We start from the raw sequence: 118,382 nt of genomic DNA, 5'->3' as shown, positions 1-118,382 counted from the left end.
CCACCAATCGGAATGCATAAACACGGCGAGGTAATGTTTCATGCACTGCTATCCTGACGTCTGGTTCCAAGAAAGACAAAAAAAAGTCTTTGAATGGATTCCTCTCCCTCTCAAAATGCTTTATTAGAAAACGCTGGGAAAAAATTGAAGAGAACAATAATAAACATACCAAAAGCAATACTGCTATAAACTAATCAAACTGAAAGAACAATGATATTATTGAATAGAAACTTCGGCTATTATATAGCTTTACAGAAGTGACAAAAAGCTTAAAAACAGCCCACGATCCACACTAATGAAGAGAGGTAACGTGCACAAGGAATTAGTCTAACATAGAAAAAGTCTTCCTAGCAACACAAACAAACTTAATTGATCGAGACCAGTCTTATCAATCCTTCCCTGAAGCTCACTATCGGCGAACAGCTAGTTTATACTACCAACCTCACACCCCCCCATTATATTTCGAAGCCTATGGAAAACATCAACCTCTAATGGTTTGGTTATTATATCTGCCATCTGATATTTACTCCCATAATGAATTAGGGCAACTGAACCTTTCTTTATGAGATTTCTTAAAAAAATGATACCTTGATATACTTTTATTATGCATTCCAAAATTCTTTAAAATCTTAATGGTTAAACTGTTATCACATTTAATTAGAGTACAAGTCTCATTACTACACTCAAACTCTCTCAACACTCTTTTCATCCATATTGCTTAAGAGTCACATGTTATAGCTACTATAAATTCTGCTTCTACAATGGATAGTGTAACGATAGGCTATTTTTTTTAACTCCATGTTATATCACCCGAACCAACAAAAACACGTAATCACTTGTGCTTTTTCTATCCTTCACATCTCTTATATAATTACAATATGTGAAAGCAAATAGTTCATCATCTCCACCTTTCTTGTAATGAATACCATAGTTCACCATCCCCTTCAAATATTGAAGAGCTCTCTTTACAGCCTGTTAGTGGCTTTCTTTGTAGCCTGTTAGTGAAGCTCGATTGGTTTTGCCATAAATCTACCTATGAGACTAGTGACAAACATAATGTCTAGTCTTGTAGCAGTGAGATACATCAAAATTCTCACTAATTGCTTAAAGTATATCTCATCTACAGTAATGCTATCCTTATCTTTATTGATCTTAAAACTTAGGGACAATCGGACTACTTACCTCATTAATTTCTAGCATCCTAAATTTCTTTAGAATCTCTAAAGCATACTTTTTTTTGTATATAAAAATACCATCTATTTTTTGAAGTACTTTGATGCCAAGAAAAAACCTCATGCTTTCCAAATCAGTCATATCAAATTCTCTCAACATGGATTTGAAATCACACATCATATCTTTATCATCACCAGTAAAAATTAGATCATTAACGTAAATACTTCCAATGATGAGTTTTCTTTCCATTCTTCTTTGTGAAAAAAGGTTGGCTTACTGTCGCACTTCTGAAAACCCTTATTGATAAAATGTGCCTCAATTTGACTAAACTAGGCTCGTGGAGCTTATTTTAATCCATACAATGCTTTATGTAGCTTGTAGACCAAGTGCTCCCTACCTTTCATCTCATAACCTCTTGGTTGCTCAATGTAAACCTCTTTACTAAACTCTTTATAAAGAAATGCTAACTTGACATTTAACTGGAAAAATTGTCTAATCCTTTTGTACTGCCAAGGCAATGATCATCCTCACGGTGTCCATCCTTGCCACTGGTGTAAAAACCTTTATGTAGTTTATATCGTGCTTCTATGCGTAGCATTTGGCTACTAGACGTGCTTTGTGCTTGTTATTCTCTCCATGTTCATTGTATTTGGTCTTGTATGCCCATTTGAAGCTAATTTTTTTATCCAGTAGGTAACTCACTTAAAGACCGTGTTTTATTCTTCTCAATGGAACTGATCTCACTATCCATAGCTTATATCCACTTCTCATCTTTCACTGCATCTTCAAAATAGAGAGGATCTCCTGTTGGAACATTTTGAACCATGTGTGCCTCGTCTCTGTTAGCTTGTCTCTAGTGACATTGTCACTCAAGTAAAAAGGAGGGCATCTTTCTCTTATTTCATAAACCTTTCATTCATCATCACTAAGGTCATTATAAATTCTCTTTTCACGACCTCGTGTTTCACTACTCTCGCTCGCATCTTCGCAGCCTCATGTTTCACTGCTCTTACCCGTATTTTTTTTCTTCATTAGCCCCAATGTCATTTTCATCTACATTTTCACTCACCCTTTCTTCTCCCTCATTGTTGTTTTCATCATTTTCTCCCCACTTCAAATCTAGCAAGATTTATCCCTCATAACACACATCACAATCCCACTGCTTATCTTTCTCAAAAATAGCATCCCTGCTCACAATAATTTTCTTAGCTATAGGATCAAGCAATTTGTATCCCTTAAACTCCTCACTAACTCCCAATAAAACACGAGGAAGACTTTTATCATCTAATTTACCTCTCTTAACACTTGGAACATGAACATGAGCTAAGCATCTAAATAAATAGAAATGTTCAACTGAGGGTTTTACTCCACTCCACGCCTCTTGTGGTGTGATATTTTTCATTGTCAATATAAGACATCTATTCAAAACATAGAAGGTCCGGTTCACTGCCTCTAGCGAAAATGTTCTTGGGAGCTTCTTATCAGGTAGTATAGAATGACTATATTCATTACAATTTTATTTTTTTTCTTTTAGTCACTCTATTTTGTTGTGGTGTATATGTAGTGGCTAACTACCTCGTGATTCCATTTTCTTTATAAAAATCAATGAATTCAATTGAACTGAATTCACCCCCTCTATCTGTTTATAAACATTTGATATTTAACCCTTTCTTTTTTTCCACTAATTTTTTTTAAAAACTAGAAGCAAATTAATGCCTCACTCTTTACTGTCAATAAGTATACCCATGATTTATGATTAAAATCATCAATAAAGCATAAAGTATACCTCTTTTTCCTATTGAAAATAGGAGAAATTGGCCCACAAATATCTGCATGAATAAGTTCCAAAAACTGACTTGCTTTTCGCGTACTCTTTATTAGCATGTCACCACAATGTTGTTTACTATGAATGCAATCTGTGCATGTAGTATTTGAGATTTGAAGCTAAGAAAGTCCATAAACCATCCCTTTGTGTTACAAAGTTCTCAATCCCTTGTAGCTCAGGTGACCATATCTTTGATGTCAAAGATAAAAGAGATCATGTAAGCTTGTATAAAAACACCTTTCTGATGGAGCATTTGGAGAAACTGGGGTATGAGATAGCAGTATAAACATTTTGTTTATACTCATCCCAGTTTAAATAATCAAACCCTTAATTGGATAGATTTCGCAAACTCCTCCTTAAATTAATATAGCCAAGCCTTTTTCTTTAAGTTGTCCTATGCTCAAGAGATTATTTTTTGGCTATAGAACATAATCTTTTTCTTTAAGTTGTCTTATGTTTAAGAGATTGTTTTTTAGCTTTAAAACATAATACACCTCATGGACAACATGGTTGATTCCATCTAAAAACAGTTTGATACTTCCTTTTCCAGTCACATTCATCCTACTATTGTTTTCCAATTTAACTAAATCAACAAAGATCTCATCCAAGTTGGTAAACAAACCTCTATTGCCACGCATATGGTTGGAACATCCTAAGTCAAGAAACCAAGCATCAATCTATTTTGTTTTATGTGACTCAACATATGACATCAACAACATATCATATTCTTCATTTACTTCTGCGCAATTAACCTATTTATCCCATTTTGGATATTTATATTGGAAATGTCCAAGATTATGACACTTGTGGCATTTTACCGCATTCTTGTTGAATGTTTGACCTCCTCTTCCATGTTCTCATCCTTTGTAATAACTTCTTCCACGCCCTCTACCCCAAGTTTTGTCATTAGTTGTCACCTTTAAAGCTTGCTCCACACCGCTGTTTCTATGAATTTTTTTTTGTGTACAGTGACTTAGCTCTAAAGTTCATCAATGGTAATTGCATCCAAGTTCCTAGATTCCTTAATCAAACAAACTATATAATTAAATTTGTCCGTGAGAGATCATAGGATTTTTTCACAGATCGTGACATCGGTCATAATCTCCCCATATACACTCATCTTATTTGCTACTGTCATCACTCCAACAAAATAGTTAGTGATTGTTTCATCAATTTTCATCTAAACAATACCAAAGTATCTTCATAGGGCTTAAAGAGTTAAGTGTTTTACCCGAACATTCCCTTTATATTTTATCTTCATAGAATCCTCGATTTTATTAGAGGTATCCTTTTTTAAAATTATCTCTAGGATACTTCTATCAATTGCTTGGAAAAGATAGTTTTTGGCTTTGAGATCCTTGAGTTTTACTGCATCTGGCTCTCTCTATCGTCCTTCTGATAAGGATTGTTCCCTGTATACTGGTTCTTCATAATCAGATTCAATTAAACCCCAATACTCGTTACTTCAAAGGAGATTTTCCATAAACATGGTCCAATGGTCATAATGACCATCAAAACATGGAATGAATGGTGGCATAAAGTGTCCTTCATAAGTCATTTTTCTCTCTCTATCTCTCTGTGTTTGAAAGTCACTTAAAAACTGCTGCCTTTTATTTTCTCAACCCCAATAAAGACTCTGATACTAGTTTGAAGAGAACAATAACAAATGTATCAAAAGCAGTACTACTATGTACTCAAGCAAACTAAAAAAACAACGATATTATTGAATAGAAACTTTGATTATTATATAGCCTTATAAAAGTAACAAAAAGCTAAAAAGTAACCTATGATCCACACTAACAAAAAGTGGTAATGTGCATAAGAAATTAGTCTAACATAGAAAAAGTCTTTCTACATAGTAGCAACTTATTAGCAACACAAACAAACTTAATTAATTTAGACCGATCTTATAAAAAATCTAATAGTTTCAAAACTTTCTTCACCAATGCACTCCACAACCCCCAAAGTAGTTTTAAATCAAAAGAGGTGAAGTGTGAGAATTATCCTTAGGAGCACCCAAAGAGCAGTATTTTTGTGTTTAAAACTGAATATAGTTTAAAAATTATTTTACTTTAAAAAAATCAAATTAATAATTTTTATAATGATTTTTAATGGTTTTAATATTTATTTCAAAAATAAAAATATTTTTTAATATTTTAAAAATACACCACAACATTAAATACAAGTGAAGTATAGTAGGTCCAAGATACAAATCAACATTAAAAACACTATAATATTAAAATATTCAAACATTGTAATAACTCCCGTAGCTATCCCATACATTTCTCTGCATGTATCACAACTCATTTAACTTCTGATTTGGAATTGTAGTTATGGTTATGATTTAAAATATTTTTGATTTAGAAATATATTAAAATGATATATTTTTTATTTTTAAATATTTATTTTTTAGATCAACACGTCAAAATAATTTAAAACATTTAAAAATTTAATTTTTTTTAATCAAGTACCAAAACAGTCATTACTTGCACATGTAAAAAGACAAAAGGACACAAAAAAACTTGGAAAGCTCTTCAGAATTAGACATGTAATTTATGAATTTAAGTAATTGGAGATCCATCCAAGACTCACTCATGCGACTTTGTTTTCAGAACTCAACATCAGTTGCTAAATTGGGTTAATTTTTTTATTTGATTTTATGTTTTAAAAATATTTTTAAAAATATATTTTTTTATTTTTTTACTTTAAATTAATAATTTTTTAAGTGTTTTCAAATCATTTTAATATGCTGATATCAAAAATATTTTTTAAAAAATAAAAAAATTATTTTAATATATTTTCAAATAAAAATTGCTTTGAAAAGTAATCATTACCATATTCCTGAATACCCTTTTAAAGTTTTTATGTGAATACAAAGATTGGCTTGTACCTTTTATTTTTATGTTTCATAAGTATTTTTAAAAAAATTTAAATTTTTATTTTAAATTAATATGTTTTAATATTTTCATATCATTTTCATACACTAATATCAAAAATATTTTTAAAATAAAAAATATTTTAATATATTTATAAATAAAAAGTAACTATAATCACTCTCAAACGAATATAAAGGGGGCTTAAATGACTTAAATGAGTCAAATAGAAAGACGGATATAACATATAGCCTCCTGATATACTTTTCAACTCTACGGGGGAAAATGTGTGCAAGAAAAGAGGAAAGGATGGCGGATAGCCAATTAGGGGTCAGATTCATAAGCCGCCCCTCGAAGCAGGGAACCTGACAGCAATCAACGCCATAAACCAAGGGAGACGCAACAGGCTCGTTTTCGATGTCCTCCTCGGCACGGGTCTTCGGCCCTCATCACGCACAACAAAACAAATAAAAATAACCAAGGGACTCGCGCAATTCATGAGAAGCATCAGAGCACAAAAGTTTGATATGGTGCTTTCCACATTGTCTGACCAAAAAATAAAAACACGAGGGATGATAGAACAACCAGACCCAAGTGAACTTCTTACGAGTTTGCTTTACAGTTGCAATTGAAATTATAATTTCAAATAAAAGTTACCTAGTAGGAAAGTGTTGCTTATTTGTAAAAAAGAGAGCAAAAATCAGACCGTGAGTAGTAGAGATAACAATCTTCCAAGACGAGCCTGCACGATGATCACAGTTCTGAGAACAGCTTGGTGATACTTTAAAGAAAAATGTCAAAACAAAATCTCGATCAGCACCCTCTTGAACAGTTGAAGAACCACTACGCTACAGGAAAAGATCGAAGGTAAAAATCGAGAGAGAAAAAAGACGTGTTTAGCACTAAGCAGCTTCCTCGCCACCATTATTCAAAGGGGAAAACCTAACAAATACTCTTGGAAAAGCAATGCTATTTCCCTCTGGGTAAGTTTAGAATACCGACATCAATAAATGCAATTTTGGTTAAACCGCTAGAGCATTGGCTGATGCCACTGTAGCAGCCCCTCTCCCTCTTTCCCCCTTCAGTTGGTAGTGGTTGAAACTCAAAACCCACAATTATTTCAGCAATGCAATGCAATGTCACATGCCAATTTCACTAACCATCATCCAATTACCAAATTCTTTAGCTGAACTGACTGGCAAAGCCCCTTAGACCATTTAGTAAGGAGAGATTAGTATCACCTCTTTGTCAAAGATTACCAAGCCAAATACATCAGACATCCAAAGTCGTCGCCATCAGCTACTGTGCAAAACATAACAAATCTGCCATAATTCACAAGGCAGCTGATCATCTATTAGATTCTTGAAACAGCTGGAGACGATCACACAGAAACCTTTTTGTTTTTTTTATCTTTTTTCCCATCAGTGAATGTCCCTGCACAAACCATAAAGATCCATCAAAAACTTATTCAGATTCTGTAAACAACTATCATGGACCTATCAAGTAGTTTTATGTCAAAGCTTCATTCCCAGAGGAGCATACACTTGGTCATCCACCTTGATACATTGTAAGCAAACATGGAATGCATACACTACCATCCACCTTGATAAGTTGTAACAAATAATCAAGTAATCAGAAGTTGATATGTACAAAAGACTTTTTTTGCAGCAACAAAGCAGACATCTTAAGTTCACATTATTTAAACAACAGCCAAAAAAATCCATGTAAAATAGTATGTAATAGTTTTGTCACAAGAGATTTCAAATATCACCATTACTGATGAGTGCAAACTCAATTCCAATTCAACTTTAAAAACGTTGATACTTCAATTAGGAGAGTCCCAGACCTGTGATTTCATCCTGTTACAGTCAGACAATTCCAGCTATAGCTTGACGATGGCATCGATTTTTTCTTGTGCTTAAGAAACCAAATGAATAACCAATTAAATCAAAAGATTGCATGACCAAAAACCTATCCATGTTTTTAACAACTGTAATCCATATTTTTTCAGTTATCTCAGCTGGAGATTCACAAGATTGGATTTTCAAAGAAGCTTATAAGACCGATGCACCTGATCAAAAATTAAATTTATGCCTGAACAGTAATTGCACATAAATTCTTAGGAATGAGAGTTAGGGTGTTAGACGCAGCCTCTCTTTCCCCAAGCCAACAAGAAAAGGAAGAAGAAAAGCACTGCTAAGACAACAACCAGACCCACTAGATAAGTTTGATTGGAAAATCAGGTGATTGTATCTAACAACTATGTCATCAAATCTAATGACACTCAAGTGAGAAGTTTACAGTTGTCTGATCTATTAATTTACACTATGAACTGGACTCAATTAATCACATTACAGCAAGTGGCACAGGTTCTGTCACTATACATGCAATTCAAATATCAGGATCCACCACTAGACCAATACAACAGGTTCAAAATTAATATAAAAAATCCCTGGAATCTCTCTTTGCTACTATTGAATGGATTTCTTAATCGTTTAAAGTCCTATTATAAAATATCAGTTCAAAGTTGTATCAACAATTGAGCATAACCATCCACTGATTTGATAATCAAGTTCTGAAGATGGTACTAAGGTTTCTGCAAGTGAAAGCAGTGTGCAGTTAGTCCTCAAGCCAAATCTGTATCAGATGCTCCTTTACAAGGGTGTCTTGATTGCAAGTAAGGAAACTAGAAAATAACTTCTATGCCTTTTTTGGCATTTAAGGAAATCCAAGTAAAGCAATCAACTGGAAACACTGAGAAAGAAAAGAAGAGGTGAGGGAGCTGGATAGGTTATCTTTTATCTTACCAGGCAAGCCATAACTTGAAAAAAAAAAATCTCAATTTATCAAGGAACAGGTGGGGGTGATGGGAATACCCGATGCCAGAACAGCTTTGCTAGTGCTCGGCATTCACAATCCTGCACCAAATCAGCAAAAGATGATTAGCTTATGCTAATTGTTTATGATTCTTTTCCACAGATAACCTCAAAACAATAGGAACGAGCAATTAAGACAGCTAACAAGAGATAAGAAATTTTACAATGACAATAATTTAGAAAGGCCATTCTTGTCAAAATACAATGATTTCACTAGTAGACTTCTCAGAACGCAATAAAAAAGAGGATGGCATGCATTCTCATTAAACTTGCTTCTAGACACATCCTCAGCAAATAACAGGTAACAACTTCGCTGAGAGATGTCATACCCTGATAAATTAACACAGTAAGATGAGGGACCCTGCCGAGACATCGTGCCCGGATAAAATGACATGGTAAGATAACGGACTAGCCAGTCAGAGTTGCAATTGATGCACAGTTACCACTTGCATGCTGAATGCTCTAACTTGTAATGCAATCAGTTACACATGCATACTCGTAGATTTGTTGGGCAATGTTTTATCACCTTGAACATATTTAGGTAGAATGGTTGATTGGGATTCGTTCTCCTGAGTTTCAAGTAAGTATATGCAAAGCTCAGTTGATCACGTGAAGTAAATCGATTAATTTCATTAAACCAGATTCATGAAAATAAATTTGACATTGGTGTATGGGCCCGGACAATAAACGAACCTTCAAGCACATCCGCAAAGTATAAGAACCAACAGCTGGGTTGAATTTCAGGAAAAAAAAAAAAACAAAAGTGGATTGAAGAGGCTGTATAATAAAGGGAAACTCAATCTTGAAAACCAGAATAGAAACCAAGACACATACAACTTGGTAGAGGAGTATTAAGATCTGAAGGATCAAACTTGCTGAGGCCATCAGGCTGGTGAAAATTAAACTGTTTATCAATGGCCGTTTGACTGTACTTATTTAGGTGCTTATTTTGGAGTAGCTCCTCCCAAACACAGTGACAATCATAATGGTTTGAAATGGCATATTCTGATCTTGTTCGCCACAAAAAGTAATCAATTATCAGCATGGGATCAGCATTAAGTCGCATCTTCCTGTCAAGCCAAATCGAGTAGCTGGAAAAGGAGTGTGTGAATAAATAAAAAAATAAGCACATTTTGGATCTTTAGATCGCAACAACAAAGGTAAAGCCTACTCGTGCAAACCAGACAATTAAATCATGGATTGGTAATTACCTAGAAGAAGGAAAGATGCGGTGTGATAAAAAATTCGGCACCTTGCCAGTTCTCCGCATGTCCTTGTAGGGTAAGTTCCTGGCAATGACTATTTTCCATAGACCAACTAATCCACTATTATCTAGAACATGTCCGTCTGAAGCCAATTTGGACAGTGTTTGCTCATCCTAAATCTAAGAGCATGCTTATAAAGTTGGGTGTTCATCATGAAAAATGAAAGGGAAACAGCTTCATAAGTGAATAAAAAGAGCATTTATCTTACGCTGCCAACGGTGCTTTCTTCCTGGTGCTTTAATTGCATCGCCACCATATCCAGAGTGTTGCAGTTGTTGTTGCTCTACTTCCTTGTTAAATCTTTCGATATTACCCGTGAAATGAAGTTGGTGTGAAGATGAGATGCCGCTTTCCATGCTACCACCTACAAACCCAGCCAGCCCAGGAAGGAAGGAAGGTTTAAATGGAAAAAATATGCAGTCACGGTAGTATTATCACCAAGGGAAGGGGAGAGAAAGGGGCTTATCATGACCAACAAGTATAACGAATTTGAGGCCAAACGGTGCAAAAGAGAATAAGCGGAGCAGAGCAAGCAGCAAGAGCCACAACCTGAAACTGAGTGCTGGTCTGCAAATCCGACCCAACCTCCTTCCTCGACGAGGAGCCACCACAGGTAACATTCTATGAACACCAATTTGGTTTGGTTTGGTTTCTGGAACGATGGATGAATGGAGTAGATCATGATAATAATGCTATGATAGATGCGATGGGAAGTCCATAGGAATATAAAGATCAAATGGCAACATGCAAGCAAATGTACAGAATAATGGAGGGGGATTATTTATTACCTCTTCCAAGATCTCTCACCACTCACCAAGCCAGTGAACAAGCAAGCATCCCTCTCCCTCCCCCTCCCTCCCTCGTATCTATGCTATGTCGTTTCTTCTCCACTCTCCATTCTTTGTGCATCCATTGCGAGTTTTTTCCCTAAAAAATAGCATGGTGTGGGAAAAAAATATAATCATGATAATTTTTGAAAAAACACTACTTAAAAATACAGTTACAAACAGCATCTAAATCACACACGTCATCTAAAATGATAATATACTAACCTTGTTGGCACATGCAGCTCAAGAAAAAAATCATGATTTGTGCGTGTGATATAGATCGGTCATGTCTTGCGCTTGTATCACACGTGATAGACAAAAAAAACATAAAATCCTAGAAGCACAAATCGGACCTGCATGTCTAAAGTGGACTTCGCAAGTTAAACCTGCATATCCGACCAAACTGTGCATTAGCCGTGATTATTTGGATATAATTTTCCTTCCATGTGCTAGTTTTGAAAAAACCTCTCAAGCTGGTGGGAAAGATAATGATGGGGCCTTGAACGTAGAGTTATTACGGATGAGAATATGTATTCACGCGTAGGATCAAGTATATGTATAAATTCGAACAATAATATAATAAGATTTTACCAATTAGATTGAAATGATTTTTTTAATATGATACTAAAATTTTAATAACTAAATAATTATAAGTTTAAATCTTATTATTTTTATTTATTTAATAAAAATTAAACATTACACAGCCTATATAAATTTTAAATTTAAAAATATTTTAATTAACAAGATATATTAAAAAATAATATAAATTATATATTAAAATTTTATCTAACAATTTAAATTATTTATCAAATTCAAAAATTACTCATTCAAGTCGGATGAATATTCATGAAGGATTAAATTTGCATCCACAGAAATGATTTTATGTTATACACTCCACACGAAAGGAAGAAAAAATATTTAGATAACTACAACTCAATACCCGATTTAGAAGGTGTTCAACAAGTCAACCGTCGCCTACTTTTCAGACGTTCATCCATATCGGCCAGGATTGACAATGAAGACACGCCAGCTAGAGGTTGCATTTACACGTTTAGAATTGTGTTGTTGACTATAGTTTAAAATATTTTTTATTTTAAAATATATTAAAATAATATTTTTTTTATTTATAAAAGATTATTTTTAAAATCAACACATTAAAATAATTTTAAAAAATAAAAAAAATAAATTTAACATAATACAGTTTCAAACCGCGTTCCAAATAGAAAAACAATCTCTACACGCTGAAATGGACGCGGTACAGGTGCAGAATACCAGCACGGAGGCAGGCAAGAGGCGGGTATGACAACCTCCTATCCATTCACCTGTTTCCCGCATATCCCTAATTTATTAAATTTATGATTTTGCCATTTTTATTGCAAAATGAACATAAGATATTAATCTTTTTATACCACTTGAAATCCATTCATGCATGGTTGGTTTATTGTATTTTCTTAAAACTATAAATTATAGGTTTTTCTTTACTAAATAAATTATAACCTTTTATTGTCTACAAAAATCATTGGAAAACGATATATCTTTTCTTTAAGTAAATATCTGTCTTTAGTTTTTCTGGGAGAAAAGAGCTAAAAAACAATGATATTTGGCTAAGTTAACCCCTACATGAGCTTTAAAAAAAAATTGGACGTCAACGTTGTCATGCTAGCCGAAATTCATCTATTGACCAATTTCATGCAAGGCAAGGCGAGATTGCTTCCGTTCTATCTTGTCGGCGTGTTTGTGTTTTGCAACCCTTTCATAAGACGCTGACATCATCAAGAGACCAATTTGCCACTCTTCAAAGTAAGAGTTCGATTGTAATTACGATAGCTTATGTTTTTTTTAATAGTAATATTTTAAAATAATATTTTTTTTATTTTTAAAATTTATTTTTAATATTAATGAATAAAAAAATTTAAAATATAAAAAAATAAAACAAAAAAAATTAATTTTTAAAATTTTTTTCACCTCCAAAAGAAACTCGGTTGCTCGCTGTACTCTCTTTAAGTGTCTTCTCAATGTAGCTCATCCCTGTTTTTTATCAAGGTGGTCTTCGTCCGTGATTTTTATTTAAGGATAATATTCTGTTTTTTTTTTTAAAAAAATATTTTTTATTTTATTTTTTATTTCAAATTAATTTTTTGAAATTATTTTATATACAGGTGTTGAAAATTAAATTTTAAAAATAAAAATATTGTTATTTCCAAACAAAAAATATTTAAAAAATAATTATTAAAAAACAGTAGTTTTCTTTAGAGTCGACCAACTATATAATACAAATGTAGAAGAAACACATTAAGAAAACTTCGCAACCAAATGACACTGATAAAAGCAAAGAACACAGGTATATTAGAAGTCAAAAGACATATAAAATATTCAATTTTTATTCATCAAAACCTCCACTTGCTAGGGAGAAAAAATACTACTACAACCTTAATAGAAAAGAAAAATATTGAAAAATCCTAATAATAATGAATAGAAAAAAAGATTATTATCTTCAAATAGAAGAAGAAAAAAAAACTTAAAAAACATCATAACACAATGAAACAATAAAATGAATTGAAAATTATTTATTTTACTAAAAAGCTCCCGCATCATAAACATCGATTAATCCCAAATCTATGAAAGTTATGTCAGTTGAATTTCAAACTGGGTAACTTAACATGTTCTAAACGGGATCGGCTGCTGATAAGATATTAGAATTTCTGCAGTCATAATTAGGAATTCGGGAGAGCCAGTGTTCATAACCATTTGGCCGTAATACCAGACTGAAAAGGGAACAAAAATATTGATGTCAAAAACCTTACAGGTTCGTAGGCATCTATAAATTACCACTAGAATACAGCATGGGCTATTAATAGCTAGTAAAACATTATACGGTTAAATCGTGTAGAACCCCCCTCCCTATGCTCCGCAGCACTCGCCAAGGAATCAAAAACCCATGCTTAAACATATCCATACATGTCATGTCTTGTACATCGAAGCATTGCCAGCTAAAGACGAGAGAAGGTTTCACCAATTGCCATTCATCATTCACTGAGCGGACGTTGAGTTTCCAACCCAATACTGCTTGACAGCAACCAATATCTTCTCAGGAACTAGGGGACCATCTTCATGGTCCACCATTTTAGTATCCCATTTCATTCCTCCTACCATCTTCCTCACCTTAACAAGAACATCAACTTCATCACGGAATATAACTGCACCTTCTGGTCGCAAAATCCGATCCATCTCCAGAAGAATGTCCTCCATGTCACACCTGCAATCATTTAATTACAGCTTACACATGTAACAATGGCATGAGAAACATAATACGGTATAGTTGTACAGAATCGGACAGAAAAGTGAACTGCAATTGATTCTGCCACAGGCAGTGGAAATGTTTCAATTTCAAAATACAGAAAGATTGTCACAGATAATTCAGCCATGTACGATATAGAAATATGGTTGCACTGGTGTGAAAGAGATGAAAATGGAAATTACATTTTATCTAGTAAGAATTGAAAAGAAGGAAGAAAAAAGCCGGCATGGGTGACAAAATAGAGTGACACAAAAAGAGAAAGGAAACCAGCATCTACTTGCTTGAGACTAAAACTTTGAGTTGAGTTGTTGGTCTTAACACAGACACTTGCCAACAAAATACATGTGCGACAGACACAAACAGAAACTCAATCTAAGAGTGCTGCGAAGTCCTTAAAATTTAGTATGCTGATTTTAAGTCACCATGATTGAGTTCTCTATGCAGCTTATTTCAAATGCTGGACACACGATGTCAGCATTCACCCAGACAAATATGGGCCAAAATGCCAAGTGAGGGTTCATGTAGAATGCCGACTGGGGGTTCTGGCAATGCAAGAAACCAGTTTTTAATAATGAGGGAGATTCTAGCATGCCCTTACTTGTATTTGCATTAATTCTAGAATTTTCTTCACTGCCTATCATGACATTCAGTTGGGGAACCAAGCTTTGGTCCAACCTGCTTTTGAACTGGATGTCAGTTGAACTTTCGGACATCTGGTAGATGTTCAGAATGGTGTGAAATGACAATTTGGCTAGACTTGGTTACATCTGTGATGCATCTTCCCTTAGGTGTGATGTTCCCAAGAGTAGGAGCCCTGGTGTGATGCAATGTTTGTTTTGTTTTTTCCTAATTCCATCCTAGCTAATTTGTTTATCTCCTAAAAGCTTAACTGATAAAGAACTGTTATCGAGTTTAGTTGGCTAGTATTTCTCTTTAGTTATTTTTATTTAAGAAAATTCATTAGACAGCTCCATAAAAGTAGGAACCATTATAGTTACCATAGTGAACCAAATCTTCATGTCGATGTGAGCTCTTGAGGAAGATTAGCTTGTTATCCCTAAAGTAACTTTTATCCGTTGAGTCCTATTTTCATGCGAGTGAGCAATACACGAGGATTATCTAAGGGAACAATACACTAGGAAGATCTAATAATTTATCCTTGTTTTATTGTTGTTTAGGAAATTCCTGGTTACCTATTTTGTATTAAATTCTACTAGGTTTCGTGCCTATTTAAGTGCACAGACATTAATTTGGGGAGCATTGCCATTGATGAATAAAACATATTATTGAAAACTTTGCAAAGCATTGTTCTACCTAGTGTTTCTCCAGGTCTCCTATCTTCCTTATGGATTCAAGGAATCAATAGTGGATCTCCAGGGTTTATTTACTTTTTCCATTTTGTAACTTTGCTTTCCTGCATCACCAACATTACTCTTGAAATCCAATCCCGACCTATAAACTACTCCCCAAGTTTTCACTCTGCATTCTTTAGTAAATTAGGTGCTGAATATTAAGAATGTACCATGCAGTCTAAAAAACTTTGCTGAATTGTGTGAAAATTTCAAAAATGTTATGAAAGTCATACCAACACATGGGAAAAAAAAATTCAATCACCTTTCAATTCATCCAGAGGCACCCTAGAACACACTTTAGCAACCAAGGTTCAGCTCATAAGAAGATGTTATCGAGTTCAATTAAAAATGTCAAATCAAGGATACATTTCAAAGCTTTATAGCTTATTATTCGATATCAATTAACAATTGGACAAATGGTGAAGCAATGTTAGATAGGGGTTGTGCAATGGTAGAAAAAATAATAATGCCAATACATCACAAGGTTATCAAGGAAATTCATCCAGTGGCTGATCACATCTGACTTTATATGTTAGGAAAACAGAATTAGCTACACAATAACTAAGGACAAAATGATCTAGTCCACTATAGCACACCAGCAAGTCTTGTTGCAATGTATAATCTCACGCCAAAATTGCCTCATTGTTGATCACATGTTATAAGAGACCTGATCCACCCCTTACAGGAGACAGTTTCGCTCTCAAACTAAAATTATCATTTAAGTAGTTCATGGACTACTTGATATCTGCAGATTGTTTTGGTTGAGCATTTGTTTATAAAGTTCAAAAAAAAAAGGAAAGGAAAAACACAGTTGTCTCTTGTATTTGAAAGAATATATGGAAAAGGTGTTGAGGACTTGGACGTGGATTTCAAACATGTAAACAATGCTATCAACCACTAGGCCACCTCGCATTTCCTTGTTAATTGAGTTGCTTTTATACATTTCACTAACAGTCAGAAATAAGGCGAGGCATAATTCTTATAAAGAAAAAAAAAAAAAGCTCAATGCAATGTCATTTATATTTTCTACTTATACATGATGATGACAAATACATGATGAAATGGCTTAAAGAAACTTAAAACTGGATACTCCTGAACATCTCATCTGCACATATACCCTACTACACAAACAGAAAGAAGCTAATTGTACTTGAGCACCAACTACAAACAAAATGGCATCATGCATTGGCATGGTGAGGAGCAGGGAAACACCAATGGCAAAGCATAAATGATGAATAAAGAATTGATGTAAATTTAAGCAAACATAACGAATTAAAGCATTACTTACTTGTCCCTGTACAAACTGAAAACTCCACTGGCATGGATAAGGTCATAAGTCCTTGGGTATGTAGAAAAAGCTTCACACCTGTAACAGATGGACATTGTAAATAAATAAGACAGATGGACATTGTAAATAAATAAGCACTTCATCGTCATAAATTATTAAACCTGAAATGAAAATTAACAGAAAATGAATCTGGTCAGCATATGAACACATCTTAGTGATTCATAACTCAGAACTGGAAGAAGACCCAAATTTTGTTATTGGAAAGTAGATTTTCTTGGAACCAAATGTTAGAGGGTACTTCACAGGACACATATTCGGCACCATCTAAAGATTCAGAATACTGAATTAAATTTCTCCCACATTGCAACATAAAAATAGTAAACATTAGATGTATTGCTTGAAAAAGAAGAAAATATACTATGAAAAACATTTAAAAGCTGAAGTCCAGAAGAGGGATTCAGAAATCAAAGGTTTACCAGTCATGATAGATTCCAATCAATCCTCTCTCATATATCACACCCAGAGTACTTCTCTCAGCTATGGTTGGCACCACATTCATAACCCACAATTTCGGAGACTCAAGAGCAGCAGCAAATCCTCCCAACCCTGCATTCATATCCATAATGTTGCGATATCGTCCAGAGTCAATAAGCTTATTGATTTTCTTGTAAGCATTTACATGCTTTTTCCATTCATTATTGTAATCCTGGTATGTTTCAACAGAAACTCCAGGAATGGAACCACTAGCAACTCTAGGAGGGATAGCATAGAGCCTCTCTGGAAACACCTTCAATGCCCCACCAGCTACTTCATCTGAGCTACCACTATCAGAATATGGAGTGATGCATGCCTCCATTTTCTTGTACCTAACAATCACAAAAATTGGGAATAAATCTAAAGCACAAAAGAGAAAAATGCTGATACGTCAGGTTCAACGATATGGAGCACAAGGAAAAATCATCACATAAAGGGGGAGTATGGTGCACTGTTCAGCCAATAATTTGAAGAGAAATTTCAGTTACAGAGCCATACCACACATCATCTACGTCTGCAGATTTGCAAAAGGTAGCTCTGGAATCATCTTGTCTAGCACGACAGGAATCAGCATTTACTCTCTTTTGCCAAATGGCCATTTCACCCTTTTCATACTTCTTATCCCAGCAAAGAAGTTTGGCAGTCTCTTCTATCTTTCTCTGTTCCTCCTGAAGTTCCTCCTTGGGACGCTGCCATGATATGTAATTATTCTTCCAATTGATGGGAGGTCCAGAAAGCACCCAGTAACCACCAGGTCTGAGAACTCGGTCGACTTCCATCAAGTACATCCCATCTGCAAGAAGAAAAACTCATCACCTTAAATACTCCTGTCGTAAGTAAAGGCAATAAACAAACACCTGATAGGATAAAGGGGCAAAAGAAAAGAAAGCCAATGCGTTGATATGAAGTGGCTCTTACCATTAGCTCCCCATGGAATCAAGCAACGAGAGCAGTGAGCCATGTCAAAGGCTCTGGATGGATATGGAAGCTTTACAGAACCAAAAACACCAATAACAGCAGGCACACCTCTTTCAAGGGCAAATTGAACCTGCGCTTCATGTGAATCTCTTGGAGCAAATGACATGGTAATGACATTCCTGCTCCAGAGGTACGCACCCAAACTGGCAACCTTGACACAAAAAAAATGAAAAATAAGAAACAGATGCGAAAGTATTGCAAGCAGATTTACAATTTCCTACAGAAGCATGGAGAACTTAACATACCCCACAACCAGTGTCCAATGCAGTTCTGACTGTCCCATTGGTAAATGGTAAAACCGAAGCTAGCTGATCGATATACTTATCTGCTCCTTGTGGAAACTGTGTGCCTCCACCAGGAAACCTAAATACATTGCCCTCGTATTGGACCCAATTCTGAATAGCCTTCTCGACAGTCAAACTCTTATAGGGTGCATTAGCAAAGGGCACATAGTCACGACTCTTAGGCCAAGGAAATGGGGTGACGTAACCTTGAGGTGCTGGTATCAAGCAGTGAAGCTTCTCCTCCTGAGGAGGGCAGTGTCTCTCTCGATAAATCATGTTTTCCCTAGGAAAAGTCATAGCACGCTTCTGATCTTGACAAGGAGTGTAATCAGTAAAACGAGAATGGCAAGGCTGAAAAGTTTTGGGTTTTGAATCGGAATCGTCACTGGACCCAGCATCACCACCGTGATGGGTCTCAAAATTAAGATTCGGGATTACATTACAATCTCCTGTACTCTTAGTAATCTCCATGGCAAGATTGTCAGCCTTGCCAAAGCCACTTCTTTGCCAAGCACCCAAGATGTAAAAAAAACAGCATAACCCAACAACGATAAATATCTGTATAGAACTCCTGGTTCTGCCATCAGCTGAACTGCTTTTCAACGCCATTCTTGTTGACGGAGAAAGGTAAGGTATGGAAACAGATCAGATCAGATCAGATAAGCACAAATCCTAAAAAAAAAACACATACTAATTTTTAACAGCTGGTGAGTAAAAGAAAGAAAGAAAGAAAGAAAGAAACGATGGAAACGAATCAGAGCAAAGCAGAGAAGCTTACGGATCGCATGAAGATGTAGACTGGCTGTCGTGTTCGGTTCGAGTACAGGCTAACGAGGGGGGGATCTTAATCTTAAATATATCATCTCAATTCTCAATCTCAGTGGAAAAAATCTTTCTGGTGGAATAATAGTATATTATTATTGATAATAATAACAGTGCTGTAATTGCCAGGAAGCAGTGTTTTTAAGCCGGTCCTCGTTGTTGACCAATTGAAGTATTTCTAATTGTATCCAACTTATTGTATTTTAAATATATTAAAATAATTTTTTAATTTATTTTTATATTAACATATTAAAAAAATTAAAAATATTTAAAAATAATAATTTGAAGTAAAAAAAATAAAACATTTTCAAAAATACACTGCCACCACAACAATAAATACTCCTTGAGTTAAATTAAATAGGAGTTAACAACAAAATAATACAGATTTTTAAAATCAATGAGATAACATAGTATACATATTGATTGAGAAATGCATCATTTAAGTTTGTTGTTTGAAAATATAACATTTCAAAAATTTAAAAATTATGAAATGGATTACATGTAAAAAAAAAAGGTAAGAAAAAAAATAATACAAAAACACATCAAAACTTTAATCATGATATTATCAATGTTATCAAGAAGATTTTAATAATACAAGTTAAACAAGATAGTTAAAAGTCATCAATACTAATTCAAATATATCACGTTTGTTGTCTAAAAATAAAAGATATTTCACTTATTTCTGTTAATAAATGTGACTTATTATTGATAAATATTTTAGTATTATCAAAAAAAAATTAAAAAAATTTATTAATGATATGGATAATAATATTATAATAAAAACTTTTGTATGCTCCCAATATCTATCGCTTTACTTTTTTTATTCTATACTCTTTCCTTTTATGCAATTAATTTCATATTTTTTTTAATGCTGTGTTTACTAACAACAATGAATTTGAATGTCATGCTTTTCAACTATAAAATATATAAAATGTATTGTTTCGTTATCTTGTTTATTATTTTATCAATATTTTTTTAAGAAAAAAAGCATACGAATAATAATAATAAATAAAAGCCTTGGTATGATTTTGTCAGGCCTAGCATGTTCACCAACAACCGGGTTGAACAGATCAAAACAACTAAAAAAAAATTAAAAACGTAATCATGGACCGCGTAATTAACCGGGCTGGGCAAAACGTAATCATGGACCGCGTAATTAACCAAGCTGGGCTTTTTTAATTAATGTGGGTGTTCGGGCCAGCTTACGCGCACCACGACTAATCCCACGGTCCACTGGACATCCTGCAAGTCTCAGTGAACAGGTTAAGCACCGCGGGGGCGACAGGCGTACCATACAGCAAGAAGCTAGCAGAATCAAGAAGGACACCACTCGTCAACCCCATTACTATTAGAACTCGAACCGAGATTCGAAAGAAGACGAGCAGCACCTTACGCCACTAAACTACAAGCTGCTTGGTTTACTTTTGCTAGAAAGGGATGGAGGAAGTGCTCGCAAATACTAATTACTAATTACCAATCTGATATCTTAGATCGAATCGATCCGCGACACATGGCTTCTCTTTCCTTCCAGCTCCTCTCTGTTCTCTCCTCCCGGTGTCTTCTTATTTTTATTTTCGAGCACTGTTTGTTTTTACAGAGTATTGAAGTGTTTTTTTAAAAAAAAATTATATTTTTAAATTAATTTGATATGCTAGTATAAAAATAAAAAATATATTATTTTAATATATTTTTAAATAAAAATATCTTGAAAAATAATTTTTAATATAATATCTTTAGATAATTGGATGATTGAAATTTTTTTCTTAGTATTCAAATAAAAATGCAAGGGAGAGAGATGGATGATTGAAATTTTTTTCTTAGTATTCGAATAAAAATGCAAGGGAGAGAGAGAGAGTTGAGATTGTTCCCGAAATGTCTTCGGCGACTGGGCTGGCCCATCTATATATTTTCTGTCATTTTTTTCTCTTTTTATACTTATTAGTTTAATAGGAGGTGGGGCTCACGCGGCAATCATGTTTGAAAACTGGACGGCACGACCATCATTGTTTATTGACCTGATCAGGTGACGAAAGCACAGTTGTTATCATGGGGATCTGGGGGCACGATGGCGCTGTAACAACACCCAGTCACCCACTTTCACCTCGTGCCTTCATGAAAATATAAAGTGTTTTTTGGGTTTTAATAAGCTAGCTATCTTCAAATATCCGGGATTGAAAATAGTAAATGTAAATTAAATTATGTTTTATTTAAAAGTATATTAAAAAAATATTTTTTATTTTAAAAAAATTATATTTAAAATCAACACATTAAAATAGTTTGAAAATATAAAAACATATATTTTAAAAAAATTAAGACTTGCAAATTATTTTGTCAGAGGATAGTTTCTGTTTTGAAAACAAAAGAAAATACTAAGAGAATGTCGTGAACTTGCAATGACAGATTACATGTTGGAGAGGTGACGGCCCGATACTCTTCATTGGGCTTGTGTCGACGGAAACAGGCATGTTTTGCCAACGAGGCCTCTTTCTCGTGGGCCTCCCATGACTTATTTATTGATTGAAAAAACAAAAAATGGGAATAAACTGCAACTGCATCATCACAAAAACAAAAATTTAAAAGGACGCGCTCCCTCTTTCCTGCAACACACGAGGAGAATCACCAGGATCCAAGTGGTGTCATAATAAATTTATCCTTTATTATTCTTAATAATTATCTTGATATTAACAGTGAAATTATTTTTTAAAAAAATTAAATGTTATTTATCAATTGATCAGTAATAATTTTATCACTAAATTTAAAAAATATACAATAAAAATATCTTTTTTATCTTTAAAATATAAAAACATGATCTTTATTAATGATTTTTTCATCTACATGATAAAATAACACTCATATCCCTTCTTGCTCAGGAAAATAACCTTGTAAAGAGGTGTTTTTTATATATATTTTTTTTTATAATGAAATTATATAGTTAACATATAAGAAAAATAAACTTGCACAAAAAGGTTTGTTTGTCTTTATATTCTTTCATATAGTAAAATTATGTAGTTAATATTTGAATTTTTTTATTTAAGATAGCATTTTGAAATGCAGGTTGATCTGTTTTTAAAAAAAATTAAAATTTATTTTTTTATATTTTAAATCATTTTAATATCCTGTTTTATAAAAAATAAAAATAAAATTTATTTTAATATATTTTAAAATAAAAAATATTTAAAAAAATAATCACTAGTCTCTCAAACAGGTTTGAATAATGACCCCAAAGTGCATTTTATCTTTGTCCCGTGGCTGTTTTGCGATAACACATGTCTCTAGTTTTTTTTATAATTTGTTTTATTAAAATATTAATAAATTATTAAAGTATGTTAACACTTGTCACACACTTAATGCATCAAAATCCTCTTATATTATTTCAGATATACATGAGGACAGTTATGGTGACAACAAAAACAACTGTCTCATTCGATGCACAAAGATGTGGAGCAATTATTGAGGTGAAGCGTTTGTTAAAATGGGCGATGGTTTGGGGATGATGAAGTTTTTTTTTTTTGCTCCTTTTCATTTCCTTTTTTTAAGTTTTGGTTTTTACACTGGATCTTTTAAATTTTAAAATTTAATTGTTTCCTTAATTTTATATTTATTTTGAATTTATTTTAATTTTAATACACAACTGTCTCATTCGATGCACAAAGATGTGGAGCAATTATTGAGGTGAAGCGTTTGTTAAAATGGGCGATGGTTTGGGGATGATGAAGTTTTTTTTTTTTGCTCCTTTTCATTTCCTTTTTTTAAGTTTTGGTTTTTACACTGGATCTTTTAAATTTTAAAATTTAATTGTTTCCTTAATTTTATATTTATTTTGAATTTAGTTTTTTTTAATTTATTTTAATTTTAATACTTATTAAATTTTAATTTTTTCCAGTTTCATCCATATCTGCATTTAATTTAATTTGTTTCTTATATTCAATCTAGTTTTTATTTTTTTTATTGCTATTTTTTATTATTTACATTTATTTTTGTCCTTTAGAGTTTTAATTCATTTTAAAAAAATCAGTCCTTGTTTTCTTCATTATTTTTTCCTATTATTTTATTTGTTTTTAATTTAATCTTTAATTAATTTCTTTCAATTATTTTATGTGCAATATGTGGTCATTTGTTTTTTAAATTTTTTGTATAAATGAGGGTTTTGCTTTGTAGTTATTCTTGCCTTTTACATCATTATCCTATTCTTTTATATCATTATCCTATTCTCATGATCTGATTTATCAGTTTTAATAATTCACCTGATTTGAGTGTGATATTTTTTTTAAATTTTTTTTATTATTTTTATCACTTGATATTAATTTATTAGATTATAAATTTTGTGATTTATTCAATTTTTTTTATAATCATTTTTATTTTATATATCGAGCAACAAGTTAATTAGATTAACATAAATTAACTTGAAATTTTTTATTTAATTTTATTCTTTACCATTAAATTATTAACTCTTAAATATGATTATTTTATTTATCTTCCCACACGCAGGGTTATCTCGGGCATGGAATTGTAAAGCATCCTCGCCTCCACGAAAACAATCCGCTATAAAAATCCCATCGTTTAACTTTCGGTGGAATAAAACCAACGTGGAATTTACAATGATTATATATGTACGTGTTTGCATGAAAAGAAAAGGGCTGGATAGGCATGGAAGAGGGAGGAGCAATGCTTATCGCATTTGAGGGTGAAGTAAATCATTTGATATCCTTTCACCTTTCCGATCCGTAAAATCTAGAAGCCTTAATGCACTCTTATATATATATATATATAAGCACCTCATTATTTGCCAATCTTATGGATTTAGAATAATTTCTATTATGAACACATTGCTATATTTTCGCTATTTTTTATCCGATGAGTTTAAGATAATTCTCTTGTTGGTCAATCAGTATAACAATACTGATACTATAATGTAAAAAAATAACAACAATAACAATTCAACTCTACTTGAATTTTATACTGACCTTAAAAAAAATTAAATCAGCCTTTAAGATCTATTATATTTAGATTTTATCATTATTTTTTTTATTATATTTTTTAAAATTTACAATAATTTATAAAATTAAGAGGTTTTTCAATTTCACCATGGTTCTCTTTGTTACTCCTTTTTTTATTGGGAATATTTTATTAAATTGATATTTTTTTTAATTCCACCTTAGTAGATATTTTCATCTACTTGATTCATGTTATTTTTATTGCTATTTTTTATATATTTTTTGCAATTTATTTTTACAATTTCATCATTCTTTTCTTTTTATCTCTTAGTTAAATCTAATCTTTCTTTTATTATTGTATTTTTTTATCTTGCAAGATTTTTTTAAATTATTTTTTTAATTTTATCCTCCAACATTTTATTAAATAGGTGTTAAGCTTCCTTTGAATATAAGTTTGGACTTTAACAATTTATAGGTTTAAAAGACTAACTTTGATTTACAAAGCTGACATGAATATTGATTTTCATGGTTTTTTTGTTTAAATAGGTGTTAAGCTTCCTTTGAATATGGGTTTGGAATTTAACAATTTATAGGTTTAAAAGATTAACTTTGATTTATAAAGCTAACACGAATATTGATTTTCATGGTTTTTTTGCTTTTTTTCCCATCCTTTTCCATTTTGTTATTTTTTTATTGGTTTTTTATGAAATTTTTTGTAGTCAATTTTAAAATAACATAGGTAATCTTGCTTTTAGTTTTTTTAGTACATATTGAATTTAGATTTTATAAAATAAATTTTGTTTTTGAATTGAATTGAATTATTTGATCTTATCATCAAACATTTAATTTCTTTAAGTATTGAGCTCGAATAAAAAATTTAATTGATCGCGGATTTGAGAGTTTAACTCGGATTTATAAGATTTGTATCGTTTTTATATTTTTTCTTTGATAAAAAATATAGTTGGTCCTATTTTAGTTTTTTTATTAAATTAGATTTATTGATTGCGTTATTTAACTTGAGGCAACATTTGAAGGAATTTTATTTTATTTATTTTTTGAAAATTAATATTTTTTGTTTATTTATTTATTGAATTATCCTGGAATCATGTTTCGAGTTATGAATTTAGCAAGTTTATCAGATTTGATTTCATCCTTTTTTTCATTACTTTTTAATATTTTTAGATATCGAGTTAATGATCATAATTTTAGACTTTGTTTTCTTAAAAAAAAAATCCATCTTTTCAATATCTTTTCAATAATAAAAAAAATATAATTCATTAGCATAATACGGGTCACTTATCAAATAATAATTATCTGTTTGGTTCTGCTAGCAAGTTTTAACAATTTTATGTTGTTTTATTGGTATTTTATTTTTCTAATATTTTTTTAATTAATTTAATTTAATTTAATTTAATTTTTATTGTAAAAAAGTAATAATTATTATTTTTTTAATTTTTTTATAACCTCAAGTCATAAGTTTATTATTTTTAAAATCCAATAATAACATTTAAACATATTTTTTAAAACTGCAAAAAAAAATATATATATCCCGCAACAAAACACGGCCATCTATCTGATCACCTACCACTCAGCCTCATCCCCTCCACAGTTCACTAGACAAGGATAAGATATCTCCTGATTACCAAGTCTATCATCCATTCATCTCTTTTCATTGACGATTCTTTAATTTTAGGAGAAGGCGATAAATTAACGGGAAAAAAAAAATTTACAGAGAGAAATGTTTTTTTTTAAACGAGTTTGAAAACCACGAGGATGACATGAATATAACAGGGAGACAGCCATCACTGTAGTATAGGGGTGTTGATACAACAGTGGCAAGATTTTTGGATTTTTTAAAAATTTAATAGCTCTAAAAAAATAATATTAATAGCAGTCATGCATCGAAGGAGTGTGATTGCTTAGATTAAATTTTATCCAACAATTATTCGATTCCATTCAAAATCAGTCACTGTTCAACTGTTGCTTTTTTTTTAAAAAAATTTGATCATTTAGAGTTTTAATTAATTTTTTAAAAAATTGGTCATTTAGATAGTTTCATAGAGAAATTAAAAAAAAAAGACTTATGCAAAGATTGATAAAAAAAAATAATATCTCAAATTATCTATGCTTTCTACTGCTCCCAGGTAAGGAATGATGAACCGAGATATCCCAATAAAAATCCTCATCTCCCGTGTTCCGAAATTGAGCGAGCAACGGGGACCTGGTCGGAAGGAAAAAAGAGGCGATGAACGAATTTTATTTTATTTTATTTTATTTTTTTCTGAGGCGGTGAAAGAATGTTATGTGACCCCACATGGGTCCCTAAATAAACATGGAATAAATGTGACGTTGCAAGAGGATGGGGTCGGACGATCATTCAGACGGAGATAGGAAAGAAAAAGAGAAGGAGAGGATTTTCCAAGGCATTTATTCAGGAGCAATGAGCTCGTGGTCCCTGTATTATTCAATACTGTTAATATGATACCCATCCTATAATTTTCTCAATGTTGCCCTTGCACTGGCTTTGGATGATCCTTTAATTTGACCCCATTCTTTTTTAAACAAGTAAACTAAAAATATTATATTTATATAAAAATTAGAGAAACAAAAATAACTCATGCCTTCTAGCCATAGAACACGTAAATTAGCTAGAAAAAAAAATCATTTTCTAATTTGAAGTAAGAAATTATTTTTTATTAATATTTCTGAAGTAACAAAAAGTATTATATTTAACATCAACGGCCCACATTAACAATGTTTAAGGAGATGACGGACAAAAGGATCATATTGGCAGATAGAAGAACAGTACAGGGGTTGAATTAAAAATATTACATGAAGAGGGACCAGTTAGCAAGAATAAAATAGCACAGGGATTACCAAGCTCATTTCTCCTTAACAATCAAATATGATTTTCTAGCTCGTCTCTAGCTCAAAATAATGTCTCTCAGAGAGCAGGAGCACAGCACCCCAGCGCCAACTGGCGCAAAGCCAGTGACCTCGCTTTTTCCATCTCTTTTTTAATCGTCCTTTTCTTAGTCGCCTTTTACCTTTCATATCCTCCCTTCTCTGGAGCTCCTTTCTCCTTTTATTTTCTCATAGAAACGTTAAAAAAACCCCCACCTCCTGCTTAACAATAACCCAGAGATGAACTAGGGTTTCTTGCAATGCACAGAGCTTGAATCTTCAAGTTCGCATTGAATATAGAAGCAATGAGTGAAATGGGGAAGAATGTGCTGGTTTCGTGTTTTATTATGCTCTTGTTTTTTGGAGGTGTCACTTCAGTTCCTACTACTACTTCACCAGCAAGTGAGTGAGCTGCTTTTGTTTCATCTGTTTTTTGCTTGTTGTCTTGAAAATTTTAGCTAAATTTCTCTATTCTCGTAGAGATTGTTGGTGGGCTTTTCTCAAATGTCGTGTCTGCTCTCATGAAGTGGTTGTGGTCTCTGAAGGCCACCACCAAAACAGGTTTGGATCTCTGATTCTAGTACCACCTTTTCTCCTTTTGTTCTGTTATGTTCTGTTTGTTTGCTGGTTCCTGGCTTATCAAATTTTCGTGGCTAGTGATCTCTGGTCGTCCAATGATGAAGTTTGAGAGTGGGTATACTGTGGAGACTGTGTTTGATGGCAGCAAGCTTGGGATCGAGCCTTACTCCGTGCAGGTGTTGCCCAGCGGAGAGCTTCTGATTTTGGATTCTGCTAACAGTAACATTTACAGGATATCTGCTTCCTTGTCTCTCTGTAAGTGGGTTGTTTGTGATGTCTTGAGATATTGGTTGAATGCTCTTGTCTCGATGAATCACTTTCCTTTTTTTTTTTTTATGAAGTTGTTTTGAGCGTTATTTATTTTGACAATTCGGCTAATTTCTCAGAACTCCATTCTTTTTTCCATTGAACTTTGTATTGAATCTAAAAAAAATCTTCGAGGCCATGATTTAGTAGTTTTGTATTTAAGATGCAGCTAACCTGCTTGTTCAATTTGTCGCATCCATTGTTTTCTCAGAATGTCAAATGCTATATCAATTTCATCTTAAAAAGAAAAATGCTATGCCAATTTTAGTGGGGAAAAAAAGGTCCAGAAAGAGATGCCAGCACAAACTCATTTATGAGGAAATTTTCCTCTTCCCTTCACTGTGCACAGCGATGGATTGCTACTTTAAGCATGCTGCAATTTACAAAGAAATACGTTTTCTTATTTTCACTTTTCATGGTGTTGCATTCATTCCTAACCATTTGCTACGTATCCTTGACCCTAAACCAGGTGCGATAACTTAGAGCTGATATCATATCTCACACCTGCAAGCCGATTCTTTATCTGATGTACATCTGCATGACTTGTACCTATGTGCCTAATGTGAGAATTCCATTCAGTCGAGCTTGTGCCTATATCCGATATGCATCTTTTGTATGTTTGAAGACATTTTACTTACGGAACCCCAACTTTTAATAACTAGTTTGATAGGGATGAAGTTTCTTGGCACTTTCCATGCTCTTCTTTTTGGATTTTTTAATGGAAATTACCGGAAAACTGCAGACAGCAGACCTAAGCTGGTTGCTGGATCCCATGAAGGATACTCTGGACACGTGGATGGGAAGTTAAGAGAAGCAAAGATGAACCACCCAAAAGGGCTTACTGTAGATGACAGAGGAAACATTTATGTTGCAGACACCATGAATATGGCAATCAGGAAGATAAGTGATGCAGGTAGATGCTATCAGTTTTTTGTTTGGGAGGGGGTTTAAAGGCAACCTTAAATTTCTCTCAGCTTCACTGTAGATCTCGATAATTACTACTATCAATATTAGGTTGTTACTGATGGTGGCTGTTGATGCTAGTAGCTGATATGGTTGAAAAAACTTCATGCAGGGGTTACAACAATTGCTGGAGGGAAATGGGGCCGAGGGAGCCATGTTGATGGGGCAAGTGAAGATGCGAAGTTTTCTAATGATTTTGACGTGCTTTACATTGGAAGCAGTTGCTCCCTACTTGTTATAGACAGAGGAAACCAAGCCATCAGAGAGATCCAGCTGCATTTTGATGACTGTGCTTATCAATATGGAAGTGGTTTTCCTCTTGGTAAACTGATCCATCCGAATTTTATCTTCTCTTATTTGTTAACATGCTTTGATGTTTATGTGATCTTCCTTCTTTGCAGGAATTGCAGTGCTAGTAGCAGCTGGCTTCTTTGGTTACATGCTAGCACTGCTGCAACGTAGGGTGGGAATGATTGTTTCTCCTCAGAATGTAAGTATTGACTTATTTTTCAATAAATAAATAAATTGTCATTTCTTGCATCCTTAGTCCATAGAATAATTAAAGGGATACCTTATAATGAACCATTGAACAGACTATTCTACATGGAGTCATCCAAACTTGTCTATTGTTTTGTTCTTTTTTCCTCTTTCATTTATTTTATTTGTTTTGTTAACTTCGTCTGTTGCTTTGTTTTGTTGGTTTTTTTCCCTTTCATTTATTTTATTTGCTTAGTTAACTTTTTAATAGTTTTTCCCTCTTTTTGGTGAGTGGATGGCTAGACCAGATAAGCCTTTGCAGAATTACGCTTCATGGCATTGCCAGGAGGAAATAAATCTACTTAAATGAAATTTAAAAGTAATTTTCTTTTTGGAAATCACTTCAGTGAGGTTAGCCATGCAATCCTATTTCATTCATGTTATTCTGTGCCAAAATGGCAATGCCATCTCTTGTCTGAAAGTAGTTCAGTCACATTTCTCATATCCTGGTTAGCATCTTCTTGTGCACAATGGACAGAAATTGTTTAACCTCCTTTGTTGTGCTCCTGATCAGGTTGCAATGAAAATGAGCACTACAGGAACTCCTTACCAGAAGTCTATCAAATCAATCAGGCCACCTTTAATCCCTACCGAAGATGAACAGGAGAAGCATGAAGAAGGCCTATTTGGATCACTTGGCAAGCTTTTCATCAACACTGGGGTTTCGGTTATGGAAATTTTCGGAGGTATAGTCCCCAGTTTTAGGAAGAAGCCAGTAAGCTATCAATATCAAAACTACCAGCAGCAGCAGCAGCTGTATCAGCATCAGAAGCAATCGTCTTCTTGGCCTGTACAAGACAGCTTTGTGATACCAGATGAAGACGAGCCTCCTTCAATTGAATCCAGAACCCCAACACCAAGGAAAACCTACCCATTCATGTCGAAGGATACGGAGAAGATGCATCAATGGCGGCAAGGTCGTTCCATCTATAGTGGGTGGGATGGTGATTTACGGCAGCAGCAGCAGCAGCAGCAGCATCATCATCGGTATCAATCCTCTACACCACATACTTACTACGAGCAAAGCTATGAGAAAACCAATGAGATTGTATTTGGGGCAGTCCAAGAGCAGGATGGGAAGTATGAAACAATGGTGACAAAGCCCGTTGATTATGGAGATCCAAAACACTACCACCACAACATTGGTTCCCGAGCCAATTCTCTCCACTATGCTAAGGGGTATTAAGTATGTGACCTCCTGAGATTTTGGAGCTATAAACTAATTCCATCTTGATACGAGTGCTTCAGGATATACATGGTGTCGGGATTTATTCTCAAGAATGAAGTATTTTTGGGAGCTGCTCAGTGCTTTTTAGGGTTTAATCGGTCTGGTAAAAATATTAGAGGCCTGTTGTATTACCTGGTGTTTTGATAAATTATGAAAATGCTTGTCTTTGATTCTCTGTGTCAAATGCGTGGTTGCCATAGATTTGGTGAGGGCCTTTGAAGAGTTATGCAGCCCAGCAGCCGTGATTACATATCAACGAGGCATGCTTTGATGTTGCATACTGTTGGAATCAAAATAACTCTCGCTTTCATTTCACGTTTTTTTTTTTTTTTGATTTACGTGGGGTGTCCGGGTCAGCTTGTGCACACCACGACTAATTTTCACGGCCCACTGAATATCCTGCAAACCCAGTAGGCATGTAAGGCACCACAGGGGTGACAGGTGTGCACGCCAGGGCTCGAATCCAGGTGCAGTGAAAGAAACAAGCACCTTCTACCGGTAGACCAAGCCTTGATTTGCCAACATACTGTTGGAATCAAAATAACTCTCGCTGTCATTTCACGTTTTGATCTTATAGCATTTGTTTCGATTTTTGTTAGCCAATTAGACACCAAATCCTCCAGCTTCATGTCCATGGCCCAGCATCTCCTGTTCTGTATCTAAAATAGACTGTCCATGGCCCAGCATCTCCTGTTCTGTAGCTAAAATAGACGAAGAAGAAACTCGGATTTCGAAATTTCTAGAGTCGGCCAGGGTTTTTTATTATCCATTCTTTTTTATAATGTATTCTTTAGAAAGTTTATTTTTGGAAAGCCTTGTGTGCTTTGATAACCTAAGTGTACAATAACTAATTATCTTGGGTTATCAATTTCTACTTTCGGCAGCTATTCATGTACACGCATCGTTCTCCAATTGGCAGCTGATTGATCAAACGCATCGTCACGTTCTTTTTTCAAGGAGATTGATGGAGGCTTTAAATTTCCACAAATTAGTAGTAGAGGGGTCAATTAGGGTTCGATATGACTAGATAAAGAAAGTAGAGGACAGAACGGTCATTTTTAGCCACCTATTGGGATGTGAATGGCCTGGAAGTCACCACGTAGGGAAAAAGGCGAGGGATCAACAACTCCGTGCCTCTATTCGTGGGACCTGTGACATCGCGGATTTGGTCCTACGAGGTTGTCGAAGGGGCACGATACATCATCCAGTAATTGCTCAGGCCTGCAAGGTTTTTTAACAGAAGTGACTTTCTACTCGTCGCTTCAAAAAGGTGTGTTCACACCTCTCTCCGGGCCAGGGAAATGCTAATTTTGGCAATGCTTGAATCGGAAGAAATTGCCATTTTCAGGTTGCGCGCGAATGTGATTATTCGTGTATGGTGATCGGTAATTAACACCTTGAAATTCCATGAACATTTTGTGGCTCTTTGTAGAATAACACATCTAAGTTAAAACAACTATGACTGCAGACAACGCACAGAAGACCACAGGTGTTGATCTAGGCAAAAATCCATCGAAAACAGACAGCGATGACGATGCTCAAATTAGGTTGCAAAATCCTGCAGAAAAGTTAAGATCATGTTCTCTCGATCTGATAGCTAAGACTAACAAATCAACTTCAAACATCTATCATTTTCCATCTGTTATTCGAACTGTCTTGCATAAGAACATGAAAATCTATATGGAAATGGTACACAAGGGAACAGGTCTTGCCAGCAAAAGCTGAATAGTAGATGAATAAATTTTATACCTATCAGGTTGCCTGCAACAATTCCTTGATATCATATCCTTGGAGCTGGATAGAAACAACCAGAAACGGTGTTAGCTTTATTAGATTTATTTCTTCATTCAACAATTTAAAAGGGCAAATATTTATCACTCCAAGCAAACCCCTTTTTTGACCGCCCTCAGAGTCCAAACTGTAGAAAGCTAAATTTGAGTTCTCATGAAGCTTAATAGTAACCATCAGAAAGCAAGCAATATACCTGAAGCAAGGTGAGAATGAGGACTACTCCCGAGTTCCAGAAAGCATGAATTGTGATTGGTGTTAGAAGGTTGCGAGTTTGAGCATATGAAAATCCAAGCGCAGTCCCTACAGAGATGAATGAGTTGATTTGTTTTCTTCAAAAAAGTACATGTTTTGAATTTATCTATACAAAATCCAGTTCGTTCATTATCAAATAACTGAAGATCAAAATGTTATCAAGAAAGTTCAAACCATCAACCTCAAAAAAGAAAGCTTCATAATGGAATGGGCATTTCCTTCAGAGAAGGTACACAAAAACTTTTGATCTAGTCACCAATCTACACCTCTTACCTAACACAAATAGCTGGGGAAACTCTCCTGGAGTTAAATGTGCTAATGCGAATACAGCCGCACTAATTAGGACAGAAACTGGTGTAGGTACCCTGCAGAAAAAGTAAAGAAATAGAACTTGGAAAATAAATCACCAATGCAAAAAAGAAGACAGTCAAATCCAAATGGCTCAATCATCCTTGATGCAAAAATACAAATTACACAATTTGTAGATCAAATGTCCAAGCACATTTTGATTACATGGAAATAGAAGGATATAATAAGAATTAACCACATTTCCCCCTTGTGCTTGTGTAAAATAACTGACTTGTTCCAGTGATTCCAATTTGGTCAACTGATCCTAAAATTGGACAAATCTGAGCCAGCCTGTTCCAACCGGTAATGGGCCACTCAATCTTGACCAATGTTGTATTTGGCTATGCTATTCACCCTCAACAAGGACTTCATCAGACTTGTCACCAGAGCAGTTATCAAACTTCAGTAAAAGTAGTCTAAATATTTTGACTGACAACGTATCATACGAGGACCAACAAAATTTGCAAAGAGCAGTAGAAAAAATCAGCTGACTTAATCTCATCTGCTCCTCAACTAGTGGCTATTGCAGATCCATTCTTTTTAAAATATTATCATTTCTGATTTCATAGTCTTGCAAGCTATTTATCTTAACCCCACCCCCCTTTTTATAAGCACATGGCATGTAACATGCTACAGCTTTGAGAATTTGAGACCTGTCTAAACATTAGGCTATTTAACAATATTGCTTGTTCTCCAACTGATAGGTAGCAGACATCTGAATCACTTCCTGTATTTTCTCTCCAACTAGCTATTAACTTCTATCAGTGTACACTGCTTTTGGTTGAATTCTCAAACTTAAATGCATAATGTTATGCAGGACACAGTTTTATCTCCTGAGCTGAGCAACTTGGTTTGAACTCTCAACTGAAGGTGATTGATATAAGCACAAGTTCCTTTATCAAAAGGGAAAGAGGACAGCTTATTTTCTGAAATCAGAAAAAAGAATAATACCACTTTGTCAGAGACACCATGAAAAATCCTCGAAAGACATTCTCCTCCAAAACTGGAGCAAGGACACCAGTGATGCCAATCAAGCAAGCGGTGCTGCAGAGATAGCAAGAGCACACACTATAAAGATAAGCTTCCTTACCAGTCAGGCAGGTTCACAATCAAACCATATAGAATTGCATACAATCTGTTATCTATATACCTGATACTGGAAGATCCAATCAATGGAAGAAGTCGAACAAGAGCATCAGTCTGCAACCATGTCATATAAATTAATATAGAAGAAAACATACAAACGCTTAGATGTTCATTACCATATGCCAAACGGAAAATCAACCAAGTCACTTCTTTCATTCAAGTTAAGCACATTAAACCTGGCCATTTAACTTTAGTTCTTTTAGTCAGAAACATCATGCATGAAACAATCAGAGCCGTTTCTTTCAGAATTACCACTGATTACACAGTCATATAGATACACGGTGAGTCCATTTATGAGGCGTGATGTATCTGTATGACATCGTTTTATAGTCATTCATGGTAAGAAAGGCCTATCTAAAGCTATGCATAAGTTAGCAATTCACTCCACCAAATTGAAGCTAAAAAACTAATCCTGACCTCTCTCGGTGGGGTCTCACCACTGAAAGTAGACACAGCAACTCCGGTCAAAGCAACAGCAAGCAGAGCACTAGCAAGACCAATACCCGCCCATAAGAGCCACCCTTTTTCTAGATTGAAAGGTTCCTTTAAATCTGACACCAAAGTGCCCGATATTAAACTAAAGAAGAAAACCCAAAACCCAGATAGAAATTAAAAACAGAAAGCAAGTTATCATGGTAAAAGATTGATCAGTACCATAGCGAAACACATCTTCAGGAAGAGGTTGGAAAGTGTTGAGGATTCCATAAAGTACTCCAAGCACAACGGCAGTTGCAATGCTACCAAAAAAATAATAAGAAAAAAGCCAAAACAAATTAACAAATGTAGTGGACATTTTTATGTTGTTTATTACAAGCGATCAATATTCAATATTATAAATTTGGAATTGGTGAGGTGATGGTTAAAGGGGGCATGCTACATCCTTATTCCTAAGCCACCAGAAAGAATTGGATAGCCAACCACTTACAGGAAAAGACCAGAGAGATGAACTTAGTCACAAAAACCAAGAGATTAAAATCAAATTAGTATACCTTTGGTCCAAAAGCAGTATCTCCGCTTTCTCGTCTAAACTTAGCTCTTCAATCTTAATTCCTAAATATGGTATGGCCGTTGCCTCAACCAAACCTGTCAGAATAAAGCTGCCTGCCGAAAATCAGAAGCTAAAAACAAAAAACTGCACAGATGAAAGTAATAATAGTAAAAAGTAGCAAACTAGGGCTTGGCCTAGCGGTGGAAGGGGCTTGTCTCTTTTCACTGCACCTGGGTTCGAGCCCTAGCGTGCACGCCTGTCACCCCCGCGGTGCCTTACATGCCTACTGGGTTTGCAGGATATTCAGTGGGCCGTGGGGATTAGTCGTGCTGCGCGCAAGCTGGCCCCCCCCACGTAAACAAAAAAAAAAAAAAAAAAAAAAAATAAATAGTAAAAAGTAAGAGAAACCTTATTCCACAGGCAAGTGAAGTTAAGGAAATCGTTTGCCATGGCCAAGGCACGTCCCATCGCTTAATTATTGGCCATTCCAATCCCTTGTCGTGCGCTTCAACTTTGGCTTTGGATTCCTTTCCAGCATAAATTGAAGAAGCTAACTGACGTCGCTTTGGCCTCAGCAGAACTACTTTCTGTCTGCAGGAAAGAAGGGAAGAACCGGTCCGTTTGACTAGAATTGGGAAATCCGATAGACAGTAGAGTGAAGATTGAGCAAGGCATGATAATGATGATGGGACTATTGTAGTAGAAGAATAAAAAACCATTGTTTTGTTTTCACAAGAGACTGGAGCGGACACACGATACCCCCGCCTTTTGACTCCAGTGCAGGAGGATAAGATGATATGATGGTATCATCAGTCCTGTTTAAACTTTGTCAGTGTCTTAAATTTTGTTTTATTTATTTCAAAAATAAGTGGCTTCTACTGGTCTCTGTTTGGAATTGCGTTACAGAATGATTTTAATATATTAATACAAAAAAATAATTTTTTAAAAATAAAAGTATATTATTTTAATATATTTTTAAATAAAAAACATTTTTAAAAATAATTATCAATACAATCCTAAATACCAGTAAAAAATCGGATCAGGTTAAGTTAAGATTTAAAATGTCTATTAAAATGGCTATTATTATAAAAAAATACTCCCCACTGCTGTAGCCTATGTTCATCTGCATCTTATTCTTGGTTTTTTATATTTATGTTGGCTTTTTTTAAAAAAATTTATTTTGGAATATGTGAAAGTATGGTAATAATTATTTTAAATTTTTTTTAATTGTAAATACATTAAAACAATATTTTTTAATATTAGTACATAAAAATAATATGAAAATAACAAAAAATAATTAATTTGAAAAAAATAAATAAAAAATTATTTTTAAAAAAATACCTTTAAAATGTAAAAATAAAATAAATCATTGGAGGATATAATTTCACTACTAAGGTATAAGATTGATTTTTTTTTTCTTTTTTAAAGCAAAGTGTGGGCAACGCGATAATTTTATTTAAATATTATGCATGAGAATAATTAAGCTTTAATCCCAAAAAGTACAGCAGCATTTCAGCCACTGTCAGTGATTCGGAAACCCATTATTTTGACAGACTCGAGCAGGGTCAACTGTCCTTGATTAGAAAACTGATTGGTGCTAAACTGCTCACGAGCAAGAGCTTCATCATCAACCACATTGTTAAAAAAAATGTATTTGAGTTTTTTTTCTTTTTATATGATCTACTACAAAATGTACATGACCAGTCTATATCCTGTACGTATAACAAAAAGAGTTAAACATGGTATACCATCCCCACCTGCAGAGTAGATGCATGAGGTGCACTTAGTGTAGAGGCAGGTGCCCTGCTGTTTCGCCTCAAAAACCCGTACCCATAATTTATTACAAGCTTCTTCAGCATGCTAGATCCTTGTTTTGCCCTCACATAGGAATGCCCCAGTATGTAAGCAATCCCAGCTTCTCTAGCTTCCATAAGTTCCTGCAACTCCTCCCTGGCACCTCTGTTGATCTTTGGGCTGTCTGGTACTCTAAACCTTACTCTTTTCCTAGGTTGAATCACAGGTGGCGACCGTATCTCCCTCAACTCTGAGGTGCCAGCTGACTCTATGTTGTCAACATCATCCTCCCTCAATTGGATTCCATCTGTATGAGTACAGCATGTTCCAACTACTGTCATTTTGTCATCTTCACTCTCCAAGTCATCCTTCGCGCCATTGGGATCATGATTCCCTGAGCGTATAAACTCTGCTATGCTGCATATAAGATCCTTCTCAAACTCCATGTCATCCTTGTGAACATCACGGTATCCATATCGCACGATGCACCTATACAACCTGTATTCTCTTGGGCCAATGTACCCTATTAGAAACCGTTCCTTGGCTCTAACATGTGGAACAGGGACAGATTTGATGCAGAGAAAGACTAGGACTTGGTGGAATGCTGGAAGGTTGGTAACAAAGTGGGAGAAGATTGCCGGGATTCCAGAAACTAGCTCCGTGTGTATGAGGCCAATTCCTCGGACACGCACAATACCAAGGCTAGGACCCAAGCTAAGCAGCCAATTAATGGAGACCTTGTTTTGGACATCAAATTCGTATGTTTTGAGTGTGCCATAGTGCCACACACACATAACGATCAGGAAGATGAATGAGAGGGCAACAGGAACCCAGGCTCCTTCCAAGAACTTTATTAGGGAAGCTGAGAAGTAAAGAGCTTCAATTGTGCCAAAAAAGCACACAAAACATATTGCAAAGAAGACACTCTTGTGCCAGCATAAGACGATAACTAGAGACATCAGGCAGGTAGTAACCAGCATGACAGTTATAACCGCCAAACCTGTTCCAAAATAAGCAAGGTGTTAGAAGCAGTAATGAAATTTCAGTCAACGCTTTCAAGCACACTTATTTCTCAAGATGCATTATGAGAGATTTCATAACAACCAAGTAACAGTGAATCCACATCTTGGAATTTATTTGCATGATACCCCAAGTTCTACCATTTTACCAAACTAAATCTAGGCAAGTTCTTTCTAATGACATTAAGGTTTCATTAAATTTTTTTACTTGAAGTCCATATAGATAAATCCAGCTTCTCTTTCTCAGCAAATGCTCGTTACAGTACTGCACCAACCATGCATCTGCATACATACACTTGAATAGCTCCTTGTGCAAACAGAATAGTCTGTTGACTTTCATGTAATGGCCCTATCATTATGATGCTAGAGTTTAATGATCTTTGGCATGCTTAAATGTAAGATAAGGGGCTTCCTGCTCAATGCAGCATTCTTAGCACAAATTACAAGTACCATGAATTAGCTGGTGGATAGTCTAATCATTAATAACTTGTGTACTTAGATTTGGAAAATCCAATTCACTCAGTTGATATTACTTGTAAATTATCATATAAAAGAAATAATCAGAATTTATAGAGAGAGATGGCTGTGTTCATCAGGACAATCTCATGGAAAAAGCCTTGTGTTGAATGGTACTGAGCAACCAAGTACCTATGATATCCATTTATAATTTTTTGAATAACGTCCTTCATGCTGAGGCTAGAACCTAAGGTACTCACGGCACAATAGATATTTAACGAACAAGTAAAACACACGTTAGATTTCTATGCATAGCAAGAGATCATACACTAGAGTTCAACACTGCAAAGAGTCATACCTGAGGCATTACCCATACGTTTTGTGTCCCTGAAACCAACAGTAACAGCCAAGCACAGCAGCATCAAAGTCCAGTTTATCTCTGGGATGTAGATCTGACCATGGATTTTGGATGATGTGTGAACTATTTTGACTCTAGGGAAGCAGCTCAGAGCAGAGCACTGTTTGATGATTGAGAATGTTCCAGTGATGATGGCTTGGCTTCCAACTACTGCAGCAAGGATGGCTATAACTAAAACTGGCCATCGTAATTTACCTGGAACAATAATGTTGAATACTTCTGGTCAGTCAAAACTTGCATAATATTCAAAGAATGATGCTATTAGTCCCAAAACAATTTCCAAAAAAAAAAAAAATGGCCACTTGATATTATTTAGAAAATTGATTCAGAAAACTTCTTAATAATAACCTTCATGAAGACATCTTAAAGGCACCTACCCGGAACAGATACGTAAAATCCAATGCTGTAATCACTATCAGTGGCATGATGTTGAGATAGGTAAGCAGCTTGTCCCATATATGCAAGAATCAAGGATGGATAAACCAAGGAGGTGAAAGCTATCTGCAAGAAATGAATGACTTTTAGAATAAGGCATGGAATAATGAAATCTCATGTCATTTAACCTTAAATAGATTATTTTACTTTTACAATAATTTATTTCCATATTATATTTTGAACGGGAATAGTTTTTAAGTTGATATGCTATGCTGGGTGCCAAGACTATGAGCGCTTCTCCTGACATTATGGAAGAAAAATACTCTTATGTATCTTACCAAAACAGTATGAGTAGGGAAAATTATTATGGTGTCATACATGATTGCTAGAGTTTGGCGTGTGCGAAATAAAGTATATTCGAAAAATGTTTAGAAGAAACTGGAAATGTCATTATGGATATGATAAGAACCTTTGCAGGAAGAATTTAGGAGGAAGAGAAGAAGAAGAAAGAGCTTCTAGAAAAGAGAAAAAAGAATACTCTGGATTGCAACCCCAAACTAAACTAAAATACTCATAATTCCAGTAGTCACTTGCAATTACAAAGAATAGGTGTTCCTTCCATGGGCACCAAAAGCCCTAATTGTTCAAAAATAAATATGACATAAAAACATAAAATTCAGTTTGCAACACCTGTAAATGAGGCAAAACAATGTTATTTTCATGGGCAATGAAGAAGGTAGAGTAAAACCACTAGCTGGTTGCATTCATGTAGAATTTGCGCCAACTTTAGACGTTTCCAGCCCTGGATAATCGCCAACAGTTGCAGCCAAGAGCTTGCAGAATGCTGCTTTATCTCATCCAGCTTTGCCAATTTTATTATCTCACTGATTTCATTGTTTTAACGTTGTCTTTTACAACTTCAAATTCTTCTTGAAATGTCTGAAACTTTTAGGAGAGTTGGGCATATATAACCATAATGATAACTTGGAAGATGGTACCCAAGAAAGAAACTTGGATAAGAAGACACAGAATAAATTACTTTAGCTTTGATAGCAAACTGGTGTAGGACAATGTAAGACGTGTCCTGCAGGTGTCTCGTGATAGCTGGGACAGAAGATTCAGGATTTAGAGGGAAATTAGGATTTTTACTGTAGCTTAATAGTCAACAAGGTTACTATAGCAAGAAAGAAATAAAGAAGAAGAAAATAGCATATGGAGAAAAGAATAGAAGAAGAGTACTCTAGGCCACAGTCCCAAACCAAACCAAAATATTCATGATTACATCATCAAAGGCCTTTCAATTACACAGAACCCCTTCTATAGGCACTTAAAAAGCCTTAATTGTTCTAAGCTAAATAGCAAATTGAAATTCAAATAAGAGAAGAAAAAAGGAAAAAAAAATACAAAATACTATTAATATTCTAGTTCTTAAATAACCTCAATTCCTAAATAGTATAGGATCCCTAAATAAGATGCATTCCTAAATATCCCATGTCTGAGGAATACCAAAATATATAGAATTGAATGTCAAATCAAAATAGGCACCTTTTCTTGGCTGGGTCAACATGGGAACAATTTAGTCTTCCAGGAAACATTTCAAGAAGTAAATGAAAAATACTACGAAGAAAAATTGGCATACACTATGATATTAAGATTGCATCCGATGAAAGATTCATTTTCTGTTAAAGAAGCAGCAAAAGCTGTTTGAAAGTAATCCATAACATATGCAGACATACATTAAAGAGAAAAGGACACGACCATCAGGTCTTGAACATCCAAAATCTCATAAACCTAGAGGGATGCTACGAATTGGTACTTGCAGGATCAGAAGCCTTGAAAGGTATCATAATATGAACTCACAAAGCTCAAAACACATTAATCAACACGCTGCTCTATAACAGTGACTGATACAAACATAAAAGTAGCACATCTACCAACTATTATTGTGACAGGCACGCCAACTTAATTGAGTACAGAAAACCTAATTTAAGTAGAACAGAGTTTTTAAAGTATATATACCTGGATTGACAATTGAGAAAAGTGTCCAAGATCAGCGAACATAGCTTCTGAGCCTGTTTTTTGAAAAAGAATAAACAAGAACGAGAGAATAAGAGGTTGGTTAGCAAAAGATGCTAACTCTTTGCTTGTATATGGCCTAAAAGAAACAGTTAATCCAATAATCACCTGTTATACACAACAAAATCCCGCCCAAGGACATCCAACCTCCTCGTTGAGTTTTCCTCAAAAACTTGTACATGTAATAAGGTGACAGAGCTTGATAAACATGAGGATTCCAGTGTATGATATTATAGATCCCAATGGCACTGATGCACAGAAGCCACATTAGAACCACCGGTGCAAACAAGAATCCAATCCTGTGGGTGCCATAATGCTGAAGGGCAAACAAGCCAATGAGTATGATGCATGCAACTGGAACTTCCACATCTGCAAAATTATTGATTTTTCAGCAGGCAATGCCACAGTAAGGCATGAAATTTACAGTATGCCATGCCACCAATGATAATAGCAATATGAATACAAAAAAGAAGCAGCCTCATGCACTAAAATGGGAGTAACTAAGTATAATGAAGCATAAATTTGGACTCAATTCCATTGTTTCTGTTCATCACATGGAAGCAAACCCCTGCCACCCCCCAACCAAAAGATTATTGAAATATAACATCCATCTTGTCACAGGTGTTTAAAAATGAAAGGGACAACTTTTCAAACTTGGAAATTATGGTAGTCATTTTCTATAGGATAATCACATTTTTGGTACTTTTTACTTTTCGCAGTTACAATTTGAATATTTCAACATCATTATTTTTTTCTGAGCATCTAAACTGAAGAAAATTTTCAAATCAAGCACATCATTTCACATCACTTCTTTTTGAGTATCTAATCTAGAGTTGTACCCGAAAAATGCTAGTTTAGCATGCAAATTGGCCACAATGTTGCATAATTGAGAAAGTAGCATCACGAGCTCCATAATACAGTTCTTTTTGAAAAACAAGATGCATACCAGACATGAATATAAGCAAGTTCCAGAAGTTCTAAAGCATAATGAAAATTGTCAAGACAGCAGGACACGTTATGAGCTTTGAATTGCTTGCCATGGGATTAAATTCCAACCAAATGCTATTCGAATGGAAAGAAATTTCTAGAAGAAACACGCAGAGAAAGCAAAAGCAATAACCTTAGCCCTAAAGCCAGTCGGCCATAATTAATATACTACAGATAATGGAGTTGTATAAATCGAAAAGGCACATTGGAATTCCGAAACAGAAAACGAGAAAAGAAGCGGCAGGTATCTTACATTTGTGATGCTCTCTAGACATGGAAAGCTCAAGGCCAGAAACCGCGGAGAAAACTGTATATATCGTACCCGATGATCGCACAAGTAATTCAATTAGAGCCTAAAAAGCAAAAATAAAACATTTACAAGCTGGAACAGATCTAATAAGTGATGATTACCAGAAAGAGCAGGGGTTAGGACACCATCACCAATGACCATACAAGTCCCAATCAAAGCCAGCAAAAGTAAGAACCTCTGCAAAACCCTGTGTTTCTCAAGAGTAGATTTCAATCTTGAACCAAAAGTAGTTTTTGGTGCCAAACAAGTAGCTGCAGCATCCTTCTTGTACTCGTAAAGCTCTTCATCAGCCACCTGGCAATTGGGGAGTGAGTTGACTCGGGCATGCCGACAGAGCAAGGAGTAGAGAGCAAAAGTACCTCCTTCGCCATTATCATCAGCTTTTAGCACTATAAACACGTATTTTAACAAAGGGATCAAAGTGAGAGTCCAAAAAACAAAAGACAGGACACCATAAATCTCTTCATTTGTCTCAGAATGTTGAATATCTTCAGCAAACGTGCTCTTGTACACATACAGCGGCGAAGTACTTAAATCTCCATACACAACTCCTAGACTTTGATATGCCAAAGTTAATACTGTCTTCCATGATTCTCTCTGAAACACACCCCACAAAAGGAAAAAGAAAAACATATATATTTATATGATTCTTCTTCAGCAACAAAGGTTAATAATACTTAAAAAGGAACTTACCTTAACATGGTTTTGAGAAATCCCAGTTTCCAGATCCATGATGGGACTGGGAGGGGAGCTCTCAGAGGTTGAAATATTCCATTTGACGATGACCCATTTTGGCAAAACTAATAGAAATGGAGGAGTACTACTCTTTTTTTTTTAAATCACAAGCATGCATTGATGGGGATAAAGATGGATAGATACATGGGTCTAATTCCGTTTTAATTTAATTAGTTGAGCAGAGCTCTAGTGCTGAATGTCGACAGCAGGTGAACAACCACGACTACAGACAGAACTCGACAAAGTAGAAAAAACAAGTAAAGCTAAAATCAAAGTGTTACGTTGCGTGCGTTCTTTCAAGACAGACAGAGTTTTGAGAGAGACAGAAATTAGGTAATGGTTTCACTCCTCTAAAAAAAAAAAAAATCAGGTGGTGACGGGTGCAAATTTTTTTTTTTTGTTTCCAAAGTCCACGTGTCTCTACGGTAAATTACTTTTTTATTTAGTCCCTGTATTTTTATAGTAACTATAGCTTAGTAGTCTCTTTATTCTTTTGCTGTCTATTTTCTTAGAGCAAACCAGCATCGTGGGGGCTTAGAGAAAATAAAGAGCTAAGGTAAGGGACCAAGTTGTGCTTTTTTAAATACGAAGGACTAAGTTATAAACATGTTCAAAATCAAGAGACCAAGTAATAATTTGCCTATTTTATTTATAAATCCTGTATTGAAAACTCTAAAATGATTTATGACAAGATAGAAGGACAGGTGGTGAAGTCCCAACGTGCTCTCCAATTGAGCCCGCATGATGCCGCCTTTGGCATCCTTTGACTGAGAACTCCGATCATGGCTGCTATCCTTTCCATCTCCTCTTGCCTTGCTTGTGATGTAACTTGTGCTGGAGCTAGCGTGTGACATGAAACATGCTGAAATAAATTATTTTCTTAATTTTTTTTTAATTCAACAGACAGCTGGTGAAGAAAAATCAACCATGTTAGGCAGATGTCTTCACATTCAATTAGGATTGTTTTTGTTAATATCTTTATGAACTCGGTATGGTTTAGGATTTAGATTTTTTAATATCATTTTTTTAAAAACAATATATTTATGAGTCCCCTTCGCTTTATAAAGAGCATTTTCCCTGTTATTTTTATGAAAAACCAAATGGTTTTTAATAGAAAAAGAAGTCGTAGCCATGTCAAAAATAACACCATCACATATGATGAAGCGTGGTTGACTCAAAATGTTGATTGAAGGAGGACCTATGAGAAACCATTTGGCTTTTGAAAACTCATCGCTGAAGTGCAGTTAATGATTTTCCCAATCATCTGGCTTCAAAAAAAGAGGGAAAGGAAGGCAGAAAGCACTACAAATTTTCCGTTGAGTTAGTCGTTGGAAAATATCTGGTCAGATGATCGAATCATTACGGATAAATGAGGCACCCTCGCTAAATAACACAAATAGATTTCGTAATTAAGGACCTCTTACAGTGTAATCATGTGTGAAGCGCTACTGTTCTTTTAATGTTATTTCACGGCCTTCTGAACTCTGAGCAACCTCGACAGCATATTAGTGCACAGCAGCCCTTCGAATAATGGAGTATAATTTCTTGGAAATATTTTAGACAAATATAAGGGCTTGATACATTATTGTTTTCTCACTTGGAGACCAAAAGAAGACGAATTATTTATTTAAAAGAGAAAGTAAGCTCGTTGTTTAATGTTAGCTTCCAAAAATTAGTACAGGACAATTTTGGACCGCATTAGATAGTTTTCAAGTTTTCATTTTGCAAGGTATTAAATGATATATAACGTAATCACTACAAAAAGAAAACAAAAGATTGTGTGCAAATTGATGGCGATACACCCACCGCTTCGATTGCTATTAAATTTGTTTTCTGGGGGCGTGTCAGAAGACTTCAATGATGAGGACATTTCTAAGCATTCGCATCCTACAGCAAATGATATGACTTTTAGACGCTGATGCTCCAAAACATTGAGGACAAGCAAGTGAGATTGTTTTTTGTCTTTATGCCTTTGCCCTTTTGGCCCAGACAGGAAAAAATTGACCCAGGCACCTAACCATTTTTCTCACCACAAGTTTTGATTCCAGTCCAGAAATGTTACAAGGATAAAAGTTAAAGCGGAAAGGATGCCGATAAAGAAAAGCAGAGGAAAAGAAATGAAAAGCAGCTCTTAAGCGTAAGGTCTGACGTTGATAGAAGAGATATGTAGCATCAAAAGTCAAACATTGTTTCATACCACGGAAGTGAAGGGAGGGTGTAGGTAAGGTGGCAAGAGGAAAGCTCATGGCATACCAGTTCATAGGTTCAACTCCTACTCTTGGATAGACACTGAAAGGCTCCTACAGGGCATGAATCAAAAGGCAAATTCATCAAGGATTCTACATGAAACGCTACAATGCACACAGTCGCACAGATGCAACTGCAGTTCTATTATTATTTTCCCCAGAGTTTTATTTAAAGCTTCAAATGGAGAGACTAAAATCCATGACAGTCTTAAATGATAAAAACGAATCAGACCATATATGTCATCGCCACTTGCATGATATTCATGTGGGGTACACTCATATTAGCAGCACCAGCTCTACAATTATTCCTCAACAGCGCATAGAAGTAGTTAATAACCAGTTTCTTGAAGAAAAGGGAGTTTTTCTTTGCCCTCGCGTCCCCGTGAGCCAATAAATAAGTAAATCCCGAATCCATTGCTTCTCGAAGAGCTGAAAGCTCATACTCCAGACCCGGGTCTACATCCAAGGACATTACACGTGCGGGCAATGAGGATGAAGTGTCTTCGGGAATAGAAGTTCCCGGGTCTTTCAATCTATGATCATGCATTAAAGGAACCCTAAGTTCCTCTGTCCCATCACCACCTGCAGCTCCAGAATCCCTTGACCTCTCGGAAACACCATCATCAGAGTGCTCGTTCAAATTGCTCTCCATGGCAAGATCTTGAGCCTCTCTCCTCAAGAACTTCTCAAGGCTTTCAACTAAAAGTTGCTCAAACACATGGTGATCTACCTTCCTGACATCTTTGGAACCGTATCGGGCAACACATTGGAATATATGGTAGTCCTTCGGACAAACTCTACGGAAAAGAAACCTTTCTCTTGAGGGACCACTGGCACGGGAACATACTTGATTCAAACAAATACTATAGAAGAGTGGATTGCTGGAAGGGTAAGCAGGAACTGCCCAAAAATTGAGGGAATGCCTTGGGCAAGCTCATTGTACAGCAGTCCGATTCCTGGAACTCTTACAGTTCCAAGGGTGGAGCCATGTTCAAGCATAAAATCCATGGAAATCTTCTCTCTCACCTCACTCTGGTACTTCAACAAGCTCCCATAATTCGAAGTGTACATCACACATAGAAAGAGCGTAGCGAAAACAAGCGGAAGCCAACCTCCCTCTTTGATTTTTGATAAAACTACAGACAAGTAAACAAGCTCTACAGACCCAAACACTAACAGGAAACACAGAGCCAGAAAAAAGTTGGTCTGCCAAATTAGAAGCATCACAAGTGTCACCAGCGTGGTGCTCACAATCATCACACCAACTTCAGCTATGCCTGCAAGAACAACACGAGTTCCATTAGCAAACCTACAACTGTAGGCGTAGAAACAACTAACAAGCATTAGCCCAGCCCCTCCTTCAAGAAAAATCGTTAGATACACAGGGGACAAGATCAAAATGACTTGTCGAGCTATATTGGAATGCAATAGATTTCCAACTGGAAATTATTAAATACCAGCAGGTATTACTATTCCAGAAAATTTCAAATGATATTTTTTCAATGCAGAAAAAAGAACGCTATGGAGATGAAAAAGCAGGAAGATACTTACCATATGCATTGGCAATATCTGTTGTTCTTCGGAAGATTGAAACCACAACAATGCACATTATCATTAGAAAATAATTGATTACAGGGATATAAATTTGGCCCATCAGCTTCCTTGGGGTGTGAACTATCTTCAACCTTGGGAAGCATCCGAGAGACATTGCTTGCTTAACACACGAAAATGTAGCAGATATCATTGCTTGGCTGGCAATCATGGCAGCGAGTGTGGCAATGACAAAGACTGGCCAGAACAGGCTCTCTGTTATTCATGAGATTCAGGAACTGTGTCAGATTTTGCACTTAACATTCGGACATTTTGACTTGAGATAATTTAGAAGGGAAATGAATTAATATTAGTGATCATACTAGGGGAAAAAATCACCTGGAACAGAATCGTAGAATATTCTGCTTGCTGAAGCGGGATATTTCATCAAGTATGAAGCCTGACCCATGTAAGCCAGGAGAAGACAGGGAAACACTACACAAGTAAAGGCAATCTGTGCAAGTAGTAAAGGGTAATTAGGTGAAATATATACAGTGAATCTTCGAGAAAGATACAAAATTCAGGGAAGCAGAAAGAAACCTACGTGGATTCTATGGAAAAATGCCCTAAGTCAGCGAACATGGCTTCAGCTCCTGAAACGACATGCAGACATGGTGTGGCATAAAACATGTGTATCTTTTTTACAATGCTATTTGACAAACTCAAAGATGATAATACGAAAAGGTAGGTTGTCACTTTTCACATTGAAGCGAGGCTGATTCACCAATCAGCCTTTATAGCCGCTGTGTCCAACACCTAATTTGCAATAATCAATATAGCAGAACAGACAAAAGCAAAAATCTAATTTATGCAACCAGCATATCGGTGTAAAGAAACAATGTGTTACATTTAGACAGGACTATAACAATGTGTTACAAGAAGTATAAGAGAGGCAAGCAAGCAAAAGATCAAGAGATTCTACTGTAAAAGAAGGCAATGTAGACAGTTCAAATTATAATCAAACGAACTGGATTGCCCAAATGTCTCTACCCAGAACAGACTTAATAACAATAGCTGTCTCGGCTTATTCATTGAATACTGACTGTTACGTATCTGTGTCCCCAAAAGAAGGCTTTAAGAGGAACTTTCACAATAGGAGATCAACAGGTATGGTTGATATGCAAGAAGAATTTTATCAGTCATGAAACATTTATACACAAGAATGGTAGAGTGATCTTTATACCGGAAAAATTCAGCGGACACCTTACTAGCTAAAGTCGTATGGATTTAGAGTTCCTAACCTTCTAATGTGGGTAGCAAGTTTTTAAAACAATGAGCAAAGATGAGTTACATCTACTCTTACTAGGGAAGATGTCTCCAGGTCCCAGTAGCATCTGATATGACTCGGGAAGTTGAGGACAGAGTAGAATATCCAAATCAATGTAGTAATCCACCAGTAGAGCTCACAGTTTAGGGCAGTATGTACCTGTAATGCACAGAACGCAACCACCAAGAGCTGACCAAGCAGCACTACTGTTTTTCTTGAAGAAGAAATAGATGTAGGCTGGATTGAGTGCTTTGAGGACTCTGATATCATGCTTCACTAGATTGTAAATCCCAATGGAACCCAGAGAAAAGAACCACAGACCAAGTACCGGAGCAAACAGGAAACCCACCTTCCCTGTTCCAAACTGCTGTATGCTGAACAGCCCGACAAGGATTATGATTGAGACAACAACCACAGCATCTATAGACAAAACCAGTGAGACTATAGTGATTTTGATCACAACATTCATTAGTTGTTTCATCTACATTAGCCAGAGAAAAGAATGCGGAAGTTGCCCAGAATTGCGTTGTGTGTATCTATCTGTCTTGTAATACAAATTGAATGAATGCTACATATTTTAACCCAGTGAGTAATGAATTCATGATAAAATAAGTTTCCTACTAACATGGATCCACTGCAATAGCATCAGGTTTGTATAAAACTTGTTATCCTTTCGTGCATTCTGGCCTGAACAAAACAAGCATCCCACAATCTATGCCTCGATTTCACAGACACATGAGGATCTCTCTGACTACAATAACATTACATTGTGAAAAGAAAAAGGGAGGTAAAGTAGAACTTTAAGCACACCACACAAGGGTATTTAACCCCATATAACATCTTCTGTTCTTTCCTGACACCAAACAGTAAAGTAGACCACACATGCATCTAGAGAAGTTGAAAAAAAAAGAATAAAAAAAATCTTACTTGTACCAAACCAGGATATTTCACCTTGCAGACCGCTCACAGCCGACATCACTGCATGGCAGATGCCATAATAGTGAATTAGTGTCATTCCAGGCAATTGAAATCGATTCTATTTCACAAATAAAATAAAAATAACACTGAAATGGCTACAGGTTGATATAGTTTGATAGAACATTCCACCATAATTATTGAAACAAAGAACCAACGAACAAGTTCAAAATGCCTTGTCCACTGGTTTGTTAGTGCATTTCAAAGTGCTTTTGGACCGAGAAAGCATTGAATTGATGCTTTTTTCATTCTGAAAGTGCTTTTGCAAACGCATCAGGAACACATTTCCAAATACACAATTCTAAATTAAGGTTAAAGGGAAATCAACAGCAAAATATTTATATGGAGAGAATGATCAAGATGATGTTTCAAGTGAAAATAATTCCCCTTCTAAGGAAAACTTCTGCCTTTTTGGAAGTTGCAAGCACTCTTCACCTATCTGACTGACAAGCAAGCCAAACGAAAATATCTATACCCTATAGGGTTTGATTTCAATGAATCAGCACTCATGATTTATCCAATAGGTGACTGTAGCTGGTTCTTCACATAAATTCATCGAATTGAACTTTGATGATGTTGCAACACCATGTGTTCCTTAGTTGAAGAATGACACCATGCTTTATTAGTTGGATAAGGATTGTTAATGGTTCGCAAGTAAATATTAGTTAGCACAAGAGATCAACACCTCTATAAATGTCGTTGTAGAATTCCTAAAAAGAATAAGAATGAAATCAGTAAAGTCTATTTTGTAGAAATTCTGCAGAATCCCTTTTCTCTCTCTCTCTCTCTCAATTCCTCTCTCCCTAAATCTTTCTTTCGATCAAGAATCACTTTGTTAAGCCTAGTTCTTAAAAGACGATAAATCCTTTAACTCCCACAGTTAATGTAGCATGTAAATATTGTTCTCTGTTTTTATTTTATTTTATTTTTTTATTATTTTGACAATCAGGAGCTTACTTTCTAGGAGGTCACTAACTTTGAATTTTGCTGGCGTTCCCCGAGAAAAACCTCATGGAATCGTCTACTGCTTAAAAAAATCTATTGCTGGTGACTGAGTTGCACCTTCACTATTGAATAATCTCCAGTTCTACATGGTGAATGGAAGATAGAAATCCACCAGTTGTAAGACCATATGATGTGAGCAGAAAATTCTCAAACACGGACTACGTTTATATAGCACCTAGCTACTAGTCAATGACACAACACATCCATGTACCTGACATTGCGGGGGTAAGAATACCATCTCCTATGACCATGGAAGTTCCTGTCAGAACCAAAAGCAAAAGCAGTGTTTTCAAGGATGATCTTTTCTCTAAAGTTTCTTTTATCTTTAAAGTCCTCTCCGGTTCCGGAGTGGGCAATTTGAGCTTAAAACTTGAAATATTTTCATCAGCTGGCTGTCGATTTGGCAGCATATTAACCTTTGCATATCTGCAGATCAGTGAGTAGGGAGCAAATGTTCCTCCTACAATCAGAGTTATCGATGTATTAAACAATATATAGTCCATGAGAAGCAATAAAGCAAGATGAGAAGTAATCAATTTGAAAAGATATCCATTACCTTCCCCATTATCATTTGCTTTGAGCACTACAAAAACATATTTTGCTAATGGAATGAGAGAAATCGTGTAAATAACTAGTGACAATGCTCCCAAGATATCAACTTCTGACTTGATGGGCACCTTGCTGAAAACATCAGTAAAGACATAGAGAGGGCTTGTGCCCAGGTCACCATATACCACACCAAGTGTCTGAAAAGCCATTGCAAGAGTTTGCCAAACTGCAAGGTCCTAATATAGTAAAGTAATGGTTTAGTAATAGAAAAAATCAGATCTCATTGACTCATGAATTTTTTATTTCATTCTAGCAAACCACTTTTGCTGCTTGTCAAAGTGAGTAAGATTGGCAGATGAAGCAGACAAAATCTTTTTGAATGCCTAGCAGTTAAAGTTGGGACTGATATGAACTCCTAACTTTTCAGCTGCTTTTCTGCTGCGCTCTCTTTTCATGGATTCTAATCACGGCTAGAGGAAAGGTGCTGTTTATAGAATTCCTAACCCCCCCCCCCCCCAACCAAATGTTAGTTCCGAAGAATCAAACCATGTCAAATTTTGGGTCAACCAGCCAACACTGAATGCTCCTCCCCACAATGGCCACTGATAAAAACCGTTCACATGCCCAGCTTACTCCAAAACGTAAAGCAATAGGTGGAATCATTGCACAGAATAGCAACTATAATAATGGTGGAGTTTATCGATTCCCTACCTTCATCATTGGTCACAACTCACAAAATTCTCGTGAAAGTCAATTTTATAGCATTTTTCCCAAATTTACACAGTAGCATAACAACACGAGCTAGGAAACACAGATACATTCTGAGGGAAATGGATAATAGCCATGGTAAAATTCAAAAGGAAAGAAAGAATGTAATAGTAAATGGTGATGATTATATGATTATTAGTACCTTAGAGTGGTGGTGGTGAGCACCAGCAATCTCCATGGCTTCAACATCAAAAGAGTTAACTTTGTTGGGCTTCTTAACCAGCCTCCTCCTCATGGATCCATAACCTTGTCTGCTATCGTTCTCATCAAGCAAAGACCAAGGAGGCGACTCTCTGAGTCCACTTCGCTACCATCCACCCACTAGATTCACCAACACTACCACCATCAACAATGTTATGATTACTCCTGCCTACCAACCTCGCACTGCTCTCTTCAATCCGATCCTCATCTCCTTCCATATTCTGCAAACCCACTTCAAGAACAAAACCTACCGGTTCGGTCTTCACGTACAGTGGCACCACCCCCTTTGTGGTTAATGTTCCTCACAGACTGAAGCAGTCACCGTACGCTGTAGCATTAATATTAGGTGATGTTGAGTACTGATTTTGCATTGCTACTGACAATAATCATTAATAGAAAGGGACAAAGAACTGAAGAAAATAAACCAATCACGAGTAAAAGAAAGAAGCTGAGTTATTTTCAGACATCGTCGCCAGTTGAAAAGCATCCTACGCAACGTAACGAACACACGTTGTCTTTTTTTTAAAATATATATTAAAATTAATTTTTTTTTTAATATGAATACAGGTTTAAAATTATTAAAAAAAATATTGATTTAATATTTTTTAAACTTTTAAAATAGTTTGGTATATACATTTTAGTTGGTTTTTTTTAATGCGTTCCATGATAGAAATTAAGATTTGTATATATTTTTTATTTATAGATGGCAAAACTGAAGTCACTCAGGATTTCCCATGTGTTTAAGACTGTACAGACTTGACTCCTCAATGTCACAAGAGATTGAGCGGCTGAAAGGCAAAGAGAAGAACTGGCTCGTAAATAAAAAGGCTCTCCAACTTGAGGCCAGACCTAAGTCGAGAGTCGTGCTTTCTAACAGAGTTGGTTGCTTTCTAAGGGTAAGGGTGTGTGTGGAAAAGAGATATAAATAATGTTTTTTTAAATTTTAAATTTTTTATTTAAAATAATTTTTTTATATTTTTAAATTATTTTGATTTGTTGATATTAAAAATATTTTTAAAAAAATAAAAAAAAATTATTTTAATATTTTTTAATCAAAAAATATTTTAAATTATTATCACTATCATAATCTCAAATATTTCATTAAAGAAAAAAAACAAGGCAAGGGGCTCTGCATTTTCATATAAACAGTGTAATAACTAATATATAGTTAGAAGTTAAAAAAAATTAAAATCATGTATCAGGGTTTTTCATAGTTTTTAAACCCGGCCCGGTAGCCGGCCTAGTTCAAGGCCCAGGTTCCGGGTTTTGATCGGGTCAAAAACTATTTTAAAAAAAATTCAAAACGACGTCGTTTTAGTAAAAAAAAAAACAAAAGTCAACGGGTTGCAACCGGGTTTTTGACCGGGTTTTGCCGGGTCGTCCGGGTTTCCGGGTCAACCCGCCGGGTCGACCGGTCCCGCCGGGTCATGACTCACCTTATTTTTTCATCAACCCAGGCAACCCAGCCCGGTTCCAGCCCCGGGTCGGACGAGTCCCGGGTCAACCCGTTAGGCCGGGTCGGGTTTTAAAACTATGGGGTTTTTATGATATTTTTACCTTCAAATGCATAATTAAATGATTGTATTGCCCGTGCATTTCTCAAAAATAAAATTGACAGGTAGGGTTATTTGGGTATTTTCAATATAGTTTTTTTTTTTGATATTGTCAATTAAAACGAGGGATAATTAGGTCTTTGAATAAAAATAAAAATAATAAAATAAATAGTTACTAGAATGAGATATCAGTACTTTTAAAGTAATACATGTAACACCTCCCGATGCTCAAATGTCACTGTTAATGAAGGCGTTGGAAGTAGCGGTTTATCCTCTACATGGTGGTTTGACGCGTGTTAACAATAAATGTGTGGTTGATCTCCAGTGAAATTTTTTTCCTCTCTCTTTTCTCTTTCTACACTTTGGTTTTCTTGTTGGTTTTGCTAAAAATCGAACGTGTCCTTCGATTATTATTTATTTTAATTTTAATTTTTTTTCTTTTGATTACTATTTATTTTGTTCTTAATGCTTTTTAAAAAATTTTATTTTTTATTTCATTTTGTTCCTGTACATTTTATTTCATTTAGTTTTTTATCCAATTTGGTCATCATATTTTTAATTGATTCTTTTTTAATCCTTTTCCTTATTTATTTTTGTGTAAATTTCATCTCTAAAGCGAACCTAGCCCCATTAATGCATAACTTCTTTCGTTTGGTATTGAGATCGTCGAGTAAGCTACTTATAACTTGATAGGGATAGCCAAATTTCTAAACTAAAAGAGAGAGTTTATTCCCATTTGAAGGTCTATGTCTAGGAAAGCATGTTTTTCTTTTTCCAGCGCAGCGTTAAAAGAGAAAAGAAGAGTGCAACGAGCTCCTAAGCCCAAGGGCATTCATCTTATGTTAACTTCACGGCATAAGATCTCATCACAACATGGGTAGGAAAGTAGGCTATGAGTAGATCCCGTGATCAATAGAAAGAACCCTTTCTCTAGTTCTAGTAGCTAGGGAGCTTCAAACAAACGGTTTAGAATGTTATTTCATTTAATATTTTTATTTAAATTTGATTTTTATTATTTTTATTGTTATTTTTTTTATTTATTTTAGATTTATTTTGTTTTCTAATTTAGTCCATGATTATTTTTTTTATACCAGGATGGTCTAATGACTCAAATCACTAATTTCAAAGATTATTTTGATTTAACATTGATTTTTTTTCCATATTATTTTTAATTTTTTGCAATTTTATCATTGGATATTTAGCCTTATACTTCATTACTTGTTAAATTTTCCTTCATGTGAGTTTATCTTAATTTCATATCCCTGACCGCGGGATAATAAAGTTAACATGGGTTTATTCGAGTTTTTTTTTTCTGGTGTTTCTTTTGTTAAAATTAATTTTTTTTAATTTCATCATTTTACGTTATGTTATTGAGCCTTGAATTTTGTTATTTTTTTTTGCTTTTCTTTATGGAGAATTATCCCCGGTCACGAGTTAGTGAAGTTGACTTGAGTTAACTCTTTCTTATTGGTTTAATTTAAGCCTTTTTTTTTTATCCAGGTCTGTTTTTTTTTTAAATATTTTTTTTATCCCAATCTTATTTCATAAGTCACATGTTAGTAAAGCTAACTCAAGTTGACTTGATTTTTTTAATTTTATTCGTTGATATTATGTTATTATGCCTTAAGTTATGTGAAATTTGTTTTTGCTTTCTTCCATGTGTGGTTATCATAGTTTGCGAGTTGGGCTAACTCGAGTTTACAGAGGTTTTTATCGATTTTTTTTTGAAAATTTATTTGACTGCATTCCTTTTTCTAGGTTGTTTTCAAATAATTTAATTTTTTATTTCAATCTCATAACATGAATTGCGGGTTAGCCGAGAAAACCTAGGTTATCCCGAGTTTTTTCTTTGATTTTTTTTATAACTATTTTTTTTTTAATTTCATCATTTTTTATTGCAACATAACCACATTTTTTTTCAAAGAATGATTTTTTCCCCTTCAAATCAATTTCTTTGATTTTTTATTTATTGTTTTGATTTGTTGGTATCAAAAGGAATTTTAAAATATATATAAAAAAATATTATTTTTATGCATTCCATAAAAAAAATATTTTAAAAAATAATTATTACCACAATATCAAACATTACTTAAATTATCAAGATTTAAATTTAATATTTTTTTTTCCTGTAAAATTATTCTAATCTTATATTTCGGATTGCATTCAAAAGAGACAGGGAAAGAAAAACCCTTGCAAGTTTCAGATGTTGAAGGAGCTCTAATTCTTTACACTAGGAAAAAAATTTATCCGCTAATGACATAACATGACATAACTTAAGCCACCTATGTATTAATATTTATACAAGAAGAGTGCAATAATTATAAATTATTTTACAAGGAAAATTAATCATTAAAAAATTATCACAAAAGGTTCTTTAAGCAAAACTAAAACAAAAATGAAAACCACTTGAATAGAATTTCCTTAAATATGAAAAAAAAAAAGAGTTACGGAGGCAGCACAATTGAAAAAAGATTCTCATAAAATGAACTTTATTTGGTCATTTCCATTTCAAGAGGAAACTTGTATATTTAATTTTTAACAGATGCTGAATTGGCGTGGGAAGCAAGATCGAGCTTGATCGCTGGAGTTCAGCTGGGCCAAAATGCATCGATAGAAGAAGAGACCTAAGCATTATGTTATATCGAGATTGCTTGAAAAGAAATGCTTGCGGCATCTCTTATGGTGGAGGGGAAGAAGTCTGAGGTGGCACCGATCTCCTAGTTGTTCCCCGGCCAGTATTTAGCGAGAAATTAGGCTTGCTTAACACGAGCATCTCCAGTGAAGCTCTTTCCAGACATGATTTTCATTTTCTGTATTGTAATTCAGCTAAATCTAGCATTATAAATCTTTTATCTTAGTTTTGACTTTTCAACTCAACAGGAGTTGTAAGGCCGAACTGGTTAGCAATTTTTTTAGGTAAAATACCATTTTTTTACTATCCTAACAAAAAAATATGTTATTCAAATAAAATATTTTTTTCCGTATTACGTGGATTTCCAACTCAATCATGTTGAGCTAGCAAATTAGAACTAGATTTGTAGTTGTCACTCACTTGATCTCTCAGTTATTTCGTTGTATCAATTTTAAATTTATTATTGTATTTTTGTTTTATTTTACTTATAGCATGGTGGGATTGTTCTTCTCCTAAATCAATAGAATTTGTAAATGGGGACCAAGTTGTAAAATTTGGATTACGAAGGCAAGGCAGTGCCCTAGAAAGGTTGGAGAGGAATCATTCTTGCGGTAGCCACTAGCCACCCCACCGCAAATGTGTAGGGAGACATGCAGAATCTGAACCAAAAGCTTTTTGATTGTCGCAAGTGTCAGGCAGTTTTTCTGCTGGACTAACGCAACCTCGACCCTATTCAAGGCTTTATAAAATACCTGTTGCTGATATTCGCGTACCTAGGGAAAGAAAGCCGCCGATGGACGGAAACTAGTGGCGCATTTGGACAACCTTAGAGGCTTAGCAGGACAGTTCGATCTAATCGCATTGAACAAGCATAGCCCAAAAATACGTTGGTAATGAGCATTGAACTGAGGGTTAGGCCCACCTTTTCCTCTTTTGTGTGTATTTTTTGCTCCTGTTGCATCGCATGGCTGAGCAGTGAGCATGGAACAGAGCATTCAAGCCAAATGTGCGCCTCGACTGCTATGAGAATTTCTAACTCAGCAGTACAGCTTGACACATGCCCCTTCATCGTTCTCAGGGCATTTGGAACCAAAATTGCTGAAAATTATGAGTCCTGGTCCGTACTGAGAACATGCAAGGGAGTTTTGCCGCATACCTTTTCCTAAAATCTATCCACACACCAGCGCAAGGTGTTTAATTTGCGGGCCTTGTGCATGTAAAAAATTTTCTCTTACAGGCAGATCTGATTTCTACAAAAAGTCGAGAACCTCAAAGCATGTAAAGCATGGAAGTCATAGGAAAAGTTATAATTGTAGGTTTTACGAGGCAAGCAGAAAAACCACATATCTATCAACTAAATGTTCTACCTGATTGCTTTTGAAAATTTTCATAATCTTGATAATAATTTTCAGGTGGGTCTGACCCTCGAAATCCATAAAAAACAAAGTAATCAAGTTCTCTCAACTAGACCATTGCTGAGAACATAAATTTAAACTTCAACTTCTTCCATAGCTCATTGCAGAATAGACCTTTCGGAAAGGATGAAGACCAAACCCTTGACAACAGCTTTAGCCTGCTCCTTCTCTGATCTTCAACATTCTATCATTCAGCCCCTGAATCAATCACTTTCTTTGCAAAAGATGGCAAACAGAAAGCCGCTGTATGCAACTGAAATTGGGAACAGGAGTAATTGTAAGAACAGAACTATAGTATTCAGTGAAACGAATTGGAAGAAACACGGGCTCATTTAAGAAAAGTAATTTGCTATAACGCCCCTCACCTCTGAGTTGTAGAATTTCAAAGGTTTTGATTTTCTCTGACTATCATCGACATCTATAGGATTAACTGGATGCTTGAAATCAACAGGGGGTCCCTCAGTAGAGCAAAGCATGAAACCAATCATCCCGCTGAAACAAAATAAATCCAAAAAAAATTAGAAACAAAGAATGCATCATATCCACTTACCACCAAATAGCATTACGTCAAGGGCAACAAATAAATAAAAGACATCTGATTCTGATAGTAAGGATCGGGCTGGGAAGATACGTTTAGATAAATGATAAGGGCCTTTAATTATAAGAGTGAGGTCGCTGTTATATGTGCACATCAACAACGCTATAAGTGAAAGGGCAGGGGATAAGTACGGGCCTTGGGTAAGTAGGAACAGTAGTCCAAGCATAGTTGACAGAGCCTTTGAAGATCTGACGGCAATTTGCCACAATATCCTCAATGATGTTCATGTGAAGCCATATACTTTCTGCCTGTGTGCTCACAACTCCTCCTGGACGGAGAGCCTTTGCTACTGACTCAAAAAAGGGCTTCTCAAAAAGCTCTTGAGCAGGACCTGAGTTATGGAAACATGATCGTTTGAAAGTTAAAAGGGATTCAGAGCTGCTAAATTAAAACAGACAATTGTCAAGTTCCCTCTTAACAAGTACAAATTTCCAGAGCCTGCAGTAGTGCTGTTACCTATTGGGTCGGAAGAATCTACTATGATTGCATCATAAGTACCTTCAGGAACAGCCTTTAAGAATGCAACTCCTGCAAGTTCAAAGAAATTCGTCCAATAAATAAATTCACAAGATAAGAAAAAAGGGGAACAAGAAAGCAGCAGTTCATACCATCACCGACACGGAGAGTCACTCGGGGATCCTCATACCCGATTGCTACATCAGGGAAGAATTTTTTAGAAACCTGGAAGACAAAAAGGGAATAAGTTATAGTACAGAGACTGTTTCAAGGATACTTGAAAATTTGGGTCCTAAATGTTATAAAATTGAAATCGAAACAGAAAACTCAATCAGATAATGTCATATCCACTTCTTTAATGAGATCAAACTCCATGCCAAAGTAACCATTAAAACTCTGGAAAAATAGCGTAAGTATGAAAGAGGCTTTAGGTGTCCTACTCACATCAACAACCATCTTATCTATTTCACATATGTCAATCTGCTCAATAGAAGAGTGCCGAGCCACTTCCCGTAGGACCCCACCATCTCCTCCACCAATAACCAAAACCTGATGAAGAAAAAAATGTAATAAGAATTAGAAAGAAAAAAGAGAAACTAAATTTAGCACCATGCAATTATGTTAAATAATATTACCAAGGAAAAACACCGAAAAGAAGTCCTGTGAACATAAAACTAGATCAATCAGCTCAGCATCTTCCACCCCATATTCAACAGCATTGAAATGAATTTTTTATTCTAACTTCTATAGAATGGCACTTCTCGCAAGTCAAAATTCTTTTGATTTTCTCTTTCATCTATTAGTTTTAGATCCCATATCCTCTGGCTGTAGTTCTGAAATGCTCAATTAACATGCTTCCTGCTTTCTAAAAATTTCCACCACACCAAATTGTTGATATTGGCTCTAGGTAAAAATGGCAAAAAAAAAAAAAAACAAGAAACAAACCATGTATTCCATTTCTGATGCCATCCATCCCATTAAACTAAATATGAGTATTTTAATGGTCCATTCCCTACTGACATATCCTATGCACAATGCATCAACTACACATCAAAGGTGTAAGATTTAAACCGGGAATGAAATACTAACTAAAATGTGTCGTAATACATGTAACAACGCTCAAATGGCACTCAAGTATGCAAATGCATTTCCATTCGATTCTTTGATTCTATACCTTCTTTGGATTTACAATTGAGCAAAGAGGAAGGTGAGTGATCATTTCTTGATATGCACATTCATCCCTCTCAGTGAGTTGAATTACCCCATCTAAAACTAGAACCTTTCCATATGTTGATGACTGCAAAAGAGCATCATGATGCATAATTCAGCATCAATAAATGTTATAAGAAAATTTTGAACATATAAAAAACAAAAAGATTAGCACATCTCCAGGGTATTAATTACCTGAAAGACCATGACATTCTGATAGTCAGACTTCCCTTGAAATAAGATCTTCTCTACTTTCAAGGAATGTGCTTCTCCTACAGGTTTCAAAAGTGAATCTCGTAAGAAGAAATAAAATCCAAAAACGTGGGATTGAGAAAGACTAGGGCCATGAACAAGAAAAGTTACGATGAAGTTGGCAAAGATAATGAGGCTTCAGATGTACATAACAGTACATAGAAAAACACCAAATATAACTACATTAAAGTGCAGAACAGAGAATGGTGCGACAAATTAGCTGACATTCTAAATACTGCAAGGTATCCTTGCTCAATATTGCAGAAATAGCCTCAGTCGAGTGGCACAAGGACATTTCAAGGAAAACCGCACAAGAAATCATTTTGTAAATAAATGCAAAGCTAGTTCTTTTCTCAGTAATCCTATTAGTGTCAAAATTGAAAACTCCCAACACTTGCAAAAATACCATTTTTTTAAGAATCATTCAAGAGTAACATGAATGAAATTCAGATACATGCAAGAGGACTGAGCAGATACACGCCAATTCCCACCAATCAGGTACAAGCACCTAGACTAGTAAAAATGAAAGGGATTTTAATTAAGTCAGTGGTTAAGGGTGTAATAGAACATTAGATGGCATAACCATCAAAAATGAAGTTCCCATTACAGGGAATAATCATATAAATTAAAAATAATTATGAAGGAAGGAAAAAGAAAAGGTGCCCCTGGAGTGAAGCCATGAACAACAAAAGCCAAAAGAATTGTAAATACTCGGGAAAAAAAGACCCCCAGGATCACCAGTTAAACCCAAACCAAAAAAAAAATCTCACACAAACCACACTGACTTAAAAGCCCGAAATTGAAGTCCTCGGATAAAACATAATTTGCAATAAGATGTAACAAAAGAACACCCATGATTCTTATAGATTAACAGTTACGCAGAACAACATGAGTGTATCATCTTGTATTCCAAAGAAACAGGGGAGGTCTTTAACTTTTCAAGATGCATGGTGTTCTTGGTTGTAATCAAAAGAAAAAGAGGCGGAAAAGGAAGGGGGAGTTAGAGAAGAGAAATACCAGGCCACATTGGGCTAATCTCAGAGAACCAGCCAGGAATAACAGAGGAAATATAACCGCTACTGTTGGTCTCTGTCTCCATGGCTTCAGTGGCAGTAAAGGCCCCGTTCTCTTCATCTTCTCTTGGCCTCTTCACTGGCAAATCACCAACAAAACTCTCTTCAGCCATACAGACTCTCTGAGAGTTTCTCTTGCTGGAGCACCTAAAACCCTCTCCTCCTCACCAAAAAAAAAAAAAAAAAAACTCCGGTACGTAGAAAAAGGAAAGAGGAGGAGCACCCTGTGAGACAGATGGATAGAGAGAGAGAGACACCCTCAAAAACCTAATAAAGAGGTATACCCAAAGTTTACTTCTTAAAAAGGAATGGAAGGGAAGCCACATGCTACTTTATTTATTTTCCAATATTCTAATCCTTTTATTTTTATTTTTATGGGTGCATAATTGATTGATGCGTGGTAATTTATTTTATTAAATGGTGATATATATTTTAAAACCAACTTGAATATAAATTAAGATTAAATTTACTTATCAAATAATTGTAATATTATATCTCCTATATTTAAAGTATTTTAATAATATTCTTTATGATATTAAATATATTTTGAGGACTCGAATTTTTAATGTAGAAGGTTGCAACCTTTATTACTCTTGGTGCAGGAAGATTTTACTGCTGATCCTAAAATTCTAATAAATAAATAAAATATGTTTGATAGGTTGGTATTAAAACTAAATTTTAATATATTTTTAAAAAATATTTTAAAAAACTAAAATTAAGATTTTTTATATTATTTTAATATATTATATTAAAAATAGATTTAAAAAATAAAAAAAACATATTATTTTAATATATTTTAAAATAAAAATTCTTAAAAAACCCACAACCACAACTACATTCAAACTATCAATCATCCAAAAAGCAAACCTTGATTATTTTGGCAATAATAATAATAATAATAATAATAATAATCAGTGCTATACGTTGCATCGCAGAGAGAATCTGCTTACTAAAGACGCGTCCTTGTTTTTGGGTTCCCTTTTACTTTTTGCGAGCATAATATCTCCTTAAAATCAGAGACCTTTTTTATGATGTGAATCATAGCACGAAGGATGTGCTGCAGTAAATGATGGGGCTATCAATTAGGGTTCTGGGCACTTTGGGATGAGGTTTCCTCTTTTTTGCTTTTCTCCGACGGTTTGATGAGGCATTTCACATGATTATCACCCACATGGTGTTTTTAGTCTTCTATATTGTTTTTTTTTTTAATTTCTAAATCGTCCATATTAATTCACGTTCAGGATGATTTTCTCAATCTTATGTGTTTTACGATGTATTATTTATTTATTTTACTTGTTATACGGATAAATCTAATTATTTTTCATTTATATTGTTTTTATTTTATCAGAAATATAATAATTTTGATCTCACATTTGTATGAAATTAAAGATGTTACAAGCTAGAATCATTTCATAAACCTACCCTATCAACTCGATTGACTAACAGTATCTATTGGCAAGTTTATAAATTTTAATCCTGGAATCACAACAAACAACAAATTTATAAGAACTAGAGGAACAATTAAAATAACTGGTTTAATTGCATCCACTCCTTGCTAGAGTGAATGAACACTCCAATTTCACTTTTTTAGTTCTTGAGGAGAAAAGGATGGGACGAATTATCCTCACTGACGGTTTAGACAAGTTCAGACTCGTACTTGGTTGTTGACAAAGAGGCAATGCCACGACCAAACACCTACGGTCGACGCACGCCGAAGAGAGTTAGCAACAACCCGGTTGGTTTTCCGGTGATACCGTATCCCTTTCTCCTTAAATTTATTTCGGGCTCTAGTCTATTATTTGGAGTCGTAGGATTGGATTTCTAGTGGTTTTGAGCCATTAGATTGATGAGATAAAGCTATATCTTATTCCTCGCCGGTGTCGCAACTTTCAATCTTAACCATCCACCCCATCTCCCCGGCACCAGAAAATGCCCTCTACCTCTTCACCTTCTCGATCATGGAAAAATCACGGGAAGACCCTGGTCTTCTGACAACGGAAGGATGGTGGTCACCTAAGAAGAAGGGAATGATTACCCCAATAATGTGATACTTTAATGATTACATCACCTTCCTTCCCCGCCCTTTTTAAAACATGGGTCCAGGCTTTGAAGCTTTTTAAGGTTGCGAGCGTGTTGTCGCAGTTGGACTTTATAGTAAGAAATGGACTGTGCAAAATTATTGGTTGTATAAGATTGAGATAATAGTACATTCTCTGAAGTTTTTTTTTTTTTTTTTTTTTTTTCCAGCAGTTCATTTGTCACTTATCTAGATATTTATACCCTGTATGTATTTAAAAAAAATGGCACGTGAGGATTATGTGCACATAAAATATTAAAATAATTTTTTAATTTTTTTTTATTAATATAAATATTTAAGTTAATTTACATGTATTTTAACTAATTTTACACATTCTAAAATTAATAATTATATAAATCTCTAATAATCATAAAAAGACACAAACCTATAATTATTAAAAAGCAATTTTAAAATCTGATTAAATGAGTTACCTATAAAAATTAATTATTATTTTATTCACAAGAATTTATTATTATTATTATTTATTTAAGAAAATGAGCTTTTGTACGTTTAGATTAGCGATCCTTTTATTCGGTCCAGCTAATAAATATATTGAGAATATGAGAAAATCATGTGTAATGACCAAGATAATTGAAAAATAAAAAGTAAAATATTAAATCAAATTAAGAAAAAAAATAACTAGAATAAAAATCCTAAAATTTGGAAAAGTTAAATTTTTTCTTCTTGTTGGTTATATTATTCAATTTATGAAACTGAATAAAAAATATATTAGATTTTTCGAGTAATTCGTTAAATGACACTTTCTCGATGCTATCCCACAAAAGACCTCACAATCCAGCAATAAAAGAAGGAATAAAATCAGGCCATGAGTTTTTCCTAAAATTCACTAAACATTTGAAAGTTTGGAAGATAGTTTTAGAAAACCATTTACATGAAACAAACATGGCCTGCAATCTATTTTCTGTTCGAAACTACGAAGATTAAGACTAATAACAAGATCAGCTTTGTGCCTATGCAAGTAAAAAGGTATTGCATGATCTATCATGATCTTGACCTGAGGGAAAGACCTGTTTCCACTTTCTTAATTTCAAAGATGAGCATCCTCCACATCTTGAGGACAAATATTTCAGCTTCTTCATGTAATATAGCCTGAAGCATCTCCAAAATTTGGGATGCCTTCACATGGTCTTGAGTACTCGACACGATGTAATCAACCAATGTGGTTTCTTCCTATCCCAAAAACTCTGTAATCTTCTTTGATATCCAAGGTCTCATTCTCTCATGAAGCTCATGCTGTGAAGGTGCAGAACATGAGAACATTAAAAAGCATGAACTTCGGGCATGGTAGTAAAAAATGAGGGGTTTAGAAGGGAAAGCAAATATTTGACACGATTTATTCCTAAGCAGTAAGAACTGTAAATAGAGTTGCTTACCTTGTCACACATGGCCCAATTTATCTCATACGAGAATTGCTCCTCCTTGGTCTTTGGGATCATATCAATCAATTGCTTCGCATCCAAAAGCTTCTGTTTATCTGCTGTCTTGACTTTATCTAGCCCATGTTCACGGTTTCGGTCCCTGTCCCATTCAAAAACCTTTTCTTTGTTATCATATCTGCTTGATTAATGTCATCATCATTACAGTCCCTGTCCCATTGGCTTGACCAATCATGAGAGCGTCTGCTTCTTTCTACATCAGGCTTCTCCTCTTTGGGAGTAACATTCAATATTCGCTTTGCAAATTCTGCAGCAGCAACAAGATTTGGTGGCTGTGCTCCAGAAACAGCATGATGGACAGCCTGCAACTCCTCATTTGAATAATCAATGGGAACCAGTGGCCTCATTTTTTTCTCCTTACGTGCATCATCATCCTCTTCATGGAAAACGGATGGGACAGCAGCTCATTTTCCAGAGCCAAACAAACCAAAGCCCGACTTTCTTGCAGGAACGCTACCACTCTGTTACGTATCTGATTCAGCTATCAATGCCATGTTTGATTCATCACCAGCACCATTTTGTAAAATCCCATCACCTGTCATGCAGAGCACGCCACCCAAAAACATTGGAGAAGTCTCACATTTTTTCCATTAAGAGATTTGGGGAACAACACGCTAACATTAAAAAAAAAAAAAGAAACAAATACAGATAAAAAAGTTTACCTGTGTGGTTTTCATACCAGAAACACCTTCATAATCTTTTTCAACAGCCTTCTCTGTACTTTCAATACCAGGTCCTTCGGTCAGACCCCTCATACCACTTCCATTCGAGACATGTCCAGACAAGAGTTTCAATGGATCTCTCTGTTTCTCCAGAAGCTTTTCTTCCTCGTCTCTCCTCTTGGTCTCAGCAATTTCTTCCTCTTGTTTGAGCCTGTCAGCCAAGTCATCCTCCTTCTCCAGTAGCCTCTTCCTTCACCTATCCTCTAAAAAACTTCTGTGCCACCTTTTTCTTGAATCATCATCTTCATCTTCCTTGTCATGAAGAATCTCCTTCACTTGCGTTCTCTTTCTGTATCCCTCTCCTTCTCATACTGCCTCTGTTTCTCCTTCTCTCTCTCCCTATACTCCCAATCTTTGAGGCATTCTTCATACGCATGCTCGGCCTCCTTAATCTTCCTTCTCTGCTCCCTCTCTTTCCTCACTCACTCTTATTCTGTTTCCCTTCCATATCTTTCAATTTCTCGTTCTTTTTCCCATTTTAGATCTTGTTCTCTTCTCTATCTCTACTTCTCCTGTCATATCCTCTACTCCTAAAGGGCGAGCTTGTTTCAGGCCTGTCCTGGTCATTTGCAGCTTTATTGCCACTAGTTGTCTCATCATCATTTGTACCACCGGCTGCATCTGCGAAATCATAAACATCAACAATTAACAGTTGAAGTTTGAAAAACAACCATCAGAACATAGACTAATAAAAGTAAACTGATGATGTATCATTGTAAGCACTCACAACTCCTCATTATGTCAGCATTAATATTAACATCTCTCGATTTAGAAATCAATTCAGAGTTTGGATTGACAGGACCATCTGCAGGAGCTTGTGAAGGTGGTGGAGGAGGAGGCAGAGGTTTGGTGTTTAACCTCTCTTCTATCATGCTAGTGAGCTTCTCCAGAGCCTCTCGATCACCTTCCTGTCCTCATCAGTCACATTACCAAAGTTAGCAAGGTCATGGTTTTCTTTGTTCTCCTTGTCACTATCATTGCTTGAGACATTGATGGAGGATATGGGAGGTTCGCCCTTCTCATTATCAATGCCTGTTCTATCCCCCCTGTCAGCCCCTGCAGCTTGAGTCTCTTTGAAAATCTTTGAGTTTTCAGTTTTCTTTTCAACATACCACTCCAGATATTCTTTAGTTGCTTGATCAACATTTAACTGTTAACCATGCAATAGAAAGGACAGTGATGAGATGCAAATGAATTAGTTAAAACAAATACAAAATAAAATGAAGAAAGACAACAGTTTATTAATGAAATATCCGCTACTTCTAATGAGTGATTCCTTGAAGCAGCCACAATATGAATGCTACACTGCTTTTATTTTCTAGTCCATATAGCCCCCTATTTCCCTTGAGAAAATCAAGTTGATGGTCAAGAGCGCTTCAAAACTGACAAGGGTATTATACAGAATAAGAATTCCACGCATTAGGTTCAAATTCTGAATTTATGTTAAAAAGTGGTTGCAACCAATAATTATTTGCCTCTCCCAAATTAAATTCTAATTTTATTTCAGATCTGGTGGCAAAATTTCCTTTTCTTTTTCCAATATTCTTTTTGGCCAAGCAAGGTTAAAATGAGTGAAGAATTTCTCAAGGATAGAAAATATTACAACAAAGGCATGCAATTAATTTTTACATCTTATCCACATGAAATTCCAGTGAAATACCTTCTGCCAAATTTGATGCCGAAGATTTCAAGATCTAAGACCTCCTATTTACTTGCTAACCAGAGATTTTCCTACAATAAACTCATTTACATGCCTGCCAAATAACAGAAAAGTTCAATTCAAATTGATACCAAACATTGAAAGTCATTGCCATTCATCACGTAATCAATGGTGTTTCCAGAATTTGAAGGGAAAAAATGACATACCTACATACCATTAGTTCTTGCCTATCAATGTTAAATTTAGTCAGCAATTGTAATGCTCGGAGAACCCCTTCGGCAGATTCAAATTCACAAAATCCAAAACCTCTAGGAGTTGCATTAGCATGATCTTGAGGGCGTCCCCAACTCTTGAAAGGTCCACACAGCTTCAGAAAGTGCAAAACCATAGATTTTGTCAGAATGAAAACTTCAATATTTTGACATGAACAAGGCTATTGGTAAAGCAAGAGGAAGCCTGATTGTGAAGCATAAATAGTGTAAGTGATGACATACCTGAAGGAGTGATGACATACAATCATTTCCACTGATGGTGCTATCTTGCCAACATAAACTGTGGTTTGTGGTTTCTCAGCTGGTGTCACAGAAGGAACTGCTGGCCTGATAATTTGGGAGATAACTGGGCGAACACCAGGAATCCCAGGAATAAGGGGCCAAGGCACTGCTGGAACCACACCGAATGCTCCAGGAGGGTGTGGAAGAAATAAGGGGCGAACCATCGCTGGATATGGGGAGGGATAGCTCAAGATAGCTGCAAAAAATAAAAATAAACATCCATGTAGACACATCAGAGCAGGTCTACGAATGAAATACAGAATGAAATCATGGTTCTCACCATTATGCATATGGGCAAAGAAGAATTTGAAAAGAATAATCAAGTGTTACCACACAATAAAAGCATATTAGAGATGGCACCATAGGCATCAACTATCACCAGCTGAACAGATAACCTGAGGGGAACATAAAGAAACATAGGATCGAGTTCATAAACATGGACTTGTGAAGTTGGCTTACCTCGTGCATCTGCTTGCAAGAAAGTAGTCTTTTCAAATCATCCCATGCACCAAATGTGGGATTTTGACATGCAGTAACATGAGTTTTGGAATATCTTGTGGGTACAAGGAAGGTAATAACACAGAAACTAGACTAGTATATTATTTGCAGTTTTAGTTTATCATCACTGTTAGTTGTTCAACGAAAGCAGGTAAACAACAAAAGAATAGCATGAGTGAGGGGAAGAAAGAAAAGGATTGATGGTAAATCGGAAGAATTGTGATACCTTAGAACACAAGGCCAGGGAGCGTTCAGTTGTTAACATGTTCTGCTGCTGGCAATTCATAGACAGGCCCATGAAATGAAAAGAATCCTTACAATTACCAGAACTAAAATAAACATGACATGATTCAGAAGGATATGATGGTTCAAGATTATGTTAGTACTCTTCTTTAATAAGCTCTAATAATACCGATTTTTTGGCTTTCACCTTGAATTTTTTTATTCCAGAGCAAAAAAGAAAAATCAAACAAAAACAGGCGAAATATGTGCATACCAAAAAAAGGAGTTGTAGAAGGTGATTGATGGTGTCTCGGTCTTAAAGAGCCTTCCAACTTTTCTCACCGTATTCGATCAAGACCACTGTAGGAGGAAAACATCCGGTCATCTATATCCCTTTCTGGAGGGTTTTGTTTTCTAAATTCCTCCACTACCCTATTTTAACTGAACACACTCCCCGTGTATTTAATTCAAAACTCATCGTTATCATTCAGTAATTAAAAGAGCACACAAATGAAATCAACAGGAAGAAAACAACAATATCTAATGATTAAACGATGAGATGGATGGACAGACAGACAGACAGATAGATTAAAAAAATAAAGAAAATAAAAAATTGGAAGAAGAGGAATAACCCACCAGGTGGTGGAGCGATGGTCCCTTGATAACCATTGGAGATGGGCTTGTAGGGTGGTCTCGGAATGTGAACTCCTGGCTGAACCTGATACGGCGCCATCATGGGGGGGACGCCAAAGCCAAAGCTATGGTTTTGATAAAATTGTGCAGCAACTGGACGTAATGAAGAGGCCGCGAGTAGGAGGTGATCGACGGCTTTGGTGTGATTGTGGCACCGGGTTGAGATGTTGGGTTATCATTGTTATTGTTATTAAGGGGTTCAGTTTCTAAGGAATTGGGGTCTGGAATGGCGGGAGAGGGAGCAGCAGATGAGGAAGGATCTTCCGTCATGAAGAGAGAGAGTACGAGGAGATCTGATCCGGCAAAGATATGCGCTCCTAACGTTGTTTGCCGTCACACTTATTACTGTTTGGTTAAGAAAAAAAATAGTGATTTATGCTGATAGGATCCACTAATTTTGCAACTGTGATGCAGGTTTTGTTGAAGCAGCATTCTCGTGGGTGAGGATTACTGTTTAATGAGGGCTTCACTGTTCACGCGAAGTCATTCTTCACTGTTTTGATCGGATTGTATCCGATTTAAAGTTAAAAATAAATTAAACCTGAAATAAAAATAAAAAAAAATATTTTTTTTATTTTTAATTATGTTTTATTTAAAAAAATAATATTAAATATAATTTAATAATACTATATAAATTAGATAAAAATTACTAGATGATGTAATATTTATATAATTTTATCACAATTCTAATTTTTTTTTAATTATATTTTATTTGTTTATTTACAAAATTTTATCATAATTTTAATTTTATTTCTAATTATATTTTATCTATTATTATTGTGTTATTAAGAGATTTGTGAAAACTGTAATCTTTATTGTATATATTTTATATGTAATGGAATTATAGATAATTTAATAAAAAAACTATATATTTTATATAAAATATTATTTATTTCATGATTTAATAATAATAATTAAATTTATAATATTTAAATTAAAAACTATCAATATTAATTTATTGTTAAAAAAAAAAGAGACACTAGGTTAATAATGCTCAATCATGTATAATAAAATTTAATGTTATGGGTTTAATACAATTGAAAATTTAGATATTAATTTTGAAACTGAAACAAATATTTAATCTGTTTCTACCCTATCATGAGCTAGGTTAATAAATTCTTGCTGATAAATTTGAAGTGAGAAGCACTTGCACAACATTTTTCTCTCAATAAATTTTGCAAACTAATACCGTATGAACAAAAATTCTCACTGGAAAAATATTTTGGCGACGAGCAACAAATAACCAAGTAGAATAAACACACACCAAATGAAGAAATTGGACGTCATGTTGAAAAGAAACTGGGAAAGAGCATAAATGAAGGAAACTGGCCATGATGTTGAGTCCTCGTAGTGTTAATATCTAATTATTAACTGATAGATTAAACGAACTCTGCATATTGAAAAAGTTCAATGAAACTGAAAATGATTGCGAAAAGGGACGTGAAAAATGGGTATATATAGGGGAAAAAAGAAAGACGAATGGTTTGAGCAAGATGCGCTCGGCACCGTTTAGGGTATCAATGAAATTACAACATGCCTGCCAAAAATCGTGAGCCACTGACTGGTTTGTATGAAGCCTAAAACACTAAGCAGGAATTTTCATCCCCAAGTAATTGTGCTTTGGAAAAGCAGTAAGAGATGCAATATGAGTGGCAAAATTCTCAGAAGAGAAAAAGGACTGGTTGATTGGACATTCAATGCCCTAGCTCTAATCTATGTGCACATGAGATAAATTGATCCCGGAGCCAGAAGATTAATCCTCAGTTGCATTTTCCAAAGCCTACAAAATAAAATGCCGAACAATTAAATACCAAGGGAGAGGAAGACACTGCCAGTTTTTGGGACGAAAGAATCTTCATTGGAGTGCAGCTGCTAAACCCTCACTGCATGTTTTCCTGAATTTGCTCTTGCAACTCTATCGTCTTAGTGTCCATCACCTTTACACCAAATCATATAGCTGGTTATGGTTTGGAAGAGGTAATCACAAATCTGATCTACCCCCACCAATAATCTCATCCCTATCTATGAAACGCTCAAGCAGCTCTTTCTCTTTCAAAACTAAGCACTCATCAGCCTTCCCAAACCAGCCATAGCGGTGCTTGGCAACATAATCATAGACAGCATCCCTGATAGGAGTTGGAACTATCAAGAGTGTGCTCAGAGCAGAGTAAGGCAGAGGCAAGTATGACATTACTCTCAGTGCAGCTGCAGGGCCACATACACAGAGTAGCTAAGGCTCAAGTTTTTGTTGTCAAGAAAAAAAAGAGGGAAGCTTGAAAAGGAGAAAAAAAAAAACAGTAGTGAACAGAGAAGCCACTCATGAATTCACATGCCAATATTGAAAAATTTGCCACGTTAAGAGAAATAGCTTATGAGTCACTGGAACTGAATTCACTAGTAGATGAAATCAATCTCTAGGACTTCTAGCAGTTTACAGAAATGAAGCTGTTCATTTTCTGGTGTAACATGTTGTTCCGTGAAAAAAAAAAAATCCTTGGTTCAACTGTGCAGACATTTCTCGCTTCTGTTCAGATGTGCTACAAAGATAAGCTGATGAAACAGGAAAGAAACTATCACCAATTTACCACTGCCTGGACAGGGGTATCAATTCACAAGAACTTCTGATAGTCTCACTAATGCAGCAATCTGTTGTTCTATATTTGATAATCAATTGGCATTGTCTTTGAAGATTGTTACGTCTTTTGACTCTTTTCTATGACAAAACTAGAACTTGGACTGCTTAAAAGGGAAAAAAAAGGGAGACAATGAGAGCTTCAGTATAGATCATCTTCTTTCAAATGTTGATCAGTCTAACTGACCTAAATGTGAAAATTCAAATAGGGCAATGTTCATGAGTCTTCAATCATTAAAGTAACTTTTTGCTTATCCATCATGAAAAGCCCCAACAATTCTATAGGGAATAAGATCTCTTGTAAAGTAATAACACGAGAAACTCAGTTACCACCTAACCAGCTGTGGTTAAAGAAGAAAAACTAAATGATTTGGCAATTGGCATTGCAGAGTATACGTGTGAATATTTCCTACAGCACAACACAATCTCACTTAGTAGCACAACTACTTCTCATCTTAGTAAGGTAGGCTATCAATAAACATCAATTTCCATGAACGCGGAAAACTAGCAATGGAGAAGCTGGCATAAGATGGATGAAGAGTGAATAAATGACAGAAAACTAACCAGTGGAAGCTTGGTGGTATGATCCTGGACCTTCAATGAAGAGAAAGCGACGGAGAACATCCTCTCGGTTGAGACCACAGAGTGCCAAATATGGTTCAGCAGCCTTAGATTGCAGGCAACAGAACTTAATCTTCCCGTATTTGTCTGCTTCAATCACCCACTTCACCCCTGTAAAACTGGAAGGTGTGAGAGAGAGCATGAAATAACTTAATTGCTTGGGACTTAAGACCCGCATTTTTGGTACAAGATCACCAAAAAACTGGAAGAAAAAAAAAACAGCACAAGCAATTGATTTTAATGAACATAAAAGTGCAAGCATGTATTTGTCAATATTATAATAAAGGGAAAGTAAGATCTGATTAAAAACAAACTGTTTTCTTTACTGACATTTTTGAACTGTGATTAAAAGCAGACTGCTGGGGCACATTTAGGCAGTGTTCGAAAAGCGATTGAAAAAGAGGTTTTCTAAAAATTTAATTTTTTTTCTATATTTTAGATTGTTTTAATGTATTATTATATTAAAAATATTTTTTAAAAAAATAAAAAAAATTATTTTTATTGTTTCAAAATGAAAAACTTTGAAAAATAATCATCACAAACACCCCCATTAGATATTGGATAGCATTAAAACAAACATCCATTTAGGAGATATACGATACAGTATAATACACAGTACACTGTAATGAGGAAAGGAATAGAGATCGGGGCTGGGATTGGGGGTAATGGAAATGCGGAGGAAGCATATACACTGTGAGAAATGATAAACCGATAGGTAGCAGGTGCGTAAGTGTACCTCGGTGGCAGAGATGGCAGACAGCATCATAGACGACGACACGAGGCTGAAGGAGAGTGGGGAGTGTGGCCACTGGCTTCACGGTGGAAGCAACGGTTGGGTACAATAGCTCTTCTTCTGCGCTGACGTCCGTTGATGATTTTGATGAAAACCAGCCGCAGCCAGATTTTAATGGAGATGATGAGGAAGAAGAGAAAAACGGAGCCAGTTTTCTAATCCGTCTGACCACCATCGTCGTCGACATCATCAGAGACTGTTGTTAATCTTCAGTTCTAGAACGAATATACTAGTAATTAGCTGTAATTTGTGTTGGGTTTGTTTAATTAAGATGGAGACGCTGTCAAGGGTCGAGTACTCTCCAGAACCACGAGGGTTGAAACAAGGCCTATGATTTTGCGTTTCAACCGGGTGTCTAGACATCCGTTCGGATGTTTGTATTACTTTGTGCTTTTCTTTTTAGTTAAGTTATATGTAGGCAATGGTAGATCCCCGATAAATTACGAGAGGTGTTGATCCTTGAACCCTGTTTTTTGCTTTTTATTTAGTTTTAAAACAAAAATTTTATTATTTTATCGTTTTAAAAAATAAAAAATATTATTTAAATATATTTTAAATCTAAAAAATATTTTAAAAAATAATCTTTACAATGTATTCAAACTTATATATATTTAACAAATTTAAACTCTGATGATACCAAATGAAAAATATTTTAAAAAAATATAATAAGACAGTGCAACAAATTCTTGATATATAATATATTTTTAAAAAATCTTATTATATAATAAACATCTAAGGAAAAAATTGATAAAAATATAAAAAATTAATAAATACTCAATATTAAATAATAATTTTTTTTTAAAAAAAAACAAAGGGACATAAATATAAACCAAAATGCTAAGAAAAAGCCTAGACACGAGTGGCTCCGCATAGAGGCCCTTTTTAAAAAAACCATGGCTGGGGCATGGACTTGTGAAAACCCGCGCTCCTAAGCCATTTTTTTTGGTTGAAGGGTACACCCGTTATTATTTTGATTAACATCCTAGTTTTTGTCGTGGACACGAGTTTTCACCTGTGAAGGGCCATTTATCCTCTAATTTCGTCAAATTCATTTAATTGACTGGCAAACAAATTGAATGTCGACATGGAGAAATTAGAGAAGCATGTAGTTTTGTATCTGAAACTACTATCTTGTGTTTTCGGATTATCGAAGACGGAAATAATTTAAACGCAATTTCGTAGGAACAGTTCTATTTTATTTTCCGCAGGAAGTACAAACGTGGAAATGAAGGAGAAAATTGGAACGGGGAATGAAAAATGTTTTCTGTAACTAAACAGGGCTTAAATTCTCTAGGTTTTTTTTTTTTTCATATTATTCGATTAAATAGTTCTAATAGAAGTTTCTATTGCCTTTTAGACAATCTAGGGAAAACGACGGTGGAATGAACTGCTTCTCTCGCTTGTCTTCCTGTATACTTGGAAGGACAAGCCATTTCATAGCGAAGGGGACTCCTAAGGCGTCACATCAATCCCGTATTCCCTTTTGGAGAAGGAGCTTCGAACAGTCCGGCCTCCATCTAGAATTTCTCTCCACCAGATTTCGCATTCAGTGCTACTCGTCTCGAAAGCCGAGTTTAAAAGCTTCGATTAGGAAAAAGAAGGATTCTCAGCCAACGACAGTCATGGACCACGAGAAGGATGCTTTCTTCGTTGTGCGGAAAGGAGATGTTGTCGGTGTTTATAAGAATTTTGCTGACTGCGAGGCCCAACTTGGAACTTCGGTAATTATTCTCTTCAACTGTCACCCTATTATCTATGTTTTCATTTTAGATGCTTCTATATGTCAATTACTATTTTGAGATGTATCAGAAGGAGGAGTTGCCAGTGTTCTGTTTTTTTCGTTTCTTTTTTAATTGTGATGGAGGTTAAAACATCACTCCTTGTTAAATCTTGCAGCATCTGAAAGTTTATGGTAGGATATTGAATGATCTGGGCCAGCCAGTTTAACTATAGTTCTGCTGCTTTTTACATGATCTTTTTCAAATTTCCGCTTCACATCTGAGGCATTTCTGCCTTGCTCTTCATTCATTAATCTGTCAGAATATCTGTCCTATTGGATCTGCAACGCAGATCTCCGCACCAGAATATCTTTGTTATTTGCACCAGGAGTCCTTCAAGTTGTTTTTTATGGATATTCAAACTTGGTAATTATTGCGTGTTGAGTCCCTTCATCATGATACATCTTGAAAAGATGTAAAGTATCACCCACAATCCTTAACCCTTATTTTGAGCTGAAGAACGTTTTCCTTCTACTTTCTCTAGTTTCAAGGTGCCTCATACCGACATGCCTGAAAGGTTATGAGTTAGTACACCATTTTGTTGAGCGGTTGATTGGTAGGAGATGGTGATAATAATATGTTTTCTTTATTTCTTCCTTTCCTGGACTTATGTTTAATGATAACCTTAGAATTAGATTCCGATGCAGTTTATAAACTATACAGATGTTAGCTTGGATTAGCTTCTAAGATGTGTGGCCTTTTTCTGCTGTTAGATATTGGACCCTCCTGTGAGTGTCTACAAGGGTTACTCTTTATCCAAGGACTCTGAGGCATATCTTGTTTCCCATGGGCTTCAGAATGCTTTATACACTATCACAGCTGCAGATCTGAAAGAGGATCTTTTTGGCATGCTCATTCCTTGCCCTTTCCAGGTGTGTTGAATTCAATCATCACCTCATGAAATTGAAATAACTTTTCTATTTACTAGTTAGACTATATGTGATTTGTAGTCTTTATTTATTAATTACTTTGCAAGATTAAAGACAGACAAAAAATAACAACTTTAATTCTATCTGCTAAGGCAATAAAGTGAGGATATATGATGCTCCCTCTACCACGCTTTGATTATCCACTCTTGGATTTCCATCTATTTTTCAAAATATTATTTATTGCTTTTGTGGTGTGTATACTCTCAAATATATCCCTGTCTTAGAAAGTGTACAAGTCCATGTATTTTTTTAAATGGAGTTGTAATTAATCGAATAATCAAGGATAAGATAAGAAAATCCATAAACTTACCAAACATGGTTTTCAACACAACTGCAAGGTTATACAGTGTACTTTCAAGATTCTGCACTCTTTCTTCCAAGATTCTATCCTCTGCAACCCTTTTTTCACCTCCTTTTCTTGCTCTTTCGTTTTTTTACTCAATCCGCTGCTAAATTTTTTTTCACACTTTTGCTAGAAGCAAACTTTGAGAGGTGGATCCCCACTTGTATTTTGTTCTTATTCCTTCTTCCATCTCTTGCTTCAATTCCTACCCTTGTCCTGGATCAATCGGCTTATGAGCAATCTTGATAAGACAACTAAAATAAAATCTCATCTGTGATGCGATTGTTTCATGTTTGTTTTTAGAATCCTCCACCTCTTTTATTTAGAGTTCTATATTTTGTTTATAAATCACTAATCCCTTCTAGATAATTTTTTTTTTGGAATAATATAACATCATTTTTAAAGACAATGATGATTTCATATTATATAAGAAAAGCCCAATGTTGAGTACAGTCGTGCTTATGTGACTGGAGAACATGAACCAGAGTATGGTGTAATTGTTCACGAGTTAAGCTTAGGAGGCTAAGCTTGACTAGAGATTGACTGAACTTGGATGCTATGTTTTGAATCATACCTAACTCAAATTTCTTAGAGCTAGTTCTGGCTTCGCTTAGTTCAACTTGGCTCATTTATAGCCTCAGGTTGTGGTTTCTTTAAATTTAAAGAACAGACTAAGCATTCCTATTTCCAGGATGTGATTTAGTTCTGAAGGATGGATTGGATATGGAGAGTTCCAATAAGATTTCTTTCTTGAACAAAAATCCATTTATTTATTTATTTCATCTATTCCAGTCCTAAGATCTGGTTCTTATATGTTAGTGGTCATATATGTCTCATTCTACCTTAGTTTGACATTGAGAATTTTCCTTGGAGCAGATTGAGGGTTCATGGAAGGCCAAACATGAGAACATCACCAACTTGTACGAAGAAGCTAAGAAGCTGAAGAATAGTTTTCTTTCTTTCCACATCAGTCATGTTCCTCGGGTTAGTGCAGTTTTTTATGCCTGCGCTCCTGGGGCTGATATTAGTATTTTGTGGATCGTATAGAATGAGTATTAAATGCTGTCTTAGTCTATCATTATCTCTATCTAAAAGGACATATGCTATAAACGCAATTTGGAAGAGTGCCAAATGATCTCGAACTGCATTGAGAATTAGTGTGCTTGTTCATGCTACTTGTCTCGCAAACAATCTCGCACTGCATAGTGATGTGCTGTGTGTGTTGATTGTATAATGCTGAATCCAAACGAAGTTGACTTTTGTTTGTTGTATCTACATGTAAGGGTGGAATCTATTTTAAATTGGCTATAACCAATCCGTGTGTGCTGGGTAGGTTTGAGGTTTACAATTTGGCTGAATAGACCTGCCAAAAATCATTCTTTTCAGAGAAAAAAAAACCTGATCAAACATCTTAATCCAACCAAGGATTGAGGTTTTAAGATTTACGGTATTTACTTCTGCATAATGGGTTGATTTTAAAATACAAAATGAGCCACTACTGTGAATTTGAACTTGGAGCATTTTGTACTGGTAATGAGACTATGTTTAGCAGTAAGTCAGCATAGTACAATGTGTAAAATTTTGCTGCAGATGCTTCTTCAGTCTTGCTGGTTAATTTTCTGACCTTGTTATGTTCTACAGGAATATAATTCAGAGGCTGATTCTCAAGCGAACCTGGCCATCAGACTTGCCGGTAAGATTTCACGTTTCATTCCTTATAGCCCAAGCTAGCTATATATCACTTTAGTTTCGTAGTTTGTTAAAATTAGAAGGCTCTCTTTCTGTTGCAGATGGTGAAGTTCAAGAGGAGTTTGAGTAGTATTTGTCTAATGGAGGTACCTACTACATACATATCATTTGAATCAGAAATCAAGTACTGTATTTTCCTGTTTATCCATTGTTCTTCGGGCTAAAAGATTTTGTCAGAGGTCGTGGTGAGAGGATCAAACCACAACTCCTGGTTGCCGGTGCAGTTGCAATGATTGGAGCTCATTGCAAAACTTTTTCCTGCAAAATCAGCTCGTTCAGTTACAATGATTGGCATGGGCATAATTTTAGCGAAATGCCCTCATGTGTGCATTGTTAAAGATCCATAATTCCATATTTAGACATTGTTCTATACAGCTCCCGTTTGTTGTGGATGGTACAATACTCCATGGACCATGATCATATCACTTGTATGGATAGGGTAATAATAATTAGAGAAAATCTCAAGTGATGGACAAACCTCCTACATAGATGTATTTTCAGGCGCGTCTGCCTGTTTAAACGAAAACATATATCATATTGCTTTCTTTTTGGTTTTGACCTGTTTCAAGGTGCTTAAGGTGTCAAGGTAAATCCAGAATCTAGCAATTATGATTTAAATTAAATTTTATTTATAAATAACTTGTTTTGATTTCGTTTAAGGATTTTATTACAGTGATCCAATTTCCTTGGAGTAGAATTTTAGGATTTTTTTTAAAATATATATATATATATATATATTATCAGAATTGAACGAGATAATAGTATATATCAGGACAGAATTCCATTGACTGTATTCGAGTGAAAAATAGAAGCAAATTTCAAGTTGAGAGTCTCTCATCAAGGTATACTAACAGGTTCATTACCAAGTTATTGGTGAAAGGTGTAAAATAAATTCGGAGAACAAATTAGCCAAACAGAGCAAAGAAAATCTTCCAATATATTTGAAACGGTGAATGCCACAGAGCCACTAGGAACACTTCATATTACAGAGACAAGTTTTGAAAGTTAGACTAAAAACTCTTAATTCTTTCTAACCTAATTCTTTCCAACCCAAAAATCTAATGCGTGAAGTCGTGAAAAGGCTGGGATAATACGACCAGAAAAGTTGACTGATTTCGAAGATTTAGTGTTCCAGATGAACTAGAATGGGGTCGGAAGAACACAAATTAGAACAGACTGCTAGTGAAGCTACCGAACTCCGCATTGCGGTTTGAATAATGGAAATACCAGAGCTCAGCTCTCTTTTGCTGAAGCCACAGTAGTTTTCAATCCATATTTAGTGAACACATCTGTTAGCACTGCCTTCTCCTTTATCCTCAACCTGCATTTTGTTCAAGATTAACAAATACATTAAAAAAAGAAAGTAATGCCGCTGGTAGACCCCAAGATACAGGAAATCACCTCTTTGCAGACCCTGGGATGTCCAACTTCGGAACCTTCTTTGCCCCTCCTTTTGCTACTATCTTTTTCTTAGAAGAACGTTTTTTACGTTGTTTCCTTGGGGAAAGTGAATCAGTTGCTGCTTCCATACTTGGTTCTGAACTATCATAACTGTTCAAGTCTGATTTGCTTACAGATTCCACGTTCTCTGTTATATCTTCTAGCTCCTCACCCAGGTCATCAGATTCAAATATTTCAGAGACTGTTTCTTCAGGGAAAGAATCATCCATTTTGAAATCAGCATTTCTCTCTCCTTCTGTGACAGAATTCATCGATAGGGGATCATCAAAAGAATCATCCATGCCATCAGATTTAGACATGTCAGAGGCGAAGCTGCCAGCTGACTCATCATCAGAAGATGATAAAGAGCTTGAATTTTTCATCTCACATTTTATCTGCTTCTGAATCTTGCCAAATGCTATACTTTGCTTGGAAAATTGTTGCACAAACCTGTCATGATAGGAATACATTTCAGATAAAAAAATTCAGTTCTAATCAATCAGATGAGTTCACACAGGTTGATGAGATGAACTGTGCTCCACTGGATGTATATTGGAAGACTTCGGGATAATTTTCTTGATACAACAATGATCCAGAATGCAAAATATTGTGGGATTGTCTGTTAAAACTACACATGGTGGCTTATCCATACAGTTAGACCGTGAATTTTTCGCCATGTTTTGATTGACAACTTCTCAGACAACAAGACATGTTTAACGCTCTTTCTAGGAATTTCAATAGATGAAACAAAACATTCAATTTTAAAGGTCTGTACAAAGTGAAATTTTGGTTCTCCATCTTAAATTCCCCCCCCCCCCCAGCCCTTTCCAAGCGAAAGAGTGAAGAGAGTTTGTCTAAGATGTACAAACTTGCAACATGGCATCTACCTTGTGGGTTTACCATTCATCTACTATGATATTTTGATTATAAACAAAAAAAACATATATTTACCTAGCAGCATGCTCCTCTGACTTGAAATCAACAAAAGCAAAGCCCTTGCATATAGGATCTTTTGTCTTCTTGTTTCCAGAAACAGCTGGGATTATATTAATAATACCTTGAACATCTTTAAAAGCTGTTTTCAAATCTCTGTGGATGTTCTTCTTCTTCGGAAGGTTGATGACATGCACACGAATGCCAGTTGGAATAACATCGGGTGCTGCATTGATCCAGTATGGTTGTGCAAAATCAGACCCAAGTTAAATGGACTACACATTGTTTACCACTTTCATATTGTAAAAACAATTAATGATACTAAATGCATTTTGAAAACAAACTAGCAATTTACCACATCATGCTCCTCCAAACACTAATAAGAAGTACAATAAAATGAAATCTAGAAGAACAACATCAACATCTATTCATGGGAAATCTGGAAAGAGATGCAGGCACTTGGCAATTATGTGGTTGGCAAATATATGCAGCAAGCTAGAGTTACAGATTCCCACTTCCATTTAGCTTATTAATAGTACATCGTTTACTTTTTGTTTTTGCTAATTCCAGAGCTCTGTAAAAATAAAATAAAAATGATCATAGGTGGGATGACATCACAGCCCCGGTGTGGAGCTAGGCTGACTATTAGCCGAGCATCTTCCTTTAATTAAGTTTTGAAAACCCCCTTTTCTTTCTTTTCATTGACAACTTTGGCTGCAGATACTTCACTAAAAAGTTATTCAAAGCAGCCAAGGACTCATTGTCCTAAATCCCACATTACTTGTTCGAGATGGCATTCACATGAAAGTTCCACTAAAGCATAATCGAAGACATTTCCATTTCAAGTGGAGAGACCAAATACTTAAACAGTATGTGTACTTCAGGCAATGTCTATGAAAACTCTCCTATCAATGTATACTGTAAGCTAACTTTTAATTGCAATGCTGAAAGCATAAAGCTATTCTCTATGTGTACATTTCATAAAATTGTTGAAGTATCTAGAACTGGTATAAAAACTTTAATTCCTATTTCAGTGTTGCGTATTTCAATCACTGTATGTCCAAGTTTTGATAAAAAAAAAGAACAGAAACAGTAAAAAGACTCAGGTTTCTTTCTTTGTTTGCTTTTTTTAATAAACAAAAATGGGTAATGGGCATCAGAAGAACACAATACAAGGGAACATTTCCCTATTCTTTGAACCCGTATCCCCATTTTCATCTCAAAGGAAGCTCAAAATGAGAACCTGCAATTAAGAAGTCCATCCAAACTCAGACCTTTTCAGAAGTCCCACCGGGACATTATTTATTGAACTTCATTAGTAAATTGCCATCTCATAGTAAATCTCGAAAAAAGTATCTAGTAAGTGAATTTTGCACCGGCACATTGTTTTTTTCCTCGGCCGAGGGCATGAGCTTCTTTATCTTGTCTCGAATCAAGGTTCTAGAATTCATCAATTAGGAAATTCAGTTGCCAGAGTAGTGCTGGTGACATGTTTTCTTGGCACTATTTTTTTCTTCAGTACGAGGCCAGCTTTACTTGAGGACTTATATTATTAACCAGCATTTCCTTCTTTTTGCTGATATTACAGCACCGACCCAATATAGACAATTAGACGGACAACCCAATTTCCAACCTTAATAAATCTTACTTTTTACATAGGAGCTGGGAAAAATGCAAATATGGATGCAATTATTCATGGCTGCCATAACTGACGGTAGAACTCAAAGAAAAAATGGAAAAGAAGAAGAAGAGAGCAGCACTGACCCTTCCTTGGTTGATGGTGAGTCTTGTTGGGTGCGGGTGCAGCAGGATTAGGATATTTGAGGTTATTAATATTAGCAGCCTGAGCAAGTCTGCTCTGCTCAATTTCTTCAAGCAGCTTGTCTTCAAGACGAGTATCATAAACTTTGCTCCCACCAAACCCACGTGGTTTTGTCTCAAGCCACTTCTTCATCTTCCCAAATGGCATAAACTCTTCTTCATCTTCATCTTCATCTTCATCTACATAATCAAGCTCATCATCGTCAAAATCACCATATTCATCATCGAGGTCGCTCACGACAGCTGGAGGAGCAATGCTTTCCTTTCGTCGAGCATGTAGACGACAAGACGTCAAACTAGTAGCAGATGTTTTATAGTGGAAATGAGAATGATGGGCGTGATTGATTTTGAAGACTGAGTGTTGGGTGTGAAGAGTTTTGTTCGGATTTCCCGGGATTAAATCACAGTAAGAAGAATGGATGAAAGACACTGGGTTGCCCAAGCCCATCACCATCCTCAACATTTCCTTCTCCTCCCTCCTCCTATGCTGATAGTTCTGCCATCATATCTCACACATATCTCTTTCGTCGTCTGTCTTGTTAGATTTCTATCCATATCCGTTTGCGGCCTTGGTGTCGTGGTCTCGTCGGTTATCACGGCCCATTTAAACGGCCCAATTAAGAGGCCCAAGACCCAATCCAAAACCCAATAACTTCTTGATTTGTTTCCTGCGCGTCTTGTCACGTGCGCTGGAAGATCACAATCAACCGCATGTACTGAGTCCTTGTGGTGGCATCATCTTAAATGACAAATAATTGACAAGCACATAAAGAAAAATAGAAATTGACCGCTCGTGAGAAAATATTGATTAGAAATTTGACAACGCATTTAATAATCATCAGAGCGCCACGACAGCATGCATGCCTCACAATAGGGGTTTAGGTGGAATCTACAAATTCCAGCCTCCTCCAAGCATAAATTCACTGTTAGGCAACTTAATAATTATCACGGGTGATGCTAATTAAATTTAACCAAATATTAACAAGCCGCCCAGTTCCAACTAGCCGTTCGAGAAAGCGATAACTTTCGTTTTCGGTGCTGTTGTTTAAAAGCGTGTTTATTTTTAAGAAAAATACTAAAATAATATTTTTTTATTTTTTAAAATTATTTTTTAACATCAACACCAAGTTAAAATAATCTAAAAATAATTTTAAATAAAAATAAAAATAATTCAAAATATTTTAAACAAACAACTAGAATATATGGAAGCTAAAAGGGTTGATGATAGTTAAGAAATCATTGGAATTCAAACCTCGTCAGGAGGATCAAGGTTTTTTTTATTTTTATGAATTCTTAGTTTTGACGTGGTTAGTGATTGATATAAATAGGCATCTTAATTTTGACATGAAAACACTAACTTTAGAACATCTATGATCACAACAAAAGAAAAAAAAGAACAGAGTAGCTAATGTGGAATCATATGCAATTGATTATACTCTTAATACTTTTGCCAGGATCGTGATTATTGTTCATGAGACTTTGTCAAAAAATTCAAGACAGCCGCCCAAACCTAACGTTCAAAACCACGATTCAACGGGGCTAGACTTGTTGAGTGTCTACCGCACCGCCGACGTCCAAAAGGTGCCCATGGGTCCGATTATACATGCTTGTTTGGTGAACTTTGGGGATGGATGGGAACATATACCAGTTTTCTAAGGCCCAATAAAACAAGACTCGTTTGATTTCATTTTCACAATCTAGGGAGGCATTTCAAAACCCCCCCTCCACTTTGTCTATCCAAAGGAGAAAGAAAGAATAAAAAAAACCGAAAGAGGAAAAAAAAATAAAAATGTTAAGCTACTTTTGATAGTCTCTTTGAGAGGCAAATAATAGATAGAAAGGGGAAAACAGTCATGAAAATGATGTTTCCACTTTCTATTTAAGAAATCAACGTTTATGCGATTGCAAAATTTAAAGATTTAGCTCCCATCACTAATAGAATATTTAAATTTGTTGGTATTGAAGATTTTTTAATCGTGTTTATACTTATATTCCGTTAGCAATAAACTTGCTGATGTGATTATGAACAGAAATTATACATTGAAAAAACTATTATAAGTGATTTGTAGTCTATCAATAATAATCTTTATTATATTTGCAAACACATATTAGACCGGTTATAGAAAGATAATATTTATAGTTTGTTGACGAGGAAAAAAGTGTGTAATTATTCGTTTAAAAATAGTAAAAAAATAAATAAATTCGAGCGAGATGTTATTCATATCACAACCTTCTTGTTTTTATTTTTTATTTTTTTCGACGATGACAATTTATGATGAGATGGAACAGCATGGAGATAAATAATTACAGGAAAAGAGGGGCAGGTGATCGTAGCCGTATAAAATGTGTATTTTGTTCCCTGTCCACCCGTGACCGCTAACGTTTATGAAAAGCTACCCAAAAAAACAACACAAACAAGATATTTCCACTCACGAAATAAGGACAAAGAGATGGCGAGGCTCGTAAGGGGCGTGCTCTGCCTGTTCTAGGTGGAACAAGCAACAGAAATATGCTCGAGTTTATGAGTCATCACCAGTCCAAGAAACCAATCTGTTAGGCATAAAGATAGAATCTTTATATTCATCCTCATATCCCTGTCAACTATTCAGTTTGGTCTCTATATTTTAAATTTGGTCAATTAGGCCTTGGATTTTCTGATTTGTTAATTAGCGCTGTGTTTTTAATTTGATTATTAATCAGGCCTGTTAATTCATGCTGTTCAGTTTTACCCCAGAGACCCTTCTGGTAATAAATGATTGATTCTCACAATACAAAAAACAAGGATTTAAATTCATATCATCCTGACACACCCGAGTGCAGATCTCCTTTAATGGAAGCGAGGTTTGCCGTAAAGAAAGGTGAAGTGATGTGAAGAAAAGGGTTTATTCATTGTGTCTGCCACTTGATCCATGGTGCATAAAAGCTACGCTTGCGCAGCTTCCTTGAAATTGTATCTATACGGATGAAAATCAATTTTTATGAGAAGACGAGCAGGCTGTTCCCAGATTAAAAGCGATGTGCAATGCCCTGGATGTCTACAATACCTTCCGAAATATTGAGAAAAGAGTCGCAAAAACCCTGAAAGAACACCGAGCTGACGGCCCTCGTGTTTTATTTTTACGTGCGAGGAAAACAGTGCTAATTAACCCTTGATTCATGAATACACAACAAATAAGTAAGAGATTCAATCGATAATTATGACGAATAGGACAATTTTGCAATCATCGATTAGGAAAGGCAGTACAATTATTTCAATGCATATCGGAGGCAGGTAGATAATTAATCATTTCAAATAGATTACGTGCTGCTTTTAATTGGGAGTTCAAAATGTTAAATCACATCCAAGATAGGAGAGAGAGGCAGCGCTAAACAGCATGGTTTCCTTTATATCGTTTCACTAACTGTGCAGAAACTTTTCAAGAGTTCTCTATGTGATATCATTGCCCAATGTTTCGCCAAAAGTTGAGAGAAGTTCGAGTGAGCTTTCATCATTTCACCTTTCATAAAATATTTCACTTTACAATGGCAACTACGATACAGCTGTTACCCCTCCAGAGTTATTAACAGTGCTGCATGTATGTACCACTCCCTTCTGTAAGATCTATATATCCTCTACGAGATACGTGTCTCATTCTATCCCTATAAAAAATATAATCAACAGCGATGGCGTTAGAAACTTGAGGGACCAATGTTACTGACCCTCGACGAGAGATTTCCTACAGTGTGGTGATCTCCTTATATGTATTATCGTTTATAGCATCATTTTCTTCGTTTTTCTAGCTAGATTTTAGTCGTCTTTTTAGCTTTAGTCAAAAAATTCTCCGAACAATGGCGTTAAAGATATGCCTTTGTGTAAGAAAATAAATTGTTAAAATGGTTAGATAGAATCTATCATGTCTTCTTTTCTGGCTTTGGGAGCAAAGAGAGTAACCATATTCTGTTTAGTCACAAAAGATAGCCTTTTACATTAAGCTCCATTTCGGAGTTTTCAAGCTTCTGGCCCAATTTTTTAGCGCATACTTTTAATAAATAATACACAAACACTTGCGTCAATAAAAAATAGTCTTGCGTTTTGATGTTATACTTGCTGAAACTTGTTCGAATCTTACCTTTGCAGCAGGAGTTTTCTTTCCCCATTCTTGTGGGCACTGACCTGGGCCTTCAGGCTCGAGAAATAATTGTTCCAAATTAGATTCTTATCGTCGGTGCACAGGACCTGTCAGTAATAAAAGAAAGAAAAAAAGCCAAGGATCATAATTAGAAATTGATGAGTGCTGTAAAATTGCATAATTAGATCCTCATGAAACCTCCAAGTTCATAAATCCAAGGACACTGGAGCTAAATAACTTTCTAGTGCGATTCAATGATGGAGGTATCTCTCTTGGGGATGACCGACAAGTTTCATCAGCTTATGAATGCTACTGGACATTCTATTAAATGAATTTTATTTTAACACTCGGGGTCAAATATATACAAGACATTTTCTTATTATCGACAAGGAAAAAAAGTTATGATTGACAATTCATGAGGGGCAGCTATTGATTCTGACACCTTGAACTCTTCTCAATTTCTCTACACTATTCAACATTGATCATTGTATCCTCTTGATGTCAATAATACAACATCATATTCGAATAAAAAAGAAGGAAAACAACAGAAATGGGAAGCTGTGCGCGAACACACAGATGGACCAGTTTATATTCCTTTGAAGTAGTGGAAGAAAAAGGAGAGGTTGAGCCTAGCAGGGGCTAGAGCTACACTGCCGCATGAAAATTGGAAGATTTTGACGAGAAAAATGCAACCGGTGACAATCGGTTCCTTGAAGAAATTAAAAACTTGAGATGTGACGCATCAGGGCTATATTGCCACTTGCCAACCATGGATTCAACGCTGGTGAAAAAGGATTAAATTTGAAGAAAAATACTCGTAATTTATCATAAAAAAAGATACTGGATCTATCACGACGACTGTGCACAAGTCGTGCTTTCATGGAGACGAAGGGCAATACATCAGGATATCTAATAATTAATCTCTTGAGAATTTAAAGATGAAACAGTGATGATCAAGTGGAGTATATTGACAGCCTACGACAGGTCTGGAGGGAAAAAGAACAAGGAATCAACGGTGACGAAATAAAGTCCACGGTGCCCAAATGAGCCCTGGCATGGTGAAAATAAAAATGGCGTCATTATATGCCACGTATAACCATGGGATTGGTGGTTTCTTGACTTATAGCGTCACGAGAGGTTCTAAAAGTTTTCATTTAATATTTTCCGGCACCCCAAATATCTCATTGGTGGAAGACTATCGAAATATTGGATTGAGTAATAATGACAGCATAGAAAATTCTTTTTCACATTATTGTGGTTTCCATATGCAAAGTGCTGAATGCGTTTCTATGCCCAGTAGCTTTTCCATCATTGGTGAAAAAATCCTATTAAATTTTCAGTAGTAGGTTTGGCATGACTTAGCCAAATGAGATAGCCCACAGATTTGACATCTACACATGTGCGTCCATGAATTATGTGATCATCGGCATTTCTTTTGGTGGCAAGCTTTCATTTAGTCAAGTTTATTTACAGTGGCTGTCTTTTAGCTGTAATCTTGAAGATACATAGCAGCAAATAACTACAGAGATGGCTGCCAGTAGCATATAAAACCCACCAAAATTAGCGAGAAAAGTCCTCCCAATGCCCTGTGTTTTCCTTTTTCATCAATTAATCTCTCTCGGATGGGAAATCGGAGACTAGAAAAAAAGTGGGAAGCAGATAAGCCACCGCTGGAGGATGCATTTTGTGATCCTGTGGTGGTGATCAGCACTAATTGATTTCTGGATTTTGCGAGACAGCGAGCAGGAGCGGGAACACGTTCTTGGAGACTTCACAGACACTGATTTTACAGTTTTCCTATGTACTTTTGAATCCTTTACAAGTAGAAACAACTGTAACGCCTATGATGATGGCTACGTGTACTGGTGTCTTAATTCGGAAAAGAACAGTGATCCTGTCTCTTCATGTCAGGAATTTATTGTTGGGTTTCGTTATTTAGCCACTGGATTAATTAATGAGATTCATTATTGAATTTTACTGTAAAATGATGGAAAGATTCGTAATCTTCTTGAAGATTTTCTACTCTTTTTTCCCTTTTTATTATCATTTATCATTTCTCGCCTATTAAATCATGGACAGTACTCCTCTGCATTAAAAAAATAATTTTGAATGTAATGCATATTAAATATTTATTTTTCATGATTTGATATGTATTATGTTTTTTTTCATGGTTTTTTTTTATCTCAATAAAATAAAATAATACATTTAAGTTAGATTTTTACAGACACTGTACGGTATCGTAATTTATGCATATTTTTAAAAGTATTTTTTATTTAAAATAATTTTAATTTTTAATATTAACATATTAATAACTTTTCAAATAAAATATACTTTTAAAGATCACACAACTTTACGAGGTGAGATAACCTTACTGTTCCTTCTGTTAAAATCAAAGCTGTGTTGTCCTTTGTGTTTTCGAACTTGGTCTCTTTGCACCAAAATTGGTAAGATATGGGCCAATTAACTACTTTTAATAAGTGGGTTTAATAAATTAACGTGTTAGAATAGGACTAAATTGCACCTTTTAAAATACGAGTACTTGATTGAATTTTGGTCTTTTTCCTGAAAAAACTCCCCCGTCCACTCACCGTCGTGGTTATCCGTTGGCTCCCAATCATTCCCGCAACGAAATCTCCCAGGCTGCGCGCCGGCCATGAAAGATCCCAGCGTCGAGGTTGTTGGGAGTATTGTAAAAAGTTCGATTCAGTCACCCTCTTTCTTGAGACTGCATTTTGGCCTATTTCTAAGCATCTAACTTGTGGCTTTTATTGATGGGACAAATTAACCCAGATTTTATAAATTTTTGTATAATAGACCACGTTTGAAACACAGGGATTGGGACTGTAAGGAAATCAATTTTACTGAAAAAATAGAAAAGCTCGTACATAAAATGAAAACTTCGAAAAATCATATATATGAAAAATTATATATTTACCTTCACCACCTTATCTTTTATTTAACATCATGCCATCTTTTGATTTATAAGATTTAAATATCATCACAGTTGTAGTTAATTAGTAATTGATAATGAAAATAAATGAATAATTAACAAATAAAAATTATTCAACTGTAAATAATATATTTAAAATTAGCAGGAAAAAAATATGAAGCAGGTTTAGAGGTTGTTTGATAATATGATTGTGATTATTTTTTAAAGTATTTTTTATTTAAAAATATATTAAAATAATATTTTTTTATTTCAAAAAAAATTAATTTTGAAATCAGTACTTGAAAATAATATAAAAAAATTAAAAAAATTAATTTGAAGTAAAAAATAAAAAAAATTAAATTTTTTAAAAGTATTTTTGAAATGTAAAAATAAACAACGAACTAAATATTATTTATTTAAAATTTAATTTTTTAAAATTGTTTTGATGTTATAATTTAAAAAATAAAAAAATATATTATTTTAATATTAAAAAAAAAACAATTTAAAATAGTATCCGGAAAAATCTCTACAGCGCTTTGATTAGATGTTAAAAATAAATATTAAAAAAACAGGGAGTAGAGTGGGGGCTAGGAAGGAGTAGGCAATGATAAATCATATGCCACCCGACCAGGTCGCTTCACTTCCGTTCTTGAAATGGAAAATCAATTTTCCCGGTAAAACAAATAACCCCACGCTCTCTTACCTTCTCTCCCCTTTCCTTCATCAATCTACTTCCGTTCTAAAATATATAAAAACAAAAAGAAAAGCAAAATTTTTTTGCATCCCTTGATATTTATATGGCTATAGCACCAAACACTGATGGACATTCCTCCTCCATCTCTCTCCTAGCTCAACTTCAAAAGCCTCTCTAGCTTTAGCCCAACTACACAAGAGCATCTAGATCACTACTCGGTGGAGTCTCCGGCCATCATCCCGGCAAGATGAGAGGAGAATGAGAAACTATTATCATCAAAGGCTGCGATGTCCTACTCTGATTGCTTATCAGACCTTCTCTGCGGCGAGGACTCCTCCGATATATTCTCCGGCGAGTCGCCGGAATGCTCGTCGGACCTCGAATCGCATGACTTGGTAGAAGAATCGTCCATTGCTGGTTTCATTGAAGATGAAAGGAACTTCGTGCCTGGTTACGATTATTTTTCTCGGTTTCAATCCCAGTCTCTCGATGCTTCCGCTCGAGAACAATCTGTTGCATGGATTCTCAAGGTTTTTCAAAAAATCTCAGCCTTTTTCTGATATTTTACTGTATTATGTTTAACAAAGTATTCCAACGAGATCTGTGCCGTTGAGCTGCTCAGTACAGAGAAACTAGCCATTTATCAGCCGTTGGATGAACTGTTTTCAAAGATGGATTTGCGGCGCACGTTAGATTAACTCAATAACAACTGCTTACTAATTCTTTTTTTTTAACCATAGGTGCAAGCATGCTATGGATTCCAACCATTAACGGCGTATCTCTCTGTCAATTACTTGGATCGCTTCCTGTATTCTCGCCGATTACCGGTAATTACTTGTTAAACTTTTTTAAATTATAATAAAGCAATATAAAAATAAAATAGGTATATATCATTATAAATCGATGGACTTAAAAGTGAACGATTTTGACAGCGGTAAATACGCTTGACTTTTCAAACAATGAAAAAGACGATAGTACCTCATTATAAAGAAAACCAGAGGGGCTGTGGTGAATTATTCAGGGATGGAGTGGGGAAATTGTGATTTTTTTTTTCAGAGGGAATAGATGTCCATCTTTTGAACATGAACCGACCTAAACAATTAGTGTCGAGGCTTAATTTGCCATTAACTTTAACAGTGGATAAATTTGTTTCTTTGAGCGCAATGTGGTTTAATATTTTTGAATTTTTTATAAATTTTTAAATTAATATTTATTTTTAGTTTAGTTTTGATTTATTATCTATAAAAATTAAAAAATATTATTTTAATATATTTTTTAGATAAAAACACTTTTAAAATAATATTTTAAACTACCTGGACGCCCAATGAGCCTCTGTATCTGTTATTATGCTCTTTAAAAGTTTTGTGCTCCGTATGTTATTCTATTTTAGACTTCATCAAATTTTGTCCGTACGTGGAACATGTGTGTATATTGTATGCTTTAAAAATGTAATAATAAAGTATTACTTTATAAATAAATTAACGGTTGGATAATAATTAAACATTTATCATCATCATTATCCCCTTTTTTTGTGATAACTATTTTTTTTTTAACGATGATTATTAAATGCATCCTGGTAATTGTGTTTGGTTGCTTTTACTATTTCATTTCAGCAAACCGACGGGTGGCCATTGCAACTCTTATCTGTTGCTTGCTTATCATTGGCTGCTAAAATGGAGGAACCTCTGGTTCCTTCTCTATTGGATCTCCAGGTATTTGCCTGATCATCTGTGATATGAGTAGCCCTCAATTATGACTCAGGAGACTGTATAATTAACCAAGTTAATTCCTGCATTGAGTGACGTGAACTATATTGGGTTGTAGGTTGAAGGTGCCAAATATATCTTTGAACCAAGAACAATTCGGAGGATGGAACTTCTGGTTCTCGGCGTTTTAGATTGGAGGCTAAGATCTATAACGCCATTTAGTTTTACAGGTTTCTTTGCATGCAAACTCGATCCAGCAGGAGCCTATACTGGGTTTCTGATTTCAAGGGCTACGGAAATCATTTTATCGAATATCAAAGGTAATTGATACAAATACCTACATGCGTGTATGATATCTCACATGCATTTTATACGTTACCGTACGGATATTGACGAGTGTGTGTGTGTGTGTGTGTGTTTGGTTTATAATGTGAGCAGAGGCGAGCTTTCTTGAGTATAGACCATCCAGCATTGCCGCGGCAGCGATACTTTGTGCAGCCAATGACATTCCAAACTTGTCTCTTGTTAATCCTGAACATGCTGAATCATGGTGTGATGGGCTAAGCAAAGTAAGAATTAATGATCATCATTGCGGTTTGGTTGTTTTTTTACCAAGTACAAACTAGTATCCCAACCCCCTAACGTATCAAACTTTTTGCAGGATAAAATTATCAGCTGCTACCGGCTAATGCAAGATCTTGTGCTTGACGATAGCCGGCGGAAATCCACAAAAGTCTTACTACCTCGACTTCGAGTAACAATTCGGGCCAGAATGAGGTCCAGTGGCAGTGACTCATCATCCTCCTCTTCGTCATCATCTTATAAAAAGAGAAAACTAAATAACTGCTTATGGGTAGATGATGACAAAGGAAATTCCGAGTGAGGGGGAAGAGCAATAAAACCAAGAAAAGTGGTTGTGGGGGGATGTTAAAATAAAAGAAAGGTGGTCCAACTTATATGAAATCCTCAAATATTTTCTTCGAGGGGTTGGAGAAAGAATTGACTTGAGTGATGTAGATTATATATTTAGTGTACATAGGTTTGGATATGGGAGAGTTTGGTATGGAGATTTTTTTATTTTTTCAGTGGGCTTTGCCATTCATCATTTAAATGGCATTGCAGATTCCCAAGGGAAGGGAATTCGTTACATTAATATTTTTGTGTGAGAAAGTGAATGAAGGAAGGAGAGAGAGAAGTAAAAAGCTTCTGTTTATTATTATATTGTGGAGTCATGGAGTGTTAAAGAAGTGGGGTGCCGAAATTCAATGGCAGCATTGATTTTTGAATGGAAGCGAAGGAGATGGCGGGGCCCTGGGCATTAAGCTTCGCGGAAAAGGAGGCAAAGAAAAATCAAATGGTTTGCAAAAGAAGGGATAGAAGCTGAACCTCTCATCTTTGGCCGCCATTATTGCTTGCTTCAACGAGATGCGTACGCTTCCTCTGGTGGCATGGCATGGAAGGAAATAACATGACTCCCAGAATGACTTCCGACACATGTTGATATATTTATAGATTTTCAGAGAGTGGTTTGTGTGTCCATGCCCTAGCTAGGTGCATGCCACACAAGTGTGTATGTGTGCTTTTTTGGCGGGAATTGCCTCTTCTGATGGCCTCGATCCACCTTGGCCTAACCATACCATAGACTGTCCACGCGTGTGGCCGCTACACGCGTGTGAACTTTTTTTTAATATATATTTTTTTGCTGAGATGGGAAAATTAGTACCTGTTTCAGGGCCTAAGTTTAGGCTCGACAATACGAAGGGTCTTTGGGGCCTTTCAAGCGTGTTTGTATCCGATTTTGATCGATATAATAATCTAATATTTTTTTTTTTCCCTTTGATATTCCTCTCTCCTCTCTGTGCATGGCATGTGATTGACAATAGTAATTTTGTAGCTTTGTGATTTGTTTTATTACTGTACAGGAACTTTTGAAAAACAGGCAGTCAGGTGTGGAATTTAGTGAGGCCACTACCCGGTGCCATGAAGGGCCTAGCAGATTGAAGCGACTGATTGGCCCCGCAAGTAATAAAAATATATTTCTGTCATGAATACGACTCCTCGATCCTTAGCCGATGTGAAAGTTACGTGCTCTTTTGCCGATTAAATATTTTTTATAATTTAAAAAATCTAAATTCAGATTAAATTTTTTATGTATATATGAAATTAAATAAATAAAAAATTATTAAGAATATTTAAAAATAAAAACATAGGTATAGATGAAGATATTTAAATTCAAACGCAAGTATATTTATATTGTTATGCTTGTTAAATTTATTTATTAAAACAAAATTTTATTTAAGTAAATGATAATAAAATTTAAAACATAAATTAAATTAATTGAATAAAATAAAAGACAAAAATAGGCTGCATATATTAAAAATATTTTTTATTTTTAAAAAAAAAATTCATCCATATTAAAATATAAAAATAGATTATAGATGAATAACAAGAATTTTAAATTTAAATGAATAATTAAAAAAATAATCATTATTTAAAATAGACTCCAAGTAAAATAAAAAAGAAAGAGATGTTAATTTAAGTATAAATTTAAAAAAATTAAGAAAAAACTATAAAAAATAAACATTAATTTAAACAAAAATATAAAAAAATAGTAAAAGGCTAGGCAACCCTAATTAGCCGATTTTGTCAGGTCCTCCATGAGCTCACCTTGGTAGGCTTTTGTGATTGAGCTTTTTTTTTTTTTTACACAATTAAGATGGAAACCATGTTAGCTGATCAATTTTTTTTTTAAATAATTTAGCTGACGTGTCACCTGCTAATGATGTATCGTTTAATTTTTTTAGATTCTAACTATTATAATTGCTGTAAAATTAGGATTTAAATTTTTTTATTTAAAAAACCTGTTTCCAGCTCATTTTAACCCAAAATATAACAGGAGCCATGTATAAATCTATCTATAATGTTAAAAAATCATTCTAAAAATTTAAATCAACCTGAATTTAAAAATAATCGAAACTCATATATATTTTTCTATGAAATTTAAAAATAAAAAAAAACACTTTTTTTATCAAATAAAATAATTTAACATAAATATTATTTTTTATTTAAATTAGTATTAATGATATTTGTTTTTCTCTGTAACTAAAATTGAACAACCTCTGTCTTCTTTTAATCTAAGACAAAACTATACTAATACAGATAGAAAAAGCCCAGCTTGCAGGTTTTTTGGTGACCACTTGAAATTATTCGGAAGGAATTAATTATAAACTAATTACTTAGGGCATGTTGTTAAAGTATACACACAAGTTGGTTCAAGTTTGAGGGTGTGTGCGTAGGGATGATCAAACATCGCGGGAAAAGTCCAAAACCTTAAAAGCTCCTCTCTCCACGAAACATATTTACATCATCTATACTAATACAAATAGAAAAAGCCCAGCTAGAAGCTTGTCATTTAGCCCTGGATCTCCGACACAAGGTCTATATATATATATATATTATGCTATAAGAGATGATAGAAATTTGAAAGGTTGGGGATAGTGAGAATTGTTTTTTAATATATGAAGGTAACCATGATATAGAGGCGATACCCGAGTTTATCATCGTAGCTTTTCACCTCATCAACTTGTGATCCCCATGATCGATCGATGAATAAGCATCCTCTATGCATCACAATCTCTTAAATCACACGCGCATCACATCAAATTCCTGCTTTAATATTGGACCACAAAAGAAGATAGAATTGCAACATGCATGTCGACAGTTTTAAGTGAGCACAATGGTGACAGTTCTTGGGATTACCTCGGAACACCATCAGTGGCTCAGATCAACGGGAGGGCAGTCTCCGATTGGCATGCATTCTGGTGTTTATCGGCGTGGGATATTTGAGTGAAGTGCAAAACCAGTCCATAATTAATATATTACTCTCTTTGTACAAGGCCTTGTAGTTGGTTCCACCGACGCGGATCCCAGAAGACATGGTGTGCGTCGGAATCAACTTGGTTGTTTATTTAATATCTTGAATTAATGTACTTAGATGGTCGTCGTATACGTACGTAGAAACCAATTTATTTAACGTGGCGTCTTTTCATTAGACCAGCTTGGTGGGAGCCCTGAAGGTTTGGACCATGTGATATTGTTGGCAATAAAATACAGTGCATCTTTTAATGTTTTTAAATGTGTTGTTTGAAAGTTTCACTGTAATTATTTTTTAAAATATTTTTTATTTAAAAATATATTAATAATATTTTTTATTATTAAAAAATTATTTTTAAAATTAACATATCAAAATAATTTAAAAATATCAAAAATATAATAATTTAAAATAAAAAATATTTAAATTTGTTCAAAATTAATATCAAAACACAATGCTAAACACAGTCTAAAAAAACAAGTTAAACAAATAGCAGGATTTGTTTGGTGATCAACATCTGATATTTTTTTATTTAAATGCTTAATATCCTGTTTGTTAGTGTGATAATAATAGTTTTTTAAAAAAAAATTATTTGAAACAACAAAAATTAAAGTAAGGATTTTTTTAATTTTTTAAAGTATTTTTCAAATATAAAAGCAAATTTATTTTAAAAGATAAAATTACATATTAATCAAAAATAGATAACCAACATGACAAACTGCGGTCCTAGGATCGCAATTACTAAAACATATAAAAATCAAAATCTTATCCTTAAATGTAGTAAAACCCGGAGTCTGCGTATGCATAATTGCGTCTACGTGACCTTTATATTTATAAATACACATACACAAGTAATTATAATAAACGCATGTATAGTTCAAAATCTTGGAGATCTGTTAATAATCATGTGTGTGTGTGTGTGTTCTTACCGAAAGAAATACACTAATAAGTGGATAATGTTAGAAGCCCTCTCGTGTGATTTAACACGCGGGTATGCATCCAGTAAATTGGGGGACGATGGTGACTTGACTATGCAGTGCTTAAAAAATTATTTTTTTGTTTAAAAATATATAAAAATAATAATTCAATTTTTTACAAAAACAAGTTTACCCTCAGTTACAGGTGGAAGGCTTCTTTATGTGATTTAATATTAAAGAAAAGAAAAGCTGAAGCTGTAAGAATTTGGATTTTGTCAGCAGTTGGCCACCACCACCATCCCCCACCATGCTATTATGCCAAGTGAGTTTGTGTTTGTTGATTAATTAGTAAATGGTAGCTCTAATAATTCACCTATAATAGCTTATATCAAAAGAATGGATGCTATTAAGCAGCAGCAACTATTCATAATCATCAGCTGTAAACACGCTCTGGACCAATAAGAAGAAGGTTTATCTAACTTCTATGAATAATCATGAGCTGCGAACACACTTCGGACCAATAAGAAAAAGGTATATCGAACTCAGTTAACCAGATCTAAAATGGGGTTTCTAGAGGAGGACGTAGCCAGCGGCCACGGTCCAATACGGAGGACAGGTGCCCTTGAGGCCCCCTTTCTACAGCACCACTGTTCGTTCTCTTATCCACACGCGTCTTTTCTTCTTCTCTTTTCGCAAAATGTTCAAAGCGAGGAATCCTAAGTATAAGCCAAAAGCCAAAAATCCTTTATCCCTCCCAAAGAAAGTTGTGCCTATGGGAGTGTACTCTCTACCTTCTCCTTTCTTAGGGAAATTTCAACTTTATTTTGTGGTCATGACAAAAATGGAGGACCCTAAAATTCAGCTTTTAAAGATGATTTTTAGGTTTAACATCGTGCCTCGTGGGGTTGCTGTAAAAGGTTTATTGGCCCATTGGCAAACCAAAGAATTCAAAAGACGGAATGATGCACACAACATATCTCAGATATAGCCTGTGATTCTATGCTGAATGCAAGACAGCACCACTCTCTAGTCCATAGGGCACTCAAAAGTCGCCATCCTGTGTCATACTTTAGCCAAGAAAGAAAAGCTAAAAAGAAAGGAATATCTGATATCAAATATTATCCCAGCTTGTACCTTCAGAAATTAACATTTTGTCTTTCTGATAGTAGTAAATTCCTGACCTCAGGACAAGCACTATACGCATACTCTTGTTCCTGTATCAAAGTATTTCCTTCCTGTACGTTTTCAGTCGGATCATGAACTTCACTGTATATGTGTAAATTGCAAATTACATGTTATGCTTGGCAAAGTGTGTGTAGATAATGCCGACACCATAAATAAATGTTACTTGTATATGTTCATTACAAATGTCTTGTACGTGGAGTGTTGGTATTGTAACTAGCAACTATTGCTAGCTAGATCATGATTTTATAGTTGAATATTGCTTGTAATGGGGAGGCTGAATATAAAAAAGGAGGGGAACCCAGGGCTGGCTTTAGCTTTCCAAATCGCATTAACTTCTTTGGATGCCATGGAAAAAGAAACTGAAAGGGAAGGAAGGGAGACTACTACTCTCGAGGGAGCGTCTTGCGTGTTTGTCGTGTTGTCCTTTATTGCCTTTGTGATGGTGCTGGACCTCTAAGGTGAGAGTGGAGACAAAAGGGCCTTCTCTTGAGTTCTGTTCAGTCACCAAGTTGAACAGCACCATCAATGACCACACCCCCTCGATCTCGCTCGATCCTCCCATTTATTACGAATTCGAGCGAATAGAACTGTATATTCATGAAGAGATGTGTATACACAAACATACCTTATTAATTTATCTTAATTTGCACTTTATAAAACTCTATTATATACAATAGATATAAGAAAAAACCCAACAAAGCTGGCTGTGAGAAAAATAACGTTGCGAGGAAGGGCATGCGTGCTCAGCTAATTCATCGAGTTTAAAGGGAAAGCCGAGGGGTTATTTCAAGAAAAAGAACGCCAAGGCTTCCAAAAATGGCATGAATTTACTCGGTTAGTGTCAGCGTGGTAGAAAAAGAGAGAAGGTTATTTGATGGATCGATGCAAAAAAGACATTGCTGTTTAGCCGAAAGCTTCAACGTACTCCGCAGTTTCTTTAAACAAAGATAAGAAAAAGGCCAAAGAACAAAGCAAGTATGCACAGTGACAAGTTTGATTATTGATTAATCAGGGAAGGAGGGGAGCTTTACCAGGAAATTGCTTCTACTTTTTGTTGTTCCTATACAGTAAAAGATGGGGCACACGGCCTCCTCCCATCAACAAAGCCAAGAAAACCCTTGTCCTTGGAGGGAGGGCTGCATCTGGGTTTTCCAAAAAAGTATTTCAATATATAAATTGGGCATTAGGCTGTGATTTAGGGATGCGGTAGTATTTGTTATTTAAAATGATTTTAGTTTAAAAATATATGGTAACAACATTTTTTTTATTTTTAAAAATTTATTTTTAATATTAAAACAATCTAAAAATATAAAAAAATATTAATTTAATTTTTTTTAAATACAAAATCATAAATACAAAAAAATACAAAATCAAACCTACATCTTCATGGCATTAATGAGCTTTGTACTTGTTGCTAATTAACGTCCAATTAATTCAAGAGCAATTAAGAAGAAGATAAAGCGACAATCCATCCTAGTGCACTCCACATCACTTTGTTTTCTAACTTCAGACAACGGGGTAAAAGAAAGAAAAGGTGTGACGGAAAAGACGATCAAATTTCATTCTCTCGAGCTTCTATATTTGCTAGCTGCACTACATATATATATACACACATGGGGTACGAAGCAAAAAGCTACCCATCGAGCAAAAAGCTATTTTAGGCTTTGATTACTCTTAACGCAATTACGAGTAAACTGTTCACTTTCTCTAGAACGGTGTTTTTATTATTTACCAAACACCCTTTTTGATATGTATTACTTTTGAATTTTTTCTCTGCTCGGTTCCCTTTAGTGCTACTGTTCACCCCACAATGGAAAGAGGTGTCTCCTTTCTATACTTCTATGGGAATATAATTCATCATCATCTATCGTAAGCAGTGCAAGATCTTCAGGTTAGGTTAGATGTATCACTGACCTGTGCATTTTCACACCCTCTCGAGGGGCTGATTCTCGTTCTGCTGAACATTTCCATGTGCCTCGATATACAATACTACGAAAAAGAAAAGGAAAAGAAAGAAAGAATTAAATCTGTGTATCCACATGTTTTTCCTCCAGGCCCTTTTTCTATGTTTAATGATGAGAATGTCCCTTCAAACATGAATAGAGTTATATGATAATCATATATATATAAAACCCAGAAGAGAAAAAAGGGAAAAAACTACGAGAATATTATATAAACATGAAACATCCGGAAAGAAATTGAAATGACTCGTGAATACTTATATGATATATGATTATCTTTTCATATTAAATCAAATTAAGTGTAGATCTATTTATGAATGCATGTAAATATCTCAAATGAAAAATTAAAAAAAAATCAGATATTTAGTTGTGAATTATAGAATAAAAAATGAATGGTGAGCACTTAATTGTAAATTGATGGATATTAAATATCCCCAAGATGCTTCCTAGGAGATAGAAAACTCATTTGAGTAGAAGATAATAAAAACGTTACAGTAGTTTGTATGTCTATGTATTAGGGTAAAACTAAAGTACTTACATATTTTTATAATTTAAAATATTGAGGTTGTCTCTGTCTTTTAAATAAAATAAGTAATTTTTCATGGTAAAAAGCATCAAATATTTTTTATTTTTTTATTTTAATTGCTTTAATTTAAAGTAAAACAATAACATCTAGAAATAAAGGAGTTAAACAAGCTCTCAGTTTGGACGTGCACAGTTTACTTAAAACAAAAATCAAAGAGGAAATCTAGTCGCACAAAACCAATCCTGAACTTCTAGACCAGGAGAAAAGGATCCATTGAGCTTGAGAGGCCCGTTATTGTTTATCTGGGTTGACATAATTCAGCCTTATATCTGTGGGTTGCAAGACCCACATGTTTATAACGCATCTATTCAACAAATTCATATTTGCTCAGAACTTCTTGTGGCTTGAGGTAGTTCTTTTAATTAGCCATGGTTACAAGTTAAAAAAGACCTTAATGGATTGCAAATAATTAAGAAAAATATGTAAACGAAACTTGAGCTTAACCTATTTGGGAAAATGCTTAAGTGGGCGAAGCTGGCTATTATTTTAATTTCGTGGAAAATCATACGAATATTAGTAAGGAGCTTAATTGAATTTAGTGCTATAATTTCAGCTTCAGGTGAGCTTTAGCAACATACTGGGTACCTCATTGTACTACCAGAGAACTTCTTCTGGTGAATATATAGTTTAATTTATGGGTTGATGATAAGACAGACCGCCAACATCTCTTTATCACTTCACAGCTTAACGATCAGATTCATCGTCACTTAATATGGTGGGTATGCTATAAGAGATGATAGAAATTTGAAAGGTTGGGGATAGTGAGAATAGCCCGTGCTATGATCTGAAATTCACGACAATTAATGTCTGCATGCAGGCATCAAAACATGGACCTACCTATCACCGTACATGTAATAAAACTTCAACAGAACCGGAGGCCCTGTTTCACGGTGAGTATCCTTGCATTGAAGTGGAAAACATGCATTTATGTTGGTAACAATATCCTTAGTTGTCATTAGCATTAAAAGTGTGCCTAAACTAGCAATAACAATTTAGTGCCAGCATTCTTACAATAAAAGGAAAATCATGCATCGAGAATGTCCACTAGATTTTCCTGCGCACTCAGGGTACAAGGTACTTTAAGGGATGCTTACAATAAAGGGTTCAACACAACGTAGTTGTTTCATCTTGACTTTCTGTAAGAAAAAAATAGTGTTTGATCCTGTTGACTGTCGATGTGATTTGTGTGGTCCTGGGATTTGACGTTATTCACTACCTTGAACGTGTATGGATTATCATCCACGATATCAGTTATAGTTGTCTCCCAATTCAACTTGAATTTGATTTATTGTACATGGCCCAGTTGTGAAAAATCAGGTTAAAAAATTAGTAGAGGATATAGAAGGTGACTGGAGAAAGGAATTGTCAACATGATATGATAGCAGAACTGCTGATCATGAATGGAAAGGTTGTAAAAGTGTTGAGGATAATTGAGTTCGACAACAGTTAGGTGTTTCTGGAGTTCAAAATGGCTGATATACCATTCATTTCTTGTTCATGTAAACCGAGATTGATGTTACAATCTGACGAGCAAGAAAGGTCGTGATAAGAATTTAGCCCAAAACACCAAATTTGGCACAAAATGACGTGAAGTTTACTTTCTATGTTGAACTTTGTGGGTAGTGGTTTGCATGTTTCTGGCAAAGCTAGTTAATTTCAGATAGCCTTGTAAACCATCAGAGCTGCGTTCCTTGCACATAAGGTGCAGTTTCATGGTTAAATTGTCGAGATCCTTTATCAGCTTAAACTAGCCTCCCCTCTCTTCTCTTGGTGGGTTGGAGAGTCAAATTTAAAACATTAGTTGACAGATATTTATAGATAAATTTTCTACCTGGTATAATGATTTTGTAAAAGGGAACAATTCTAATCTTTAAGCATTGATATGGTTTTCTTTGAAAGAATGACCAGACTTTGTTATTGAAAATGAACAAGAAGAATGTCCCTGGGAAACGATTCAAATGAGCAATTTCTAGCAGGTACAGTGGCGGGCAAGAGGCAGGTTTTTATTAAAAATATTTATTAAACAATAATATAAATTATAATTTTATTCAGGTTTTATAGTTGTTATAGACCTGTAGCTGCTGGTCTAATTGCAGGCTTTGTAGTTGTTATAGCCTGATTGCACCTGTACTTCCACTTCTTTTTCATCAAACATTACCTGTATTTGCTGCTAGCTTGTACTTTGTTCATTTCAATTCCAAGTGCTCTCCTCATTAAAAACAACATCTCGAAATGATAATCTTTTTTTTTAGTGGGTTGAGCAATTTGAAAGCTTTTGAGGTTATATTTATTTTTTAAAAAATATTTTTTTATGAAAAATAAATTTAAAAAAAAGTAAATTTCAAGAAAGTAAATTATTTTCTAATATTTAGTAATGTAATGGAAAATAAGTTGAAAAATACTTTTCTGTATTTGGTTATGTCATGGAAAATGAACTGGAAAATAACTTATTAATGTTTTATTTTTCTCAAATTTATTAAAATAATGAGAAATAAATCTTACAAATTAAAAAGTTGAATGAGAATGAAATTGAAAAAAAATATTATTTCATGAATTATCTCAAATAAAATAAATAATAATCAAAATAATAGAGATCAAATCTAAAAAATAAAAAACATAAAAGATGAAGAAATTAAAATAATAATAATTAACATTTCATAAATTACTTCAAATAAAATAAGTAACAATAAAAAGAATAAGGACCAAATTTGATAAATAAAAAATTTCAATAAAAAAAGATAGGAGAAAGCAAATAATAATTATAAAAATGAGAATCATAGTTAATATAAAAATTAAATTTTAAGAGATAAAATTGAAAAATAAATATTCAAAACAAAATATATATAGCAATCAAAAGTTTGAGGATCAAATTTAATATAATTAGCAAATAATATGACATTTCTAAATTTTTCAAAACTTTCAAAAAGTGTTTTCCGTCCAAATTTTTCAGGAAAACACTTTCTTGAAAACCAAATCAAATTTTTCTTTCACTGAAAAGTATTTTTCGTTAATCAACTTTTCTATTGGCAAACAAACACAGAAAAGTTTGGAATATGGTTTCCTGGAAAGTGAATTCCATTTGAAATTAGGACTTAATTATTATTGTACTATCATTGTTGCCAAAATTAAGGATCTGGGGTTGAAGTTGAAGTTCTTAAACACAATAAAATTCAATTTTGACCATGATTAAATCAAATTGATCTGTTAAAAATTTAATTATGTCCTTTTACTTAATTTTATGCTAATTCATCCAATAACAATTTAATTTGACCTTGAATTTGTATTTTTTTATTTTTGGACATAATGGAGTACAAGTAGGTCTTAAAATTTCCTTCAAAATTGCTGTTTAATTCCCTGTCTTGCTTTCTTTGCATTTACAGTCTTTATTTTATTTTTTTAAAAAAATTGATTTTTGAGAAATAACCTAGAATTAGATTATAACACTAAGTATCAAACATCTAGCTCATTTTTGTTATCACTTGCATAGAACACCATCAACAAAGTTTTTTCTTCTTTGTTCTTTGCAAAGTTTGATTTTTGCCATTTTTATTTGTTTTAAAGCAGTTGGGTATAGCATTCAGGATGATAATGATTAAGCTTGTGACACCTGTAGCACTTCATATTAGTTTTGCCAAATGGTTATTCATATGGTCTCCCTTTGCCTCCATCTTTGTTGTCTCAATTTCTGCCTCTATCTCTTCCTTTCATGTGTGAGGATTCAGCAAAGGTAAAAGCCTTTAAAGCATGCTCCTCTATGATAGTGCTTTGTTTCATCTTTTGTTTATATACTAACAAGGAGCTATGAAGTTCATCAAGAGAAAGAGTCTTTATATCTTTGGATTCTTCAATTGCAAACAACATGATGATACTTTGAGGATAAAAAATGTAGAATCTTTTCAATAATGATTGTATAGTCTATTTTTTCACCATGAAATCACATCTTGTTTGATATCCCCATGGTCTTTGCACAATAATTGGTGACTAATTCTCCATTCTTCACTTGTAAAGTCTTAAAATCTCTCGTGAGAGCTTGAAGTTGTGAACGCTACACCTTGAAAAGCCTTGATATTTTTTTTTCATAGAATCCCATATTTGCTTGGAGGTATCTTTGCTAAGAATTGCATGTAAGATAAAATGATCAATGACATGAACTAAATAATTCTTTGCCTTCAAATCTTTGCATCTCAACCGTTCAACTCTACTTGTTGTGCTTATATTAAAATGATCTCAACTTTTAGTTCCGCTATCCTAGAATCGATTACTTGCCGGTATTCATTTGATTATAAAAATTTCTTCATTAACATGCTCCAATGATCATAATGACCATTAAAACTAAGAATTGCTGGTTGCACAAAACTTGTTTTGGAAGCCATTGTATTACTCTTTCTGTAAAAGAAAGAACAAATAATAAAAGAAAGCTACTCATATTGTGGACTCTCACAAAATAAAGTTACTACTAGCTATTACTATTGTGAACTATTTCTGATTCTCATGCTGTTTCGGGACTTTCACACTTTTCTTTTTTATTTGAGGCTTTAATACCAATTTGTTTCACAGATTATCAACAACAACAAAAAAAATTTTTAAGGACACTCAGATTTCTCCAAAATCTAAAATGATCACGAGTTCAAATTTTATTATCCTCATTTGTTTACTAAAAAATTAAGCATAAGGTAGTGTAAATCTGTGCAAATTTCAAATTTAAAAAACTTTTACTTAAAGAGGTGTGTTAAAGAATAATATAAATTATATTTTGAAACCTTAAGTAATAGTTTAAGTTATTAAATTGAGATAATTATTTGAAAAAACATTTTTTCTAATTTATGTTATTTGATAATTTAGTCAGGTTGATGAAGGGGTGTTTAAGACATAGCTCTTGTTATTGTAAGCTACATAACTGATTGAGAGTGACGGTAACCATCAGCATTTAAGCCATTTTCTATTTCTTTTGGACCATAGAACTAGCTAAAGTTCTTTAACTCCTAATTCCATTCATTCATTTATGTTTTTTTTTTTTTTTTTATTATTATTAATATTATTATTATTATTTATTTTGAAGCCCACGTTTCTCCAGACATGGTTCCATTTCTGGTCTCGCAGGAGCCTTGCATTTGCTCGAGTTGATAGCAGTTAATAATTGAGCCCCAAAAGAAATATCTGACCTCACAACAAAATAAGGACAATCATTGAGACAACTTCCATCAATTGATTCCAACTTTTGTGCATGTTTGGCCCAGCGTTGGCAGTGTCTCTATATGCTACCTGATTGTTTGATGCTTCAAGTAAAAACGCAGAGGATTCACATTTTAGGTTAATGCTACCTAACTTGTAGTGTTGGAACCAGATATTTAGTGACTTCTTGCACAAGGACCATGGAGGACGACCTGGGACTTTATTGCCGGAGCCATTCACAGATGAGTTGTGGTTTCTCTTAAGGGTAAGAAATTTCCTGGAGCACCTTTGTCAGCAAGGGCATCTCTGTTTTGGATTGCGAAGCGAGGAACTCAAACCTACCAAACTGATTTTTTTTTTAATTGTATTTATGACATTTTTCCAAGTTGTCTTGGCATTTTATTCGAATTCCTGATGATTAACCTTAAAGGCACAGGATATGGAGGCAACATAAAATATAATTGTTAAACAATATCTGATCCATTGCCTCTTTGGTAACTGTACAGGAGATTATTGCTTGAGAATATTTTTTCTGCTGGGAGCTTAAGTTGACAATGGCACAGATAATTATCCACCGCCTTTGGTTGAATGACTCTATTTTGCTGTGTATAAGACAATACTGGATACATGGCACATCTGTCCATTTACTGCCAAATTCTGTTAATGGTAAAAAAGCAATCTATTGCGCCTTTTATTGGCTATTGGGCAGGTTGTAATTCGACATATCTTCAGCTTGCAGCCTCAGAGATACTCTGTAAGGAGGGGCGCCATGACTTCGACCTTAGTGAAGCAGAGTTGATTGATGGCGTCCTGTGTCGATGTCTTTCATGTTTGGGTTCCTGAATTATCACAGCATTATTAGAGTGGTCATTACCTTTGAATAGGGCTCAAACAAAGTGCAGTCAACCCTATTTAATTTAATTTTTTATAGTCATTCTTAATCCTATTCAACATGCATCAAGATTGTGGGCGAAACAGAGCAGCCCTTTTCTTCATTTTTGGCTCTGGCTCTCTCACTTGTACTAATTTGTACATTTTATCTAAACAACAGTTGCCATTTCAGAGTGGAAAAGAGAAGCGAAAAGTAGGTGAGAGGGAGAGGTACCTTGCAATCCTTCTCTGTGTTAGGCTTCTTTTCTGCCTGACAATTTGTGCTTCGCTTCTTCTCTGGTACTACCTGCAGCCGTGACTTATTCTCGTCAACCGATTCTGGCTGCTGCTGTCTCTTCAGTTTTGCGTACTTCTTGGCCCGTATCACCTTCATAACTTCTATAACCACATAGGGCAAAAGGAAAATCAGAATTTTATCGCCATACATATACTCGACAGATCTTGGTTAATCAAAATAAGCATCATAGATGGATAGTATTGAGAGACTAATCAATAATCACAAGCAGCAGCATTCTAGCGATATATATAAATATATCCTAACCTTGAGTAGTAACAAGGCGATAAGCATGACCAAGTGTAAGAGTATCGCTTGGCCTGAGAAGTTTAACACGGGTGAACTGCACAGTTTTGATGTGTTCTTGGTTTTCTTGATCCCCAGATACAGGCAATGGAATGATCAAAGAAACATAATGACCAGGGTTCATTCTCATCACCTCGCTAACGCTAACCGGCCAATATAACCTCTCTATCTTCCCACTTGGATGCTGTATAACCAGCGCTGCAGCATCTATGGCCTGACAATTCCCCATCTCTCTATTCTCTGTCAATCCCTCTATCTATCCCTCTAGTTGGGAGTGAATGAAAGAAAGAAAAGGATGAAGAAAGATAAGGAAGGAGGCGAGGTGAGGAGAGGTAAGCACAAGTCTCTTTCTACACAGCTCCCATCACCCTACAAATAAGAGTACTAGTGTTAGTAATAAAGCTCTTATTCATCAAGCACAAGCAACAGGCCATCTCTCATTTCCCAACTAACTCTCCTCTCCATGTGGGTCATTTTTTATTTTTTTTAAATGACATTTAAATTCTTGGTATCGCTAAAACACAATTAACATCAATATTAAACACTAGCACTTATCAATACGCTATGCAATATCATTAATTAAAATAAGTACTGGTGTTTAAAATAATCGGCACCGGCATGGATCCTGGAAGCTGGTGGGGTTGCCACGTGGAGAGATGTCAGGAGATGGAAGCGTGGCCGGGCATCCTCTCCGGTATCGACGGGGCCAAAGGTTTTGACATTAATTTAAAGAGTTACACTATAATTTTTAGACGTGCAAATATAGATAGAAAGGGGTTGCTATCTTAGTTCGGTTTGTTGCTGCCTAAGAATATAATGCCCGAGGCAAGGGTTTATCAGGTCAGGCGTGCGCGAGGGAGATTCCCTTGCTTGGACAAAGACACCCCATCATCTTATCTACGTCCTATGCTCTTTGCCTTCTATCCAATTACATAATATTTAAATCCAAGTGTTGCTGAGAAATCTCACAAAAAGGTCATCAAAACTTTGGATATTTTACCACTATTCTTTCTCTCTTCTTTTATCCGAGCTTATATAGCCTGTATATACACTGTTTCTTCTTTTGTCTGCCTTCATATTCTCAAATTACTGAATTTCTATAGATTAACCTCGCAGAGTTTTCTTTTCTTTTCTTTTTTAATTAAAAAAAAATGAAAAGGTTAAAGTCTTCTCGAGTTACTCAATAGAGGGTAATTACCTCCTGTTACATAGTCATAATTGAGAAAAAAACATTATCATTGGAACTTGAATCTTGTCTTACATGCTAAATCTATAGGCATATCACTGCTAAACTAAACTTGCTTACCTATTTTCGAAGTGCTTTAGATGTTCTCATTTTCACAAATCTGCAGGGCATTGCATATAAGCAATTTAAGAATCCGATTTATTTTTTTTTTAATTTTTTTCTCAAGCAATTATATAAATGCATTGTTGGTTTGAATGTACAGAACGCCCGAGACTGCTATTATTGTGTGATTGTGGTGTTTGTTTTTGTGGTCCGATATGCTTTAAAAAACATTTGGTTTTAAATTAATTTTATTTGTTTTTAAAGTCTTTTAGCTATTTAATGTAAAAAATAAATTTTAAAAAATATAAATACAATATTAATTTAATATATTTTCAAACTAAAAAAACATAAAAAAATAATTTTTATTATAAATAAAAAAAGATAGCATAACTTTTTTGAGGGAGGTCCACAGACCACAATCCGATGCAATTCAAATGGACTCAAATTAAAGTAACACATCTTGGTACAGAATAAATATTTTATGCTTTAATTAATACATGTTAATTAACTAAATTAACGAGAAAGACAATTTTTTAAGTGTGTGGAAGGAGCCAAGGAGATGGTTTTATGGATGGATAAGTTTGATTTTGAGATAGCTTTTGGAGTTATTATTTGAAAAAAATAAGTTAAAAAATGTGATTAGATGTGGTTTATTGTATTTAGTAAAAATTATAGTTAAGATTATATGTAACAAAAAATACATATAAAATATTTAATAGTTACGTGGTTGAGATTACTTTTCAAAATATTTTTTATTTGAAAATGCATTAAAATAATTGTTTTATTTTTTATATTGGCACATCAAAATGATTTGAAAATACAAAAAATATTAATTTAAAATAAAAAATTAATTTTTTTCAAAAATATTTTTAAAACTCAAAAACAAATAAAATTTTACAAAACTTATTATAAAAATATATAAAAAATGCTTTTAAAAAACTACATTTCAAACTTAATTTTTTAATAAATTCTATAATAAATAATACAATTTAATATATTATTAAATACCTAACTGTATTTTTTACATCATTGACACAAAAACTTCAAGTAAACAAATGCAGCCAAAATGGAGACTGATCAGTCTCTCGACAATCTAGTCAAGGGTGTTTTTGTCTTTTATCAAAATCTGAAGGTACGAGCTATGCAAGATAGAATCATTTCTTTTATTCAAAAACAAGAATAAAAAAGAATTAATCCCCTGCCTACCTCGACATGTATTTTGGGACGATCAAGAATAGCAAGGAAGGATCTCTTTCTGGAAGGTTGCAAACCCTCTTAATTATCGCATAACTCATGAGTTATTGGTCTTCCATTTAATACATTAAAAAAATAACAACAAACAAGACAAAAATAAATAAACAAAGAAAGAAACAGGACGGATATATACTAATATAGGACCAACCAGCATTTAGAAAAGAGAGGGGAGCGAGAAGGAGGCTGCCGGATTTGATTGTTTGGAAGCAAAACCCGCTGGCAGTCACCAACTACAGTGTCAGTGCTGTGTCTTCCCTCGCAAAAGCCAAACGTCGACACAGGGATCTGACGCGATCGAAGATAAAACCCACGAATCATTTGTTTATTTATGTCTAGGTCATCCGGGTGTCCATAATTTATGAATTCGTGATTGGATTACGAGCAAGGATAACCTAACTGGGTTACGTTAAAGAGAAAAAAGGACAGTAATCTTCGTGACGATCTTTGACTCTTGTGCTAAATCAACAGAGGTCCATGCTAGATTATCAGTTTCCTGATACCTATGATTTATGAAGGGTTTACTTCCATGATTCACATGTGTGCAAACATCTCTGATTACTTGTCAGTGCATGCAAGCCATGTGAGGTGTCGGGGTTTTTCGGATCTCATATTTAATGGTGAATGGACTATTTCTTGTTCAAGCATGACTGCTGTAGGGGACTACACCCTCTCATTTAAAATGGAGGGTCCTTAGCTTCTTATGACAATGGTGAGGCAACCATGTACTATTAAAATGGTAGTGGTCTACAATCTAAATTTATATGCTTTCCATATGCCAGTGGATGCAGCTTAGACTTTACATTAATGTTGAGAGACTGTAGTTCCTTGTGGGGGCAGCAAGATTAGGTCTGGTACCCCTCTGTGCCTTGCCTTTGAACATTCTAATTTCCGATCATAGCTTTCCCACCAGACGCTGGAGGATCAGTCTTGAGGGTGGTCTTGCTAGTGGGGTTATCGCTGTTTTCTTTTTTATTGTTTATAGAACACGATGATCATCTTTTTTTAAAAAAAAGAAGTTGCTTTCTCTATATTCTTCCCCTTTAATACAAAACACGAACTATCCATTCAAGAGTGAGTACTTGAAGGAATGTCTATTGCAAGAAAGAAACAAAAGGGATGAAGTGTTGAAGCTTCAAATGACAATATATGTGAGTTTTCAGTTATGATTATTCTTTAAAATATTTTTTATTTAAAAATATTTTTTTATTTTTTAAAAATTATTTTTAATATTAGCTCATCAAAATAATTTAAAAATACTAAAAATATATTAATTTCAAGTAAAAATTAAAAATATTTAATTTTTTAAAAAATATTTTTAAAACATAAAAATAAATAACACTGACAAAATGATCCCGGTCGTAGTTTATGTACAGTGCTACCAAATATTCCAGCTTGTTAATGGATGTAAACCCCATCACAGGTCAGTACGATTTGTACAGCAGCAGATCACAGAAACTAGATCCGTGTAATCCCAGGAACAGGAAGGTGGATATGGAAACAGTAAGCTAGCCAGAGGCATGTTCATGAGATTATGCATTTGTGTAATTTACTCCCTAATTAACCAGATCGTTTCCAGGTAAGGGTTCCATGAGCAATCTCGCACTCTTGCTGCTATTGGTTTCCAAAACAATGATTAACCAAATTGCTCTTTGATTTTTGCTGCGGTATGCTATGATTATACCTCTATTTAGCAACCAGGTGGACACTAAAGGGCTTGCTTTTAATAAACACTACACTAAGCTCGTAATCAGAAAGGAGAGGAGCATTGTCAACAAGCACTAGTGCTAAGATGGGGGGATTGGGATCAATTTGAATATACAAGAACATACGTGTCCCATTTAGGGAAACGAAAAAGTTATAATATTCATTAACAGTGGTGTCCTGTAGGAATATAACAGGATTTGGATCAACAGCATTAAATTAAGGTCAAAGATGTGGGCTTTCTCCACTTTTTAATTATTTATTGTCCTGCATCTATAGAAAAATTAATCTGCCTTGTGTTTTACTGTTTCAATTACTCTCAATTTACAGGTTTTTTTTCTTCATAACCATAAGTTTCTTGTTTTCAATTCATTCATTTTGCACATTCTTTTAGATTTGCCTTTCCAATTTGCTTCAATTAGCTTATTATTGGGTTCTCGCACTGTTAAAAAAAAAACACACAGTGTTGAATTTATACTCGATTTAAAAAACACTTTTAGATCTTGATTATTTTGAATGTTATAACAAGCACCAGCAATGCTTGCACATTTTTTTTCAAAGATGTGTAAAAAGATAATTAATACTATATACATAGCCTTAACAGTAGTCGGTAAGTTCTTGAATATTGCATAAATTAAGCAACCTTTGTATATATGGAAGTGTGATGATCAATGCTAGCGTTAGCATATTCTCTTTATAATGGAGGATTTCAATGGTCCTTAAACTATATTATCCAGCTGCAAGCATCTTCTTCTGCATTCCAATTTGCAGTCAGTGGAAACAACTTTTTAACTTGAAAAAGAATCAATCCGTAGTAATGGTGGGAATGGTACTAGAGGATGGTTGTTAGTATTATAATAGCTATGTTTTAAAATAAATTTTGCTCATAAATATATTAAAATAATATTTTTTATTTTTTAAAATTATTTTTTAACATCAACACATTAAAATAATTCAAAAACATTAAAAAATTAATTTAAAATAACAAAAAAATATTTTTAAAAAATACTTTTAATAAAAAAACAAATATCCCCTGATAAAAAAGAAAAGAAAAAAGAAGCTGCCATTCATGATTGCAAGACTTGGAATGTGAAAGACGTGGCATTATTATTTCACAAAGAGCTCACTAAAGTTATCAATGGAAGAATAAAAAAGTTCTCCTGTTAATAATTATCTCCTATAATTTATGGATAGTGACACGCTTCTCTTTGATCAAGATCCTACTATGATGCGATTTCATAATCATAAATTGGCAACTTTATAAAACATAATTGGGTCAAAGTAGGTTATGAGCTCGAGGAAGGGGGGAAAAAGGATTGCGGGAACTTTGTAATCAAGTATCAACAAAGGAAACAAATGAACGTAAACACAAAAAGATTGAGCAATAATCATGAACATATTTAAAAAAAATAAAAAACTAATAGTTTGAACAACCTTTTCTTTCTATTTTCAAATGAAGCCCTACATTTATATGCTTTTTATTTTTATAAATGCATAGAGTATAAGGTCTAAATTCTAATAGGAAATGTTATTGAGAGTGAGGTTCATGAGTGTTTTTTAAAATAATTTTTTTGTTAAAAAATATATTAAAATAAAAGTTTTTTAGATTTTATTTTTATTTTTAATATTAACACATCAAAATCATTAAAAAATATTAATTTAATATTGTTCCAAACCAAAAACACTATTAAAAGACACTTAAAAACAGAAAGAAAAGCATTCTCAGACCTTTGTAAATCTTGTATAGATAAATCATATTCAAAGTTTAAATCGCTTGCTGGAAATTACAAGAGGACAGTAACATGCATAATCAAGACCGGATAAAAGCTTTGGCCTCCAACAAAAAATCATGATTGTATTTTTCTAATTGGTAAAATGCAAGAGGCATTATTAATTATATAAACATCTTAATTATGCTTGCTAAGTTCTGCTAAACACGTGATTTGTGCTGGCGTTTGAAGGAAAATTCATGCATGGGAAAAAGAAAAAAAATCCACTTTTCGAAACTTTTGCAATTGCTGATTGAAACCTTTGCTTACCGTGCATTATACGTGAAGATAAAAGGTCCTGGACAAAAAAAAAAATTGAATTATTGGGTCTTGCAGGGAGATGGCCAATGGCTACGTGAGAAATCAGGAATAGACACGACGGCTCTGCGGTGGTCGCTTTGTCACCCACAGCCATCTTATGTTTTATCATATCAAGAATGCCAATTGTCTCACTTCGTGGAAACACTATTAAAGAATATTCTATGCATCAAATTAAGGTAATTTTTCACGTTGCGGTTAAATTATGTTTTCTTAATAAAAATTTTAGTTTAAAAATTAATATATTTTAAAAAAAATACTTTAAAAATCAAACATAACTTTACGTCATGTAAACAGCAGCTCCAGCTTGCTGTCAATCTAGAAAACTCCATAAAATCTTTAGCCCTTTTTTCCTTTCACTAAATTAAACAACAGCTTAAAGCACCTGATCTACTGTTATTTTACCTACAGATGCGCCGTTTGAATTCTGATTGATAACTCCGTTGAATGCCCAGTACGCTTCTTGGGATTTCTTTCTTTTTCATCTGTATTTGTCCGAGGTTGTTTCATGAAACATGAACAGTAAAGATTATTTCCAGTTCGGAAAGCTTTTTTCTTGATTTTCTCATCAAACATGCCATCGAGGATGCTATACGCGCTCCTATCTGTCTTAAGTTTTCCCAAGCAAACGCAATGATCAATGAACAAGTAAAGGTACTGTACGAGTGATTGTACCTCAAAGTTGAAAACTGGGTACCTACATCAGCTAAAGTAACGGAGCGGTAGAGACTTCAACCTAATAAAGTGGCGTTGATGATTAATTTCAAAATTCTTTACAGTAGAGACACCGAGATCAAAGAGATTTGGCAGAGCTATTTTGATCAACTATTCGATCTCATGCAAATGACTTTGGGAACCTTAGGATTCCGTTGGAGGATGGGGACCTCAGCTACACCAGTAGAATTAGGTCTCCTAAAGTCAATGAGGCCCTGAAGAAGATGGGAATAGGAAAAATATGTGGTCGGACCGCTATTGAAGTTTGGGAGAGTCTCGGGAACAGTGCAGTGGCACCAAGGATCTGTCTTGGCTTAGTTGTGAATGAGCCAACCAATGGCAAACAGGCACGAAGCACCGTGGTGTGTGCTTTTTGTCGATAATGTGGTCTTAGTTGATGAAATGAGTGAATGACTCAACAAGATATGCCATGGAAGAGTACGATACTCAGGATGGAGTTGTGTGCCGAAGTCTAGTTCTCCTAAAATTATTTAGATTCCTTCCTCCTAAAGAATGGAGAGGCAACGGAGAATCAAAAGAGGGTGACTGAAGTTGAGGAGTCCTGATCCAATTATGTGGTATAAACATAAAATTCCTACCAAAAAAATATATATATAAGAAAAATTATGTAATGACAACATGGTATGGTTAGTGGTATTGAAGGGTTTAAAATCTAACGGCAGATCTATAATATGATGGCATAAAATGGTACAAAAAGACTCATAAAAGCCGACTTCATTTACTTTGAAATTGAGGCTTTTGTCAATGTTTTTATTACTTGGTTACAAATCACCAAGCCTAAATTGTTATAATAATTATAAAAATGAGATTATATATATATATATATATATATATATATTATCGATGGATTTTTAGTATAAAACATTATTAAAGTTAGGAATTATGATTTTTCAGTATCAAATTTAGCTATGAGTATATGTTTATCCAAAATAAAAAGAAACCGAATTTTAAATTAATTTCAAATAACAATGTTTATAACATTGTGTGCTCTGAAATAAAATAAAAAATCATGAGAGCGCAGAGAAGAAAATATATGTAAATATTTACATGACTTGGTATAATTTTCAGAAAGAAAATAGGAATGAATTCATAAAAAAAAATAGAAGTAAAAGAGAGAGAGAGAGAGGTGGGCAAAAGTTATAATGGGCCGAGCACTTAGTCCATGTTGCAGGTTAGCACACAGTCCGGCCCAATTTCAGCGTCAAATAAGGAAACGAAGGCTCCCACGTCATCAAGCAGCGAAGCTTTGACGCGTCGTTCAGGTGGGACTTCTGTACTGATTTTCTTAGCTTGCCGACCATCATGCAAAACCATCTTTCAATTTATTTTCTCAAAATGCATCAAAACATGGAGGTAATGATATTTTTGGTATGTATACCTTTTTAATTTTTTTATTCGAGTATATCAATTTATATTTTTATTATTTAAATGTGTGAACTTTTAATTTGTTTAATCAAGTGTTTTTATTAGATTATATTAAGTACATGCTTACATAATCATTAAATTGTTGATGTGTTGACCACATGTATATTTATTGATTTATTAATGTATTTTAGATTTAAGTGTGAATTTTAAAAATTTAAAATTTATCCAGTGAGTTCTTTTAATTTCAAAGACTAAAACATATCCACTTTGCATGGTTATAATGTCCATATTTGAAAGAATTGAATAAAATTAAAAAAAATAAAATTGTAATAATTGTTATTATATATTTTAAAAATTAAGAAAAAGGATTTTTTTAAATAAAATTTAGCCAATAAGTGAAAATTAAAAAATTATTGTTGGTTTATAAGGTTTGTAATAATTATTTATATTAATAAAAAAATAAAAATAAATAAAAATACCAAGTTTGGTGCAGGTTGAATACCCAACCCGAGTAGTACTGTATCAGAGTTTTACCTAACAAGTTTTGACCTTAATCAAATTATCCAAAAATCCAATGGATGGTGTTAGATACCTTATGGATCCAATGAAATTATATCCAAAGTTTTTTTTTCTGGTTGTGTCAGTGGTTGAATTGTAAAAATGATTTAAAAATAAAAATAAAAACGAAACATGCCAGCGGACTGTCACAATGCTAACCAAGCTCTACTACAGCAATTTGAGATCTAAGAAGAAACATGACAGCTAGAAGAAAAGTAAAGAATTAAACAATAATTATACATACATTTATACCACTGAAGTTTACTTGTTTTGTTGATCTGAAATGAGGAGAAAAGGTTCATGTAGTAGTGTAGTGCCCAAAAGGAGGCATGCGAGGGCATGAGAGCCACAAATATAAGTTCAAAATTAGATGTCGGAAGATCACACTGACGGGAAGAACTTGTTGAGATTGAAAGGCAGAGAATAAAATTCTTCACTTCTTGTGTCTGTCTTGAATGACCGGAACCTGTCCCACCAGTGCATCCCTCTGTCCTTCCTGGTTGCCGTGTCTTTTTTATGCAACGTGACATCCAAGAACATTGCCAAGAAGCCAGCAACAAAAGGTTCTGATGAGAATGGCACGTTGATCATGTCATTGAACTGTCAGAAGATACAATATCATGAGCTTCCTCATCAATCAACGGGACAAAATTGGTCAAAAAATCTGATTAGAGGGAGAGAGTCATAAGCAGTTACCCATCTTGCACCAGTGTGGACTGGGCCATAACCATGAATTGCTGTGTACTCATTGAAGTATTGTGGTATTGAAAGGCCCATGAAAACAGAGAACCCAATAATAAACTTCGTTCTGAAGCTGTTTAGGTTGCAGAACTGGAGGAAACTGAGACCCGCTGAACCTGTTCATGTAGTGAAAGAACTGTGATTTCTTGGCCTTGAACTGGATTATATGGTAAGAACTCAGAAACTTTAATAGGACATACCAACGTAGGCAAAGAAAAGGCAATATAAAGCTGCAATAATTGGAGCTGGAATTGAAGCAAAAACAGCTCCAAATTTTCCTGCAGGGAACAGCGAGTAAGCAGCAGTGTACTTTTTAGAGAGAGAGAGAGAGAGATAGAGAGTTACATGATTCACTCACCAAGAATGGAAAAGAAAATCATGAACCCTGCTGATATTTGAACAACCCTTCGACTGCCAACACGTGTCAATGCCAACAATCCAGCATTTTCACTGCGATTAACCGAAGCAAATTTCTGATTCCAGTATAAGGGAGAAATAGAAAAGGACCAAATTTGGTAGGAGATTAAAAAGCGTTTTCAGTTCAAAGAAAAGGAGGACTCTACGCATGAATCTTACACGGATACTGATGATCCACTCCCAGTTCCAAATATGCCGGAAAAGAGAATTCCAACTCCCTGAGATCAACATGAAAGAGATAATTAAAAAAAGGGTTAAAACACTTCGGAAAATCACTCAGCCAGCCAATCAGATTGCAGTTACAAAGAGTGTCCTGCTTCAGCCATGGAAAATTCAGTGAGATCGTATCATACTGTCATATCATTTAGTTTCAACTTGTATAGTACGTTCAAAATATGAAAGGGCACGTAAAAATTTGAGCTTGATTAACTATCTATAGAAATTTGATTAAAAGAGAACTGTACCCTCTATATTTTCTGTTTGTGTACGTGTGAAATAAGTACACTGCAAAGTTTATAGCAAAACATAAAAGCTATACCTGCCAACCAACACCACGGCTAAGTATGGAAGGTGGAACTGGAGTTGCACTTGCATACCTAGATACAGCAATGAAGGCACCAGTGGACTGTTTGAACACAGAGTGAAAAATGAGCGAGTAAATTTCACAGATTATGAATCAAGATACAGCAATGAAGGTACCGGTTGACTGTTTGACCACAGAAAGTGGAAAATGAGCAAGTAAATTTCATAGATAATGAATCAAGAAAAGCTGTCGAGTCCTAACAAGGTGTCGTAGTCAAGTTAAACATTTCACGGAGTAAAAAAAAGTTAAACAGAGGTTTTCTCTTAGTGTTCAACAAGAGGCAGACATAAGGTGATTCCAAATATTTTCATACATGCGGGGGGAAATACCATATTTGAGGCTATTTAACTATTAAATAGAAGAGAAACTGCCTGCTTCAAAATTTGTTGGGTTCGATTCCATAAGCATGAGCTGAAGGAATGAAAGAAATTTGGAACACTAAATGGAGAAGGCACGAATTCATATTTAGTAATGCATCTGAGTCATAGCCAAAAGCAACCAACCTCTACTAGTGCAACAAATGAAGTAGCCATCATTGCAAAAGCCTCTCCTGCATCAAAAGTAGGAGCTCCCCACTGGAAAGGGTATGGAACTCTTATCCTACACCAAACAACATTATACAAACAACTATGAGGATCGGTGAGCACAGAAAATTAGACTACATTTTGACCTTTTATTCATCTACTCATGTCATGCCAACATAAACTGAAGCCAATAATCAAAGCTGTGACTTTAAGGGAATATCCTTTTGATTACAATTGAACACTGTAATTAGTCGCTTACAGGAAAAACCCTAGTTA

The 118,382-nt window shown here is 34.7% G+C and overlaps 11 protein-coding genes, 1 long non-coding RNA gene and 2 pseudogenes across 28 annotated transcripts in view; 3 read left to right on the top strand and 11 right to left on the bottom strand.

The window, feature by feature from the left end:
* Positions 1 to 6,057: 6,057 nt before the first annotated feature.
* Positions 6,058 to 11,344, bottom strand: LOC105126586 (uncharacterized). 8 transcript variants are annotated; one of them, XR_842456.1, is made up of 6 exons: positions 11,065 to 11,344; positions 10,801 to 10,939; positions 10,221 to 10,664; positions 9,959 to 10,131; positions 9,441 to 9,838; positions 6,117 to 8,789 (listed from the first exon to the last, which is right to left on the bottom strand). It is a non-coding gene; the product is annotated as an uncharacterized LOC105126586 (long non-coding RNA). The 8 variants fall into 8 exon arrangements; XR_842458.1 differs by having other exon boundaries at positions 9,582 to 9,838; XR_842457.1 differs by lacking the exons at positions 9,441 to 9,838; positions 9,959 to 10,131 and having other exon boundaries at positions 6,058 to 6,417; positions 6,529 to 8,789.
* A 2,172-nt stretch (positions 11,345 to 13,516) lies between these two features.
* Positions 13,517 to 19,490, bottom strand: LOC105126575 (probable methyltransferase PMT2). 2 transcript variants are annotated; one of them, XM_011027485.1, is made up of 7 exons: positions 19,352 to 19,490; positions 18,535 to 19,245; positions 18,230 to 18,440; positions 17,810 to 18,104; positions 17,254 to 17,643; positions 16,778 to 16,855; positions 13,517 to 14,095 (listed from the first exon to the last, which is right to left on the bottom strand). In XM_011027485.1, exons 2-7 carry the CDS (start codon positions 19,180 to 19,182, stop codon positions 13,870 to 13,872), a joined length of 1,848 nt encoding a protein of 615 aa, XP_011025787.1. In that variant the 5' UTR covers positions 19,183 to 19,245; positions 19,352 to 19,490; the 3' UTR covers positions 13,517 to 13,869. The 2 variants fall into 2 exon arrangements, with proteins under 2 accessions (XP_011025787.1, XP_011025778.1); XM_011027476.1 differs by having other exon boundaries at positions 18,535 to 19,183; positions 19,352 to 19,488.
* Positions 19,491 to 25,947: 6,457 nt separating this feature from the next.
* LOC105126551 (CAAX amino terminal protease family protein) lies at positions 25,948 to 36,200 on the bottom strand. Of its 3 annotated transcripts, none has more exons than XM_011027467.1 (10): positions 35,780 to 36,200; positions 35,373 to 35,480; positions 35,038 to 35,120; positions 34,801 to 34,934; positions 34,388 to 34,437; positions 34,189 to 34,281; positions 33,163 to 33,254; positions 32,831 to 32,937; positions 32,596 to 32,640; positions 25,948 to 25,961 (listed from the first exon to the last, which is right to left on the bottom strand). In XM_011027467.1, the coding sequence occupies exons 1-9, from the start codon at positions 36,088 to 36,090 to the stop codon at positions 32,599 to 32,601; spliced, it is 1,020 nt and encodes a 339-aa protein (XP_011025769.1). In that variant the 5' UTR covers positions 36,091 to 36,200; the 3' UTR covers positions 25,948 to 25,961; positions 32,596 to 32,598. The 3 variants fall into 3 exon arrangements, with proteins under 3 accessions (XP_011025769.1, XP_011025762.1, XP_011025753.1); XM_011027460.1 differs by lacking the exon at positions 25,948 to 25,961 and adding an exon at positions 32,174 to 32,404; XM_011027451.1 differs by lacking the exon at positions 25,948 to 25,961 and having other exon boundaries at positions 32,340 to 32,640.
* LOC105126542 (uncharacterized) lies at positions 27,246 to 31,030 on the top strand. Of its 2 annotated transcripts, XM_011027441.1 has the most exons (8): positions 27,246 to 27,635; positions 27,714 to 27,794; positions 27,891 to 28,067; positions 28,861 to 29,031; positions 29,194 to 29,403; positions 29,483 to 29,571; positions 30,133 to 30,687; positions 30,742 to 31,030. In XM_011027441.1, the coding sequence occupies exons 1-8, from the start codon at positions 27,539 to 27,541 to the stop codon at positions 30,802 to 30,804; spliced, it is 1,443 nt and encodes a 480-aa protein (XP_011025743.1). In that variant the 5' UTR covers positions 27,246 to 27,538; the 3' UTR covers positions 30,805 to 31,030. The 2 variants fall into 2 exon arrangements, with proteins under 2 accessions (XP_011025743.1, XP_011025734.1); XM_011027432.1 differs by having other exon boundaries at positions 27,247 to 27,635; positions 30,133 to 31,030.
* A 734-nt stretch (positions 36,201 to 36,934) lies between the features above and the next one.
* Positions 36,935 to 43,828, bottom strand: LOC105126531 (potassium transporter 6). The gene is given in 9 exon segments (XM_011027419.1): positions 36,935 to 38,165; positions 38,999 to 39,253; positions 39,436 to 39,559; positions 41,453 to 41,505; positions 41,618 to 41,878; positions 42,750 to 42,803; positions 42,908 to 43,403; positions 43,500 to 43,632; positions 43,634 to 43,828. Coding segments are annotated over 9 exon segments (2,463 nt in total). The 5' UTR covers positions 43,660 to 43,828; the 3' UTR covers positions 36,935 to 37,104.
* Positions 43,829 to 45,772: 1,944 nt separating this feature from the next.
* On the bottom strand, positions 45,773 to 52,608 carry LOC105126521 (putative potassium transporter 12; annotated as a pseudogene).
* A 4,982-nt stretch (positions 52,609 to 57,590) lies between these two features.
* Positions 57,591 to 61,606, bottom strand: LOC105126514 (spermidine synthase 2). The gene is made up of 9 exons (XM_011027396.1): positions 61,275 to 61,606; positions 60,201 to 60,277; positions 59,971 to 60,093; positions 59,241 to 59,345; positions 58,949 to 59,021; positions 58,797 to 58,868; positions 58,476 to 58,671; positions 58,108 to 58,234; positions 57,591 to 57,995 (listed from the first exon to the last, which is right to left on the bottom strand). The coding sequence occupies exons 1-9, from the start codon at positions 61,441 to 61,443 to the stop codon at positions 57,930 to 57,932; spliced, it is 1,008 nt and encodes a 335-aa protein (XP_011025698.1). The 5' UTR covers positions 61,444 to 61,606; the 3' UTR covers positions 57,591 to 57,929.
* Positions 61,607 to 64,235: 2,629 nt separating this feature from the next.
* On the bottom strand, positions 64,236 to 69,629 carry LOC105126499 (RNA-binding protein 25-like; annotated as a pseudogene).
* Positions 69,630 to 70,847: 1,218 nt separating this feature from the next.
* On the bottom strand, positions 70,848 to 73,693 carry LOC105126506 (Putative thiol-disulfide oxidoreductase DCC). The gene is made up of 3 exons (XM_011027383.1): positions 73,203 to 73,693; positions 72,410 to 72,577; positions 70,848 to 71,418 (listed from the first exon to the last, which is right to left on the bottom strand). Exons 1-3 carry the CDS (start codon positions 73,447 to 73,449, stop codon positions 71,195 to 71,197), a joined length of 639 nt encoding a protein of 212 aa, XP_011025685.1. The 5' UTR covers positions 73,450 to 73,693; the 3' UTR covers positions 70,848 to 71,194.
* Positions 73,694 to 74,276: 583 nt separating this feature from the next.
* On the top strand, positions 74,277 to 78,626 carry LOC105126491 (uncharacterized). The gene is made up of 5 exons (XM_011027364.1): positions 74,277 to 74,980; positions 75,751 to 75,909; positions 77,186 to 77,293; positions 77,951 to 78,002; positions 78,100 to 78,626. Exons 1-5 carry the CDS (start codon positions 74,642 to 74,644, stop codon positions 78,126 to 78,128), a joined length of 687 nt encoding a protein of 228 aa, XP_011025666.1. The 5' UTR covers positions 74,277 to 74,641; the 3' UTR covers positions 78,129 to 78,626.
* A 340-nt stretch (positions 78,627 to 78,966) lies between these two features.
* On the bottom strand, positions 78,967 to 82,777 carry LOC105126485 (RNA-binding (RRM/RBD/RNP motifs) family protein). Its single transcript, XM_011027352.1, has 4 exons — positions 82,196 to 82,777; positions 80,450 to 80,657; positions 79,460 to 79,948; positions 78,967 to 79,379 (listed from the first exon to the last, which is right to left on the bottom strand). The coding sequence occupies exons 1-4, from the start codon at positions 82,713 to 82,715 to the stop codon at positions 79,292 to 79,294; spliced, it is 1,305 nt and encodes a 434-aa protein (XP_011025654.1). The 5' UTR covers positions 82,716 to 82,777; the 3' UTR covers positions 78,967 to 79,291.
* A 7,085-nt stretch (positions 82,778 to 89,862) lies between these two features.
* LOC105126478 (cyclin-D1-1-like) lies at positions 89,863 to 93,535 on the top strand. Its single transcript, XM_011027349.1, has 6 exons — positions 89,863 to 90,514; positions 90,725 to 90,811; positions 91,598 to 91,696; positions 91,809 to 92,010; positions 92,129 to 92,259; positions 92,352 to 93,535. The coding sequence occupies exons 1-6, from the start codon at positions 90,272 to 90,274 to the stop codon at positions 92,571 to 92,573; spliced, it is 984 nt and encodes a 327-aa protein (XP_011025651.1). The 5' UTR covers positions 89,863 to 90,271; the 3' UTR covers positions 92,574 to 93,535.
* Positions 93,536 to 105,758: 12,223 nt separating this feature from the next.
* Positions 105,759 to 107,757, bottom strand: LOC105126446 (uncharacterized). 4 transcript variants are annotated; one of them, XM_011027327.1, is made up of 4 exons: positions 107,415 to 107,757; positions 106,815 to 107,222; positions 106,488 to 106,651; positions 105,759 to 106,221 (listed from the first exon to the last, which is right to left on the bottom strand). In XM_011027327.1, the coding sequence occupies exons 2-4, from the start codon at positions 107,080 to 107,082 to the stop codon at positions 106,111 to 106,113; spliced, it is 543 nt and encodes a 180-aa protein (XP_011025629.1). In that variant the 5' UTR covers positions 107,083 to 107,222; positions 107,415 to 107,757; the 3' UTR covers positions 105,759 to 106,110. The 4 variants fall into 4 exon arrangements, with proteins under 4 accessions (XP_011025629.1, XP_011025642.1, XP_011025635.1 ...); XM_011027340.1 differs by having other exon boundaries at positions 107,446 to 107,757; XM_011027333.1 differs by having other exon boundaries at positions 107,468 to 107,757.
* An 8,236-nt stretch (positions 107,758 to 115,993) lies between these two features.
* The window catches only part of LOC105126427 (nucleobase-ascorbate transporter 6-like), a 4,973-nt gene continuing 2,584 nt past the window's right edge, over positions 115,994 to 118,382 (bottom strand). For all 3 annotated transcript variants that reach the window (XM_011027297.1, XM_011027305.1, XM_011027312.1), the window contains 7 exons: positions 118,086 to 118,182; positions 117,538 to 117,624; positions 117,159 to 117,217; positions 116,941 to 117,032; positions 116,783 to 116,860; positions 116,538 to 116,698; positions 115,994 to 116,441 (listed from right to left, as the gene is read on the bottom strand). In XM_011027297.1, coding sequence (XP_011025599.1) covers positions 116,223 to 116,441; positions 116,538 to 116,698; positions 116,783 to 116,860; positions 116,941 to 117,032; positions 117,159 to 117,217; positions 117,538 to 117,624; positions 118,086 to 118,182 — 793 coding nt within the window. In that variant the 3' untranslated portion in view covers positions 115,994 to 116,222. The remainder of the gene's footprint in view (positions 116,442 to 116,537; positions 116,699 to 116,782; positions 116,861 to 116,940; positions 117,033 to 117,158; positions 117,218 to 117,537; positions 117,625 to 118,085; positions 118,183 to 118,382) is intronic.

This window comes from Populus euphratica, unplaced genomic scaffold (genome assembly GCF_000495115.2).
Source record: "Populus euphratica unplaced genomic scaffold, PopEup_1.0 scaffold1.1, whole genome shotgun sequence".
NCBI lineage: Eukaryota > Viridiplantae > Streptophyta > Magnoliopsida > Malpighiales > Salicaceae > Populus > Populus euphratica.
Note: the sequence above shows the minus strand (reverse complement) of the source record. Positions and strands in the feature narration are given on the sequence as shown.

What these genes read in the sequence shown, in the direction of transcription:
- LOC105126542 (XM_011027432.1), top strand. Translation starts at nt 27,539, where the DNA reads ATGAGTGAAATGGGGAAGAATGTGCTGGTTTCGTGTTTTATTATGCTC. An exon ending in TACTACTACTTCACCAGCAA is followed by an intron (nt 27,636 to 27,713) that starts GTGAGTGAGCTG and finishes CTATTCTCGTAG; the next exon opens with AGATTGTTGGTGGGCTTTTC. An exon ending in CAGGAAGATAAGTGATGCAG is followed by an intron (nt 29,032 to 29,193) that starts GTAGATGCTATC and finishes AACTTCATGCAG; the next exon opens with GGGTTACAACAATTGCTGGA.
- LOC105126485 (XM_011027352.1), bottom strand. Translation starts at nt 82,715, where the DNA reads ATGTTGAGGATGGTGATGGGCTTGGGCAACCCAGTGTCTTTCATCCAT. An exon ending in TCACCATCAACCAAGGAAGG is followed by an intron (nt 80,658 to 82,195) that starts GTCAGTGCTGCT and finishes GGATCAATGCAG; the next exon opens with CACCCGATGTTATTCCAACT. An exon ending in TCAGAGGAGCATGCTGCTAG is followed by an intron (nt 79,949 to 80,449) that starts GTAAATATATGT and finishes CTATCATGACAG; the next exon opens with GTTTGTGCAACAATTTTCCA.
- LOC105126514 (XM_011027396.1), bottom strand. Translation starts at nt 61,443, where the DNA reads ATGGCTGAAGAGAGTTTTGTTGGTGATTTGCCAGTGAAGAGGCCAAGA. An exon ending in GATTAGCCCAATGTGGCCTG is followed by an intron (nt 60,278 to 61,274) that starts GTATTTCTCTTC and finishes TGAAACCTGTAG; the next exon opens with GAGAAGCACATTCCTTGAAA. An exon ending in TAGATAAGATGGTTGTTGAT is followed by an intron (nt 59,022 to 59,240) that starts GTGAGTAGGACA and finishes TTTGTCTTCCAG; the next exon opens with GTTTCTAAAAAATTCTTCCC.
- LOC105126506 (XM_011027383.1), bottom strand. Translation starts at nt 73,449, where the DNA reads ATGATGTCGACGACGATGGTGGTCAGACGGATTAGAAAACTGGCTCCG. An exon ending in CTGCCATCTCTGCCACCGAG is followed by an intron (nt 72,578 to 73,202) that starts GTACACTTACGC and finishes CCAGTTTTACAG; the next exon opens with GGGTGAAGTGGGTGATTGAA. An exon ending in ATACCACCAAGCTTCCACTG is followed by an intron (nt 71,419 to 72,409) that starts GTTAGTTTTCTG and finishes GTGGCCCTGCAG; the next exon opens with CTGCACTGAGAGTAATGTCA.
- LOC105126446 (XM_011027321.1), bottom strand. Translation starts at nt 107,082, where the DNA reads ATGGGGAATTGTCAGGCCATAGATGCTGCAGCGCTGGTTATACAGCAT. An exon ending in TCGCCTTGTTACTACTCAAG is followed by an intron (nt 106,652 to 106,814) that starts GTTAGGATATAT and finishes ATGTGGTTATAG; the next exon opens with AAGTTATGAAGGTGATACGG. An exon ending in ACACAGAGAAGGATTGCAAG is followed by an intron (nt 106,222 to 106,487) that starts GTACCTCTCCCT and finishes GTGATAATTCAG; the next exon opens with GAACCCAAACATGAAAGACA.
- LOC105126491 (XM_011027364.1), top strand. Translation starts at nt 74,642, where the DNA reads ATGAACTGCTTCTCTCGCTTGTCTTCCTGTATACTTGGAAGGACAAGC. An exon ending in AGGCCCAACTTGGAACTTCG is followed by an intron (nt 74,981 to 75,750) that starts GTAATTATTCTC and finishes TTCTGCTGTTAG; the next exon opens with ATATTGGACCCTCCTGTGAG. An exon ending in CCTGGCCATCAGACTTGCCG is followed by an intron (nt 78,003 to 78,099) that starts GTAAGATTTCAC and finishes TTTCTGTTGCAG; the next exon opens with ATGGTGAAGTTCAAGAGGAG.
- LOC105126478 (XM_011027349.1), top strand. Translation starts at nt 90,272, where the DNA reads ATGTCCTACTCTGATTGCTTATCAGACCTTCTCTGCGGCGAGGACTCC. An exon ending in TGTATTCTCGCCGATTACCG is followed by an intron (nt 90,812 to 91,597) that starts GTAATTACTTGT and finishes ATTTCATTTCAG; the next exon opens with CAAACCGACGGGTGGCCATT. An exon ending in GGTGTGATGGGCTAAGCAAA is followed by an intron (nt 92,260 to 92,351) that starts GTAAGAATTAAT and finishes AACTTTTTGCAG; the next exon opens with GATAAAATTATCAGCTGCTA.
- LOC105126551 (XM_011027467.1), bottom strand. Translation starts at nt 36,090, where the DNA reads ATGGTTTTTTATTCTTCTACTACAATAGTCCCATCATCATTATCATGC. An exon ending in TCACTTGCCTGTGGAATAAG is followed by an intron (nt 35,481 to 35,779) that starts GTTTCTCTTACT and finishes TTCGGCAGGCAG; the next exon opens with CTTTATTCTGACAGGTTTGG. An exon ending in TCCCCAGCTATTTGTGTTAG is followed by an intron (nt 32,938 to 33,162) that starts GTAAGAGGTGTA and finishes TCATCTCTGTAG; the next exon opens with GGACTGCGCTTGGATTTTCA.
- LOC105126575 (XM_011027485.1), bottom strand. Translation starts at nt 19,182, where the DNA reads ATGGCGTTGAAAAGCAGTTCAGCTGATGGCAGAACCAGGAGTTCTATA. An exon ending in CATTGGACACTGGTTGTGGG is followed by an intron (nt 18,441 to 18,534) that starts GTATGTTAAGTT and finishes TTTTGTGTCAAG; the next exon opens with GTTGCCAGTTTGGGTGCGTA. An exon ending in TTCAGTTTGTACAGGGACAA is followed by an intron (nt 14,096 to 16,777) that starts GTAAGTAATGCT and finishes AAATGATTGCAG; the next exon opens with GTGTGACATGGAGGACATTC.